The 121,363-nt window shown below is 37.6% G+C and overlaps 6 protein-coding genes across 16 annotated transcripts; 2 read left to right on the forward strand and 4 right to left on the reverse strand.

Moving 5' to 3' along the window:
• Window positions 1–5,749: 5,749 nt before the first annotated feature.
• On the reverse strand, window positions 5,750–12,826 carry LOC103715889 (protein LATERAL BRANCHING OXIDOREDUCTASE 1-like). 2 transcript variants are annotated; one of them, XM_008803678.6, is made up of 4 exons: window positions 12,575–12,826; window positions 8,792–9,042; window positions 7,169–7,496; window positions 5,750–6,499 (listed from the first exon to the last, which is right to left on the reverse strand). In XM_008803678.6, the coding sequence occupies exons 1-4, from the start codon at window positions 12,806–12,808 to the stop codon at window positions 6,257–6,259; spliced, it is 1,056 nt and encodes a 351-aa protein (XP_008801900.3). In that variant the 5' UTR covers window positions 12,809–12,826; the 3' UTR covers window positions 5,750–6,256. The 2 variants fall into 2 exon arrangements, with proteins under 2 accessions (XP_008801900.3, XP_088571297.1); XM_088715171.2 differs by having other exon boundaries at window positions 5,894–6,514.
• A 4,064-nt stretch (window positions 12,827–16,890) lies between these two features.
• On the forward strand, window positions 16,891–24,701 carry LOC103715888 (uncharacterized). Of its 4 annotated transcripts, none has more exons than XM_026808015.3 (7): window positions 16,891–17,310; window positions 17,387–17,511; window positions 17,611–17,704; window positions 17,914–18,023; window positions 18,353–18,427; window positions 24,019–24,096; window positions 24,191–24,482. In XM_026808015.3, the coding sequence occupies exons 1-7, from the start codon at window positions 17,241–17,243 to the stop codon at window positions 24,317–24,319; spliced, it is 681 nt and encodes a 226-aa protein (XP_026663816.1). In that variant the 5' UTR covers window positions 16,891–17,240; the 3' UTR covers window positions 24,320–24,482. The 4 variants fall into 4 exon arrangements, with proteins under 4 accessions (XP_026663816.1, XP_088571299.1, XP_026663815.1 ...); XM_088715173.2 differs by having other exon boundaries at window positions 17,395–17,511; window positions 17,608–17,704; XM_026808014.4 differs by having other exon boundaries at window positions 16,899–17,310; window positions 17,608–17,704.
• Window positions 24,702–28,356: 3,655 nt separating this feature from the next.
• LOC103715887 (heparanase-like protein 3) lies at window positions 28,357–32,524 on the reverse strand. 2 transcript variants are annotated; one of them, XM_008803671.4, is made up of 9 exons: window positions 32,082–32,524; window positions 30,909–30,945; window positions 30,598–30,778; window positions 30,284–30,432; window positions 29,804–30,037; window positions 29,524–29,713; window positions 29,314–29,439; window positions 28,964–29,063; window positions 28,357–28,877 (listed from the first exon to the last, which is right to left on the reverse strand). In XM_008803671.4, exons 1-9 carry the CDS (start codon window positions 32,346–32,348, stop codon window positions 28,515–28,517), a joined length of 1,647 nt encoding a protein of 548 aa, XP_008801893.2. In that variant the 5' UTR covers window positions 32,349–32,524; the 3' UTR covers window positions 28,357–28,514. The 2 variants fall into 2 exon arrangements, with proteins under 2 accessions (XP_008801893.2, XP_088571298.1); XM_088715172.2 differs by having other exon boundaries at window positions 30,909–30,970; window positions 32,082–32,520.
• Window positions 32,525–39,722: 7,198 nt separating this feature from the next.
• LOC103715886 (uncharacterized) lies at window positions 39,723–63,660 on the reverse strand. The gene is made up of 10 exons (XM_008803670.5): window positions 63,200–63,660; window positions 60,726–60,791; window positions 59,572–59,752; window positions 57,077–57,273; window positions 44,933–44,983; window positions 44,755–44,846; window positions 44,006–44,124; window positions 42,514–42,608; window positions 42,252–42,356; window positions 39,723–40,177 (listed from the first exon to the last, which is right to left on the reverse strand). Exons 1-10 carry the CDS (start codon window positions 63,536–63,538, stop codon window positions 40,040–40,042), a joined length of 1,383 nt encoding a protein of 460 aa, XP_008801892.3. The 5' UTR covers window positions 63,539–63,660; the 3' UTR covers window positions 39,723–40,039.
• A 7,511-nt stretch (window positions 63,661–71,171) lies between these two features.
• Window positions 71,172–96,027, forward strand: LOC103715884 (Leucine-rich repeat family protein). 4 transcript variants are annotated; one of them, XM_008803667.5, is made up of 16 exons: window positions 71,172–71,468; window positions 72,190–72,492; window positions 72,602–72,730; window positions 73,504–73,711; window positions 77,639–77,785; window positions 79,433–79,507; window positions 80,338–80,409; window positions 80,559–80,630; window positions 83,057–83,128; window positions 86,441–86,512; window positions 87,414–87,485; window positions 88,742–88,813; window positions 91,431–91,574; window positions 93,823–93,894; window positions 95,292–95,438; window positions 95,541–96,027. In XM_008803667.5, the coding sequence occupies exons 2-16, from the start codon at window positions 72,298–72,300 to the stop codon at window positions 95,723–95,725; spliced, it is 1,734 nt and encodes a 577-aa protein (XP_008801889.3). In that variant the 5' UTR covers window positions 71,172–71,468; window positions 72,190–72,297; the 3' UTR covers window positions 95,726–96,027. The 4 variants fall into 4 exon arrangements, 2 of the variants coding, with proteins under 2 accessions (XP_008801889.3, XP_008801890.3); XR_016399112.1 differs by having other exon boundaries at window positions 71,192–71,468; window positions 93,823–95,177; XM_008803668.5 differs by having other exon boundaries at window positions 71,192–71,468; window positions 72,200–72,492.
• Window positions 96,028–100,811: 4,784 nt separating this feature from the next.
• On the reverse strand, window positions 100,812–111,852 carry LOC103715883 (protein TPR3). 3 transcript variants are annotated; one of them, XM_088715174.1, is made up of 27 exons: window positions 111,628–111,852; window positions 111,073–111,188; window positions 110,779–110,958; window positions 110,522–110,635; window positions 110,288–110,446; window positions 108,227–108,404; window positions 108,021–108,144; window positions 107,787–107,902; window positions 107,487–107,649; window positions 107,249–107,358; window positions 107,068–107,137; window positions 106,881–106,954; window positions 106,677–106,772; window positions 106,501–106,596; window positions 106,255–106,382; window positions 105,920–106,154; window positions 105,656–105,820; window positions 105,491–105,580; window positions 105,186–105,332; window positions 103,393–103,503; window positions 103,118–103,297; window positions 102,831–102,959; window positions 102,655–102,750; window positions 102,325–102,513; window positions 102,079–102,245; window positions 101,173–101,462; window positions 100,812–101,066 (listed from the first exon to the last, which is right to left on the reverse strand). In XM_088715174.1, the coding sequence occupies exons 2-26, from the start codon at window positions 111,150–111,152 to the stop codon at window positions 101,252–101,254; spliced, it is 3,408 nt and encodes a 1,135-aa protein (XP_088571300.1). In that variant the 5' UTR covers window positions 111,153–111,188; window positions 111,628–111,852; the 3' UTR covers window positions 100,812–101,066; window positions 101,173–101,251. The 3 variants fall into 3 exon arrangements, with proteins under 3 accessions (XP_088571300.1, XP_088571301.1, XP_088571302.1); XM_088715175.1 differs by having other exon boundaries at window positions 111,554–111,752; XM_088715176.1 differs by lacking the exon at window positions 111,628–111,852 and adding an exon at window positions 111,367–111,485.
• Between the last annotated feature and the right edge of the window lie 9,511 nt (window positions 111,853–121,363).

The following is a 121,363-nucleotide window of genomic DNA, read 5'->3' on the forward strand; positions in this document are numbered from 1 at the left end:
ATCTAGATTGCAATAAGTGCCTTAAGTGGCAGGGGAAGAAAAGTACAGCTGGAAGGAAAAGTACAGAACTCGTGAAAACTTGATTGAAGCTAATGAGGGATGATTGCCGTACACAAAGAAAAAAGTTGAGTCTCTTTATTATCTTTTGTCTTTTATTAGCTTGAGAATCTTTTTTTTTTTTTAGTGTATATATGAACTTAAATATAATCTTTATATTTTTTGAGAAAATTGCACAAGGTTTAAGGGGATGTCATGTTTTATTAAATTTTCTTTTGATTTGGACAAAAATTATTAGAATTGTCCAACGTGCGGACCCACACCACAATACCCTGGTGGTCAATTTGGTAATTCACTCTACTCGTGGTGAGAGAAAAAGGAAATTGCTTAAGATATTAATTATTGCCTTCATGTCTAATAATACTTTTTATTAATAGGTTATGTAATTGATGAACCTATTAGCATTACTAACTGGGATAAGCCCTTACTCCACTCCTATGTGTATTTGCTTATCCTAAGGCATCAAGATCTCTGCATTCTTACAAGGCATTAAGATCTCTGAGGCGATAGATATCAAGAAGGAGGAGAGAAAGATACATTCTATCTATGTGTTTTCTTCTTCCGCAAGATATTATTATAACGATCATCATGACTGCCGGGGCTTTCAAGGTAGCTTCAATCTTCTCTCGTTGAATTTATTATTTTTTATGTGGTCTTAAAGCCTGGATTTTGTAAGAGATTAGAAACAAAATAACGAATCAAAATGAGAAGAAATCAAATTAAAAGGAAAAAATCAGAAAAAGGACGTGAGGAAGAAATTAAAAAAAGAAGGGAAGAGAAGGAAGAAAAAAGAAGGGACGGCGGCACTCACGTTTCTTGTCGTTGTGTCCCCCTCCTCCCATTGGGTGGGTAGAGAGGTCACCGCCAGCTGCCTCAGACAGGCCGATGGTGAGCCCAGCTAGCGGCCACACCGCCATGTGGGGTGGGTGGGAGGGTTCTTCCTCCTTGTCGTCAGCTTTCAAAAAAAAAGGACCACTGGCTCATCTCAAATCTCTGAAAAACCGACAGTCGAAGTCGCCAGAACAGGGCAGCGGCCGGCGATTAAGAAATTTTGAGGTTGCTAGCGGTTATTTAGGCGAGGACGGCCGCCGTATTCTTGCCCTCCTCCACCCAATCATGGGGAGGAAGGTAAGGATAGTGGGTTTTGACCCGAAATCCGAACCCCATTAGTTAAAAAAGAAGAAGAAGAAGATATTTGCAGTTTATCCCCTAAAGGGCATATTATTATTTCCGTTCTTTCAAAATTGCATTTTAATCCCTATGGTGAAATTTTATTACATAAAGGTCCCTAAATACTTATTTTATTCAAATACTAAAGTTTTATTATGAAATGGTACTATGATAATTATGTTGTGGTCCCCGTCATATATTTTTATTGCATAAAGATCCTTAAATATGTTGTTGTAAAGTTTGTGTACCCTCATGTTTGGAATGAATAATGATATGTTTTGTGCAAATCTATATTTTTAGAGGGTTGTAAGTTTCAATGAATGGTGACCAACAAAATGGACCATTCATTGAGATTTGTAGGATTCCTTGTTTGGTGTTTAAATAGATGGAGAGTCATGTTAATTTTGGTAAATTGCTATGCTATTGGTGCATAGCTGGTTGATCTCTATTTTTGGAGGATTGTGGGTTTCAATGAACAGTGATCGCCAAAGTGGCCCATTCATTGAGATTTGCAGGTTTCTTCTTTTAATTTTTTGAAAAGGATTGAGAAGCGTTGAGAGATTAATGCATACAATCCAAGGGAGTATATTGCGTGTTGTAATTCTGAAGTGGAATATTTTTTGACTAGTGAGTGTGTATGGTCTAAAAATCCATTCTATCAGAGTAGATGGACCTCCGAAAGCTGATAATATTTTACTAGTTGATTCCACTATACGTTGGAAAGATTACCTTATGTGGGTCACTTTCTTCCCACAGGAAGTTTGTGACATTGCATCAAAGGCTCTCCTTTAAGTAATGTTGATAAATATTTTCAAGCATATTGTTTACTTATATTTGTCTATTAATTAAATGCATGGAAGTTGTTTTGCAGTTAGCACCTTTGTCATGAATAACACTACTTTTCTCATTGAAACTCTGATTAGAACAAACTACAAAAGATAGAAACTTGATATTGAATTACCGATGGGTTTGATGGATTTAGATATTGTACTCAGAGATGATCATCCATCTTAAGTTACTAGTGAGAGAACTTCAGAGCAAAAGACTGCTTATGAAAAATGGGAGAGTGCGAATAGTTTTAGCCTGATGATTATCAAAAGATCCATATCACATTCGACTCTAGATGCTTCACCTGACAATGATAATACTAGACAATTCTTTGATGCCATAAATAAGATGTATGTAGAATCTAATAAGGTTGAGGTTGGAGAGCTAATTGAAAAATTAATCAATATGAGATATGATGATAGTGAGGGTGTTAGAGCTTATATCATGCAACTAGAGAGTATTGCATCCAAGCTTAGTAGTCTTGAAATCCCTATCCCTAGAGATTTTCTTGTGCATCAAATTCTTAATTCTCTCCCTACGCAATTTGGTCAGCTTAAATCACATATAATGTGATGAGGGATAAATGGAATGTAAATAAACTTATTTCTGCTTGTGTTCAAGAAGAAGAAAAATATCTTAGGAAAAAGAGTGAGATTGCTAATATGATGTATCAGCCACACCCTAGGGGTCCCATATATAATAAAAAAAAAGATAATTGTTCCAAAAAGGGCTGGTCAGACTCACAATTCTAGAATTAGAAATCAGAATCCTGGAGACCCACGAGTTGCTATTAAGAAGATTTTGAAGTGCTTCTTCTACAAAAAGAAGGGTCATAAGAAACCTGAGTGTTTCAAGCATAAGAATCAGTTAGAAAAGAAGAACATGCATAAAGGTAATTCACTAGCTCTTGTTAGATGTTCTATTACATTTTTGTAGTTGGATAGTGGGGCATCTATTCATATTATTAATTCTTTGCATGAGTCCATAAACAAGTGGAGGGCAAGCGAGGATGATGTCAAGGTATTCATAGGAAATGAAGTCAAAGTTTGAATTGAACTTATAGGAGATGTTAGACTAGAGTTACAGTCAAGATTTACCCTTATTTTAGAAAATACTGTTTATGTATTGTCCATAAGGCGGAATTCAATTTCTCTTTCTAAACTTGATTCTAGTAATTTTAGGTTTACTTTTGGTAATGGAAAACATAAACTATTTTGTGGCTCTAAATTTGTTGATGGAGGTCTTCCATGTAATAGTTTATATCACCTTAACATTGTCTCTCGTAATGAGTTCTCTTCCATGCATGTAGATGGTAACCGGTTAAATGAGTTGAAGGTCTAAATTAACCTGAACTGAACTAGACGAGTTGCCCCATTTATGATGCAAACCATTTGTATAAAGTTAAACCTGTTTAAAGCGTGTTGTTTATAGATCGGATTGATGGGTCGAATCAACTATGCACTAGATAGATCTTGGATACTTATATACAGCCAATGACCTTAACTAACACTTTCTAGCCAGTCCTTTTAGGTGAATTCCTTGATCGCTATGAATGAAAATAAACCATATAACCCACAATTGGATCAAAGGGATTCGAACTAGTGATCCCAAGTTTGAAGTAACCACCAAGCTACAACATATATGCCACGAGCTTACACCTACCCATTATCAATAGGAATGTGGCATTATGGATAGCCTTGGTCTTATGTATGGGATAGCCGCGACATATAGAAATATGGCATGATGGATAACTTCATCATGGGTAGGAATGCTACGCATAGGATAGTCGCCACCAACTTACGCGTGGGATAGCCATCACAGATTGGTTGGAACATGGCACTGTGGATAGCCTCATCATGACCAAGAATGCAGCATTATAAATAGGCTTATCATGGGTAGGCCACGAACATGGCACTGTGGATAGCACTGCCACAAGCAAGAATGTGCTGCTTTAGTTTACCGGTCATGGGTTGGAGTGTGGTTGTGGCTAGTCCAATACTGGAAAGATAATTGGAAGTCCCTTTTGTGAAATCTTATGATTGTTGGTGAATCTAACTTTGTTGATTTGATAATAAAATACTCAAATGAAAACACTGCTAAAATAAATTGCTTTTGTCGGCATGTGATTGATGCATATTAAATTTGATTAACCAGTATCCAGATTTTGATAATTGATTAGTATATATACACATGTTATGAACATTTTACTCTACTTGATATTATTCCATCAGTTATGTTTATCATTATTATTTTATCATTTTATATATTGGTGTACGTTATGAGGATTTTTTATTGAGCTAGTTAGCTCATACCAGTCTCTTGATTGTTTTTCAAAGTCTCAGGTTGCATAGCACTTGGTTGATATTGGGTTTGCTAGTAAGAGATGACAGAAGAAATAAATGTTTATGATGATCATAAATTTATATTGTATTGTTGTTGTTATTTAATAATATTGGAGTTATTTATTTTATTTTGGAATATTAATTTATATTTTGAAATTTGTTATTCCAGCAAGCCTTGTACCTTCCCTAGGACTATACTCTATGGAATGTATGATTGTGTCACGTGTCAACTCACATGATGGGGTTTAGGTGAGATGGTTTTTGATATCACAGCGAAGGTTTCAAATATCTAGGGTTTAACTTAGAATTAGTGTAGGTTACTAGATTTTTAGTGAGAGGTCATTGCTAGCTGCAATGGTAAATAGCTTGGGCTGATAAGCACAATGGTATAGGTTTGGAGCAGCCACTTTGCGTAGAAAAAATGACAAAGGTTAGAATCCTTAGTTTACTCCCTTCAAGACTCCCAGGTTGTCAAGACCATAACTATAACTGAGTGTTTTCAAAGGCTTAACTGAGGAAAATATATGAGGATCCATGTGGTCGTGTGTTTAGTCCCATATTAGCTATGAAATAAATAAATTCTGGATACTTATTCGGGACCAAGAATCCAAACAATACCTTCCAGCTAGTCTTTTTGAGTAAAATCCTAAGTCGTAACAAAAAATACACAGTTTTCATATGATTCTTGAAATATAAATTTAAATTTCAAGTTTGAATTTTGAACAAATTTGGGATTGGATACTGGTTTAACTCGACACGGGCCATTATGGGTCGCCCAAAATGGATCCAAGCTGTTATCTTGTGTGTTGCTTTTGTCAGGGTGTGCCTCGTTGTTTGGACTAGATTTAGTTCTGTCTTTTCCTTCCACTTTTTTTGTATGTACTCCTTTTCTCAATTCATTTACCCCTAAAATGTCAAGTGGCTTGCCATCAGCTTGCTAAAAAAACAAAATAAAGAAGTGCATGGGAAGTCCGAACTGATTATTAGCTTGGAAAGTTTTGTCTATTGTCTTTTGGTGTTTATATTATAATTCTTAAGAAACTTGCACAATTTTGAAAGGGATGTTAATTGTCTGATTTTTCTTTTTGATGTAGGCGAAAATTATTTGAATTGTCCTAAAAGAAAGACAAAAACACCTTAGGGTTTTGTTTGGCAAATTGCTCCTCTCCATGCTGAGAAAAGGAAAATATTTAAATTAACAATTGTAATTAAATCAGATGACAATAGATGCAAATTCTTGCCTTGTCTTCAAATAATACATTGTTTTGGTGTCCCTTTTTTGATCCTCTAAGCATTACGTTAGCATTACTATATTTCTGAAAACAGAACAGACAAGTGCAAACCATACCAACTCTTAGCCAGTGGTTAGGTGTCATGTATCTGTATGAGTCCAATGGCTCCATACATGGAACTTAAGCAGAGACGGAGGCAAGCACCTCTGTTCCCTTGGTACACCTCTATTACCTTGACTCCATTGAAAGAGAATGAAGTGTCTATTTAGCAGGTATGATATAAACTTTATGAAGTGCTGTTTGATAGAAAGATTTGGGAGTTTGAGACAAACCTCTCCTAGTTGCATATCACATGACATCCCACTAATGTAATACCAGAGTCACAAAATGACCAAATGTAGAGGAATGCAAGTTCAAGATAACCTGTAAATTGGATATGAAGCAGGCAGCTGGCCTGCCAAGGAAACCTGCCTGAATCTTGGACAATTGAAAAGCACCAAACTAGGATTTGCAGCCAGTATTAAACATGATGTATATGATACTGTTTGTTCGATGGGACCGAGCTTGGATCCCCCTTTCAGCAACAAAGACATTAGTGCTTGATGAAGGTTTAAGCTGATGTTTTGGTTAGATTTTTGCCCAGTCAATAGTTCTCTTCCCTTGTGAAAAGTTCTTGAAGAAGACTTCAAGATAGTCTTTCATCTTCACCTTCCTGTACAATCTTGGATGCATCTCATCTACCAGCCTGTCAGCAGGTTCCAACTCCTTTTCTGGTTCTAATGCATAAAACATAGCCAAAGAGATCCTCTCCTTTTCTAAGTTGGTCACCACTCTATGCACAGGGCTTTTGAAAATCCCATTGCTCATAATCTGAAAAAAAGGAGTCTATTTCTCAAAAAGAAAGGTATCATTACATAAAAAAGGAAAGAATAAGCAGCGAGAAATAAGCACATGCTTCTTCATTCAAAATTATTTCTGGAATGGAGCTGAAGAATTTGCTGTGGAAGGAGTCATTACATGTCAAGAAAAAGAATTTGATATGCGTATATCCATTGTGTTCCTTCTTTTAAAACTTTTTTGTCAATGATTAAATTATGTGATACTTAGCAAAGTATCACAAAAAAGGGTAAATGATTATTCTACCAAAATATAATGGTGTTTCCTTCACCATGTGTAGGCCTTACGATTGTTCTTCTTAGCACATTTTAATTATGCGTCTCCTTTCAAAAATTTGTGCACTAACCCTGGGAAATAGATCTTTATAAATTTTTCTTGTTTTCTTCTTTGAGAAGCTACAATATTACAAATTTAATCATTTGTGAATGTAGTGTAATCTTCAATTGACATCTGTAATTCCATTAAACATTTGTCTTGTATCATAAGAACTAGTATTTCTTCAAAGAATTAATAAGAACACCGGGAAATGACCAGCATAAATAAAATCATAATAGAATCCTTGTTGAAAAATTAAAGAATTAGGATTCTGACAATGGTCTAAAGGAAGGGAAGAAGAATTACTGTTGAAAAAATGATAGTTACCTCCATCTCATCTCCAAAGTTGACAAGCAAAGCATGAGGATTTGTGGGTATCCTAACCCACTCACCATCTTTGAGTACCTGAAGACCTTCCACATCTTTGTCTGGCAAAACAATAGTGATCATGGAGCCATCAGAGTGAGGTTTGAGGCCGAAGACAAGATCAGGTCTTGAACAACATGGGTAATAGTTAAATCTTGCATATACTGCAGCTGTGCCTCCAAGTTGCTGAGTGAAGTACTCCTCATTCAGATCCAACAACTTTGCCATGACCATGAGGATTTTGTCAGCTACCTTCCTTAACTTCATGGTGTGTTCATGGAGGATTTCCCTATAGTAAGCTTAAGAAGTTATGATAGGTTGAATAAACTATAAAGTGAGAATGCAATTCCAAACTTCCTGATTCTATTTGCCGTATTTGTGCATGCATGCACATACCCACACACACAAACATAGACACACACTTACATTCTTTTACGTCACCAGAAAACATGGACTGAGGCATAGAAGATGAAATGCACTGCATAGGCCTGTTCTTTTGGCCCATACTGTGCGAATGTTTCGACACCCTTGTGTGCTAGACAAGCATAGCAACTTAGCAAGAGATGAAGCATCAGAAAATTCTTCCCTGTATCAGTTGGGCTCCTAGGAAGCCTCTAGCCCCATCCTCAAAACAGGATATTTTCATCCTTAGATAAAGTGATTTGCTGTACCCCAAATTTTCAGGGATTGCAGGGTCTCAGGCTCTTGGACCTCTCACACCTCATCAATCAAGGTGCACTGAAGCATAGGATACCAAAGCATTCATACATCCTTGATAGATTAGATCCTGACACTCAGACACCTTTTAAGTTTTCCCTCGAGTAGGAGTTTACCATACCGATTAGATGATCTATATGGCAAATTATAAGATGGTTTGACACTTCCCTCATCAGCTCACCATAGGAATGGGATCTTCTTATCTGCTGACTTCATTTTTCAGTGATCCACTACTTTTCCTGATGCTTTAAAGATCAAATCTAAACAGCAATATTTCAGGGATTAAATCAATTAATTTTGCAGGTTCGGCAGAACGGAAATTAGTGAGGCAGCAATTTATTTTAAAACAGGCAACGTGATAACAAAGAAATGAAATAGGTGAGATCTGTAATTTTTGATTGCCAGAATTTTATTTCTCTAATATGTAAAAAAGACAAGATTGAATGACCAGAGATGCAAAATATTAGATGTAGCGTTGGAGAAGCTTTGCGGTTAGTGAGAGTCCATAGATATAAACTATTAATGTACAAGACCAACTGGAGGCAGCAGCAACTCAGTCAGGAAACTAATGTACAACATGGAAAACAGGTTCAATGGGGATTAAGATTTGGCTTTCTTTTTATTCATAATCAGGTTTTGTTTGTGTCCACAAAGTTCTACAGTAAATTTTCCAGCAGTTTTCCGTGAGTCAGGTACTCTTGACTAGCTCGCACTCTTCTTCTGGTCATGCATCGATCATCTGTTTCAACAATTAAAGTGGTGGATTTTCTCCATAGCTAATTCCTATCTACCAGGGTTGAGAAAACTGTCCTTTGTCAAAGAACAATGCATTGTACTATATTTTGAAGGCAAAACAGCAATAAATACCTGAATGAGTGGGGATTCTCTGGCCAAAGGTCTAGATTTCTCTCATTTTCTGGTTGTACCAAGAGATACAGGCGATCAGACCAGTCGAGGATTTGGTCTTCATTTGCAACAGGGTCACTCTCATACCCTTCTAATTTACCCTCTGTTAAGTATTTATATTTCTGCTTTACTTCCATTGGGAGTTGAAAGAATTCCCTTGCTGTATTTCGCACTTCGTCCAGGAATGAAACTGACATCTCATGGCCAATAGCCTGAAGATATAAAAAAATTCGCCCCATCAGTGCCTTTAGACAAATATCCATGCACATGTTGAGCTAATTAAGAGAAAAAAAAATGTAGGAATGCTGAAGCATTACTCTCTCTCTCTCTCTCTCACCCCCCCCCCCAACCCACACGCACAATAAATGGAAGCATTAGTCTTGAAAATCAGTTTATGTTTATATATTTCTTTTGTGTAAACCCAGGTTTGACTTTTCACATCGACATTCAGACTCTAATGAAATGAAGGATGAAGTTGTGATGAGCACATAGCTAGAAGTAGCTGCACAACTTTTGAAGCAAATAATGTCTATAATATTTATTTAACCACATTGAGGTATATGGGTTTTAACCAATTGTGATTCATACCAGTACCATCCTATCACAGTGTCAGAATACGGTACAATACGAGATGGCGAGGTGTACCGAGTATCAGTAAGGTACGAGATTACGTACCGATTCGGTACCGGTATGATACAATATGCCTAGTATGGTACAGTACCGGATGGTACAACGAACCTCCTTAATCTTGATCCTTGAAGAAGATAATGTCAGAACATTTAGTCAACTAAACTAAAGCCATCTATCTTGAAAACCAATTACATGAACAGAAATTTTCTTTGAGAGAAACATATACAGAAAATTGGTGTCAGAAAGTAAAACACTGAGTAGACTATCTGAGCATAAACACAATTTTTTTGAAACATAACAACCAAGTGCCTCATAATGAGCTCCTGCAATCCCAGTAGGCATGTCACTGTTCCAAAGAGAGGAATTATCTGTTCGACAATTGCTCAAAAGACGTATCTTCAAGTTGAGAAAATAAAAAATTGAAGAATCTAGGACTAGCATTAATTGTTAGATTTTTAAAATGGAGGGTAACCAAACATGTGTCCCTGAATTGAAATTCTTCAAGGGAAAATTAGGCCCACAAGAACAATTGGTCTCAAAAAAGCAGCATGACTAGTTTGGTTTTCACTTAAATCAATCTATTAATGATAAAAGGTTATAGATGATGTTGGTCAAATTAGGGGCTCATTTTATACCATTATCTTCTAATGGTCTTTTCTCATTACTGTTTACCGTTCAATGCAACCAGAATAGCAAATTGTTCATGTTTTTCTCCATTGGCACTTTACAATGTCAACTCATGTAAATAGTGGTGTAATGATTTTTGAGGAATGGCTAGGAAAAGACTGACCTGCTTTTCAATAAGAGAATAAGAAGCACAAAGGAAACTGGCAAGGACAAGAAAAAACCATCTCATGCCTAAATATGCCAAGGAAGAAAAACCAATAATTAAGATAACTCTAACTTCAGCTGTAAAACCTGGTAAACAGGGAGAAGTTTCTGTTTATCTTTTGAAGCAGAAGATCTAATCTAGTCCTCACCAAGAATTGGATGTTGTGAATTATCTCTCTACATGTTTAGCTTCATTTCTGGACCGCATCTAATTGCATTCCAGACAAATATTTCAACAAATAATAAGCACCAAAATATCCCAGCCTCTTTTCCATTTTTTCACAATTCATATTTTCCTTGTGTATTTTGTTATATTGTAAAACTACATAGACATCACCATCATGCACATGATGATATTATAAAGAAATTTCCATGATCCTTGATATCTTTGTAACCGAGAAGCATTTAGATGATAATATTTTGAACCATGTTCTGCTCTAGTTTGATTGATGTTCCTTCTCTTTATTCTTATTACAACATGATAGAGAAGGTAGTTGTATTTTAATTGGTTGTGTTGTTTCTCAATGCAAGAAGTAATTGTTAATCAATAATGGCGTCCAAAAGGCCATTGGAAAAAGATTTCCAGCATAAAATCATTGATCTACTCAATAAGTCTGGTGTAAAATTTGGGTGTTGCAGAGGACCCAGATTTGCACTCGCAATGAGTTCTGTTACAGTAAGACTTGAGATGTCTGTCAGGCAGCTAGAAACAACTCAATGAAGGACCCAAATTGGATCATTAGGCCTTCAACAAAATATGGTCATGAGACTGCATTTTTGAGAGAAAGGGAAGGAGACTTGCTGCACTATAATTATCCAGGTTTCAATTTCAGGGATGCACCACTCAAGAATTGAACCCAAAATCTTTGGTTGTTAAGCAAAGTGGGTCATACAACCCAAGAATTGAACCCAAACTGTTGTTTAAAGAAAAGAGATGTCACCACCGGGACAAGTCTCAATAAGTACCACTAGAGGAATTTCACATTCATGCATGAGGGGCCAAATCTACACATGCTTTCGATAATTCTATTAGGATTGTGATGCTCTGATATTATTAGCTGACAAACAATAACCAAGACGTTGCCAGTATATTGCAAACAAGATTGTCTATGATCTAAAGCATGCTTCTAAAATTTAGTTACTACAAAACTTCACTTGAAATAGTAAAATAAAGATTAAAAGCATCTTGGCCATTATGTTGATAGTGAATTAGACAAACTCCTGAGGAGACATTGGTTCTTATTTGGCTGAAATATCAAAAGTTGGTACCTGATTTATAGATAATTTACAGGTTGTAGTTCACTAACAATATCAATTGATATCCCTGCTGAGATCGAAGTTCCAAAATACTGCCAATATAATGATTTCAGAGGCCTAACAAGAGGATGTCAAAGATGGTTTCCATCAGAACCGAAGCCTCTTCTTAATTATTAATAACATCATTTTAAATAATGGTCATTATCAATATGTTATTTTGTTATAACGATCATTGTTATAGTGATTGTTATATAGTGATAACAACAAATTAATGATCATTATTTAACATATTTTATTGTCTCTTGATGTGAAAAAAGAATATTTCTTAAAATTTAAAACTTTATTCCAGCTGAAAAAACTATTATTCAGGGAACTGTGAGCAGTTTTTTCTATTACTATCTATTGGAAAATGCTTCACAATGCCTGTTTCGTGCACACGCGCCGATTTCCCAGCTCCATACTCAACCAAACAAAATATGTCATACCATACTAAACCAGATGATACGGTTTGTACCATATCATACCAGTTTGATAGCAGTATGCGGTACAGAGAGTGTACTGACAATCAGTATGCTAAATGAGTCCCATATTGGGTGTACCAATAGAGTAACAAAATAACATCGGTATAAAACCCGATACCGAGATGGTATACCTTGCAACCGAACCTCGTGTTTGGCACCAATTACCTGCACTAATTCTCTCTTGCCACTTGGCAAGAGAATTATTTACAATGGCCCTTATAACACTATTTAATTCTCAAATAAACTTTTAGTGCTGAAATGGAAAATGAGGAAACTTTTTTCACCGCTATTTCCATTAAACTGTAGAACGGTTCTGGCCGTCCCTTTTGTTGAGCTCGATTAAATCACGAGCGTCCATTCCAGTCACAGATCCAATCTCAACCGTTCAACCGGATTAGTTGGGTTGTCATCACCGCCTAGTGGGTTAACCCATCCGACTCGCTCGTGGTTTTCTCGAACTAAAGCTCTAGAGGAAGTCTGAAAGGCGAAGGTACGGGGAGGTTACCTGAAACAGACCCCAGGACTGGAGCGCCGAGCGGAGCTTGGCCGCCTCATCCTGGCCGTCGGCTTGGAGCAAGCGATGGAGATCGACAACGGGGACAGGGGAGGACGGCGGTGGAGGATCGATCGGACGGTCCTCCGCTCTCTGGATGTATCGGATAGGCGGCTCCTGGCCGGTCTCCGCCAGCGCCTGGACCAGCTTCCTTCCCACCTCCCTCTCCTTCTCCTCCTCAGTCATTACAACACCTTTGACTTCCCCCTGATGCGTGCGCTACTTTAATATAGATTCTTTTTTCCCATCCCTTTTAAAAATTCAAATTTACACGAATATCCTCTTAAATTTATATTTATTTTTATACCCTTATAGGATATTATTTTTGTGCATATGCCCTAATATGACGATTCTTTTAACACAGTAAATAAAAAACATATTTATTTTAATTAAAAATAAAATAAAATTTTGAAATTACTTTTTTGTCTTTCATTATGATCGCTATATTTTTTTTTTGCATCTACCCATTGAGAGTATTTTAATCATTTTAATTTAAAATCATTAATTTTTTAACATCGTTAAATGACGTAGGTACATATGCAAAAATAAGAATAAAAAAAAGGTAGAATAGCATAACAATTATTTTACGAGAATGTATATGCAAATATCAATTTTGGAAGGATATTTATGAAAATTTTGATATTTAGAAGAATATTTATGAAAAAAACAATATATTAGCTTCTAATGTACCGTTCATATGTTCCTTCATGACCATCAAACTTAGGGTGCTCCAAACATGGTGACAAGTAAGATCATCATGGTTTGTGCTTTACCTAGCTTTGTGGTGGTAACTTGACCCTGGCTCAGACTGAATTGGCTTAAATTTAAGATTTTGACCTTGATTCGAGCCATCACTTTGTGGGTCTAAGTGAGCCAAGATCTCCTTTCTAGCCAGGTTCAGGTTAGGTCTAAATATAAGGCTATGCTAGAGTAAATTGTTGTTGAATGAAATTGAGCAACTTTGCGTTTGATGAAGTCATGTCAAATTTGTTAGACCTAAATCTAACGTAATTGAAGGTTCGGGTCATAAATTGCGACCAAGCCTAACTCATGGGTTGTTAACTTTGATTATGGATTAGGTCGAACTATGGACATAAATAAGTAAGATTTAGGTGTAGCCAACTCGCTTGGTCACATATTTATAGCTTTCCAAATATTACGAGAAGGTCCAATGAAAACCAATGCTCCTAGCTGATCATTCTAAAATTTTTTTTTACCATTAGCATAATATTCATTATATCTAGTAATTCCTTAGATCAAATTTGGGGGATGGAGATAATAATGGTTATTAACCATTGTTTCGGGAAATGAGGGATAATAATTAAATAATTGCATTACATAATCATGGCAAAAGCTATTTGATTGGGTCAGATAATAAAACTGTTACACAAACGACTGCTATTATTTCCCTTGCACGGTAGCTATTGTAACCAAATGGTTGCTAATCAAGATCATTTTCAATGTTGTCTACAAAACTGACCATTATGATGTAATAATGTACAACTACAAAAGTATTATTTGTGAAATATGCTAAAAAGTGGTCTAATTATAGAGGACATTAAGACCTATAAATAATAGTGCTCAAGTATGACTTCTGCAATAATGTAAGGATCATTAAATTAATCGTGTAGAAAATTTTCATTCATTCTACTATGGTTACCTAATGTCACAGTTCTATATTAAAGAGGTTATCTATCTACATTCTCGTAGATTTTAAATTGTATAGAAAACCCTCAATCATAATATTTAATAATAATACTATAAGAAAATTCTTCAAAAAAATACTTTTAACGATATTTTTGATAATTTTATATTTTCAACAAATATAAAATGCTTCTAGTTGTAACTTTCTAGAATTCACTTCCAATTAAATTTATCAATTTTTATATGTCAATGCTAATGCAATCCATGGTATTTTTTAAAAAAATTAACATTTTAGAATTAACTTCGATGGAAGTGCTAAGTTGAGTGATTCTTTATCAAATTATCTTAGATAATGCTAGATTAGGATTAAGGGTCAAATAAAAAAAAAGGTAAACAACTCGAGGGTGACCTTCAGTTCATAATACCAATTGTCAAAAAACAAAAAAAGCGGAGAAAGTGGACTCTGCCTCCTCCTCGCTATAAAGCTCCCACCCAAACCTTATGAAACCCCAAGCCTTTCTTTCTCCTTCCCTGTTCTTCTTCTTCTTGTTTCTTTGGGTTTTCGTCGTCATCCGCTACTGTCGCAGTGGCCGCACCGCTAGGCTTGCCGGAGAAGAGGTATAGGATCTCTCTCTCTCCCTCCCTCAGAGTCCTTACCGATCTACCCTTGCTGTCTTGCCGATGTTGGCATCGCCAGGAGCCGTCGCCCCTTAATGAGCCAAGGGGGCCAAGAAGAAGCTCGAAGCCAGGCTCTGTATGAGATTCGATCGGACTGGTAGTCGGAGATCCTGGACTGAGACAAGAATGCTATCATCAAGCGCTGCCATCCCCGCCTGCGACCTCAAGATCCTTGGCCCTGTTTTCTCCCACTCCGCCAACATCCTCACCAAGAAAAAAGCAGTTGTTGTCAGCCTAGAATTTTATTTAGGCCATAGTTACTGCTCAAGAAGGCCTGCTGTTGGATCCTATTTCTCAAGAAGTTCTTCCTTTCGTGGAGCGATTAAGGCAGCAACTTCTTTTAAGAGTCCATTTAGGATTCACGAGCCTGGCCATGCAAGACAATGGTTGCATGTTAAATTTCGCACCTGATGGTGAATGTGAGCTTTTTTTTTGAGTTTCAAGTATTGGAGATTGCACTAGAAGTAGACTATTCATATTTGGACTCTAATGCGGTCGATCTTGAGAGAGTTGTTCATCCTGGAGTCAGACTCTGATGAGATTTATCATTGTACTTATGAGATAAAGTCATACTTCACTTTTCTAGATTTTATGAGCAATTATTAAATATTTATATTAATAAATTCTGAGTCATAATATTCATGATCTATGAATTTTGATGCATAGTATTTTATTATTGAATCTATCTTCTTCTAGAACATTACATGATGCAAGATCGATAGTTTTGATTTTGTTATAGATTATGCTCAACTAATTTTGACATTGTATGATTTTATGCATTCGTCGAATTGAAGCATGAAGCGTGTTTTTGTGGAACAAGGGTTTTAATTCAATAATGGTTTTGGACTATCAGCTTAACTATAATAAGGACCTCACCAATGGGGGTTAAATATTGGCACTTGATTAGTCATGAAATGTTTATGCCGCAAAAAAGACATCACACCAATGGAGGTTAAACATTGGCAAAGAACTCTGCCAATGAGAGTTAAATGTTGGCACATGATTTATCTTGAAAAACTTTGCTACAAGAAAATGCATTATATCATAAAAAAGACTCTGCCATCGAAATATTATAGTCATAGCTCATGATAGATAAGATAAATTTGATTTTTTTACAAAATTTGACTTATGAACGTAAACTTCAAGTTTGAGACAGATTAAATTTGCATGCTTGATGTTTTGATATCTAGATCTGATTTTTGAATCGACGTATTTTATATGCTTATTTTTCGTCAACTATTATTTATCTTATTAACTGATTTATGTAGTTAAAGTGTTTATTGCGTACTAAGCATTATTCAATATCTAAATATTCAGAGAACTAGTATGGTACGAGGTTTTAATACGGGCGAATGATCAGAAGCAAAGTTTTAACTTCTTTATTTTAGATTAAGATTATTTGAAATTTTGGATATTATTGAATTTTATGAAATATTAAAGTTTATATTTAGTTGTTTGAATTTAAAGTTTAAACCTTAGTTATCTAATTTTATTTCGTTATATAATTTATGATATCACGATGAAATGTGCATATTTTGGAAAAAGTTTTTTATAAATATATGGTAGGTACAGCATCCCAGGCTCGCGAATTTAGGTCGAGGAAACGACACCAATGCTACAATCAACTAAGCTATGGGACTTTTTTTTATACATTTTTCAAAACATAAAATAGTCAAATAAGGCAACATTAATAAAGAAGATTATATCATTACTCCTAGATTTCTTGTGTACATCCATCCATTTGTCATTTGCTACACATAAGATGGGTTGTATGATGAATCTCAAAACACTAGTACACTTGTCCTACAGGGAACACCAATAAATTTTTTTCTCTAATAATTGTTTTTTAGTTGTGAGAGCATGCACCAGCCAAGACGCTTTATTTGGATGAGTCCATGGTGTTGTCAAGGCTCTTGGCTTCTATCTCCAACCCTTTTTAGGTTTATTTGTCACATCCCCGGAGAAACGTCCAGGCGGCGCTGATGATTTCGATCTCAGCACGCTACGCTTGGACACCCACTTTTTTTTCCACGGAAAGAGACAAGTCTACAACCCCATCCCATCCCCAACCTCCCCTTCGCTCTTCCCTCGGTCTCCCTCGTAACGTCCAACCGCCCAAACGAAAGGCTTTCATCGATCCCATCGTTGCCCGTCTCCACCAAATCCCCATCGTCGTCATCGCCAATCCGCAAGCCCACACCCGATCCCGTTCCCTTCCTCCACCTGTTAATCTATCTCCCATCCCTCCCCAATTCCCCCCGCGAGAGAGAGAGATAGAGAGGAGAAGGCAATCGAGATGGGCAACGCCTCGTCGATGCTGACCCAATACGACATAGAAGAAGTCCAGGAGCACTGCAACTATCTCAGTACGCCTTCCCCCTTTGTCTCATCTCTTATCTCTTCTTCTCTCTATATTATTCTGAATCCATGGAGTTGGTTTAGTCTCGCAGCAAGAGATAGTTTCCCTGTACCAGAGATTCTGCCAGCTGGACCGCAACGCCAAGGGATTCATCTCCGCCGATGAGTTTCTCTCCATCCCCGAATTTGCCCTCAACCCCCTCTCTCAGGTGTCATGACCGATCCCTCCTCCAAAAGTTGCGATATTTAGTCTTTTAGAGTATGGATTGTTACCAAAGCTATATATTTTTGTAACTTTGTTGCAGAAGTTGCTAAAGATGGTCGATGGATTGAACTTTAAGGACTTTGTGGCATTTCTTTCAACATTCAGCTCGAAAGCCAGCCTCGAGCAGAAGATAGAATGTGAGAATCAATTGTCAACTGGTGTTTTTTTTTTTCCTTTTTTGATTCAAAATGTCATCTTTAGCTGTCTATTGGTCGTTTTCTTGACTCAAAATGTAATCTTTAGTTGTTGGTCGTTTTCTGTTTCAAAAGGTAATTTACTGGCAAGATTGTGCCTAAGGGAAGGGTGGGTTAATATGATCTGTTTGATGGTTTGATGTCTGAAACAGTATTATTTAAGGTGTATGACATTGATAGTAAGGGGAAAGTGACTTTCAAAGACTTGTTGGAGGTTCTTCGCGATTTGACAGGATCTTTCATGTCTGAGGAGCAGAGAGAGGTGATATTTTTGTCCCGAAGGTTTTTTTTTTAAATTATAGTTCTAAATTTTCCTAACATTATTGCTATTGTTGGCATATATATTTCTTGTATGCACTCAACACATTTAGATTTGTGTCTTGATTTTGGGTAAAATAGCAATAATTTGTAGTAAATTTCATGATTTATCACCCATCAGTATTGTGGGGAAATTGATTGACATAGCAGCTGCTAGGCTTGTAGATAAAAACAGGGCTCAACATTTAGATGCATAGAAAGAAATATACTGGTTGTGTTAAAAATGCATCTCAAGACTTCCTAATAGTTCTATGTTCTTATTTTGTTTTTCAGAAAGTCCTGAGCCAGGTATTGGAGGAGGCTGGTTACTCAAGAAATTGTTCACTTTTATTGGAAGATTTTGTTAAGGTAATCTTTTTGTTTTATTATTTTATTTGGGTTGGTTAGTTTCTAGATATTCAAAGTTGCAAGGTTGGTTTGGAAAAAATCGTGACAGATTTAGTTGGTTATGTTTCTTGAAATGGATGATTTTCTATTTTCTTGGTTAAGCTCATATTCTATATTGTTATGCGATTAGTAGTTGTGTATCTATGCTTGCACTGAAGATTGTTAAAAAAAAGTGATTTTCATTCTTCGCCAAAGTGTTAGTCTTGCATTTGCACATGTATGGCACAGTATGAAGAAGTCATCATGAGTCGTTGGAAGAAGTCTCATTGATTCCTTTTTATATCAAAATGAAATTTTGGTCAATTCTTCTATCAAGAGGAAGTCTGAATGAGTATGTGTTGAGTTCATATTTTGTATCAGTCCTGAACTTGGACATTTGCAATATATTATCATGATGGTTTTGTGTATCCTTCTTTCTAGGAGAAGTTTTCTAATGTTATACTTCGTTACATGCATGTAAAGGCACATGTGTGTGTAGGGCGGAGTAGCTTAGTTGCCTCCTATCATGTAATATATACAACTTAAATAAGCTCATGTGTCTACACCTCCACATGCAAGCACCAAGGGACCTTAGGCTGTGCGCTGTGGAGCTATTAACATGTTTTTGCTTGCTTAGTTACAATGATGAGGTCAAATACCTGTGCATCATCAATCATCATTACCATGCCTTGAAAAATCAAACCATTAAGAAGTGAATTTCTTAAGCGAAACAATTCTTTTCATGGATTTGTTGAGACTGCTCAGTATAATCAGCAACAGATTGATCACTATGCTGGGACAATTGATGAAACTTATGCTAAAGATATTGAGAGTAATCCAAGAGAAGAAACTTATGATCCAACTTCAGCTTCATTTCAGCACATGTATCGATCCTTGGACACCCCTTCAATCTCTATTATGTTGGCATTGTTGCCACCTAACAAGAGCATGATGCTTCAGATTTGTAGCAACAAACACAATCTTCCATTCATATAAGAGAATCTGCCATTCAAAGAAATCGTCAAAAGATGCTACCCTGTCACAAGAATCATCAGGATTAATTTTTTTTAGGAGTAATGGAGGAAGCGAGGCACTTCCTCAAGTAACTTTTCCTTCAAAATTACTTGATACTTTGATATGTCCCTTCAAGCTAGCCAATCTTTCCATGCTTCATCTATCTCCAGCTAGGAACACTGAATGAACTAGAAGAAGCTGCATCATCTTGCAAAATTAGATGGGCACAATTCAGCCAAATCTGCTTGAAGAGCATCACCATCTATATTTCTTCTTTGCCTGCAAAGCATCTTGGTCGATTTGGGTGAAGGAAAAAAAGAACTATAAAATGTGTTGGCACTTGGCACAGCATCAGCATAAACTGCTTTGATACCAATTGAATGCAGGCTGAAAACCTGCAGGGATGGTCCAGACTAGAAGTCTGAACCAAAGGGAAAGAAGTTAATCTCAGGAATCACTCACTGGGGGCAATAGGCACCATTAAATGTTGCTAATCGCAGAATTACTCATGTGAGCAAGCCATATGCTTGATTTGGTGGGAGGGTTCACTCCATTAGCAAGAAACTTATAGAAAATAATTTCTGATCCAAAAGGCCTCCTTAGAATTTATTTTATTGATAATTTATAATAATCACAAGTTAGAACCTAGTTACAATGTCTGCAATAAATGCTAGGCATTCATGCAGATTACAACTTATTAGGTGGCTGAAAACATTGAAAGACACTTCAAGTTACTAAAATGCTAATAAATCCCAATAACTGAGTAGTAATACCTCAAGATGAAGTCTGAGGTTACAGAATTTGCAGCTTGGACTCTTCCTGATATGTGTCGCATGTCATCAGATTTTTCTCCTGCATCACTGTTCCTCTCCTGCTCTCTCTCCCTCTCAACCTTCTTCCTACATGCCCTTTCCTCTGTGTCCTGCTGGGTGCCATGGGATTTTACCAAACTTATTGTTGCTATCAAAAGCAACTGGAAAGACAGCAGTCATAGTTTTTAAACATAACTTAAACTGAGTCAGGTCGTTGTCCTTAGCATTATATCTATCCCTTGTTCAACAAAATCCCTGGTAAAATTCAAGAGCTATGTGTATGACTTCTCTCTCTTAACCTATATATGGTACACGGTTGCAGCTCTTGCAAACAAGCATAGACTTTGAGAGTAACCTGGAAAAAATCTTTTAATCTCACTGATTTCATAATGTAATCAGTACTGCCTATAAGACCCTAGAATCAACTTAAATCTCATTAAATCTCTTGGTAAGCAGGGAAGGGGCATGAAAAGATTAAGCATGCCATAGTTTCTCTTTTTCCAAAGGAGGCACAAGATTTACATGTATTAACTTTGCAATCATGAGATGCTCCAAGACTCTTGAGCAGTATGCCATGTACAAGAGGGGATACATTACCAATTTGCCAAATGAAAGAGGCCTATTCCTTCTTGAGGGAATTAATTGTTATAGAGTTTGAAGCTAAACTTGTGCAGATATTTTTGTTATATGTATTTTGTATGACAATGTCTTGAATTCCATTTAGGGGGATCAAATATTTTATTCCTGTACATCTTGAGTTTGATACACTGCCCATCATTTACATTACCACATCTCCTCTTGCTGGTTTAGGCAAAGCCATGAATAACCACTTTAATCACCTCTCATTTTAACTGCAAGCACCCCATTGCCACCAAAATACAAGTCCTCTCATCTATAAACAACTTTATAAAGTTACATTTTTATGTTATTTTTTTAACTTTTAGAAATCAATAAGCCTTTTCTCAATCATCATCGTCATAGCCATCATTGTCGTCGTTGTCATCGATGTCGTTGCCATGATCATCATTGTCATTTTTTTCCTCTTCTCTTATCCTTCTTTCTTCTACTTTTGTATTTATATAATAGCTCATACTTCTTGTAGTCTGCTACTTGTGGAATTGATGTTAATATATGCCCTATATCAATTAAGAAATAGCACCCAAGCTACTTGTGTATCAATTACAAGATAGCCATCACGATGAAGGACCAGGTAGGAATGGTCTGCATTGAGTGAAGGACCTAAAAGTGAAGTCCTAGGGATTAAGCTCCTATGTGTGCTTGCTATCCATTTTCAGAGAACAGGGTAGAAAATATAAAATCGGGGAATTATTTGCTAATAAGAAGGAGATTGAATCTTGTACTCATTATAAGAGGGTTCTGATATATGTTTGAAACCCTAGTAGGCTAGTGCAAAAGCTTATGGCAAATTGAAGCAGTTCAACCAGTCCTAGACAAATCAGGTAGTACGCAGTATCTTTGAGGAGGAAGGTAGAGGTGGGGTGGGCTATGTGATTAGGGATCATGAGTCCAGGCTTGTGGCGGTCGAGGGACGGCATATCTTCGATGAGTCTATTAGTGGCACAGAGCTGAGGGTTGTTTGGGAGGACATTATCCATGCCATGATGGCTTTGGGAGTGGAGTGTATCCATCTTGAAGGCGACGCGGCCATGGTAATCGGCTGGATTCAAAAGAGTATTGTCAGGCACAGCCGGGTTGACAGGCATCCGCTACTACGGGATATGTATGAGCTTGTGGGAGTGCTCATAGCCTTGGGCTACTTATGTTTATAGGGAGGCGAACAATGCTGTTGACTGGGTTGCCTTCTTCGTTGCGTACCATTCAGGAGAGTTCCTTTGGGAGAGTCTTGACTCCATTCCTTCTCCTTCTCAGTCGTCTTCTTCTTTTTGACTCTTATGGGTGTACGCATGCGCATATGGCGTGAGGTACCACTCTATCAAGAAAACAAAAGTTAGAGTTGTACTGAATTCAATAACAGAGATACTAATTTGATGGTTCAAAGGCTATTGTAGGTTGCTTTGCAGATTATTGATGCAGAAAAGTTTACAAAAATAGCAACCTAAAGATATGAAGAGGAGAAAAACTAGAGAGAATAAAACAGCATTAGATAGCAGATTTAGGATGTAAGAAGAGGATTAAGAGAGAGGTGAGAAGAAAAGTACCAAGAGAGAAAAGAAGAGGGCCGTACCCTGGCCAAAAGAGTTGTCTTATTTCTCCATAAAACTTTCATCATATAATACTTCCCAGTATGCTGCTTTTTAGACGCTATGTCCCTAAAATTTTTTATTCATTAGTCAACTTGGACTCTCGTATAGAAATGAACCTCCTAAAATTTGCTAATTAACTAACCAAGTTGACCACTATTAGCAATATTAACTGATCCCGACACTGTAGCGATCATGGTTCATGCTACAGTACTGCGTGAACAGCATACTTAAAAATTAACAATAAAACAGCATACTTAAAACAGCATACTTAAAAATTAACAATAAAAGGCCAATTGATTAGTGACAGATCTGGGCCATTGGATTTAAGGCCAGCTGCCCCTTGCTTCATTGATGTTCCTCACAGCAGGGTGAGGTCCTAAAATTCCTTGATTGCTGCTCCAATTTGCAATCTGAGCCCTCGGCTGGTTCAAACAGTGACCTGAGCATTTACAGGACTGATCCTTGTTGCTGTTGCATCCACCTCTAGGCCATAAAAGCTTCTCTTTGATAGCAGTTGCATCACTCCAATTTGTCAACTCATTGCTCTCATACTTGACAATCATTATTTTATACAAAGTTGTTTAGTTTCAAGTTTATGTTAATTTTTCTGAGGTTTTTATATCTTTTGATAAGTTTGTTGAGAACATATAATAATCAAATTACTAAGGATTGAAAATAATTTGACAACCGCTTAACTATAGTTTTTGTACACTTTTCAGGAATTATAGAAATAAATAAAATACCTACTGTTCCAGGGTAGGCTCCATGGACCCACCTTTCCATTACTCCATATCTTTTCATTTTCTTCATCATGCTGTCTTTGGGCTTTTCTGCAGATATGTGAGCCATCTCAATTGACAAATTTTTAACTTTATATTCTACTGATTCTGTTATGGTTCTGAATGAAACTCTGGAAAATGTTTCATTTTCCACAATTCTGTTCTCAAACCAAGGGTGGTTTTAGATTTCTGGTAAAACTAACCTACAGAGTCATATTTATTGTATATACTTAATTTGAACTACTCTCCAATACCTGATCATTCATTTGATTTTTGGAAGCATATTTGAGAGACATTGAGGGGAAGGGAAGGGTTTGTTTGGTAGATTGTACTTCTTTTTTGTAAACTTGAAAGATTTGATCTTGAATTTGCAAAATTCAAGGCTAAATCTCCTTTATAAAGTGTCAAGCTCCAAAGTCCCGGGAATTTCTAAGATTCTCTTTATCCACTCTATTATAGATTTTGTAGACAAATCATCTTCGTGCGCATATCCTACAGATATATCATGAAGCTTTTGCATTTTTAGCAAGTCTTGTAGTTTTTCATGAAAAATATGGATTTGCTAATTATTCCTTTTTCTCCATAAACTTGATTTATGGCTCATATCTTGCAGCTTAATAGTATGTCTGACAGTAAGATTTTCATGTATTATATTGTCTTTAAACAGCTGGATGATGTAAACACTTCAAAATGATGTGCAGCTTGCAATGTAACATTTCTCCTTTTTTTTTCTCAAAAAACAGTTACATTCGGAAACAACCAAATCTATAAAAATAAAATCAATATACCAAGGTTCAAGTGCTGGGCTAATTCCTGCACAGGTCTGCACAGCACCAATTATGTCTTTTTCTAAATAGTCTTTTTAATTAGAGAAAGGGCTTTTAATTCCTTGTTTTGTTCTAATTTTTGGTTTAGGCACAACCTGGCAAATGTGCCGGCAAAGCACAAATACATTCAGGCTACTCTCTACGTCCCTCCCTTAAGTTAAAAAAAGGAAAAGAAAAACAACAAAACAAAAAAAGCAGAAGAACAAGAACAAGATAAGTAGAATGGCAACAGAGACTTCACACAAGCACACAAAAGAACAACTATCAGTCTCTTCTCCTGATACTATTGATTTCACAAGATTTTTCATTTGCATCATTCAAGGAATGATAAAGATGTTCTCTGGTGCTTTTAAGGTATGGTATCCTCTTGCTCACGCTGCATGTCTTATTTCAGATTCTTGGCAAACCTGGCTTGAAAATCGAAGTGGAAGTGCCAGTTGACTAAATGTTGCCAGACTTTGTACAGAGGCTTCAATCAAATGGCGGATCATCCTTGTTCAACAACTCCCGCAATAAGAAATCAAATGCTTACTTTTGGCTCTTGAACAAGACCTTGATGTGCTAGAAATTAAAAAAATAATAAATTTTGGCTTATATTCCTCGGGCCCTTTTTTAATGTGTATGTGATATTCTCATCATGTCAAATACATACCAAATTGCAACACAGGACTGAAGTTGTCTTTCTGAGCAACCAAGACCAGAGTAGTTTTGAGATTGATATTAAATGACAAACATAGAGCCCAGATAAGTAGGGGTGTGACAAAAAAAAAAAAAGAGGCCAAACTGGTAACCTAACCCGAATTGGTCCTTTCAGTTTGGTTTTCTATTTTTTTTTTCAAACTTAGTTTGGTGTTTGTTCGAGAAAATTTTGAACTGAAAAAATTCGGTTTGAGTTTTCGAACAACCGATTCAAACCAATTAGATCCGATATATATATATATATATATATATATATCAAATGGTTTTTTTTGTAGATGGTCAATTTGATTTCGGTTTCAAAAAATTATTTTAAATTAGTTTGGTTTCAAATTTGCCTGTAAACCAATCTGGCCCGTCCACACTCTAAGTGCAAGAACATACAATGCTAATTCTGTCTTTTTTTACTTAGTCAGAAGGCTGGTTCAACAATTCACATTTTAAAGATAGAAGCTATGGTAAATAACCATCATAAATTTCACTTTACTTATTATAAAAATGAGCCTACTAAATGTTGCTTTTGGGAAGACTTGCTGTTCAATGGAATCTTGTGGTGTCTTTTGTAATCAGGGTCTTCTGCTGGTTTGTTTAGACACACAGGCTCTTGGGATTTACCTTGATGCACAAGAAAGTTTTCAGTGAAATGCTCGCCTATGTGTAATATAAAATTTATAACTGATAGTGATCCTTAAAAATTTCATTTAGCATTAATATTTTGATGGCCAAATTCAATCTTACATTTGTGATATACTGGTATATTATATTCCTAGAGGTGAAAAATTTTATACAGTAGGTTTAAAACGCATTTCAAGTGCAAAGGATATTGGAAGATGGGAACTTGAAACTGGCATTTTATGCTTCTTTTTGAGGAGCCAATCATTTCTTTGTTTTGCTTTTATTTTTTCTTAATTTATCAACAAGCAAAGCAAACCATGAGCGGTGTTAAATGGATATTAGGATCCTCCTTCTTGGTGATCATGGCGAGGGAGAATTACAGGGGTCGTCTTTGGCAGCTGGCAAGGACGTTAGTGCTTGGCTTTCTTTTTCTTTCTTTTTCCTTTTTTTGAGAAAAAGGATTAGTACTACCTCTTGACAGCATCTATCACTTTCTTTTGATCTGGACATGACAGCGATTCGACGAAGAAGAGTGCCTCGTTTGAGATTTAGTGGAACTTTTGGAACTAAAGCTTCTGGTGGTGAAGGTTTTAACCAAAAAGATACTGTTTATTATTTTGGTAACTAAACTTCAGCATTTATTTGATAACCCAATTAAAGTAACATAACATATCAATGTATTATGATATAATGTAATATAATATTATATTTATAGTATAATACAATAATGAATGACCGCGAGATCAATCGGGACAGAAAGTAGGTGGACTGCGATGTCGCGGTCCACGCTAAGAGGTGGACGGCGATGTCGCGGTTCACGCTCAAAGGAGGACCGCAATGTTGCGGTCTATCGCCCTATCCACCTGCTTGAGCTTGGACCACGATGTCACGGTCCACGCTCAAAGGAGGACCGCGATGTCGCGGTCCTCTGTCATAAAAAATGGAAAAGATTCGATGGAAGACAGATTGTTTCGGAAGGAATAGAAAAGAAATTATATTTTTTTTTCTAAAATAGGATTCAAAAGACTGCATACAAAAATAGGAAAAAAAATTACTTTCTTCATGGGAAGGAATTTGTTCGGCTACTAGGATTTCTTGTTAGGACTCCTGCAGATTTTCAGAATTATAAAGGGATATTTTGTGCAATTGTTATATTTTATTACGAATATTTTGGTCAAAAAAATAGTTTTCCGACGGAGCCTACAAGTATTTTTCTAGAGAAGCTTCAAAATAAAACTTCTTCCAAAAAGCTATTTTTAGCTTTCTAGGAAAGCTATTTTTAGCTTTCTAGAAAAGCTAAAATAGCTTTCCAAAATTTTTACCAAATATCTTTATTTTATTTAAAAGTGCTTTTGGAGGGCAGATCCAAAACTCTATCAAATGAGGCTTATATCTTCTAAAAATGCTTTTGCCATCTACTTTTCTTGCTGAACACCTGATCATCTGTGAGCTTTTTCATTTTTATCTTTCTTGTTTTTATTTTGAGGTGTTAAGATTGCAGTATTTTACAATCCTGGTATAAATGAATCCATTGGAATCTAACAACAGATCACAAAGTTAAATAGGAATGGACATGATAGAATTCCAGAGAACAGAGCTACATGCGGGGCTCCATGATCTGCAATGCCATTAACCTCTCCGTGGACATGGGATGGAGTAATCCTGCAACAGTCCAGCAAGAGGGGATTAGAGCTGTCACCCAGGGCTATGATTTTGGAATATTAGCTTCTCTCTCACACACTGTTTTTTTTTTTTTTGGTCTGGTAGGATAGCTTCGATCAGTACTTACGTGTCTCCGGATTTCATGCTTTCAAGAGTTTTTTTTTTCCCCTGCTTCTCTCTATACCTTTCTGATTTCATTTTCCTGGATAAAAGGAAGCCGAAGGGTATCCATCGTGTCACTTACCTGAAAAGATATTAAACGCATTTTGGTGAGCTGTAAAGTTTAAACCTTCCTCCCTCCTCCATTTATGCCCTGTCCTAAAGTGACCCTGTTCAATGGATGCCAAGAGATTCCATCCATATCTCTATCCCAGGGGATGTCGGCCTTTTTGGACATGGACGAGAATATTTACACTACCTCTATGACACCTATAAATGCTCCCATATCCTAGAGGACATCCGCATGGATTCCTTCAGAATGCTTTACATTCTTAGCTTTACCATGGTTGTTAAGAAATTTTATAAAGTGCTTGAAGGACAAAGTTCTTGATGGATGCATGGGTCAGTCTTTTCTTGGTTCTATCATTATTATCTATGTATGAGAATATGGTTCATAATTCCATGATAAATATTATATGCATGATCTAGGTATCCTTTATTAATTATTAACTACAAGTATTTGGTTTAGATTAACCAGCTTCTGAACATATATATATATATATATATATATACACACACACAGAGAGTTATGGGTTAATTTGAGACTGATTAACTCAAGGAAATCAATATATTTAATTAATATATGATGGTCATGCTCAAGAACCTTATATAAAGCCTCTAAATTGGATAGAGACCGGTAGCATAACAAAAGTTGAAATTGATAAATCAACGAAACCAAGATTATGAATAGGATAGAGGTCAATTTGCAAACAAGAATAAGTCCATACTTAGGATTGTGAGGCACATTTTTTTTTAGTGATAATTGTAATAGTCCAGAACCTCGACCAAAAAGGTTAGCGGAAGTTATTATTTAGATTTTTTGATTCTATATGTATACTCAAGATCTACCTAGCGAATAACTGATATAGGACTAAACACACGCTTGCACGGGTCCTCGCAATGATCATGATGCACACCTCAATTAAAATCAAACTTCTCCTACCATCTCATCCATGACACAAGTACTGGTTATTGGTATATGGTATGGAGAAATTAGGATAGCGCTAGAACAATTATAAATTGACACATGAAAGGGGGTGGAATTGATTTTTCTTGCCACTATTATGTAAATCATCTCTTCCTTTTTTTTTTATACTTTCATTTATTATTTGAACAAAGATATTCAAAAATGAATCACAAACCTCATAGCCTTAGAGCCATGTTAAGAATGGAGGGACCACTTAGTAGTCCATCCTCTCAGTATATAATGGAACAATAAGCTACCTACAAGCAGGAGCATAGAAGTAGGGAATGTGGGCAAAAACAATAGAAAATGGGGCAACTGTTATTGGTAGTGATGCATCAACTTCAATGGGTTTGAGTGTAGGAATGTTCCCTTCTGAATCGACCGACAAAATGTTGCCATTCAGCAGCATGGTTTGGCTGTGTAAGTTCCCCTTGTTGGCTGTTAAGTGGTATTCTTCCCTGATAAATCCAAGTTTTCTTTGAAGTCCAGGTACATGGTTGAACCTTGTCCTAGGAATGTAATGCTTCGAAGCCATAGAAAAGGCAGATGCAGTGGTAACAAAAACTCGAGTAGTAGTGTTGCTGCTGAGATTGATTAATAGAAGTGTGATCCCTTGCTGAAAAGATAAAGAAGAAATCATGACAAATGAATCGATACAGAGAATAACAAGGAAGACTTTGGCTTAAGGTTGAGTAAACTTACGGATTCTCTTGCGCAATGCGCATATGCCCGTATATTCTTTGTCCCCGTGAAGTTCGTTGGCAGGACTTTGCTTCCCATTAGTCGATGCCACAAAAGAGCACTGCATTAAGAGAGGAGATATATTAATGTGATTCGTCTGACATGGGATTGTTCTGCATATAGGTATCAAAGTCCAAGCACTGATTCTTATTTGTGGAGAATCGACAATCTTTGAACATCTCAGGTTTTAGATTACTTGTTTCATAAACCACATCCTATCAAACTAAATGTAAACTATAAGGCCCAACAAAAGAAAGATAACATTTGATTGTGGATTTAGAAAATATCTACATAAAAAGGTTGCAGTTAACCTGTAGTAATCAGGATTCGGGTGGAATGTCGTTGTGTTGAGGAGGCCATAATTTCCACCAACCAAGCTTTGTCTGCAATAACTCTTTGTGTCGTATGTTGATGACATGCCAAGCTGGTCCAAATACCTGTCAAGTTTTAATGAAAATTAAGTCTTTCCACTACAGGTCTTACCCCCAAAGTAGATTCTAGACCGGTAAGAGCAGGCTTACCAGAAGCTGAACACAAATGAATCCGTGACAAGATGGTGGCCACTATTGTAAGCTCCTCCAGCTTCCCCAACCCATGCAGTGGTTGAAGTTCCTGTGCTTCTGAGAATTCCTTGGAGATTGCTGAATGTGCTCGCTTCGCCATCAAGATACGAGGGATTAAGAATTTTATCAATCAAGTGTTCATCGACCCCTGAACTCGAAATCCAGGTTATCAAAGGTAAGTCATTGACAGAAATTTCCAATAGAGAAGCTGAAAACTGCTGGGTTCGAGCAGCAATACCTGGACCAAGATTATATATGTGGTGGGTGATCACATCCAGTGAGTGGGGTTTGGTTTTGTTGATGAGCTCACTGAACCAACTAGCATCAAAGAAACCCCCTGGTGCGAGTACCAGTGGCTTATCAGGGGAACCTTGGTAGATGTTGTCAATAATTTTTTTGAGGGAGATCACATCTGCAGCATATTGATCTGCTCCAATTCTAGCTCCAATTCCACTTCCACTTAATTCATTTCCTGACAAGTAAAGAGGTCTTTCAGCTCCAAGAAAATGCATAATATTGTGTTTCATGCACATCTGAAGAAGACCTTACGCAGAAGATTTTATACATTCTTCTGAATTAGATCAATAAGTTGTCAATCTTTTGTCATTGTTTATTCAAATTGCAGTACTACTTGTATAAAGTAAAGAGGAAGAGATGCGAGCCTACTTATTCCTTACCACTTATGAAGCGAAGAATCTAAATGAGACATGAAACTTACCGAGCTCCCAACCATGGATAGCATAACCTTTATTGACAGTATAGTGAATAAAAGATGCAGCATTGGTGGAGTTCCAAGGTCCTCCTAGAGAACCATCTGGCAAAGGAACCCTTCCATTAAGGGCATTCAGCCCAAAAATGATTAAAGCCCTGTAGTGTGAATTCCATAGACAGAATTTGTGAAAAGAACAATGAGAAATGCAGGAAATGCCTGCAATAAAAGCATGCATTTCAATCCTAACAGATTTTTTTAGCGAGGTAAAGAGAAAAACTAGTCCATGAGGCATTTTTAGTATGTCAAATGATCCGAAATACCCTGATTTGTTGAAGAAAGCGTTGAGCTCATCCCATCTATGCATCGGTAGGCAGCCTTGAGTAAAACCAAACATCTCAGAAGTATTCTTAACAAAGGGAGTACATGGCTGTTGAGGATCCGTGCCATAGATGACCATATCTTGCAAGGAACCCCCAAGACGGAGTTTCAATGGAGAAAATTCTGCAACATCACAAAAATTAGATTACTGAAAAAAAGAAAAAATTCAGATTGGCCATTTGATATTACAGGCATATGCATAGTTTTTTTTAAAAAAAAAGAAAAAAAAAAGATACTAGAAAAAACCACTTACCTTTGACAGCATTTAGTAAAATTTTGTTGGAAAGATTCTGCAGGAAGGAAAAGATGAAACACCTGTCAATCACCATTTTGCAAATCATTTTGTTTTCACATTCAGAAGGTAACTTTTTTTATTGGAAAAATATTATAAGGTTCAAACAGAAAAGCAAGAGATTGCCAATATGAACATAACATAGTTGAATCATTTACTTCGTTATTAACTATTGAATTATAAAAAGGAAGGAAGACATACTAAATCACATAGCCCTTCCTTTTTTCTTAAAAAAAAAAGAAGGAAAAAAAAGATAAAAGGAAAAAGAACATGAAGAAAATCAAATTTCGTTTTAAGAGAAATACTACTACTATCAGAAACCATGGAAAGGAAACCATCCTCAAAATATACAATGGGACTTCAGAAGATTTAGATTTTATGAGGAAATGTAAATGAAGATGGAGTGAATTTTATCGGAAGGCTCGATCTTAATTTGCAAATTCTACACAAAAGTGAAAAAATAAATTGGGCATATTAATGAAAAAATGCAAACAGTTTTCACTCAAAAACAAAAATGGAAAACAATCCCAAAGTTGCAAATTATTCAACTATCCCATCCCCAGCAAATTCTTAGCCATCAGCCTCAACCCCATATAAAACAGTGCTAGAAAATATGTAGATTAAAGCACAGTTTATCAAATAAATAAGCATTATAAATCAACACATAAAAGAATAACTTTCTCAAATGAATAATTACAAAGAAAGAGATCCAACAGAGGCCAAGCATACACCAAAATGCATTGCCAATGATCACCTCCAATCATTAAATGCCAATACCTATAAAATTCTATGCATGTTAACTAAGCACCAAAACATAAAAAACAAATGCCAGATACAGACAAAGACATAAAGCTTTACACCGACAAGGCTAAAAGAAAACATCTGGAAACAAAACAAACAAATGCCAAATTCTGGCAAAAGGAAAGAGCTCAGATTTTGACAAGCTCCACATTGCAAACTACATTAATACTGAGACAAAATCAAAAAAAAAAAAAAAAACACCAAATTGAGCATTGTTGCCAAATTCTACAAAAAAATCAATGCTAAGAAAATCCATTTAAATAAAAGTTCAGATTTTGGCAAGCTCCACATTGCAAACTATACCAACACTGAGCAAAAACCAAACTTTTTTACCAGATTGAGCATGGATGCCAGGCCCCAGCTACAAGTCCCGTAGTCACACTTCTCTGGAGGCCACCAATCCAGCGTAGCGCATATGAAATCGTCATCGGTGACCGCAATGGGCGTCGTCCCATCGATGACGGCGGCCCCTCCGCCGGCCCCAACAGGAGGAGGAGGAGGAGGAGGAGGAGCTCCAGTGGGGTACACCGCCACAGGGCTGGTGAGCCATAGAAATGCCCAGAAGCAGACGCGCAGGAGCTGGAGAAGAACTCCACCCATCTCCCGGAATCTCCCCTGAGACCTTTAGAGAGAGAGAGAGAGGGAGAATAGAAATAAAGGTGAAGCCTTTAGAGCCAATCTAAGGAGGAGATAGTCCCCAACACCACTATACAATTAGTATAATGCCTTCCGACCGAAGGGCAGAAGGAAAGGAAAGGAATTCAATGAGCCGGTAGAGAAAGCTTGGAATCTATATATAGAAGGGCTCAAATAAGATAAGGGAAATAGGGATCGGAGGGGTGCCTTTTACTCCAAGAAGGGCGGCAGGTAACCGGACTCCACCTCTCAACGTTATAAATTACGGCTGTCATGCCAATGTAACTTTCATTAAGAACCTTCAATTACACTATATATGGTCATTAATTTTTCAATAACAGAAATATTATTTAGGTATTGTTAGCATAATTTTAGGATCACATAACAACCTACATCGTTCATAAACTTTTTTATTAATATTATTCAGTATCAACCTATATTATTTTTTTATTAGAATAATTTTAGAAATTATATAACAACTTGTATGAGTTAGTAATATTTTTTACCATTAGTATGATTAGGCTACAATATTTTTTTATATATATAATTATTGAGATGCACCGAATATGATGAAATAGAAAAATAAAATTACTTTTCTTTTTTTCTTATTTTCGTCTTCTTCTACAAATATTTTAATATTTATTACGTTATGTATTAATAGCAGAGAATAATAGAATGGTAGTTATGTAATAATTATTTTTTTAGAACTGATTATTATTTAATAATTAGTAACAACATTACTTGGCACCTACACTATTCATTTAAATAAATTAACATTATAATAAAATTATTTTTAAAAAAAATAAATATCTAAAATTTGATGAAAAATGACAAGCAAGAAAATTGCCATAACCATTATAACAGTTAATGATTTGTCCTTAGAAAGAAAGGCTAAACTGTATCAATAAACTTAGATTCCCAATATAAAGTGAAAAAATAGATTTGGAGGGTTTCTGTCTTTGGGAGTTAACGGCTTCATCAAAACGTACCTCTTGGGAGGATGAGAGGTGACCAGACTCCACTTCCCATGCGCACCTTTCCACTGACACCAGCATTTTTGAGCAGGGGGGGGTCCCCTTGAGTTCAGATGTTCCTCTGGGACAGCGTAGTGCAGCTGGCAGGGCTCAATAAGGACAAAGGGAGTAATGGCGCTCTCCTTGTCTTACTGAGGCTAGATCTGGGGTAAATTTGAGGCCCGAGGGAACACGTGATTCAGTTCCTCTGGCTTTTAAGATTTGGGCGGGTTGGTTCCAACTTCCAAGAGCAGTTTAGTTAAGGCAGGGGCTGCTTGGGGGAGGGGATCCCAATGTAGATACCGTCCTGTTCCAGATATTGCCATTTGATCTGGGCCGTTCATTTTGGTAACGCAGCCTTTTCTTAGTAAAAGTGATCAAACGTTTGACCATGGTTTAGGGCATTGAAACAGGGACCTTTCTGTGTACCTCATGTCAGTAACACATGGGATTTTATTGGCAACATGTGGTACAACATTAATATAATGGCCATTGATATATGCAAGTATGCATATAAGAATTATAGAGTCTTTAAAGTATCCTCTATGATGATCATAGTGGATTTTATTCTTTCGAAAAAATGTAACTCCTAAAATTATAAATATACTATTCATATAATATTGGATACAAGCTCGTAAAATTATGCTGCCAATATTCGAAGACTAGAATGTCCAACTCTACGCATCCCCACCATCTTCATGATTTTAGACACTTGTATTTTAAACAATACATCTATTTTGATATAATTTTTGTGCTTCTGATGGGCTTGGCAAAATAAAAATATATTATCCAACAATATATTTGTTGAGTTAATAATTATATAAAATTTTTTCATTAAATATGGGTTCGTCAATCTCTCAAATGTTTGAAACATCTGGTTATTATATTCGTAACAACTTGTGGCCCCACTATTGCCATCGGTCATAGTGTTCAATTGAATAAAAAGTTTAAGGTATGCTTAATAAATGATCTTCTTCCAATAATTCAATTTGCATGACTTTTTTTTTTGTTGTTGTTGTTGTTGACTTGTGAATGCGGAAAAGGGGTTGGTTATTGGTTTGACATGAATGAGACACTTTACCCATCAACAACTATGGAGGCATCAACTAGTGTTGTGAAAGAAAAAGTTGCATGCAAGTTAGTCCCCTTAAAACATGAGTGGCTCTTTATAGTACATTGTCTCCTAAGGTAGGTACCTTTATTCTCTTACACATCTAAGAAGATATGGATAAGGAAGCAAAGGCCATGCGTGTAATCCCATCCAAGTCTAGAACTACCCCTCTCTCTCTCTCTAAGTTTGTTTACTTCTTTGGGATAGGTTTGGTAAGGGAATACCAAAACCAACTACAAGGACCCATGCAGACAGCAAGCAATCATGCAACCACTATATTCTTGTTTTGTAGAATTGTGGGGAGTGGGGACATAAGAAGGCAGGCACTGTAATGATAGCTGAAAATAAGAGAATGAAGCAGGTATGTTTCCTGTTGACATTAATCTTAATATCATTATCATGATAGAAACAGTAAGATCTGTAGGTTGAATCTTGTGGATAAAGATAGGCTGACTGCTTGCACCAGTTTATGTAGAAGGACAAGGTCCCCATTTGCCTCCTGGCCTCCACACTCAATTATTTGAGTTGTTGGAAACTATTTTTATACAAGTAACTCTTCCAACCACCCCTTTACAAGTATGAAGATTAGGTCCTATTATTATGATCATAAGAACGTTTAGTCTGTTGGGTTGGATACTTGAATATTTACCTATGCCTCCATTTGAAGGCAGACATGATACTAATAGTAGAATGAAACCCAGGCTGGTTTTTAATTGTGTACGTACGTGCGCGCGTGCTATGGTGTTAGTATATACTTGTGCATGGCCCATACATTTAATATTTTACTCTGGAAAAAGACTCAAACGGGTTGCTTCCGTTCCTGGTTTCAATAAACCATCAGTTTGAGGTTAAAAATTCTACTTGCTAAGTACAATATTATGAGCTCTAACACTTCAAATTATTCTACCGCTGCTTTGAAGACTTGAAGTGGTCATGAATTCTCAGCAGCATTAGGGTTCAGGTTGCATCTTTCGTGCAAAAAAATAATTGATCTTATTTTGTAACGTCGACTGTTGGATCGCGCCCCGCATAGATCTCAAAGCACTTTAGACTTGTTCATCCATCTGCACAGATCTTAAAGGGACCAATTAGATGACTTATATGGTCTCACATGCCTGTTGCATGCACATGTTTATGCATGGTTGAGCCATATCCAAGCTGACCTACTTGGGTCAGCTTGATTTGGTCGCATATCAAGGAAACTTGCTGGCCCCTTTATGTGATATTGGGGAGGAAATTCTTGCCAACAAATAGCAATATTGTTAACAACATATGCATTATCTTTTATCATTGTTAAATTTATCAAGATATGGTCTGTCGATATTCACACTCTGCCCACTTATTTTGTACATGATTAGTACTAAACTCGGACATGACTTACGAATTATACATATCCATGTCCATACCTTGTGTTTTCTTAATGTTAGGTTGGGTCAAGTCTACACTCTTAAATGTACAGTGTACACCAATGCAAAGGTGTTATGGGTACTTTAACTTTGAACAATACCTAATGATTTTATGGATGCTTTTCAAAATTTCTATATAGACAAAAACATTAAAATTTTATAGATGGCGATAGCATTTATAAAGGGCATGTTGCTATATAATTCCATTAAAACTATGATAACACATACACATATAAGATCCATTTTCATTATCTGTTGGCTATATACAACAAAAATTTTATCAAAAAATTAAACCATGCATCACCTTTAATCAAAAACCATTGGATGTACACTATTTTCTTTCAAAAATTTGCCAATGTGTCCAATGTAGGTGACCATAGAGTTTGAAAACCAAACAATTATGTAGAGCATCCAATTGTGGTGTTAACAATTCAGGTAAACATCATCTAATGGAATCCAATAGGCTTGAAATTTTCCTTCAAAGATCACAGATCGTTTTGCTATTGACAAAAAGCGCATCCTTAATTACTTATCCATTGTGCTAAAATCATCTCGGGTGCTGCCTTCGTAGAAAGACGTACAAAGTCACACCATAACTAAAGAAAAAGGAAAAAAAGAAAAAAGAAAGTAAACAACAAAACACTCAGCACAAAGTTTTTCATGTGGTTTATACACATAAACCATGCATGCATGATCATGCACACAATTACGCACATGCAGACAGGAGAGAGGGAGAGAGAGAGAGAGAGAGAGAGAGGGAGAGTCCATTAAAAATTTTGACATGTATACATGCATGGCAGATAAGAATATGGATTCAGCTTTGAGAATAATATGACATAAAACTTTAAGAATAATATGACATAAAAAAACTAAGTGGCTCACAAATTCTCGTGTTTTTATCCCGTCTCATGCAAGAGAGAAAAGCTTGTCATAAATTTTATAATTCTAGAAGCTTTGACACTTTCAAAGAACCAGTACGGGAGCCAACCCAGCAGAAAATCAGGTGAGGGACAATGGTCCCAATCCCCAATTGATCTTACCAACTATATTAGTTGGCAATCTTGCATTAAGCTCCTATTCATCCTAAATGGTTAAAAAGATTATGGAAATACATATAGCGCTCTCTTTTCTCTTTCCTTGTAAATCTTACGTCAAAGTTTTATGCATATTTTGCAAATGAGATACCGTTAATTAATTATCTGGGCACTGCAATCACATGAGACTTCAACTCTCCCTGGCCATTGCTGTCTCTCTCTCTCTTTTAAGTGCAGACACCACAAAAATACAAGCTAACTCCAAACCAAAAAGATGGGCCAATTAAGTCGAGCATGATGAAAGCTATACCTTGACTCGGAAGTTTGCACACTTCCAAATCCATAGAAGGATGACAAGAACCAAGTATAGAATGACCAACCAACAGATCACGAGACCATCCGTGATGATAACGCAATGGTATCAACCTCATGTATTTGTTTGAAGTTAAATTGTAAACGAAGTAATGCCAAGTCCTGTTGTACTCTCCATTGTTGCATTAAATATTAGGAACAACTTCATCACATCAGATGAGAGCTCCCCACCATCTTAATCCACTCCAAAACGACCAATTGTTTTCTTTTGTTTCACATCCTCATCAAGGCTATCAATGACACCAATATTGTAACCATTTCCAAACTCTAAAGACAAAAAGGGCTGAGAAGATCCAAGACACATATCGCTTTAGCTTGAACGAATCATGCTGAACTTGGAGGACTGCATTGTCCTCTCAACAGACCTAGCTATTGTCGTCGCTTAATCGATGTGCGATGCTCTAAATTCTTAGCGTGGAAATACTAGGTTGCTAATAGAGAGCAAAACTTTTAGAGTTAGTAATGCCTCTCCAGAGTGGACCGTTGACGTAGCAATTTGACAATAATCTGGTTTTCAGAAGCCTTGTGAATGCTTAAATTATGACTAGAGATAGGACGACGATTGTCTACAAGCTTTTATCTTGGCATTCTTGGAAGAATTAGGACTTGAAACCATTTCAAATTTGTGTGCCCTCATTAAAATAATTAGTTAAAATGATGTATGGAAACTCAAACAATAGATAAGTGAGCTAATTAGACAACACATTTCGGCAATACATCAACAGTGACCAGGCACCGTCGTGATCGCATGAAAGATTTAACAAGATACATTTTAGTTACAGGGATAGACGATGTTTTCATGTCAGAACTGTTGTTCTAAGAACTAGACTAAATAATTGACCTAGTTAACTAGAATGATGTATGGATACTCAACTAAAAGATAGCTGGGCTAATTAGACGACACATGATTGTGGCAATTCATTAATGGTGGCCGGCCATCCTGATCACATGAAACATTCAAAAAGATATATTCGTTACAAGGAGTGACATGTTTTCGTGTCAGAGTTGTTGTTCCAAGAACTAGACTAAACAATTGATCTAGAGTCCAGGTTCTCAAGTAGCATCTATCCAAGTTCAGGGTTTCTAACTAGGGGCTGCTCCAGATTACTTCAGAACAAAGAATAGTCATTTGAAGTGTTCGATTTTTCGTCAAAACTGATGTGCAAGGATAATACATTGTATTGGGAAGCATTGATCACCTAAGTAGACCTTTGTAAATTATAAGTTAATCCCAGGAGTATAAAACTCCGAATATGTACTACATAATAGTATTTAGTGTTTATAATAGATGGCTCATGCTTGCACTAAAAGAATATATTCTTGCTACGAGCTCTGTTAATTATTAGTAATCTATGACCTAATCCATGAAGCCTTTTCAAAGCTCTCATATAATATGCGCCAAGAGATACCATAGTCTAAGATGACAAGGGCTCTTCACTCATGTCATAAAATTCAAAGGGTTACAGCCTCATATGATCAACTTGAAGGGCTGAAATCATCGTAACCAAATAGAAAATTTTGCAAGATGCCTATAGGTTGCCAATGAGTTGACAATACCTAAGTCTGGATCTAACCTTGGTCCTCCCCAATCTGAATCCAGCCGAATTCACAACTTAAACCAGCTTGATGAAGCCAATTTAAATCTCAAGTCTGGCCAACTTTAGGGAACCTAATCCACATAAACATGATTCACCCAAAATTTCAGAGAAGCAGAGCCAAGCCACTAGCTTTGATCCAAAACCAGGTCTCAGATTTGGAAGCAGTTCAAGTCCAATCAAGGTCACTTCCTATCTGAGGGAAAAGAAAGACACCACATTATCAGAAACCAAAGTTTCATCTGGTCACTCCCTATCTGAGGCAGGTCTATATGGCTCATCACCCCGCCCATGCACAACCTCGGATCATGCAGTGGTGGTCTGGCTGGCTTAGTTTAAGTATTCTAAGGTAATCGACATGCCAAAATAATTTTAATGGATAATTAACCACCCTGCCGTTTCTTGAGACTTGACTTTTCAGGTCAATTTGGGTGAGCTTGAAACGTTGACAAGCTTGAGATTGCTTCAATCTACAAATACATTCAAGCTGCAAACGTGTACAGAGAAATGCACAAGAATGAACACAAGGGTGAGAAAGATAACAAAGATTACGAGTAGTTGAACCAATATTGAACTTCATTCTACCATACTACATATTATCAAAATTCCAGAGGGTTGATGCAGCCCACTTAGCTCCTAATCACACTTAAAAATGACATCCACATCAACATCAGAGATAAGTCAATGCTTATGAGCTTCTGTGCTCCATCTGTTAACATGCCAAATTGCACAAAGCCAACAGGAATAATATATCAGCTTGTCAATGCCAATTGATTACGGAAACAAAAAAAATAGATAAGACAAGTATTAAGTATGGAATATCTCATAATCTGATAATAAAGGTTTTCACAATCTGTGTGTCATTAACAAAATCAGCATTACATAGGAACAAGGCATTTTATATCCATTATCCGGTATCATACATTATAATTTTTTTCACAAGAAAGATCCAAAACAGGAGACTGAAAAAAAAATGAAAAAACCTATTCGTCTCCTAAGTGCACCAGCATTCCTTCTTTGTAGCTCGCCCTGGCACACAAATCGGAAGATCAGCGCCGATAGATGACAATCCTTAAAAAGGAAATAAGATAAAGGCAGTGACTGGAGCTCTCAAGATGCCATCATCACAACAAGCAAGCCTTGAAGCCTTTCTCTAGCTCCTGAGCATTTAGATTCTTGCCTATAAATACAATTTTGTTGATCCTAGGTTCTTCAGGGCCCCATGATCTATCAGGGGATCCCTGGAAAATGTCATGAACTCCCTGGCCAAATTAAAAAATTTAAAAAACAAAGAAATTAGAAATGAAAATAATGATAAGTCATCCATTTGTAAGAAGATAAGTAGAACTACAAACAATTGCAGAAAATATAGGTTTCTGTAGTAAAGAAAACTTCAGCAGACAGCAAGTATACCTAATTCATGCAAAGTAAATTGCGTGACATGAAAATCATAAAGCATGGAAAGGCTATATTGCTCAAAAAACAACAACCAAATATCAAAAAGGGCAAGTGTTTGCATTTGACATGTACTTGGGAAATCATTGCAGCATATATAGATGGTTATTAGTAAAGAAAACTTCAGCAGACGGCAAGTATGCTTAATTTGTGCAAAGTAATTCATGAGACATGTAAATCATACAGAATGGAGAGATTATATTGCTTCAAAAACAATAATCAAATACTCCAGAGGCCAAACTTCTTGCATTTGACATGCAACAAGACCTTCCATAAGGTTAATAAGATAATTTTTGCCGCTCTGCTCCACATGCTAATAATAAACTGCACATTGCTTAAAAGCCACAGCTTAAGTTGGAGTATTTAGGGAAAATTACTTCAAGGAAAAAAAGGACGACTTTCAATAAGTAACCAGTAATATCTTGGAGAAAGACAAAAATAAGGTGGCACATAAAAAAACAAAAGAATATACCAACATTAAATGGAAACAGACAATCACTATTTGAATCAATGGATTCCTTTGGACAATTGGCTACCCTTGCATTCAGTAATGAAGTTTACAAATAAAATTAACTATATCTTCACCAAGGGACCATAACATGCAGACTGTTATAACCAAAAAGCCCTTGAAATAGTTTGAATGGGAACAACAATGCAGCTTTTAGTTTCTAAAGATCTTGTTCTAATGCCAATCAAGGAGTTTATATGAAGGAAAGGTCCAGACATACAGGCAAAATCCTCTATCTGGATATCTACCAAAGCATAAGGAATCAGGACAATTAATGAGTAAGAGAAGAACAAAGCCAAACAAGGTTTTTAAAACTCAAATATCAGCAATCTTGTTGGATAGCTGGTACCAAAGTGAACCGAGATCTTGGTTTATCTCAGTTGAAAAGTAGGTACAAAAACATATGATGAAGAGGCCTAGTTTGAGCACCAATATCCTAACCAAGGTTCACAATCTTGGTATGGGATGTCTGTACCGGTACCATGCTGGTACTATGTCGATACACGTGGTATGTAGTGTGTTCTGCGGACCACACGCGGCGGGGAGGTACCGAGTATCAGTTTGGTGTTGGTGTGGTATGGTACATCCGACATGGGACATTATGCACGAGTACTGCGAACCTTGGTCCTGACGTGATGTGTCCCTCATGGTATAACATGGATTAACCAATAAGATCAAATGAGGGTGACTGCTAGAAGATTAACCAATAAGATCAAAACAAGGGAGAATGCTAAATTTCAAGTATAGCATTAGCACTTGAAGTGTAAGTCTTACAACAAATACAGCATAGTAGATGCATTCCTTGTTGGAAAATAGATAGGATTGATTTCCTCTAAAAAGATACAGTAAATCTTGTTATCTGTAATAACTATAAAGTAGACAGATATTATGAAAGCATTTCCACTACAAGTGAGAGTAATGTTGCTAGAGTGGATATGTGCTTCCAAAGCATAGAGAAATTGTGAGACTACGAACATAATATAATTATGCAACATTATATGTTGCACTGTTCAACATGTACTAATTGTTGGTTCCACAGGCACCAATATATAGCCATCCACCCTTTATTTTTCCATATACGTATTGCACAAAAGCGACACATAACTGCATATCATCATCTACCAAACAATACACTATGTTAAGCAACAAGACTGTTCAATTTATATTATTAACCATTGAAAAGCCTGTATATTTCTTGCTAAAATGGAAGTCCAGAACAAGGGGAAATGTAACATACAAAGATTCAAAGCAAAGTAACAGAGAATTCTGCTATAATTCAAATCAAATTTGATTATCTTACATTTCAACATCTCAGCAACAAAAAGTAGACATTATGATAGAAAACATGATAATCTGGGGAATATGGTACAAACCTGAAAGACAAACCTCTCGGGCATGCCATCAACAGATAAAAGGCCTTTCATCCGATATATGTCATCACTCCGTTCCATCAACAATGTTCCTAACCACATATTGGCCTGTAATAGATGCAGTGCAGTGACATAAGTGGCCGACCATATAGATTAAAAGTTAAAAGAACAAGCTAAAAGTTCTTACGGAAAGAATGCGCATTTCTTTATCCAAAGTTTAGGAAGAAAAAGTAAGGAACTATATAAAGAGCAACTAGAAGCAGACCTTTTCAAGATCCAGGCTCCCTTCACAAACGATGCTTACAGAAGAAACACCAGGGTCATGGCTATGATCATGAGAATGGGAATCAGCATGATGCTCTGCAGAAAACAACTTGGATCATTTCTCAAGTAATGGAATTGGTATTTGCATAAATACTAATGACATGTTAAAAAAATGGCCTTATCAGTATCAGCATATTGAATCAGCAGTTAGAGGTAACACCTTCATCCTTGCAAAGGAATTCTTTATATGCTTCAAGAGCAGTGCCAAAAGTTTGGCATTACTTGTACCCATTGAAACAGATACCTTCAAAAGACCTAGTATAAACTGGACTTTGTTGGCATTCTTCAGAGGCAAAGCAGAAGAGTCAATGCTGGATTTGGAGTTAGGGCTAGCTCAGAGGAACCCAGTTGTGGCTTCAACCAATATCTGTTGCTGACTTTGAATAACCTGGGAAGGCATTCAGGTTGTAGTTTCATAGTTGAAGGTGGCAAAACTATGGACAGATATAGGTTATCAATGAGGGGCTCCATGAAGCTTAAAGATGTAACAGGAATATTCCTGCCATTCTTTGCTTCCGGTTAATGCTTGGTGATAGGTTGGATATGAAGGTTTCTTTTGTCTATAAGAGAGGGGAATTAGGCAGCATATGGGACTGGTTGTTCGAGAAGGAAACCTTTGGTTAGGGAACTTTCTAGACAGCCTACTTTCATACCACAAGCACATGATAGTTAAGCACTCACCACGGCAATTAAGAGACCAAGAAGATAATAAAAAGGATTCAGCGACAAATGGGTGAGCCACTGACTTGTTAACTGAAATGGTTACAGAACTGAGGAATCGTAAGGTTACTACGATGCATATTCAGAAGTAATGAAGAACAATTCTTGAATGCAAACAAAATAACTGTATTGAAACTAGCGATGATTTAGCACTAAGTATAAAATCCAAATGTTGGGATAAAGGCAGACACAGCCAAAAGTTGAGAACATGCTGTTTCTTGCAGTTTATATAATGTCTGATAAAGAATCACCTCATTAGCATATGTAAGAAGATACTAGCAAGGCCTTGTTAATAGTCAAGCTTGTTCTGATTGTGGTCATGATCATAATTGTGTCATGACACAGTAACAGCCAAAGGGGTAATAATGCTGTGGTCTTTTTCATCTTGACAGACATAACGGTGTGGGTGAACAGTTTCAGTCATTAGTACAGAGGAGAAAAGGAAAGATGAGAAAAGATAAATCTGGCTCTTATTATTCTTGTGCGATGATACATCATCAGATTACAACTATGAATTGCTGAACAATTGCGTGGGGAAAAAGATCCATAGACCAAACAACCCAAAAGTTTTGACACCACAAATAACAAAGTTTCTGATTGCTAAAATGTGTTATTGTGCTAATATGTCATGAGTCAGCGATCAAATATATTTTTGTAAAATAAACACATGGAAAGAAGACTGATTTTGCTTGTAACACTAAGATAAGACTCACCATGTTTATGGTCATGGTCATCATGATGATGATGGTCATGATGGTGATCATGATCATGCTCATGATCATGCTTTGAGTGGTCTTCGCCTGAAGCTTCAGGATTAACAACACTCTCAATCCTGGGAAGGAAAGATTGAAAGTCAAAAGTAAGAACATAAAGAAGGAGAACCATACAATAAAGCATTGTTTAGCAAAACCAAGAAGTGGAATAGAACATAATAAGTTTAAATACAATCTGCAACTATATCATGCAGACTATGAATACCTTTTGATCTTGCGAAAGAATATAGGATGCAATGATTCAATTAAAATGGTGTACCAAATTTCCAAACTAACTGCCCAAAAGGGAAATGACATTTCATTTTCCTCAAATAAAACTTTAATAATTTTGTTTTGGAATTTCATATTTTCAGTCAAAGAAATAAACATCTATACTGAAAAAAGATTAAACAGGTCAAAAATGTTCGATTTTCTGAAGCAGAAGTAATAGCAACATCACAACAAAAATAAAAATACAATATCTCAGGCAGTAAACTAGATATGTAGTTGAGACCAAAATGCAAACAGGCGATCCTGGTCAATTGCAATACAAGCATAAAGAGAAGTGAAAAGTTTGATTATAAATCATGGATTATGGTGATCAAATTAAGTAGCTATACCTTTAGTATAACAAGCAATATCATGAGAACCATTATCATTACAACTAAATAGTAAAGCATTGGGAGGAAGAAACTGGAAAGTAAGAGAACCTCTCCAAATCAAAGCCTCCAATCCCAAGAACATAATCCAAATCAACTTGTCCATACTCTGCTCGCTTTAAATGAGCCATGCGATTCATATTCTGTATTCATCAGAAAAGGAAAGTAATATCATGAATTTGTACAGGTCTCAAAAAAATAATAAGGTAATGCAAGCTTTAATTCTAACCTTTATCCGCTGGATCAGTGAAGAGATCTCAGAATCACCTACAAGATCAGTCTACAAGCAAGGAGAGAAAACCATCAGTCCCTCTCCCAAATGTTTGCATCACTTAGGGAAAACTTCAAATGGACCTTATTGAAAAATCAGAATAGCAAATAAGACTCACTCAATTGTTAAAAACAATTCATTTATTACAAATCTTAAGTAAAATACATAAGAATCAGAATGAGCTGGGCAGCTCATTCATTATGTCCGCTCCCATATGAGATAATAAATGGCATACAACTTACAGACTGACTCCAATTAATACTTTACTTAAAAGACTGACATAAACTTGGGCCCTTAGTTTTTTTCAAAAAAAAAAAAGGAAGTGCTATGATAAGGTCATAGCAGTAGGTCATAAAAATCTTATCATGTAGTTTATCATAATATGCTTATGTACACAGTACAAGGTTCTACTTTACCAGTTCAAGCATGTGCATACTTATTTAGATTAGTAATCGCAAAGGTGAGAGATGGAAATGCCATACAAATATAGAAGTAATTACTCTTTATTTTCCTGAAACTCCCCTCAATTGTTTCCAATCAAAATGGCTTTGTACTCATTTTGGTATTTAATCTTGTACTCATTTTGGTATTTAATCTAGTCTTTATCAAATTTCTCAACCAACCAAGGTGGTCATTTTGCCCTCATTTTGGTGATGATTCAACTAATACTGCATAAGCATTTTATTATTCTTACAAACTATGGTTAATATGTACCATGTCATGCCTCTTTAAGTTTTTTGATCATATAATGTCAATTTGTGAGAGAAAATACAAAACCTTCATTATGCATCTTTTATTTAAGATAAAATATGGAAACAAAAGCACTAAGTTCAACTATGATTTCAAATATAACAATTCTTTAACTCTTCTGTAGGCATAATAAATGTATAAATGTGTCTCAATGTTTGGAACATGTTGACTCTGAACGACCCATTACTGTGGTCAGGTCATGGGGTCAAACCGGCCACCTAAAGTATGCCTTTGTTTAGGACTCACCATGTAGTACTTCTCCTCTCCCAAAGTCTTTGGTTTTAATCCATATTACTCTCTCTCCTCTACCATCAAGGTCTCTCCCTCTCTAGCTCTCTCTTACCCCTCCCTCTCCCCAGATCCGATCATGCCACCTAAACCTAGAAGGATGAGAGCCTCCTTCCATGACAATGTTGCCTTCATTCCTTCTTGATTAGGCCTCGTGGCCTCTGCTCCCAATCTAGCCACACCACTTCTGCTCCCATCCGATCTGGCTGTGCCATCTCCTTCCCTCAGATCCGACTGCACTACTGTAATAACCCTAAAAAAATTTTATATATAAAAAAAAGGATAGAATAGTCCTTTAAAATTGATATAAGGGGTAAAATTGGAAGGAATCAAAAGTTAATGGCATAACAGTAGATGCGTCGAAGTGTTAGAGGTAAAATGGAAAGGAATCAAAAGTTAATGGCATAATTGTAGATCCGTTGAAGTGGCAAGGGCAAAATGGAAAATTTTGGTGTTTTGATGTGACTTAAATGGGGTTTGGTTGGCTGAGACGTTGGATTTGAGACAGAGAGGGAGAGGAGGTCTCAGGCGTGAAGGAAGGAAGGAAAGAAAAGAGAAGAAGAAGAAGAAGAAGAAGTCTCCTTTCCCTCGATGCAAGGACCCAATTCTCCGAAGAGAAAGAGGTAAATACCCATCCCTATCTAGTCCCCTAATAGAATTGAGGCTGTAAAGAGGTTAGATAGGGGTTTTAGAGGTGGTTAAAAGAGAGGAAATCGGAATTCGACAAGGTTCTTCCGAGACTGCAGAAAATCTGTGTCGAAGTCCTGATTTCAGCGAATTATTTCGGGGGTCAAACGGCCTCCGATAGTGATGCATGTTACCTCCTTGGAATCCTCCATGAGTGTAGAATGTTAGGTAAAAATTTCATAAAATTTGGAATTTGAAAAGTGGATCAAACCCGGGATGAAGTGACCGGCTGTCGGTACGGGTTACTGTTTATCCGGGAGGGAAAAATAAGGGATTTCATGCCATAATAGGGTATTAAGCCTAGATTAGGCTAAGAGGGACCTTGTACTCATGCAAGGGAGTCCCTAATACACATAAATGGTGATTTAATTAACAGAAGAAAAAAAATTAGAGAAGAGGGAGTTGGACTTCAATAAAGTTTTTCCGAGACTGCAGAAAAACTGTGTCGAAGTTCCAACTTCGGTGAATTATTTCGGGGGTCAATCGGCCTCCGATGATGATGTATCTTACTAGTTTGGAAACCCCTATGAGTGTAGAACTTTGGGTATAAATTTCATGAAAATTGGAGTTTGGTATGAGGTTCAGATCCGGGATGAAGTAACCAGAGGTCAGCCCGGGTTACTGTTCATCCGAGGTGAAGAAGGCGAAAAAAATGGTGTTGGGTTGACTCAAAGTAAGCCGGAGTCGACTCAGGGCGGAGTGGGGTCGACCCAAGTCTGGTAGGGTCGACTCTCTAAGGAAATTCCAGAGAATGGGAATTTTTTTGGCTCAGTGCTTGGGGTCGACTCAGGGTAAGCTGGGGTCGACCCAAGCGGGGGTCAACCCTCAAAGTTAGGGTCGACCCAAAGTTTAGTAAAATTTTGGATTAGAAGAGATTTGATCCTTTCGCACACCTTGACCCTATAGCATTGGTACAAGGTGTGTGTGGGATACTCTTGCATCATAATACATATAAAGGGAAGATTAATTAATAGGAAAAAGAGAAAAAGGAAAGGATTTAGAAAAGGGGGGAGTTGAATCAATTAAAGTTTCCTATATTTATGATTTGGCACGTAAATTATGGCCCTTGATACAAGACTAAATGTAATATAAATGCATGTCACAGTTGGGCAAGAAATTAGGGAGCAAGAAGAAGAAGCCCCCTACTGCCTACCATAAAATTTGGGAGGCGTATCGAGGTCGTGCCGGATCGGCAGGTGAGTGGGAGTTTGTACTTTGCACCATGAGCACATTCCTTATTCATTTTCATGAATGTTGCCAAGTGTGACTTGATTCCACCTGAGCTTATTGATTAATTGTTGTAATAGATTCCTCTATATTTTGTTCTCCATGCTTGATTATTTTGTACATGCATTTGAGGGAACATTGAGAGGAATTACAAGGGGTAGATGAGTAGTTAAATTGGTTCCAAATTGTGAAATGACTTCTTTTGTAAATTGATTTCACTTCCTATATTTCAAAGATTTGTAGAGCCCTTTTCAGTGGTATATTGAGTTGCATTGCACTTCCTTGACCCTCACTCCTAACCTTGATGTTAGTTTATGATTGGATCGTGGTCGAGTGAGTGGTAGTCTTGATTATACTCCTTTTTAGTAAAGTATTGGGAGGGTGCATTATGGCATTCATGTATGGCTTGGCAGTATCTACAGAACACCTATAGTCGATGGGGTTGGACATCGGCCTGTGTGCACATAGTAGTCTTCTGGGTGGGCGGAGCCCAGTCCCTTCCTAGGGGGGACACAGCCCTAGGCGTAGGATCGGCCAATCCTACGACTTATATTCTGCTTGCCGCCGAGCATAGTAAGACCCCGCGAGATGCAGTATGGCTTTCCGCGGATGTAGAATTCCCGCGAGATGCCATTTAGTATACAAATGTGAGATGTTTCTATGGATTTCTGTTCTAGATACTGGCCAGCATTTACCTTATCAGTACGGTGTCTTATCCTGCATATGCATGTGACAGTAGGAAGTTGTTGAGGTTCGCCTAGGGCGTAAGAACCACCTTCCGACAGCTGTCTAGTGATGACTTCGCATATTGACACCGATTTGCATATTTCAGTGTTATAATCTATATGTCTTATCCTGCATATGCATGTGACAGTAGGAAGTTGTTGAGGTTCGCCTGGGGCGTAAGATCCACCTTCCGACAGCTGTCTAGTGATGACTTCGCATATTGACACCCGATTTGTATGTTCCAGCATTATGATCTGTTGAGCATGTTCATAAGTAGCATATATGTTTACTTGATTATTCCATATGTGCTTCAAATGAGTTGATATTAATTATGGTGATATTAATGATTTACTCCATATTCTTTATGTTGAGCTCATGTTCATCTTGTTATTGATCACCATTCATATGCTCTTGAGATTTCACCTCTAGCCATGATTATATTCTGTCTCATATGCATAGTACTCTCTACTCCACTCACTGAGTATTCATATACTCACTTCCTAGTTTGATATTTTTGATTGCAGGGCAGATATTGTATAGAGAGGAGCAGGATTAGTGGTTGTCTGCTAGCTGTGCCGCTCCATAGTATAGTATAGTGTAGATTAGATGTTTATATTTTGATGTATTATAAACCCGTTAGTGTATATAGTGTGCAAATATAGTCAGTGATCCTGTTGTAGATATGGGTTTGACCATGGATGGATTGAGAAGCAGGTATATATATATATGTGCAGATCAGTTGTGTGCCTATGATGATGTATTGCGATATCTTGTCCAGATTTATATTGTAGCAGGTTATATGTACTGCTCTGACAGGTAGTGTTGTTGTATGTATTGAGATAATCCTGACAGATCACCATAGGAAAGGTGATCATTTTGTGCATGCATCATGCCAAAATTTTCAGAATTTATTGATGATTGATAGGTAGTAGGGTTCTATGTGGTGGCTGGTGGCCTTAAGCCTACCCGCACCCTAGGACCGTCGCGGCGGCCTGCCGGAACGGGGCGGGGGTCGTGACAAAGCTTGGTATCAGAGCAAAGGTTAAGAAGAGTCCTGTCAGAGCAATAGGATGAGTCAGGATTAAGTATAGGATTATACTATGGAGCATAGGGTTTTTCTGTATGTTATTTTATGAGTCATTTACAATTCAGTAAAATATATTTGGGGATGAGACTTAAGAGTTCTTTTTTGGCTCTACTTGAGACAAAATTTTATATCATTCAGTTTACAATCAAGATTTGTATTTTGATAGAAAGTCAATTAATAAATTCGGAGGATATTGATCAGAGTTGTGCAGCGAAAGTATAGTGGATCGAGTCAATTTAAATTGGTCAAAAATATTGACTGTGATGGGAGACTAGATTTTTCAATAATGAAGATTTGTGTTAATAAGAGAAGGTGAATATTGTAGATTCTCAGATTAATTATGACATGACTATGTGATCTCTTTGATGGTTTTTGCTATTTTGCTATGTTAAGAGATAATTTATGTAAACTCATCATAAATTCTTGACTGCTAGGTAGCCGTAAGCAACATGGAGGATGAAAAAGAAATAAGGGCACCTTCCCCGGACCCTGATAGCCAATCAATTTCACAAACTACTCCACACTCCATAGCAACCCAGGCAGATTTGGCAGGAGTGTACCAGTTAATAGCACAACTGCTTGAGCAACAGCAGCAGATGCAGTTGGCTGCCCAACCTGTACAGCCGATGGATTCCTATTACGAGAGGTTCCGTAGGCTGAATCCACCGATGTTTGATGGTGGATTCAATCCCATGACAGCTGAGATCTGGATCCGGGAAATGGAGAAGATGTATGAGTTACTCCAATTTTCCGAGGAGGTAAAAGTCAAATTAGCTACCTCTATGCTAAGGAGTGCTGATTATTGGTGGACAGCTATGAAGACAGCATATGAGGTCGACGGAATGACCTGGGAAGATTTTAAGAGGATATTTTATGCTAAGTACTTTTCGGACTCAGTCAGGCAAATAAAATAGAATGAGTTTTTATCGCTGTCTCAGTCCGAACATATGACTGTCCTGGATTATGCCAATAGGTTCGAGGAGCTGAGTCGATTTTGCCCCCAGTTCATGGAGGACGATATGAGTAGAGCCAACCGGTTCGAACAAGGGCTTAGATATAGGATCAGGTCCCGAACATCTTTACAGATAATTTCCAGTTATAAGGATATTTTGGACAGAGCTTTGAAAGTGGAGGCTGAATTAAAAAGATCCGATAAAGAAAGGGCTGACCTGATGAGATATAGATCCGCTAAAAGTCAGAGTGGCAAGCCATGGGATTTCAGGGGCACCCCAATTCAAAAGAAGCCCAGGGCCCGCACTTACTCTAGCAGATTCCATAGTGGGCCCTATATGAGGAGAGCGAGGGCATGTTATAGTTGTGGGCGGACTGGACACCTGGCACGTGATTGCCCGTACAAGAGGAGGAATGAGCCCAGACCTCCTGTACCTGGTGACCAGAGGCCAAGAAGCAATGCTCGAGTTTTGCACTGACCCACCAAGATGCTAATGCCAATGACCGGGTGGTAACAGGTATATTACCAGTTAGTTTGATTAATCCCTCTATTTTGTTTGATTCTGTCACTATGCATTCCTTTATTTCAGTTAGTTTTTCTAGATAATTACACTGTATACTTGAGAAACTAGAAGAACCATTGGATGTTCCTACACCCCTATAGAAAACAGTAATTGTTGACATTAGTGCAAGAATTGCATAATTCAAATAGGGGTAGGAGAGTTAGTGACAAATCTTATATAACTTGACATGCAAGATTTTGACATCATTTTAGGAATAGCTTGGAGGTCTCAGTACCACACTCATATTGACTGCTACAGTAAAAGAGTGATATTCTAGATACCTGAAGAGCCAGGGTTCTTCTTTCACAACGATGCACCCGTGTAATGTAATTCATCATTACATTAATTTCTGCCCTGAAAGCTAGGAAGGTATTAGGAAAGGAGTATAAGACTTATTTAGCCTGTGTAATGGATACCTGAAAGGAGACCAAATTGGAGGATATTCCAGTAATGAATGAATACCCTGATGTTTTTTTTCAGAAGATCTTCCTAGTTTGCCACCAGAGAGAGAGAGAGATTTTGAATTTGCAATTAATTTGATTCCCAATACCACACCAATCTTCAAAAACCCCCTATAGAATTGCTCCAACAGAAATAAAAGAATTAAAGGAACGGTTGCAAGATCTGCTTGATAAAAGCTTCATTTGACTTTGAGTGTCACCTTGGGGAGCTCTAGTATTATTTGTAAAGAAGAAAGATGGAAGTTTGAGGTTATGTATTGGTTATCGAGGATTGACAAGGTAATAATAAAGAACAAATACCTTCTGTCCCGGATTGATGAATCTTGTAAGGTGTATACGGATCATAAAAGTTTAAAATACCTTTTTACCCAGAAGGAACTCAATATGAGACAGGGAAGATGATAGGAATTGATAAAAATTATGCCTTGTCTATACACTACTCCCCGGAAAAAACTAATGTTGAGGTAGATACATCGAGCTGAAAAGCTTCTGGTAGTATTGCTGCTCTACTCACATCCGAGAAAAAAGGCTAATGTTGTGGTAGATGCACTGATCAGAAAAGGTGTTAGTGATACAGGAAAGGTTGAGGACAGTGTTTAGTAGGCAGAAGAGCTATGCAAATGTCAGAAGGAGAGATGTGCAGTTAGGCACGGGAGATCATGTGTTCCTAAAGATCTCTCCTATGAAACGAGTAATGAGGTTTGGAAAGAGAGGCAAGCTTAGTCCTAGATACATTGGCCCCTTTGAGATATTAGACAAGGTTGGCACTGTATCTTACAGATTAGCACTGCCTCCAAACCTCAGCCATGTGCATCCAGTATTCCACATATCTATGCTCCGGAAATATGAGCCAAATCCATCCCATGTGCTACCAGTGCAGGAAGTTACAGTAGAGGGAGACCTTTCTTATGAAGAGCTTCCTGTAGCTATCATTGATACTCAGATAAGGAAGCTGAGAAATAAGAAAATATGTATGGTGAAGGTCCAATAGCACCGGCACAATGTTGAAGAATGCACTTGGGAGTCGGAGCATAGTATGAAGAGCAAATACCCTCACCTTTTTGAGTAATCAGGTAATTTACTCTTTTAAATTCGAGGACGAATTTTATATAAGGGGGGAGGATGTAATAACCCTAAAAAAAATTTATATATAAAAAAAAATAGAATAGTCCTTTAAAATTGATATAAGGGGTAAAATTGGAAGGAATCAAAAGTTAATGGCATAACAGTAGATGCGTCGAAGTGTTAGAGGTAAAATGGAAAGGAATCAAAAGTTAATGGCATAATTGTAGATCCGTTGAAGTGGCAAGGGCAAAATGGAAAATTTTGGTGTTTTGATGTGACTTAAATAGGGTTTGGTTGGCTGAGACGTTGGATTTGAGACAGAGAGGGAGAGGAGGTCTCAGGCGTGAAGGAAGGAAGGAAGGAAAGAAAAGAGAAGAAGAAGAAGAAGAAGAAGAAAGAAGAAGAAGAAGTCTCCTTTCCCTCGGTGCAAGGACCCAATCCTCCGAAGAGAAAGAGGTAAATACCCATTCCTACCTAGTCCCCTAATAGAATTGAGGTTGTAAAGAGGTTAGATAGGGGTTTTAGAGGTGGTTAAAAGAGAGGAAATCGGAATTCGACAAGGTTCTTCCGAGACTGCGGAAAATCTATGTCGAAGTCCTGATTTCAGCGAATTGTTTCGGGGGTCAAACGGCCTCCGATAGTGATGCATGTTACCTCCTTGGAATCCTCAATGAGTGTAGAATGTTAGGTAAAAATTTCATAAAATTTGGAATTTGAAAAGTGGATCAAACCCGGGATGAAGTGACCGGCTGTCGGTACGGGTTACTGTTCATCCGGGAGGGAAAAATAAGGGATTTCATGCCATAATAGGGTATTAAGCCTAGATTAGGCTAAGGGGGACCTTGTACTCATGCAAGGGAGTCCCTAATACACATAAATGGTGATTTAATTAACAGAAGAAAAAAAATTAGAGAAGAGAGAGTTGGACTTCAACAAAGTTTTTCCGAGACTGCAGAAAAACTGTGTCGAAGTCCCAACTTCGGTGAATTATTTCGGAGGTCAATCGGCCTTCGATGATGATGTATCTTACTAGTTTGGAAACCCCTATGAGTGTAGAACTTTGGGTATAAATTTTATGAAAATTGGAGTTTGGTATGAGGTTCAAATCCGGGATGAAGTAACCAGAGGTCAGCCCGAGTTACTGTTCATCCGAGGTGAAGAAGGTGAAAAAAATGGTGTTGGGTTGACTCAAAGTAAGCCGGAGTCGACTCAGGGCGGAGTGGGGTCGACCCAAGTCTGGTAGGGTCGACTCTCTGAGGAAATTCCAGAGAATGGAAATTTTTTTGGCTCGGTGCTTGGGGTCGACTCAGGGTAAGCTGGGGTCGACCCAAGCGGGGGTCAACCCTCAAAGTTGGGGTCGACCCAAAGTTTAGTAAAATTTTGGATTAGAAGAGATTTGATCCTTTCGCGCACCTTGACCCTATAGCATTGGTACAAGATGTGTGTGGGATACTCTTCCATCATAATACATATAAAGGGAAGATTAATTGATAGGAAAAAGAGAAAAAGGAAAGGATTTAGAAAAGGGGGGAGTTGAATCAATTAAAGTTTTCTATATTTATAATTTGGCACGTAGATTATGGCCCTTGATACAAGACTAAATGTAATGTAAATGCATGTCACAGTTGGGCAAGAAATTAGAAAGCAAGAAGAAGAAACCCCCTACTGCCTACCATAAAGTTTGGGAGGCGTATCGAGGCCGTGCCGGATCGGCAGGTGAGTGGGAGTTTGTACTTTGCACCATGAGCACATTCCTTATTCATTTTCATAAATGTTGCCAAGTGTGACTTGATTCCACCTGAGCTTATTGATTAATTGTTGTGGTAGATTCCTCCATGTTTTGTTCTTCATGCTTGATTATTCTGTACATGCATTTGAGGGAACATTGAGAGGAATTACAAGGGGTAGATGAGTAGTTAAATTGGTTCCAAATTGTGAAATGACTTTTTTTGTAAATTGATTTCATTTTCTCTATTTCAAAGATTTGTAGAGCCCTTTTCAGTGGTATATTGAGTTGCATTGCACTTCCTTGACCCTCACTCCTAACCCTGATGTTAGTTTATGATTGAATCGTGGTCGAGTGAGTGGTAGTCTTGATTATACTCCTTTTTAGTAGAGTATTGGGAGGGTGCATTATGGCATTCATGCATGGCTTGGCGTATCTACAGGATACCTATAGTCGATGGGGTTGGACATCGGCCTGTGTGCACATAGTAGCCTTCTAGGTGGGCGGAGCCCAGTCCCTTCCTAGGGGGGACACGGCCCTAGGCGTAGGATCGGCCAGTCCTACGACTTATATTCTGCTTGCCGCCGAGCATAGTAAGACCCCGCGAGGTGCAGTATGGCTTTCCGCGGATGTAGAATTCCCGCGATGTGCCATTTAGTATATAGATGTGAGATGTTTTTATGCATTTCTGTTCTAGATACTGGCCAGTATTTACCTTATCAGTACGGTGTCTTATCCTGCATATGCATGTAACAGTAGGAAGTTGTTGAGGTTCGCCTGGGGCGTAAGACCCACCTCCCGACAGCTGTCTAGTGATGACTTCGCATATTGACACCGATTTGCATATTTCAGTGTTATAATCTATATGTCTTATCCTGCATATGCATGTGACAGTAGGAAGTTGTTAAGGTTCGCCTGGGGCGTAAGACCCACCTTCCGACAGCTGTCTAGTGATGACTTCGCATATTGACACCCGATTTATATGTTCCAGCATTATGATCTGTTGAGCATGTTCATGAGTAGCATATATGTTTACTTGATTATTCCATATATGCTTCAGATGAGTTGATATTAATTATGGTGATATTGATGATTTACTCCATATTCTTTATGTTGAGCTCATGTTCATCTTGTTATTGATCACCATTCATATGCTCTTGAGATTTCACCTCTAGCCATGATTATATTCTGTCTCATATGCATAGTACTCTCTACTCCACTCACTGAGTATTCATATACTCACTCCCCAGTTTGATATTTTTGATTGCAGGGCAGGTATTGTTAGAGAGGAGCAGGATTAGTGGTTGCCTGCTAGCTATGCCGCTCCATAGTATAGTATAGTGTAGATTAGAGGTTTATATTTTGATGTATTATAAACCCGTTAGTGTATATAGTTTGCAGATATAGTCAGTGATCCTGTTGTGGATATGGGTTTGACCATGGATGGATTGGAAAGCAGGTATATATATATATGTGCAGATCAGTTGTGTGCCTATGATGATGTATTGCGATATCTTGTCCAGGTTTATATTGTAGCAGGTTATATGTGCTGCTCTGACAGGTAGTGTTGTATGTATTGAGATAATCCTGACAGATCACCATAGGAAAGGTGATCATTTTGTGCATGCATCATGCCAAAATTTTCAGAATTTATTGATGATTGATAGGTAGTAGGATTCTATGTGGTGGCTGGTGGCCTTATGCCTACCCGCACCCTAGGACCGTTGCGGCGGCCCGCCGGAACGGAGCGGGGGTCGTGACAACTACTTCCACTCCCCTTATCGATCTACCTGCCTGCCTTCCTAGTGATACGACCATTCCAAATCTGGCCGGCCTCACCTCCACTGAATTTGGCCATGCCTTCTTCATTGGCACTATTGATGTGTATACCATAGATTGTGAGAGAAGAAGAGGGCTTCTAGAGAGATTACTTATTCTTAAATTTCTCTCTTTTTCCCATCATCCAGCTTGACCTAGGCGAGTTGACACCGATTTGAACCAGGTAGGACCAATGGTTCAACCGTCCAAGTCAACAGAATTTTAATATTTTTGGTTTTTCTGTGACCTGATCTATAATAGGTGGCAGGTCGGGAGGGTCAACCCATCTGGGTTTCTAGACAGTGGTATGTCCTTTAGTCACTTTGCTGAATGTGCTAACTCATGCAAGCCATGTACCAGGCATACTTCACTACTGGAGGAACTTTTTCAATGTGTTTATTTTGAAAAAGTTCACAAAATTCTAAGATAAGCATTCATTGATTTGGCATCAACATTTATCTAGAAAATAAGTTGCAACATTCATAAGCATGTGTTCAAATTTTAGTTTATTTTAGATGTGATATACATACTATGTGGACAAGAGTTTTGTTGAATGGTCAACTTTTCTCCAGCCTACTACAACATCCACATCTAACTATTGTAGGTGACATTTTATAGTTGGTAACTTAAGTATGACAAAAGGCAGGCATGCATGTTCAGCATGAACAGTTAAAAGTTAAAGAGGCAAACAAACCCACTAAAGCACCCAAGACTAAGTTCATCTAGTACTAAGTACTTGGCAATCAGTTATACCTTGTTCACTATAATTCTGTCAGCATATGCAATCTGCTCAACAGCCTCATTGACCACACCTTTGGGCTTTACCTCATCCAAATGAAAGCCTGCATGCTTTGCATCAACCAAAGTAACAACGCCATCCAGTTTGACATCATTGAAAATCTTATCCTCTGCATAAAATGTCTGAATAATAGGCGCTGGATTGGCTAACCCTGCAAAAGAATTTAAACAGAACATGTGAGTGCAGATATTTAGAAGCTCTGAAGTACAATAAATAACATGAGGCAACCAAATATTACTACAATTAGTTGAGGAGAAAACACTTGTCCAAACAGATAGTAATTCTCATTAGGAATTATACACAAAATACTCTTGTATTACTAACTTGGAATCAGCTTTATGGATCTCAATCAGGCTGCACAAGTAGAATAATCTTTGAGTGGATGGAGCATGTTGGTTTAGACTGGAATATCTATACTCAGTGTAAGGCATAATTAGATATCAAGATTTTACTTAACCCCAATCAATATGTCAAAAGGGACCAAAAAAGAAAACTAAATCAGCTTAACATTTAGACAGATTTTCATAGGTTATGAATAAAGTAGATCAACATCTCTACTGTTAGGTTTTGGAGGTCTTCCGGTCTATATATTTGTCATTGGCTGTGCAAGAGATAAGCAGCCGTATACCAATGGTTATATTCTTCATACAGGAATTCTATTATGGATATGGTACTAAAGATATGTTTCATTACTGTTCAGCTGAGATGACTAAGAATACAACCTATTTAACTGCAGTCAACAGGCGTCCTGTCTGGATTTTAAAAAAATATAGAAAAGGTGTCTTCTCTTTCCAGCTCTCAAACAGGATGATTGGAGACTTGGAGCCCTCAAGGACTTCAATTTGCAAAGGATCTAATCAAGGATTTCTATATTGACTCGTATCACCAAATGCTAGGTATATAATAGCAACCCAATAAGGTACTGGCACAGTATAGGGGCTCAATAAAGTACCAACACATGGTACAGGTACTCCCTCATTTCCAACAACATGCCATGTACTGGTACAGGGGGTGTACCGTACAGGCCTAACCCTTACCTATAAGCTACCAGTACAGGGCTTGGCATCAAGACTGGAAAACTTTGAATCTAATGGACATTGTGCAAAAGCAAAAGTATAAATGTCAACGATTAGCTGACAGTTATTTTGAAAAGAAATATTCCATACTTCGCTTCTTGTTTCTATTTTGATTTAAATATGATTGCAAACAATCCTACTTCTCTATCAGCTATCATCCAAGACCAGTCCATCCAATTGAAAGGTGAACCCAAATTTACTCCACATACATCTAGAACATCTTCAAACTCTCTTCTTTTCTAAATTTTCAAACCGAAATTGACTTCTAACCCGACCGGGCCTGTCCCTGCCTTACATTGACCATGTTCAAGACTACAAACTATCTAGGACAGCTTATATCCTATTGTTCTGTGTTATTTATAATCTTCATGAGGTGTTCTTCATGTATACATCCGTAGGCAAATAGCATCTCCATGCACTGTATACCATACAAACTTCCTCTCAAGTAGATACAACATGATGGACCAGGTGGGACCCATACATGAGGGGATTTGAATGGTACATGGAATGTGCAGGCACTATTTCCCAACATGTGCATGTAAGTCGAGCACAAATTCACTTGAATCTCTATGCTCTTAGTTTTACCAATGCATCCACCTTGGCATCATCTCTACTGATCTTATAAATGTTTCCAATTGTCTGATGTAATAATGGCATAAAACAACAGCATAATGCTTTAGAGACAGACCTCCACTTGTCCAACTGGCTTAAATACTCTTGACATCAGAAGTAATGCAATCATTGAAAATGTTGAACCTGCAGAGATGCATATTGCATACAACTAGAACTTACCTGCTTCTCAAATTCAAATGTTTCTTTTTAACCAAACCAGGCTAATACTGAGGGAAAGGAGGCAAGAACAGTTGATTCTAACTTAAGGATAATTTTGTTATTTAAAGCCTCACATTTCTTCTGATCTTGCAGGTAACAAGGTTGCCCAAAACCAATCAAAAAGAAGGGAAAAATATAAAGCAAAACAAAAGGAGCACTGGCATTAAGTGTTCACCATGAAAGATGCAAAACATTGCACCATGATGATGAAGTACATGGTCATGGTCAAAGACAGATGTTGCAACTTAAAAATATATATATCTGCTATGGACAATCAAATTAAATTTCAAGTACTTCCAATATTGCATCTTCCTTGTTCTATTCATAAAATTATGGCTCGTTACCAAATTAACATGACACAACCAAATAAATTATGCATGAATGCAATCAGTAAAGAGGGGGGGGGGGGGGGGGGGGGGACAAAAACAAAAGACACAGATGTCAATGATGTGAGATTTAAATTTTGATGCCTTCCAAACAAGTAATGTTTTATTGCAATCTAAATTAAATAACTTCAGAAAGAAAATACATAAATCCTCTACCTGTAGTCTCTATTACAATATGATCAAATTTTCCTTTCTTCTTTTCAACTAATTCACTAATCATTCGGACAAGATCGCCCCTCACAGTGCAGCAAAGACAACCATTATTGAGCATAACTATATCCTCAGCTCCAGTAGTTTTAGCAGCAACCAGGGAACCATCAATATCAACTTCCCCAAACTGTAGAAGCAACAGCCTTAAGTTTAGGGAGAGAAAAAAAATTGAATAATGTAATCATCTGTCAGACCTCAGTCTTTTAGCTGAGATTATTTTATCTGTCAAATGTTTCAGCATGCTATGTACAATTATAAGAAACATGATGCAGGCATATAAGCATAATGTAGTGGCATAAAACAAAATGGTATAACACAAAATATGATTTCATATCAATAATCAGCTGGATTTTTATCAGGCAAATCTTGGAGAACCAAAAAGCCAAGGCAATGATGATCAGCTTTTCGGCGACATCTTTCAAATTTTACACACCTTGTGATTTAAATGCTTGATGTTGACCGGTCAAAAGTTTTGAACATATGAGTGGCAAAAAGGACTAGTAAAATGAAGTTAGAATGCAATTAAAGAGAGAGGGAGGGAGGGAGGGAGGGGGGGGGGGGGGGGGGGGGGAAGAGGCCCTATAAAATATCTTGGTTTAGGAAAGGAGGTTAAGTTCCAGTTATACAAGACGCCCGGTGAAACCATAATTGTGAAGTACTGAAATGAAATATGTTAATATAATGTGGTATAGATGATATATACCATGTATTATCTTGAGAATCACTGCAATATAATATAAAGATTCAACATATGGATAGAAAAGCATACTCTCACTCTCTTAATAGAAATAAATGTGTATGGGCCTGCAGGAAGAACTTACAAACTGAAATAAAACGTTGTAGATTTAAATTGGTTAATTAAGTATGAATCAAAATGAAAACAGATACACTGACAAGAACTAATATGTTGATGCAAGAAAGTGCAAATACAGCTTGCATGTAGTAAGAATATTTTTCTAGAAGAAACTCATGCAATTATTACATATATTGTTCTCAGGGAAGCATAGAAGAAATCAGAAGTGCAAATGCAGTCATATCAATTTACATAGTAAAATGCATAAAAATTATTAATTGAGTGGCAGAAATTCATATATTCATACCTCATTCTCAATAACTGCTATGCGTTTTCCATGGTCGGCAGTCAATATATGGTTTAGCAAAGTTGTCTGTCAATATGAAACATGTCCAAACCAAAAATGTTAAAAATTCAAATTAAATTATATAAGTTGTGTAACAATAGAAAACATCAAATATTGATAATTATTATATGTGGTCGCCACTTGGCATGATGATCTAAAGCTTATTAAAAATTGGTTAGCTACAAAATATTAGAGGTAGCAATATCTACTATATCTATATCTGCATATGTTGATTAATGAATATTCACATTCCACAACAAAATCAACTAATCAAATCAGATCAAGGTATAGTTTAAACGAAAAAGTAACTTTTTTGAAGAAAAAAGAAGTCTATCCTCCCTCTAAATGGTACTTGATGCATGAAGGATGAAAGGATTGATTTATACTAAATATTAAGGGGCAACATATGTGGCGAAAGCAGCAACATGAAGCAAGTAATCAAGTATATGTGTAACTCAAGGCAAAATTACAACAAGTAATGAGATGAACGCTCAGCTTAGACAGTTTTCACTGTACATGTAACAAGAAAGATCTCATAGTTAATTTTATGAACTGATTTTTGATGAGTATAAGAACTACATGGGGTCAAGGAAGATTTTTCAGTTGTGTGAACTGTGAAGTATTAACAACAATAACATGATAGTCAACTTCTATGGACAAATGGATAATATGATTATGCTCTCAGAAAATAGCTAAACAACTGATAGATCTGCTTTAACGCCCAAACTTGAAAGCCAAGCATCAAGTAGATGTATTACATCTTCGATTATTGTGAAACTAAAAAGGAAACCAAACCAACAAAAGGTGTTTAAAGTGGAAGGAAACATAAAAGTAAAACATCCATATCTTATTAGGAGCATCATGAATGTCTGATAGAAGTGGAAACATGTCAGACTCCAACAGTTGTCAAATTGAAAAGATGCAATTCAAAACGCCTTTTTTTGTTGCCATTCCATCCATATCTTGTGATGGCACTTGTGTAAATTGAAATTTTCATGTTCTTACTTATTGAGCTGATAACAGAAAAGGGCAAGTTATTCCATATGTTCTTCAAGGTCAACATGGATAGGTTAAGGTGCAAAGTCCATTTGAGGTAGAGGGCATGGTGAGCCATTGGATTTATAAACTTCTTTCCCAATCTTCAGATGTTAATTCCATGTCCGTCTAAATGAAATATCCTAAACAAAAATCCTAATAAATTCTAAGCTCATACAAATTTTTAAGTGAATGGATCTAACTGGACTGGAACTGTCTATGTCTTGTTGAAATGTTAGATTTACTGCAACTTACATGAAGTCCTTTCAGCCACTACGGAATATTAAGCTTTATAGCCTGCACAAAATTTCCTTATGACTGGATTCAAAAGTTCGGTGACATAACTTACGGAAGAAATAGCTTTGTTGGCTTAGACTTTTGTGAAGCAGTAATAGAATACAAAGTAACTGGGTTAAAGAAAAAGGGGAAAGAAATTGAAAATATACTCTTATACATGATAAGTGCTCTATCAACATACGATTTCTTCAGAATTAGTGAAATATCCATGGTTAGAAGAAGGAAGATTAACTCAAAGATGAACTTTCGGGTAGAGATGACAGAAGCAATATTACTAGGACGCAACCCACATAAAATATGATTAAAACTGCCACCTCGACCCCAAAAAAAAAAAAACCTTCTGTTCACAGATTCTTGCAGAAATAATTAAACGAAACTCAAGATATTGCGGAAATTTGCAATAGTCTAAAGAATGGAGGAGAACAAAACACAAACCAGTGGATTATTTCTTTCTACTAGGGTTTAATGGGCAAATGGAGACAGATCAAACTCGTGACCAAGAAGGGAAATGCATGACAAAGTTAACAAAATGCATTGACCGAGCACCGCCTCCCAACTTGAACATGGCGTCAAATTTATAAGAACACCTCTTTTGCGATTAAAAGTACAAATAAGACGCAATTTTGTTGCATTAAGAAGGATAAGTACAACGATTCCAAGACCAGTAAGTATTGGGGTAAGGCCTCTCTTTGATCAAATAATCAAACTTTTAGAAACAACTCAATTAAAAGTGATTAGACACCAGTTCTAGATGCCACTCTTTTATGTCACAAATCAAAAAAAAGGCATACAACATTTAAATGATAATAGAACAAGAGAGTTGGGAAAGTGACAACAACTCCTCTTCTATAATCACAAACAGAACAAAATTTCTCTGCATTGGAATAGAATAGAAATCATGACTTAAGATTCCAAAAGCACCGGGGGGGGACAAGGAACCAGGAAAGCCAAGTCCCTCTTTGGTCAAAAAAAAACTTTTACCGACAACAGCAGCAAAAAGCGATCGGAAATCAATCCAAGATGCACTCTTTTTTATCACAAAATAGACATGGGAGAGAATTGGATATTTATCACAGAAACAAGAATTTGATTAGGGTTTTTACCTTCCCAGAACCGAGGAACCCAGTGATGATGGTGGCTGGAATGCGTTCGTCCGGTGGAATCTTCGTCAGAACGTCGGAGCCCTCCTCCGTCGCGGCGGCGGACGCAACGAACCGGCGGGCGCACGAACCCGACCTCCGCGAAACCCTGAGCCGTCCGAACCCGATTCCGCCGGTTCGCTTGGCCACGATGGTATAGGAGCGAGCGGAAACGGCAGCGGGCTTCCTACGGCAGGGGAGGGGGAGGAGCGGGGCTTGGCGGCGATGGGCCGGGGCCGCGGCCACCTGCCGCCTCGCGAGACCGAAGAAGGCGGTCGCCAAAGCCGTGGAGATCGCCGTCATGGCTGAGAGCGAGTTTGCGGTCGAGAGAAGTGAGAGAGTGACAGAGAGAGAAAGACGGAGGCCTTATCCCAACTCTCGTTTGAGTTGGCTCTTGTCGAGTCCGTTTGGATAGGCTGGTCTACATCGCTGGGGAGATAATTTCATTTGTTCTTCTAGTAGGTTCCATGCTTCTTCCTTCTTTTTTTTTCTTTTCTCTTTTTTTTTCTTTGTTAAAGAAAAGGGGTAGGGGGGAGGAAGGGACAAGCCCACCCCCGCGTAGCAGCCCCCACTAGACCCCCACCCCGCCAGGAGAATGTTCGATGCAGGCAAAAATGGCCGTGTGTTGGGCACCCCGACCGGTTTTACTCATGCCTTCCCCATCCATAGGCCGGCTCAGCTACCCCTTTGAGCTCTGGCTCGAGTCCCAAGTGTGAGTACGTCACACCTGGCACCACCCCGGCTACTAACGGTTCAAGAGCAGTCCTATACCTCATGTTCAAGCAGTGGCCGAAGCCACATTTTAATCGTCGCTGCAGCGATTCGAACTTGGGACCATGAGGTTAGAATTCTCGCCCAGTACCACTAGGCTACCACCTTGGTGGCTGTAGGTTCCATGCTTGCTCAAGAAGTGAATGGATGAAGGCAGGACCGAGGCGGTCGCCTAAGGCCCCGGGCCAATGGAAGGCCCTCGGGAGGTGAAGAGAGAGAGAGAAGGAGGGAGGGAGGGTCTGACCGTGACCAAAAGGAAGCAAAGGCCCCATATCGAGTCTTCCCCCTTGATGGAAGGGAGGTGGAGAGTTTCTTGGCCTGCAGAGGGGAAATTTAGGAAGTTGGGGACGGTAGTTTTGTTTTGGATGGAGAGAGAGAGAGAGAGGAGGGATTTGGTTGGCTCGATACACGCCTGAAGCCACTCTTATCTTTCATCCCTTCTCTTGTTTGGTTTTGGTCTTGGTTTTCCTTCCCTCACATTACTCCTGATCCAGCTAGGCCATCAGGAAGAAAGGGGGATTGGAAATGGACTTCTTGGAGGGTGGAGATTCTTTTAATTTTCTCCTCTCGGTTTCTTCTCCCCCCTTGGGTGGTAGAGAGAGAAGGAGGGAGGGGGTTGAATGGCTGCTGTGCTGTGATGTTGCGGTTGCTGCTTGGGTACTCACTTGAAGGGGAGATGGAGGGAGCCACCAAGGTGGTAGCCCAGTTGGAACGGGGCGTTTGCTTCCAACCAAGTGGTTCTAGGTTCGAAACGCACGGGCGTCAATTAAATTCGGGGACTGGATGCCCCACGCCTGGACACGGGGTCTGGAAGCGCTACTGAGTGGTGCCAGGTGTGACGTACTCACACGGAGGGTGGGGTCGGATAACTGAGCCGGCCCACGGATGGGGAGGGTATGAGTAAAATAGGTCAGGGTGCCCAACACACGACTCGGTCTACCCGCATCGAACATTCTCCTGGCGGGGTGGGGGCCCAGTGATCGGGGCTGCTACGCGGGGGTGGGCTTGTCCCTTCCTCCCCCCTTCCCCTTTCTTTCAGCAAAAAAAAAAAAAAAAAGAGAGATGGAGGGATGGGACTTTTATTAATTAGATGGAGTCAATTTCCCATAATGCCCCTACTTTCTCTTATAGAGAAGCTTCTTTCTGGACAAATTCTTTTCTTTACCTTGACCATGAAGTGCCATGGGATGTCCTTTTCCTATTCCGCTCTTGCTTGACATGATAAACAATATTGCCAAGCATTATCTAAGTTATTTAATCAATTTTATGGCCCTTTTTTTAGGATAATTACTTTTCTGCACTTACATTCAAAAATAATATTAAATTAAAAAGATTTCTTGCCTATCTTTGTTAGATTCATGTATCTTTGTTGAAATAGTGTACTTGATAGCTATCCATTTTCATATCATTTTTTTAAATATTTTATATTTATTAAAAAAATTATTATTAAAAAAAAAGGCCTCATTCATTGGATTCGCCTTAGGCTCCCAAATGTATTGGGCCGCCCCTGGATGAAGGGACCTCCACTTGAGCACCTCCACTCGAGCTGCTCTGATGGCAGTCATCCCATGGCTGCGTTTGATTAGAAAGTTTAAGAGGATATGCAGCAGGACTGGTTGGGCCTTTGAAGTCAGTATTGGTGATCAGTCCTGATTATTGCAAGTGCTGATGGGTTAATTTTGGATCTCTCTATGTTAGCCAATAGAATTTCCATGGTAAGAAGTTGATGTTGTCATTTAAGATTAGGGCATAATAACTGAATTATAATATGCCAAATATGATACCAAGTATTTAGAATTATTCTTATAAGCTTTTGCATATTACGAACGTCGCACCCCCAATCCAAAGCATGTACCGACGTGGCAACCTGCTACACACATGTAGGGTCATCCAAGGAGCACGTCCAACCCCGACCTAAAAGCAATCCGTTGCATGTCGAAGAGCTGAGTCCTAGGAGCATGCAAGATGACAAACACAAAACGTAAATAAATCTAAAACACATTAAGAAAATTTACAAATGAATATGTAGAACAATTCAAATCTTTTAAGTTTCAATAAATTCTACAAAACCACATGAGGTTTCAGACAAAACTATGGCAGCAAGGTCATTCCATCTAGATTCAGAATCGTTCCATTCACAACTCATCATCTCCGAAACTTTAAGCTCTAAAGCATAGAAAGAAAGGTGAGCGTAAAAACTTAGTAAGCTACCAACAACCATGACCAAAACAATCAAGCAAGTACAACAAAATAGACTTTAAATAATTTATGGACATATGATACGAAATAATTTCTTTAACAATTGTAGAATTCCTATAATCAAAATTGTACATTTAATTCTAAAGAGTTGTATTTGATTATTTTATCTATAAGCCATTACCAAACCAAAATTTCTTATGCATAGGCTTCCAATAAGCAACTTACAATCACTTTTCAAAATAATTTATTAAATAAGATAAAATAATACCATTGGCAAAGTTAGGATTTTTATAATTGATATTTCATAGGCAAATATTTTCAAATATGAATATACAATCTATTTTCCAAAACTAATGTTCCATGTATAGTTTCAAAACAATTATAAGTCAGATTCCTAAACCAATCTATCACTTACACAAATATTCCTAACAAACAATAAATCATTTTCTAAATCAATATTTCACATGTAATTCTATTAAGCAATATATAAATTATTTTCTAAAGCCAATATTTAACAACTCATAAATCTATGAGACTACGATCATGTTATCCCTATGGCAGGGCCTAGCATACGGCATTTAATCCCTACGATGTAGGTCCGCTACTTTGCATTTAACCCCCATAGATTAGGTCATTATACCATGTTTAAATCCTGCAGAGTAGGTCCACTATAATCAAGTATGGGAACAATCAAAGTACCAATGTATAGTTTCCATTGATGAGTCCACAATGTAGCCTGAGAGTCCAAAGAGAGGATAGAAAATCTAGTTATTTTTACAAAAACATTTCATTCTAATTTCTAATTTACAAAATAGAGTTAAGGAGAGCACCTTTTGAAATCTTCACTTTCTGTGTCATGGAGACGAAGTGCAGGCTGGCGGACCATATGGTTCCATAAGCCAGTGTACCGCTAAGTCATGAATATATAGTGAAATGGAAGGGGCTACCAAATAGTGAAATAAGTTGGGAGCCGCTAAAGACTTGTGGTAATTTTGTGAGCTAATAATCTAAGCATTTCATGAAGATGCAACAAGGCTGTTATTGCCTTAGGCAAGGAAGCATCACTACAAGAAAATTGGACATTAGCAACGTTTTTTTTGGCTATTAGCGACACTTTTACGCATCGGTAAAAAAGTTCCCGACGCTACCCAAAGCGTCGGTAAAGCACCGCCTATGCTACAGTGGAAAAAATCTTTCCCGACGCCTCCAAAAGCATCGAGAACTAGCGACGCTTTACCGACACTTTTTAGCGTCGGTAATTTAGCGACGCTTTAATGATTTGAACGACGCTTTTTTCGGCTTTTACCGATGCTAAAACGCATCTCTAAAATTCTTCCCGACGCACCCTCAAGCATGGCAACCTCGTCGGCTATGGGACGGCGGCCTGGGCGGTGGGGGAGCTGCCCGAATATAGCGATATCGCGGTCTATGAAGGGTAGTAGGCCGTCTTCTGCTGAGGCAGGCAGGGTAGCTGGCGGCAAGCTTGGCGACGAGCTACGCGGCGGCAGTGTGGGCGCGCATGGGGCCTCGTCCTTGAAGAGCGCGGAGCAGATGCCGGAGTCGGCGACAGAGGAGCTATTCTCATATCTTTCGCTCCTGAGTCGCTTCCTTTCTTTCTCCTTTTATTCCGATCGACCGCCGATGTGGGACTAACTCGATGGTCGTCTATCCATGGCCTCCTTCTTGACATTTCTCTCCTTCCCTCGCCGGAATCCGACGGGCCTCCTTCTTAAGGCTGCAAATGGATCGGGTCGACCCGTGACCCGACCCGACTCGACCCGCGTAGACCCGACCCGACCCGAATTTTAGGACCCGCGGGTCCGGGTCGGGTCCTAAAATTGGACCCGAATCATTTTCTGGGTCGGGTCTGGATTTACCAAACGGACCCGACCCGACCCGAATGGACCCGAAGAGAGAGAGAGAGGAAAAGCAAAAGAAAGTCTTTTCTTTTTCTTTTTTTTTTTTGGCGTGGGTTGTGATACTGTTGGTCAGTGTGGGAGGATAGCAAGTTAGCAACAAGCATAGGTTCACAGAATCCAAAGGAACGTCGGCCCGTCAGGATTCTCTCTCGATCTATTACACTGTTGAGACCTCTGGTGTGTAGCTGCCTTTTTTTTTTTTTTCCTTCTGTTTTTTGGTTTTTGTTTCTTTTAACTTTTGAAGGGAGAAAGTGAGGGAACACTGCAACTGAATATGGGTCATGTGCCAGTTTTCTGTAATGGAATTGGATTTTGGAAGAAGGTATGGGATTTTTTTTTGTCCTCGTGAGAGGGGAGCTGGGAGACACCGAGTTCCGTCCAATCAGTCATATAGATAAAAAATAGTGTGATATGAAATTTGGCTTGTAGACCGACTTAGTTAGTGAGTCATGGGTCATCTGTTCTGACTGGAGCTCAATTGCAAAGTCTTTCAAGTCATGGGTCACCCAGCACCTCATAATTATGGTATGACCAAATTAGATTTGTCCAAATTTTTTTCCAAAAGCACAAAAAAATTGGACCCGATCGGACCCGGACCCAACCCGAATCAGACCCGGACCCGACCTGAACCCGGGTCGGGTCCGGGTCCAAAATTGGGACCCGAACAAAAAACCGGGTCGGATCGGGGTCACCTAGGACCCGACCCGACCCGACCCATTTGCACCCCTACTCCTTCTTGACATCTCTCTCCTTTCCTCGCCGGAATCCGACGGGCCAGAAAAGTGGTAGGAGGAAATTTGGCTTCCGACGATGCTTATAAGCGTCGTCGGAAGCTAAGTACCCATTGGACATTTTTGCCAAACGTCCCCTCCACATACCCTTTCTCGAATTACAAAAACACCCCCATCTTTGGGTTTTCTTCTTCATCTCCGTCTATGCCATCTCATCTCATCTTCGTCTATGTCGTCGATGCATGCCTGCGCCGTTGAGGAGCTGGAGGAGCCGCTCCTCACCCTGACCCCCGACTGCCTCTCGATGTTCCCAATTTGCCTCCTTCTGGACCGCCGAGGAGGTCGACCTCTCCGCCGACCTCCCTCACTGGTTCCACACTCTCACCCCCGACGAGCTCCACTTCACCTCTCCCGTCCTCGTCTTCTTCGCCGCTTTCGACGGCATCGTCCTCGAGAACCTCGCTTCCTACTTCATGTCCGACGTCCAAAATGCCCCACGTCCGGCGGTGGCAAAGAAGGCCCAGTTTCGGAAACGGTTCCGACGACACTTCAGACGCTACAAGCAACCGTCGAAAGTTTTTTGCGATCTAGCATTTTTTGCTGACGCTTTTTGCTAGCGTCCGCAAATAAAAGTTGGGAATTTAACTTTTTTGTATAGTGAATGTGATGACTGTGCATTTCATCAGACACTTGGCACATATTTTCCTCACTTATCCCATATGTTAAAACGGACCATAAAAGCTAAATGTCTAGAGGCTTACGAAATTATCTAGAAGCTTATGAAGTTGGCTAGAACATAATAGACTTTGTAAAGATGATCTAGATATTTTTCTTATGTTACGAATCACGCAACATTCTACCTACCACGTAATAACACGTGCATCCGGCACGTGCCATAAGCATATCCTTGTTTAATGCCATAATCCACAGTTTTTTTGGTGACGATTTGGTTTTGCTCCATAAAAAAAGAATATTGGGCTTGAGCTGCCCGGGTCCTTCGCCACTTGGATAATACCGCTACAAATAATGGCGCTTGCTGTGACGTTCTTCCAACAAAAAAATACGAAGCACAGAAAGCAAACATTTCCCAACTTTCCCAACTGAATAACATTCAGACGCGTTTGGTTCCTTAAAAAAAAAAATTATGGTCAATAAAAAAATAAAAAAAATATTTTTATTTAATTAAAATTTTCAAAAAAATAAAAGAATAGTATTATTACAGAGAACATCAAAAAGCTAATTTACTGCTAGTTGAAAATTATTTTTTTTCAAAAATATCTTTTAAGTCATCAAAATTTATGAATATTTTTTTTATTAAAAGTATAATAGGTATTTAAGAATTAAGATAATATTTTAAAAAATAGATGCTCAATCAAACATAAATTATTTTAGGATATATCATTTTTTTTAAATATTAAAAAATATTTTTTAGATATTATATTTTTAAAAATTATTTTTTAAAAAAAATTTAAGTGTGATTTTTTTTTTTTTTAACCAAGCGAGTTCTAATCGCGCCACGCGCACCGTGGCCGATTTAATCTGTCTCTATGCGATCAGGTACAACATTGGGATTTTTAGAATCCAGTCTCTTGAAATTTACCAATTTTCATGAGAATACGTCAAGTGAGTCATCACTCATCACCATAGTGTCAGATAAACTATCCCTCTCTCATCTCTTTCTAAACCTACTCCGACACGACTTATCTCGATTTCCACAGAGTATCCCTTCCTTTGTCGTATTAGTGGAACTTGTTAACCAAAGTTCCACGGGAGCACTGGAACTAGAAGAAAGTGGATAGGATTAAATGAGGGAAAAGGTACTTAAAAACACGCAAGTTGAGTGGGGTTCACGGATCTTTTCATGGACAAAAAATATCGTTAAATTTTTTTTCAAAAATAAATTTATTACTCAAAAAGATTCAATCAAATAAAAATAGATATAACTTTGTACAAGGAAAATAAAAATAGATATAATTCCAAATATGTTACTATTTTTTATTTTTTATTTCCGGACCCAATTCTTTTCCGGGGGACATAAAAGGGCCTAGCGTGAGCAAGCGTCCAAGAGAAATACCTTCCGCCCTTTATCAGAAAAAGGGACGCACAAACCGGACCCACCGCGCGCCTCGTCTCCGCCACTCAGTTCGGCCACAGCTGTTTTCTACTGTACAAAGCACACCGTCCGTGAATGACGTGTCTTATTCAAATAGGCGCAGGCAGTGGGGCCAACTGGGACTTAGGGCGAAGTGACGATGGCAGAACGATGGGACCCAGTTGTTTCTCCAATGGAAAACGGCCATGCAAGGTATAATGACTGTGCGATGTTTGGGAGGAACAGCGGAGGGGGACTGGCCTCCTTCTTATCTCCCGCCTCCGAAGCGCGGTGCTCCGCGCCTCCAAGTTGACACGTGGCGGAGATCGGTAGCTTCGGAGGTCATCAGCTCCCCGCCTCGCTCCACCTATCTCCCCCCTTCTCAATCTCTTCCGTGCCGCTTCAGTCTTCGCACCTGCCCCCTTCTCTGTCCGCTCCCTTCTCCACTCTCTCTCTCTCTCCCTCCCCACCCTAAACCCTAATTGTTGGGCGGCTTTTTCTTCTTCTTTTTCTCCTTTTAGGTAAGAATTTGGGTTCCGATCGTCCGATTGGTGGGATTTCCGCGTGATTTGACGTAGTATTTTGTAAATTGGAACTCTAAATGCGTCGGACTTTTTCTTTTTTTGTTTTTTGCTGTTTTTGATGGCTTTTGTTGAGTTATCGAACCGGAGATTGCGGTTTCGGAGATGATGTTGGAAGAGGCAACTGAATGAAACTTTTGATGGATGTCTTTTAGGTGTTTGATCTTTGGGTTTGGATTTTTCTTTCTTTCTTTTTGTACGATTTTCGGTGGATGCTGATCTGAAGGCGATTAAACATGGAAGTTGCTTTTGATTTGTCGTAAAAAATACTTTTTTGGTTGTTTATCTAGTAAATGTTGGTTTTCGATGGATGCTATGATTCTTTTTTTTTAGTAAATTCTTGCCTTATTTTACTGATGAAATCACCAAAAAGCCTAATCACAGTTTTGGTTATCTTGCTTTTTTAAAAGAAATCATATAGTAAGCGGTTGCTAGAAATCAGACGAAAAGTCACTTTTAGTTGGTCGAGAGGATCTACTTCTGTGATCGTTTTTCTTGTAAAAACGGATTCTTTGGTAATCAATTTCTTGCCTTATTTTACTGAGATCATCTCATAGGTTGGCGATCTTAGTTGTATAAAGAATCCATTAATTAATTCTGATCTATTTAATAGGGACATATAGCTTGTTCTGACTTAGATTTTTGTTTGGAACAATCCAAGGGTCTTTTAGGTTTCTGTGGATGTTGGAATTGGAGGATGGTATCATTGTTAAGCTGGAGGGCATATAAGGTACTGTGAACTGAAGTGCTCTCGAGATAGTTATCCTCCATGGGGGGAGCTTGTTCAAGGAAAAGGGACCTGGTTGACGAAAGTGATACACGGACAACCTCTGGACGGTACTCTAAAAGTGGCAGTTCAAAATGGTTGTTGTTCTCGCTGCCTCGCTGTGTTGTGGATGTTGCTCGGAGAGGGCAGGGGAAGTGTCCCTCCCTTATGGATCTTTGCGTTTCAAAAATTCGTGAGGTATTTGCTTTTGTGTTTTCATAAATGGCTTTTCAATTTGGTTTTGCCTTTTAAAAATATGCTCCCATTGAAAACTTATTATTTTCTTTCATTTCTTGGGTGATGGCAGGATATCAACCAGTATAGCAGCTTTGCCATGCTACCCAGAGATATAAGCCAGCAGATATTCGATGAATTGGTGGAATCTCGCTGCCTTACTGATGTGTCTCTGAAAGCCTTTCAGGATTGTGCTCTTCAGGTAACATTCTCCTGCAGTTGTTTATCATTACAAAATTGTTCAGTCTGACAGGTGATGACCTTTGATACCAAAACTTTTCAGGGATTCCATTCATATATAGCTATTATATGCAATAATATGGTAATGACCGTACGTGATCTGATAATAGTAGTTACATTGTGGTAACAACTAGATGGAGCTTAATCTTTAGGGAACTGTTTTTTTAATCCAGATTATTAACGTAAGTTTCTAATCTGTATCCAAATCCATTCTGATGGTGAAAGGCTTCTTTGTCATTATTTCTGTTGAATATAACTTGTAGAGTACAAAATCTGGAGTTGAGAAGCCTTGACATATATGCTGGAATTATATTGTGCAAATTTATGGTGTTTGATATTATACAAGTAGCATCTACGAATAGCTGGAATTAATTCACTCCTTATAATTTATTTTTATCACTTTAAACAAGGCATCTTCTGCTTTAAAGACATGTTCATCATAAAATACATCTGCGAGAAGCTGTCACTGGTGTGCTTGCTGCTTACTATGAAGTTTGCGTCGCAGTCTGGACTAGTTTTGGGTAAATGAAAATTTACACAGTTCTTATGCATTGCTTTTTGATAGCATTTAGTACCAATTAGTTGGCTACAATTGCTTACAATAGTTACTTCAAGGAGCCTTTTCTTTGTATGTTTAGCTGTGAATGTGAACTCTCAAATTCTGTGCACCTATGGTATGATCAATGTGGGACATGTTCCTATATATCCCCCCCCTAAATTCTTACCTGAAACCAGGATATCCATTTGGGAGAGTACCCAGGAGTGAAGGACAATTGGATGGGCATAATTTCTTCCCAAGGGCAATCCTTGCTTTCCCTTGATATTTCTTATTCTGATGTAACGGATTCTGGGCTGGTCCTTCTCAAAGATTGCTCCAATGTACAAGACTTGACATTTAATTACTGTGACCATATTTCAGATCATGGTCTTGAGCACTTGTCTGGTAAGTGTCCTGCGGCTATCAACTTCATTTTTTGCTATAATAGATCTCTTATATGAATATTTTGCCCTTTCTTTTATTTGTTAATCTGTTTTGAATTATCTTGACACATGGAATGAGTAATTATTATATGTAGACAGGTTGCTTAGAAATCTGTGCAGAAATGCATGATCTGCTTGCCAGCCACTTTAATCTCGAGACAGTCACCCCCATGCCTTGTATTGCCCCACAATTATTGTCAGGACTCAGGATATAACTAAATAAAGATAAAAAGGGAAAAAGACAAAGGGCAGATCATCTACTTCCACATCCTATGCAACCTGTTTGGACATGACAATTACTTGCATCGAGCTTACACATAATAGTAGGCATTGTTTTGTATTATTGGATGGTTGACATCACTGATATGATCATTTTTGTAATGCATACCTAAGCTAGAATTTTGGGTACGTATTATTGGAGTCAGGTTGTGTCTTCTTAAATTGCTGATTTGATGTGGTTACCCTTCAAGAAAGGGATATGCAACTCCAATAGCATACTCACAAGTTTTGGGCATTGTCAAGAGAGTTCTAATCAGTGCAACTTTGACCTTGAACTTGCAACTTTCATCCCAGAAAAGGGACATATGACTCTAATTGCAAACTCACAAGTTTTGGGCATTGTCAAGAGAGTTCCAATAAGTGCAACTCTGACCTCGAACCTGCAACTTTCATCCCATCTGTATGTGTTGAGTATTGACTTTTTTATTGATCAAAATACGATTTAATAATTGGATCGGTTTTGGACATTTGACTCTCAGTTTGATGGTAGCCTTGGGTGAATGGGTGCTAACATCTTGGTCAAGGTAATCAAATGTGAACTGTAAAGTAAGGGTTCTGCCATGAAACCCTAGAAGACAAATTGACATATCAAATTGTTTTTCCTTAATCCAACTAGGGAATAACCCTCCAAGATTCAAATAGACTTTAAGAATATCTAGAAACAGAGACAAATCAAGGTTTGCATGTGGAATCACTATCACCTTTGAGGCACACATTATAAGATAAATATTTGAGCTCAAATTTAAGCCCAACAACCAGTGTAGCACCGATTTTTAAAAATAATTATGGTTTTGTGTGTTTAAAATCAAGTGATTGTGGTGTAACCTATAATCGATTACTACATGTGTAGATTGATTTCATAATAATCAATTATGGTGCGATTGATTAGACTCAGTAGACACTTCAGCAAATACTCATCATCCCAAAAGATCATCTTGGAGGTATGTGAACGCAAAACAAAATATGATAGATATCTTATTAATGAAGCCTAATCAATCAAATATAACTAGTGCAGCAAACTGAAAATGACTACAACAAAACAATAAAAAAATACTGCCAATAAACTCGGGTTTCAAGTATGTGATAGATGGCAACGATGGTAATGATGATGGGTGGAGATAATGATAGATGGACGAAGAAACGTGGGCTGGGCAAAAGATGGTGATAGAACTAGTCGGATAATTACCTTTGCGAGTTTGGTTCCTCCAATCCAATAAGAATCTTCAGGTCGCGCTCCACCAAGGTATTGAGATGAAGGATGACGGGGTCAAGAAGGTGGCTCCAAGAAGAAATAGGTCAAGAAGCAGGATGAAAGTGGAAGAAAAAAGGTCTCTCAGGGCTTTGCCCATGGTGGCACTCACCTTTTTAGGATTTTTTTTCTTCTCTCTTTTTTTTTTTTGGATGTTGTCCTTCCTTTTTATAGGCCGAGTTACTGTTTTGTGAATAGTAACTGGGTCGGATTACTGTTTCGTGAACAGTAACGGGTCAGGTTACTATCCCATGAACAGTGTTTTTTTTCTTTTTTCTTTTTCTCTTTGTGCTGTTTTCTGCAGATTTCTGCGTATTTCTGCAGATTTATGTTGTATTTTTTTTTTCTCTTTTAACTTCCTTCCCCCCTTCTTTCATACATTCAACAATTCTATTTTCAAGACTATCATACATCCTCTTCCGTTCCTAGAAATGAGTGATGACTGTGGGCATTGAAGAAAGGCTAAGGCTCAAGCAATTAAGTGTGGTGGTTTGGAGTTGGGTTAGGCTTTCTATCACACCTAGGTGGACCCTTTTTGCTTGGCAGTACCAGTATATGACTCGACTGAAAATCCAAGCCTAAACATAGCTTTGGATGGAAAACACAAAAACAATAAAAAACATAAACTAAGTATAAGTTAGAGTCCTAAGACTACATTAGATTGACTTTTAAGGGGTTATTTTGTTATTGTAAGAATCTGCTGTCTACTTGTGGAAGGTCCATATTTTCAGGCTGTTCTTTTTGGATTCTTTTATTTAATTGGAAATAGCTGGGCGGGTGTACTAACATTTAGAAGTGGTCTGGATCATTAGTAGCTCATACCTGCTGCTGCTGCTGCTGTTACTATTATTGTTTTCTTATCACTGTCATCGTGATAATTGTTATTGTTGTTATTGTTATTTGATTAGTTGGAGCTCTTTTTTTTTTCTCTTTTAACTTCCTTCCCCCCTTCTTTCATACATTCAACAATTCTATTTTCAAGACTATCATACATCCTCTTCCGTTCCTAGAAATGAGTGATGACTGTGGGCATTGAAGAAAGGCTAAGGCTCAAGCAATTAAGTGTGGTGGTTTGGAGTTGGGTTAGGCTTTCTATCACACCTAGGTGGACCCTTTTTGCTTGGCAGTACCAGTATATGACTCGACTGAAAACCCAAGCCTAAACATAGCTTTGGATGGAAAACACAAAAACAATAAAAAACATAAACTAAGTATAAGTTAGAGTCCTAAGACTACATTAGATTGACTTTTAAGGGGTTATTTTGTTATTGTAAGAATCTGCTGTCTACTTGTGGAAGGTCCATATTTTCAGGCTGTTCTTTTTGGATTCTTTTATTTAATTGGAAATAGCTGGGCGGGTGTACTAACATTTAGAAGTGGTCTGGATCATTAGTAGCTCATACCTGCTGCTGCTGCTGCTGTTACTATTATTGTTTTCTTATCACTGTCATCGTGATAATTGTTATTGTTGTTATTGTTATTTGATTAGTTGGAGCTCTTTCAATGAACTTTGTGCAGTGTATCTCTATAATGGACTGATGCTTGTAATGAATTTTTTGTTAATTTCAGCAAGCGATGCTTTTTTCTGGCAGTGGGTATTGGATAAAGGACTCAATATTTTATGCTGTCTATCTTTATCCTTTTTTTCAATTTTGTCTTTGCTACATGGTCTTCATGGCCTTAATCCATCAATTAATGGCAGTACCAGTCTTTACATTTTCTTTACTTGTAGTGCAAGCTACTATTTATGAACATTGAGAAAGACAGGTTGATGATGGTGTCTGTTTTTGCTGTTGATCTTTGATTCTGCATGTGTGCAGGGCTCTATTTTGGCAATTCAAAATCGTTATGTATCTTGTTGTTGCTTAGACTTGTTTTTAGAATAGGAAAGTGCTCAGGCCTTGGCAACCTTTTCTCGTGCTACTTCTGTAAATGTTTTCGAAACTACATGAACTAGTTTGAATGGGGTAGGTTCCCGATATTCTTTTTTTTTGGATTTGTTATTTAACACCAACTAAATAATTAATTTTAGGTTTTCCTTATACAATTTTTTGAGTTTTGTTTAAAAGAATTCTACAATGCTAATAGATTAGATATATCACTTCCTCTAAACATAAGGGTATAAAAATAATGGGACAATGATACATCATCACATGAATATTACTCTAACTTATTTTTTTTCAGTATACTTATCAATTACGGTGAGTGAGATCATTGACACTGTTCTGAATTCTGACCTTTTTTTATTTGGAAGTTATTGTAATCTTCCTTATTTATTTTTTCTTTTCATAACTGGACATCATTGTGATCGACATTTGCTTTCTCCTTGAATATTCACTGTCATGTTGTTTCTTCTTCCAGGTTTTTCAAATTTGACAGCCTTGAGTTTTAAGAAGAGCAATGCTATCACTGCAGAAGGAATGAAGGCTTTTACCAATTTAGTTAACTTGGAAAATTTGGATCTTGAGAGATGCTTGAAGATTCATGGTGGTCTGATTCATTTGAAAGGTTGTCTTTTCTTTTCTCTTTTCCCCCCTCTCCCTCCCTCTCGACTTGCTGTAGAAATGCAGATCTATTGGTTGTCATGTTGCAGTTTGATGTTTAGTATGAAGAAACTAGGAAACATAGTTGAACCAAAATAAAAACATTGTTGAATCTCAAATCGATTTATGTGCTGCTAATGGTGTCAGTTTATGTACCTGCATGGAGTAGTGCATCCTCATGCACGTGCACATGTTTTGCTTAAAATTGGGTGGACATAACATAGTCAAGCAAGATCTCTGCACATGAATGTGCATGTGTGTGTATCCATGGATCATTAGCAGTACGACCACTGGTGGTCAAGAAAGAATAGGATGAGTCTACTATGCTTTGACCCTGGAGAAGATCCCAGGTTGACTTACTGGCCCTCCCCCTCCATGTGGTCCATGTGGTGGACTTCTTCATGGAACAAGACAACTCTCAATCAATCAATCTATTTATGTGGGAGACATGTTACTCTCTTTCACAAAATGCACTGGAAAGATTATACTACATACAAGCGTTTTCAAACATTTCGTGACTTCATGATTATGAGCAAGAAGATCTGCCATCTTTTTGGTAGTAAGCCATACATTTCATTGACTTGAGTAACCCCACTCTTTTGCCAGCATTCAATAAAAACTAGGATTTGGTCTCTGTTATGGAAGGAAATAGTGAAGCAAATCAGCCATCCAGCATCTCTAGACACCCCTCCTGTGCTATAAGGGAAACCTTGATGGAGTGGAATCAATATGGTTCGTTGCCCTTTAGATAGTTGCATCCATCTCAATCTAGGTTTGTTATTCCTGCAAAGGACAAATGTGTCAGTCTTCTAGACATTCCTCAAACTAACATGAGACTTTGTCCTCTAAAAAAGAATGGTGATGGCAGAAGAACATATCTTCTTGATGTCTTTTTCTACTTGATAATTTCTTTAGAGTGCATAAATTTCTTTTCCTTTGAGTACTTCTCTGCGAAGATTCACATGTCGGTGTCAGTGAGCATGCTGGCACTGGATGGCACGATATGTACTGTGCCGGCACATGTGCCATGCCATTTTGAAATTTAAAAATGTGAGAAAAGGATTTAGTATCCTTTTTAATATATAAATGTTAAAAAAGTTTATAGGTGCCGTGTTTGCCTATTCCAGGTGCCACTATTGCTCTTATGTCTTGTACATGCTATACCACTGGCATGCTGGAAGGAGAAAATAAGCTACATTGCTGTTATGTTTTTCCTTTCATATTCTTGTGTGGTCTACTAATCCATTAAGTTGTTATTATTTTCTTTGTTATACAGTGTTATAGTCTTCTTCACATATGCTTAATTTATGCCTCTTCAGCCATGTCGAAATTAAAAAAGATGAGAAAAGGATTTAGTACTTGTTTTTAATATATCAATGTTTAAAAAGTTTATAGGTGCTGCGTTTGTGTATGCCAGGTGCCATTATTGCTCTTATGTCTCTTACATGCTATACCACTTGTATGCTGGAAGAAGAAAATATGCTACATTGCTCTTATGTTTTTCCTTTTATATTCTTGTATGTTCGACTAATGCAATAAGTTGTTATTATTTTCTTTATCATACAGTGTTATAGTCTTCTTCACATATGCTTAATTTATTCCTCTTCTGCAGGTTTAACTAAACTTGAGTCTATTAATATCAGATACTGCAATTGTATAACAGATGTAGATATGAAGCCTCTTTCAGGTAGTTCCCATTTAGTTTTCTTTTTTCGTTATACTATGATTGCAATATTTATTTACTAGTTTATGATTTCTAGGGGAATTAATATCCAAAGAAAAGAGGGATAAGAAGAATTTATCGAAGGTTGAGTGTTGCCTTAAATTAGTAACTATTTAAATACTGGGCCTTATAAAAGTTTACTATGTTGCCACTGACATACAAAAGTCATCTGCATGAGCTTGTGTATGTAATGACCGTGCGTGTATACTTGCCCCTAGTTTGGTGTAATGCTCGTTGGTAGTCCTTTAATTGTATTTATTGAGTAGCTTTATGATATACAATATTCACCAGAGTGGGTGCTTTACAAGAACCAAAATATTGGAACTGTTGTGAATTTTTTACTGTTTCTGCTGGGCCTTTAGTCTTTTAAGATTTGATGTCTGAACATTGGATAGTTTTGAAGAAGTGAGATTTAACTTGATCGTTCAGTCTGTTGTGTATCTGGTAAACTATGTAGTATTAGTAGGATAACTTCTTAGTTCTTACCATCTATTATCTCATATTCAGATATTTGTAAAATTGATTAAAATGTAAGTTCTTCACCAATTTTCCCTCTACTGATTAAGACCTCATTGACATATAATGACGAAGTTTGCTTTGCAGGTTTTGGCTTGTTACATGTAACAGAGAATGTGTGCTATGGTGTTTTTTCACTAGGAACTTGTCTTATTTTTCTTTTGTTTCCACTATGGATGATACTTAACTGATTACACTTCTCTCTTAAAGTTGTTAGCATAAAGCTCTTGTTATTAGCAAATTTTATTGGAATATTGACATGTCTACTTTTGTCTTAGGTCTTATGAACTTAAAAGAATTGCAAATGTCGTGCTGTAGAGTTACAGATGCTGGCATTGCTCATTTGAAAGGTAGATATTACTAAGAAGAAATGTTGATTCTAATCTGTCAATTTGGTGTTTGTGATTTCTGAATTGCCTTTTTCAGTTTACCAATTTTTTTTTTAAGATATCCGTCTTTGAATTTGTCTAAACTTGTTTCTGATGTTTATTTGGTGCAGGTTTATCTAAGCTTTCTCACTTGAACTTGGAGGGTTGTCCAGTGACTGCTGCTTGCTTGGAGGTTATTTCAGGTACGTCCACCCCCTCTTTTTCTTGTATTTCAGGTCCTTGATCTTTGTTCACTTTTAAGATTCAACCCCCATGAGAAATTATGTAGACAGATACACTTTATTTGGCTTTTTAGCTTGGTTGATTGATGAAAAGCCTTTACCCTCTTGTTGTAGTTTGTGTATATGGTAGAGAACCAGTTGTTTAGGACTGGGCTAGGCCCAGTGAGCCTGGGCGCTTTAGCATTTTCTCCACTACCTTGTATCCAGTGCACCTCCATTGCTAGACCCAATTACATCTAACCAGTGCTTTTCCTTTTTCACAAACCTTTCATTTTTGAGCCACCATTTAATGTCCTGTAGTGTATCTTGAACTCACAACCTCCTCCATGGAGGAGCAAAGAACCCACCTTTGGGTAAGATCTTTACCCTCTTTCACCAACAAGCTACCAGATTTCACCTGATGTTAACCCCCATAATCAACTTGTTGGAAGCAAGGATTCTAGTCCTGGTGGGATGTTCCGCCGGATGTTGGGATAGGGCATCAAGCCAAGTGTTGGGAAGAAACTACCTAAGTGTTGGGAAGAGACTGCCCCACCGTCATCTCAACATCCTGTTTGGCGCATCCTAGGACATCCCCTATCCCAATTGTTGGCATGGGATGGGATGGCAGCACCTCGCGTTCCATGGAAGAACCAGGATGGCCCCATTCCTTGGGATTTGAATAATTGCTTGGAAGGCCTTAAAAATCAAGTGTTATATGTCGGTGGCTGATACAAGAGGACTCAGAATGTCTAAGGAGAATACTGGCAAGAATTAGTCCTAGAATGTGCTAGAGGAACTCTAATAACAAGGTAGTCTTGAAAAAGTTTTTAAAACCTAATGAAGTTAAGGGAAGAAAAGAAAAAAGATCCCTCTGACCTTAGGAATGAAATTTTCTTTTTTTTTGTTTTTTTTTTTTTTGGGGGGGGGGGATATCGTACTCAACTATCATATTTTGGTTTGCTATTGCAGCTCTTTTTACATATTGGTTTGTCTTTCCATGTCATTGCGTATATTGGTACAGTATGACGTGATTAGTGCACTGTGCTGACCCCTGATCATTTGATCTTGAGCTTACTAGCCATCCTTCTATTGCCCATACTGTGCTATTCTCATGTTCAATTTGGGGGCTAGGTTAGACATAAAAGAGGTAGCCAATATATAATATAATTTCCATTATTCTTTTTCTAATTAAGCGTTGCCAGACTAATCTCTTGTAAGAGTTGCCGGCTGGCTAAGAGAATTTGGAGAACTGATGAAGTTGGTGCAATGAAAGGGCTGAAAATACAGACTGAAGTGACAATATGGTTGATTTGTATGAATATTGGCTGCATATATTTGGACATTCCCTTCACTCAGCTTTAAGTATGGCCTGAATTAACCTGTGTTCGTGGAACCTCATTCTCACTCAACCTCCAGCAGCAATCCCCTCCCACCCCAACCCCCCCCCCCCCCCCCCCCCCCCCAAAAAAAAAAAAAAAACAAAAAAAAAAGGAGGAAAAAGACAGTTGTCCTTTTTTTTTTTTTAATAGTTTCTATACCTTTTTATCTTTATTCTCGTGCTGAAAATTAAGATTGAAGTGACAATATGATTGATTTGTATGATTATTGGCTGTATATATTTAAACATTCCCTTCACTCGACCTTAAGTATGGCCTGAATGAACCTGTGTACCTAGAACCTCATTCTCACTCAAAACCTTCAGCAACAATTTCCAGATCCCTAGAAGTCCTTATTTTCATTTTGTTTCATTTGATAAAATTAGGTGAAATATATATTTATTAACTAGATTTTCCACTTTTCAGTAAAACTAAATCATCCTCATGTTCTTGTCTTAAAAAAAATCTAACCTAGGTTTTGCATCGCATTCCTTCCTCCCCAAAAACAAACTTGGGTGTCTAGCTGCAAGTTTTTAAAACCAAAATACAGATGTCACTTTATGATGGTTCTTTTGACATACTCATGTAGTTGTGTTTAATTTACCCTCTTTGAAAGATATTATAAAGTGCTTTGCAATATCTCATGTTCTGCAGCTTTTCTAATCCTCACTTTAAAATGTCTTAATTTTATCATAAAAATTTGTAATATATATTACATCATTATCGTTTTCTTTATCATCTATTGTAGAGGATTAATTAAGAATAGATATTACCTCAAGGATCTGTAACCTTGAATGTAGTTAATCATGAATCCTTTATGTTGCTTAGATTTGAATCATGTCTTTTCTCATGTTTTCTTAGCGCAATTTATCTATTTTACTAGTGTCTGTCTACATGTCTCATCTTTTGCTTCGTTAATCAAGAATTCTAAGGCTGCCCACATTGGATCTCTTCTAATTGTATGCTATTATGGATATCATTTTATTGGAGCGCAGCAAGTGAGATGACCATTGCTTTCACTTTTCACAGGGTTTATTTCACTACTGATTTTGAATCTCAACCGGTGCGGCCTGTCTGATGATGGCTGTGAGCGGCTTGCTGGTGAGTGAATGAGAGGCTAGATATATGGTAGTTGCATGAAGGGCCTATTTGATCATGTTAACTGGAATCTGTGGATAATGTTACATGTGATGATAGTCATATCACTTGTAGTGGATAGAAAAATATGGTTTCGCTAGATGTAAATAAGAGATGTAATTCTAAATGAAATAATGTAATAAGATCCGGTAACAATTATTACTTTATGGCATGGTTATAATAATCTTACTTTGGCCATAATATTATAATATGTTTAAAGTAAAAATGATATGGTTATTAATAATTTTATATATTATAATACATAATGTTATTTGAATAATACTTATGATATATCTGGAATGATAGGGTGAAATAATATAAGATACATGCAATATAATAATATTACATATTATAAAATATAGTTATTATAGTCGCATTTCTGAGACCCCTTATTGTTCCATGGTTGGATTGAGATAGTATTGTCCTGACATTTGGGGCCGCTTGGTGTCCCGACGAATCATGGGGATGCTTTTTTTTTTAACTACTTTTTTGTTTCTTTTGTTGTCTGTTGTTTATTATTGGGAGGAGAATATCGGGTTTGTAAGATGATTTTGGCCTAGAGACCTGATCTGAGGAAAAAAGACTGGATCCGAGCACCTCCTTTCCCCTTCTTCCTCTCTTTTTTCTATTTTTTCTTCTCCTTCCTCTCCTTTCTCTGTTCTCTCCTTTCCTTCCTCACCTTTCTCTCCTCTCTTATCCTTTCTCATGTGCGAACCGCCCCGCAAGCAACAAAAGAGTCTCTCTCTCTCTCTCTCTCTCTCTCTCTCTCAGTCTTCCCTATCTCCTCACTCACTCACACATGCACTCACTGGGTCCTGCCCCTATCTTGGTTGGTACTAGCTGACCTGGGCATTCACCTAGTTTGTCCCTAGCTGGTACAAATCAGGACTGTCCAAGATGTCTCATTTTACAGGGGACTTGGGTCTCATAGTTTCCGCAGGACTTTGTGGTCTTTCATTGGTCTGGTTCAGGCTGCCTAGGATTGATCGGGTCCAACCAAGACTTTGATCCATAATATCATATGATTATATTATACATTATTATATTAGATAGTATTATAATAAAATTATTTTGCATTATATTTTATATTTTTAAGAAAGAAATGTGAATAGTATTATTATGATATATTATTTTACTTAAATGATGATGTTATTTACATATTAAAAATGCTTTAGATGTTATAACATGCTATATAATGTTTATATAATTAAAAGAATAGCATGACTCAACATTACATAATATATTAGTCTGCTACATGATGATTGCTCATTAAATATTTCATTTTAAAATAAATTAAAATTTTTTGGATGTTCTATTATAATTAAAATTGATTTAGATATTATAAATGCTATGTTAATGTTTATATAACAAAAAATAATTTTGTTATTTTGATATTCTATAATAGTGTATTGTGTGTTATTATCATGGTATAATATGTTAATTTTTTTTTTTATACTGTATGCAATCTTATATTACCATAATGAACTAATTCATAATGTTCTTGTGCAAACCTCACCAGGCACCAGCTTAATTATTATAATTAGACCTACAGTTATTCTGCTTGTAATTTGAAATACCACATATGCATCCAAAGATTTAGTTGTGGCTACTATTTGAATATTGGACTAGATATATAAAAAACAAACAATGGATTTGAGTCAGCTACAATAATTGGAGATGAATAGGTTTTGATTGCAAACAGTCAAATAGGTTTTCAACTATTTCCATGATGTTCATGATTTAAAATTGATCCTGCCTTTTCCCTCTACTATGTTATGCTAAAAAAAAAAGACTTGGAGGAAAAGAAATATTAGGATCCAACAAAAGAAATATTGATGCTTGAAGTGTTTATTTGGCTTTGCATGATAGAACATTCTCTTGGTTCTTAACCTTGAATTTCCACTATGTTTGAAAACTCAGTTTTGGTTCGGTTCTGGCCAGGCTTGTAGAATTCAATTTCGGCAGTTTCAGTGGCTTTAGAAGTTTCACTCCAAGTTTTGGAAAAAAAGAATCAAGGAAAAATACTAAAAGTTGAAATGATGTAAGAATAATAAATCAAAGCAGGAAAAAGTTATTCCACAATGTCTGAAAATCTTTTGCATTATATAGATTCTTCACATGTATTTTTTTTAACAATTTTAGCTGAAACTAATATTGCACATAAGTACTTGTCTTTTGTACTGTCACTTACCTCAACATTAGTTAGTCGAAAAACATGTATTGGCAATTGCAAAGCTTTTTCAATGCCTAATGCACTTTTTTTTATTCAGAACTCAGAAATGTGCTGAATATGTTTTTTTTTTCTTTATCATGATTTTAAGTTTAATTGGCCGTGTTATCAAATACATCTAGTTATAAAATTTGATATTTATTTTATACAAAAGGTATTATTCTTGTGAGGTTGATTGTATTTAGTTGTTCACATGGCCTTTATATAGTAATTAACACTTTTTTTAGTAAACCTTGTCTCGTCAATGGTTGTGTTTATAACCTATACCATCTTTTAATTGAAGAAAAAGAAAGAAAAAAATTGAAGATGGATATTGTAAAGCATATGTACTCCATATAAATAAAGAAGTGACCCTAATATGACATAAACACCAAAATAAAACTTCAAAAAAAGCATCAGGTTTTGATTTTGGTCATTATTGGCTGAATTTGGCTAAAACAACCAAAATTGATTATTCATTTGAAACTGACTGGAAAGCACAGTTTTGGTTCAGTCGCATCTGAAACCAATCAATTTTGGCCATAAATGGATTGATCTCGGCTGAACTTAAAACCTTGGTTTGTGCTGGTGGTTCCATATGACACATGAGAGTAGCAAATTTCGAGATTATCTTTTCTTTTGCATTAGTTATGCAACTTGGTGAGTGGATTGACATGCACAAGAAGAGCCTTCTTTGACTACATACGTTGGCTGGAGAGAGATAGTTCAAGGTTACATGAACGTTTTGATATATTATGCATAGTGCCACTACATCAAAGGATTATATGGACTTCTTAAAGAAAAATAGCTTTGTCATTTGCTACATCATCATTTAATTGGCTTTGGATCTTTAGGCAATGTATCATGACTCTTGTTCTTTAGGTAGATTCAATATATCATATAAGTTGTTATCATAGTAATATTCAATGATTTGTCTAAATTATTTATCATATTCTATGTGCATTAGTTTACCTTTTTCCCTTTCCTGCCTAGTATGAGTATTGGTGTATTCTTATGTTTTAGTCAATTTAGTCAAGCGTCTCACTTGGTTAGCTATTGCATTTAAGGGCTTTTGAGGTTGAAAGTCTTGAACCTGGGGTTCAACAACATCACAGACGCATCTTTGGTCCATCTAAAAGGTAAGCCTCCTTCACATTTTTTTAATTCTTTTCGCTTATAGGTGTTCGGAGGTTTTCATATGCCTTTTCGGTACTTCCATTGGTCTGTGTAATATTCGAACATTTTACAATATGCTAGTGAATTATTGAGATCAATGAGATGAAAACTAACTTCATGCGAAACAAAGTTCATAGAGAATTCTTTTTCCTTGACTTTACACTGGAAACTGATCTTGAGAGCTTATAGGCCTTGTAGAACTGTTCCACTGCACACGTACTGGTGTTATAGACGTTGTGGTAATGGAGAGCATTTTCTTTACAACTTCTAAGAATTTGCCATCTCCTTGCATTGCTTCTTCATTAGAGGGTCAGCCTTGGCACAATGGTAAGGTTGCTCCATTGTGACTTGGGTGTCACGGGTTCTAAATGCAGAAAAAAATCCCTTTGCATGCAGGGGTAAGACTGCTTATATATGACTCTTCTCAAACTTTGCAGTAGCAGAAACCTCGTGCATTTGGCCAGCTTTTCATTGCTTCAACAACTTGTCCCCTTTGAGACCCATGATGTAACTTTTGTATTCCTGCTTTAGAATCGAAACGAATGTCTTTTCTTCAATGACAAGCATTGGTTTCTATTGGCTTTCCAGACCATTTTTAATTGCCTGAGTTTGTTTCTCTACATGCTTGAATTGGTCATAACTTGGCTTTGCAACATGCTTGAATTCAAACATGGAAGTATTTTAACTATATTCTCTTTTGCACAAACATCCATTTAGATGGATACCCACAAACACCCAAGTGCATGCACATATAGACCTGCTTTATTTTTAGTAGTCAATGAGAATTCTAATTGTCTTGTGATATCAGAGTCACCTCCTTTTTTTATCACATATGCTTTTCTTAAAAAGTCTTGCTGAATGTAGATTTGATCAATTTGGAGAGCTTGAACTTGGATTCTTGTAAGATTGGCGATGAAGGTTTGTTAAACCTAAAAGGTAAGTTGTTAAGATTGCATCTACGATATGCTTTCAGTTGATGCTTGGAATGTTTCATGGTAGAAGATATACTGGTGAAAAAAGATTTTAGTGCCAACAATGTATATTTCAGATAGGCTTTTATATGATGCTGGCAATTTATGTTTATTATTTCACTCATTGGTCTAAATTTCTATAATAAATACTGATCAAGATTGATCTATGTCGAGAAATTTATTTTTATCTGTAAATTTCTGCTAAAATTTTCAATTGACCAAATGAGGGACCACTGATTGCTATTATACATGTAAATAATTTGCCACAACTTGCACTGGTCGAATAAACATATTGTAGTCAACCATTCTTGTTCGTGCTTTAGGTTATAACTCCATCGTTACGCATATGAACCGATTTTTCTCAATATGTTAAAGGTTGATTAAAATTGATTATAATTGATGCAAAAATTGTATCAAAATGCTTTCAGTGAGAACAAAAAAGGTGTTACATAGTCCTTGGCATGTTTTTAGAGATAGTTCCAAGTTCCAACAATCGAGGGAGCTTTAAAAATGAAATTGTGGAGCATATATTGAGATGTACAAAATGTATCAATTGCTAGGATGTTACTGAAGTACATTATCCTGACATGGATTTAAGGCCCCAATTAAGTCAAATTTGATGTACGAATATGTAAAATCAATGATTATAGATGACTTTGAGTGCAAGTTGCCAAATTGACTTCTCATAATTTAATTCTTGTTCATTAATGGTAGTCCTCAAAATTACTTTGTCAAGGGTTATCATTATGCTCTTACATTTCTTTTTTCTTTTTCATCTATTCATATCTTGAATTTTGAGGTGAGATAGGAGCGCAATCTGAAACCTCATTGAAGTTAAGAAAGCAAGTAGTGTACCTTCAAAACCAAATTTCATTCCTAGCCAACAGCTGGGCCCAAGTTTTCTTGAGACTGCACCTGTAATTGTGTCCCTTACCTCTCAATTGTAGCAGAAGCCCATCCCCTAGTCATCATAAGATTCCACCTGCAACTGAAGGGTAACACTAAATCCTTTTGTTATATTAGTCAGTCTATAGGGGAAGACCTTTGGTTGATCTAAGGTGTATCGAGTTGGCCCTGGATCTCATACTATTTTGCAACTAAATACACAATCAATGTTCATCTTACGTGCTTCAAGGTAGTTAAGTAAAATATTGGTGGAAATATATTTTGTTGTTACTTGTGAGATCCTTATCAGCATTATTGTGTTTTGTTCCTCTTAAGGCCTTTTGCAATTGAAAAGCTTGGAGCTGTCAGACACAGAAGTTGGAAGCAATGGACTTCGTCATCTCTCTGGTTAGCCTTCCATCTTTTGTTTTAATGCAAAAGTTAGTGTGCTTTTATGAAATAATGTTCACATTTATGTATTCGTTGTGATGATCATCGAAAAAATCATGTAATGGTTTTGCTGGCCTTTTTTGTAAGTTATTTAGTTGGATTTTGGTTACATGGCATTAAGTGCATAAATTGGCCTTGCATTATTATAGATATTGAGTGTATACATAAAAAATGTAAGTGTGCTTTATGAACTATTGACAATTATTATGTGCTTTTCTAAATTAAAAAGCATGCTCTTTCCTGTACTAATGGATTGACTAATTTCATGCTTATTGCGAACTCTTGTTCAGCAAGTGTTTTCTTAGGGCTATTATTTTACATTCACTTATTCACTGCTTATCTCCATTGATGATAAGTTTCAGATCTTCTCTCATACACCAAGACCTTTGTTGAGAAACTTCATAATATAGTCAAATGCATTTTGGTCATCAGAATATTCTCTGGAATTGGTATGACTTCAAGGTTTTATTCATGATGGCCAGGGAATTTAGAACGAGCCTACAAATGCTGGAAGATTGCTGTTATTATGCAGTACTTGAATGATGGCTGGTTTGGATTGAAGGAATCAAGACCATTCTATTCATCCAGCTCCTCCCATGACCCTATTCATGATCTTCATTTCCAGGATATTTAGCCCTTTAGATTATGTTGGTAATCACTAAAATATATAAGTTATAATGTTTTTTTCTAACAATTTGTACCCCCAAGATTTGAAGACGTCGAGAGATTATCTGGTTTCCAGTGGCAAGGATCTATGGTTAAGTAGCTTATTTTTCCCCATCTTTACAAACTTGAATTTCTTTTTCTACTCACTAGCAAGATTTCATTTCCTACAAGCCAGTCAAGAAAAAAGACTAACTTTGATGGTTATAGCTTCAGACTACTTGGGGCTTGTTGCTTATGCTTGGAACTTAAAAAGAGCATGGTTTAGACTTTAATAACTTTGATTGGATTAAGTAGCTTACAAACTTGAACTTCTTTGTCTACTAACTAGCAAGATTTGATTTCCTACAAGCAGGTCAAGAAAAAAGACTAACTTAGATGGTTATAGCTTCAGTAGTTTCCCCTCACACTAGTGGGAAGGTCATCTACAACGCAAGCTAGAGTTTTGTTAACAAGGATATGAAGCCCTGGGATATGTTGCATATGCTCTGAACTTAAAAGAGCATGGTTCAGAGTCTTTAGACTGTGATACCAAGATGACCATCAGGTCATCGCTGATCAGTGCAGTCATTGTTTTCCTATGGATATCATATACGAAAACTGAAAAGCACACTTCTTTTTTTAAAATTCACTTCTAAAGTAGCTAGAGATGCAACATGCTTGTGGCCCTTTGCATCCATTTTGGCATGTGGTTTTGCCTTCATAACCATGGTATCAAAAAACTAGCTTCTCATTTTTAGTAGGAGAATCTCTATCAAGCAATTTTGGCTGCAAGCTTGATATGCCATTCTTGTTACATTTAGTTTGTCAAGTAGCATTTGCGTTGCTACTATGAGATGACAAACATCAGCCCTCTACTTTTTTTAGTTTCTTTTATTTTTTGGTTTTCTTTTATCGTGGTTTTATATGATACTTAGAGATCCCATTTTTGCATTATTGACAGCAAGGCTACTATATTCATCAAGTTTTGTTTAGAGCTTCTACAAGATTGCTCATAATCATGCTACAATTCACTTATTGGCTATATAGGTTTTTGCTCAGGTTTTACCTATGTTTTGCATGCAGTAAGCTAGTTTTCGTTGCATCATGGTGTGGTCCTTAACACTCCATGTTATTGTTTTGGAACCATCAGTCATTCTATCTGGTTGCCTACTTGCCATCTTACTCTCCTCCTGGGATTTGATGTATTATAATGCTAAGCATGTTAGTTACATCAATATTGTTAGTCTCTCACTGTTTCTGCATCTTTGGTGATTCTCATGTCTCTGGATAGTATGAGCGTCAAGTTCTGGTCCTGCCTTCAAACGTAAAGGTTGAATATAATGTTATATCTGGTATCCTTCTTGGACTATTTAGTTGTAATGGGTCATTTTGACATGGAGGTCACTTCTGACATGGCTACCATGTATTGTGACAATTGGGATGCTTATTTTCTCTGACTATCCAGTGCTGAGAACATATGGAGATCAACTCTCCTTTTTGTTGCTCAGTATATTGGCTGAGAAGTTCCCATCCCCGTTACTCTTCCTCATCAATATGATGTCACAGTCCACTGGTTGTTTTGCCTTTGACGAACTACTACAAGTGTGATTTATGAATCATTAACATGATGCATGATAAACTTGAGGAGAATATTCTATTACCTTTTGTTTATATGAGAATTGTACGTACTATGCGCTTTGCAACGGCTTTGCACCATGGATGAACATTTTGTTATTATTCTCATTAGTGATTGATTTATTTAGTGTTTTCTTCTGATATCCTGTCATATTCTTTGTTGTGTCAAGATATACACTCCATATTGCTCGTATGAATTCTAGACGCAAGGATCTTTAGGGTTGCTTTCTCAAATGAAAGATCAAAGTTATGTTCTTATTAATTAAAAGACTTATTCAATGTCACTGTTTTGTAGGTTTGCACAACCTGGAGTGTATCAATTTGTCATTTACTTTGGTCACTGATAGTGGTTTGAGGAAGCTGTCTGGTTTGACATCCCTTAAATCACTTAATCTGGATGCTCGCCAAATCACAGATGCAGGCATATCAGCTCTTACAAGTATGTCTTTTTTAGAAGTTCCTGCACTGCTGCATTTACATATATATCAAGGTTCAAAATTTGCATATATATCAATGTTCTCAAAATTTACATATATATCAATGTTTAAAATTACTTACGGTTGTTTATTTATGAACATTGCAAGCACCACCATGTCAGGTTAGCTGCTATATGGTCGCATTCGTCGCTTTGTTTCCTCATCCATGTTTAATAGCTTAAACTTGTTTTCTATAAATAGGCTATATTGACACCATTGTGTTATAATGTGATATAAAAGAATGAGAAATTGTGCATTCCTAAAGTTCTCTTTTTGGAGGAAAGCACTGTTCTAACTGGCTGGATGGCTTGTAATTGTATACAGAGATGACATTTTTGTCATCCACTGAGGAGAGACTTTGACTTCACAGTGCAGATAAAACCATCACAACTGGATTTACTTCTCTGGGTCATCTTCTTACAATTGCTTGCTGCAAACGTTTGAATTTGTGTTTTTATTTATTTATTTATTTTGGTGTTTCTAAGCTTTACATATATTTTAGTGGATGAAGTTAACAAAATATGTGGAGATTGTAATAGTGTGATGTGGTGAAGAGAACCCACGTGAACAGGCATACATATCTACAATATCCATCAGCAGCAGTAAGCTTGTATTTATTAATAGTAACCAAAGTTTATACTTATACTTGAAGCTTGTTTTGTCAACTAAATGCTGTTTTCTGCTGATTGATATTTCTGGTCATCAGCCACAAACATGTGCATCATTCGACGACGAATCTAAGAATGCGGTGGTGGAGAATTAATATTTTAAGTTGTCCAAGTGTTTACCAAGTGAATGAGTTGAGTATCATGCAGTGAAGAGCAAGGAGGAAGGATCCAATGTTATATCTTTGGGGGGAAAGTGTGGTGAAGGTTCCACGAGTTTAGGTATTAGCAGGGCCTAAAAATGAATTTATGAACTATGATGTTTTGGACCATGTTCACATTTTTTTGGACTTCGTCTCAACGGATAGCTAATCTTATTCTTTTTGGTAAACCATGAACTCAGTCAACTTATTGTTGGCCAAAAGTAAGTTATACTTAGGTTGCAGGGACTACCCACTAATTTGAATGAGTCTAGGGACAAGACTTTCTGGCTGAGCCTGATTTATCCGGGACCATCAATTATATAACCTCTGGAAGAAGCCTGTGGGTTTTGGGATTATCCAGGTTACTTGAAATGCTTACATGAGAACCTAATGATTTTCTTTTCTTCCTAGTATACTTGCATCTCTTATGGAAATTTGTGATGATGCTCGAAAAGTCAGAATTTAGTTTTATGACGAGGGAAACTATGATCGGAAAATCATGGAGAATACTCTAAATTATTCATAAAATTCTTCAAAAAAAAATCCCAAAGGGTCATTATTAAACTTCAACAAATATGTTAACAGAAAAGTTTGCACCAAGATTCTGGTAATACTTATTTTTGTAACTTTAACAACTTAGAGATTTGGTTGTGCTCATTGTTTAGCATATTGGTTCATGCCATGTGAATGCAATTTTTTCTTTACAGCTTATGAACTAATAATACCCCACAATAATTCTTACAAGTGTGAGGTCACTCGTTCTTATGATAATTATATCTGTTCCCAATGGTATATGTTCTTGAACAAACTTAGCATAGATTATTAACTCTATTAGGTTTCTTTTGCATTTCTGTCTTGTTGTTGAGAAAGTTAGTATGTGTCTTAGGTTTTTCTTTTTACTCAAGTATTTTTCATCATCTGACTGTTCATGATGTGTTTGTGCCCCTGAAAGAATATCTGTTACTGGCCAGAAATGTCAATTCCCCAGGAAGTAACTAATGACCATAGAAGTCTAACCCTTATTTGGACTTTCTTCAAAAATTTTATCCCTTGTCTTCTTCCCTTTTCCCTTCTTGTGAACCTTTAAGGATTCCATGGGTTGTCTGGGTAAACAGTGCAAGCAGGCATTAAAATGATACCTGGTCAAGCATATTCTATCTCTATGGCATCTAGATCGTAAAATTCATGTATGCAAAAATAGGCAACTTGTGTGATACAGACAGCATGTTTATGTCAGAAATTATATTTGCTGTTAGCTACTTCTGCTGCGTTATCACTTTAATTTGTCCTTGCAGTTGCTCTTATTTATATATGGTAGTGCAGAACAAATTACTTCAACCTGTTTTGGTCTTCAGTACATATATGTATCAGTGTGTTTAGTTTCTTTGGACGTGGTGATGCAGGTCTTACTGGATTGACTCATCTGGATCTTTTTGGAGCTCGTATCACAGATTTTGGAACCAACTGCTTTCGATGTAGGTGAATTAATATAAATATTTACCTGATTTTAAAAATTGAAAGCATTTCATTACTCATCAGTGGTGGTTATCACTCAGCAGAAGCTCTGCTTCTTGGTTAAATTCATGCAAAAATATGAGAGTAATACTTTTTCATTATGATACTAGTTTATGTCCTATGCATCTTTCTTAGATATTGTCAGTCATGCCATTCAATATTGTAATTACCTAAGCTTCCACATCAAGTAGCACTCTTACAGCCTGCCAGCTATTGAAATTAGTTGAAAAGATGCCGTGGGAATCTGCAAGGAATGGACTTTCAGTTTTAGAGAGGCAAAAATCACATATCATGTGTTGCTCATGCTGCACAAATTTTTTTCAAGGATAAAGCTCGAGCTATCTCAAAATTAGATATATCCTGTTACTTCTCTTAGCTTGCTTGTTTCCATGCCTGCTGCTGCTTTGGTATTTGTTCACTGAATAAAAAATTATGTAGAGTTTCTTAGCAGTATTTTGCCATACATGTCATCAGTTATCACCAGTAATGTGCAAGACTGATTTGAATTCTGGTTAAAAGTCTAGCAAGGTTGTGCTTGATAGGTTTGAAAGACCCATTTTGGGGAAGAACTTGTGAGGAATCATCTTGTTGGGGTTTCCTGGGAACTGTCTTGAAGCCACATTGTTGAATTTACTCATGCTCGACATGAAGAACATGATTCTGCATTAGCAGAGGAACATCGATGAAATTAACGATGCAGGCATTGCTGGATTCTAGGCAATATAAAATAGTCTTGTAAATTTTAAGTTAACACTTTTGCTGCCAAGCATTTAAATGATTTTGTGTCTGAAGTCGGAACAAACTATTAAATGGTTAAGCAGTTAAAAAAAAAGTTCTATCAGTAAACCACTTTTTATTAAATTTTAAGGATGTTGATGTCCGGTTCTGAAGTCGACGTCAACTGTCCAAATTTTGTATTCATGTCTCAAACAGGGCAAGTGAGGGTCTTATTAATGTAACCTGTTAAGAGTTAGGAAGCCTACATCATTGGTTGCACCAATTTAATCTTTTGTAACAATAAGTCATCCTGTAATTTTGCATATTTTATGCTAATCTTTTATAACCAGAAAGGCATCCTGTAGTTTTGCATATTCTATGCTCACGCGACCAGGAGGCCACCCTCCAGATTTGACAAAGGAATTGTGTGATAGGGCGACTGTGTTAAGGCAGAAATCATAATTTTGATGGTCAGTTCTACATTGTCACGTTATGTAGAGAGGCAACCAATTTGTAATTGAACTTGGTCTCTCTCTCTCTCTCTCTCTCTCTCTCTCTCTCTGGTTCAGCTTAACACATTTGAGTATTCAATTCCCAGATGTTTGAATATGACAACAAATATTCCCTTTGCTTTAATCAGGTTTCAAGAACCTGCAGTCCCTCGAGTTATGTGGTGGGTCAATAACTGATGCTGGCGTGAAGAACATCAAAGACCTTACATCATTGACATTCTTAAACCTGTCTCAAAATTGCAACCTCACGGATAAGACTCTGGAATTGATCTCTGGTATTCCACTAACTGCTTTCAGCATTTAAGATGTCATTCTTCTCAAACATTTGCCTAGTTGTCGCTTTTCGCTTTGTTGTTTTGACACTTCATCCATTACAGGACTGACTGCATTGGTTTCTCTGAACGTGTCAAATTCACGCATCACCAATGCTGGATTGCAGCACCTGAAACCCTTGAAGAATCTGAGATCCCTTTCCCTGGAGTCCTGCAAAGTGACTGCTACTGAGATAAAAAAGCTTCAATTGGCTGCCCTTCCTAATCTGGTAAGTGTTCGACCTGAGTAATTCAAGGGCCAAGCCTGTCAATAGTGCATTATTGGGAAGGCTACCTTTGTATATATGAACGAAGACGGATGGAACTGTACATATGGATGGTGTTTAGTGTCCTGTCTAGTGGATTTCTAATTTAATGGTGGGGAAGGCTTGTGTGCTGCACGTGAAAGCATCTTTTTTAAAGCATGACACTGATGCTAAAGTGTATATATGCTTTGTCAGCATGATCTGCATGAGCCTGCTGTGGATTTGTAAATATATATGTATATATATATATTCAGAGATATAATAATCAGAGTTCATGTGCTGGACAATATTTGTGTTGCCTATTTTTTGAAGTCAATTAAAGGTATCTGACTGATCCTAGGAAAAAAAGAAGAAAAAAGCATCTTTAAATCTTTGACATTGATAATACCTTTACCTGTTGAAGAGTGGGAGGCACGTCAGCTTGTAGAAAGAATGGTTTGAGATTGATGCGTTGCAAAAGAATATGTGCAGCTATATTATTCTGCTTTTCGAGTAGTGCTATTTCTAGCTGTCAGTCTCAGCTGAGGAACAAAGAGAGATGCTGCATGTCAGCTGTTTACAGCTTTTTTGTGTGATTACCCAAGTATTTCTGCAGGAGAAAAAGAAAATGGCAGCAGGGATTAAGGAACCCCCAGGTGTTTTTCTATACATAAGCTAGTCTTTTGCATTATTTATACCCATGATAATTTCTTTTTTTCTGTTGATTAGAATAAAATATGTACTTTCATATTTTTAAGTCATGTCCAGCTGAAAAAAAATAATCTTTTATCTGATGAACGCTGCTTTGTGCAAGTTAAGCTGTTACTCTCCTGTATTAGGTGTTAAAATAGCCAATAAATGGCATTGTGTCAGGTAAAATAATCCTCAATAGAGGCAATCTTGGGCAAATCGTGCAATAGAAGCTGTCATGTGCTTATTTCTGCTTAATGGAAAAGGGGATAAACCTTCTTACTAATGAATGCTCATTGCAAATCTCTTTAAATGCAAGTAATTTGATTAGGGCCCGTTGCGGTCTTTGATCGACTCAGCGAACTGATCCAAATCAACGGCATTGTGGAATCAAATCAACTCTGAAGTGTCGTACGGTAAAAGCTGATTGAATCTGATTAAACCTTGAAAAGTGCATGTTCGTCTGAGTTTAACTACCATCCAGAAAAAATTGTAACCAAAGTGAGTGGATTCCATAGCAAATGGTTCATTTTTTGGATCTCATCTCAAACTCGTTCGAAGATTGGATCACTTCTAGACCATGCTAACTTATGGCCTCGCCCCAATATGGCAGCTCCAACAAATAATCAACTGAACTACTCTTCATCTGCACTTGGCGCAATGATGCTAGTTTCAAATCTGCAGGAGATTCCGGGATTCCGGCTTCTCGTTTACCTGTTGCTACCTTTGTCTATTACAAACATACCTGCAGGAGATTCCGGGATTCCGGCTTCTCGTTTACCTGTTGCTAGCTTTATCTATTACAAACATACCAGTATGTATTCCCTTTGCTCAGGTATTTTCACTTGTTTAAATGCCTCGAATCAGGGCGTACACGACAATATTAAGATAACGAGCAAACTAATGTCATCACCAAAAAAGCAGTTGATTAGGATTACAATTTTTATGTAAGGTAATAAGTAACTCTTCACATGTACTGCATTAAAAAAATATAACTATCTATATACACTGGCTACATGCTATCATGATTTCAGCCTCCTAGCATTGAAGGGGCCTGGCTCTAGGACTCCTGAAAATCCACCTACATCAACTGCCTGCAAAAGAAATCTAACAATTAGATTTAGGTATATTTTGGAGTAAAAACACATTTTCATAGGCAAAAGACGTTGCGAATCCTTCCAATAGAATTGCAGGAAAAGAAAATCGACAAATTTAGAGCTGGTTCGGATGCCTTGGAAAGGTAACTAGAGATTAGGTCTTGAGATGCCATTAGTATGAATAACACCTTTATATTATTGATAATATGTTGATTTCATTAAGTCACTGAATAATAGTGCGAGTATGTCCACATGCCCAGGTACTGGCTAGCGAGAATGCTGTTCCACCGACCACCAATCCGTAGGCATTCCTGCTAACCCAACTGTGTCGCTTCTATTTTGAGGAGAAAATTGAGGAGGATCCCTCACTAAACCAAGCACAAGATCCAAGCCTCCAAGGCCCCATTCAATAAATAATCAAGAAAATAAAGATGATCATTAATGATATTCTCCTACTACAAAAGCAACACGTTCCAAGAGTAGCATTCACCAGTAGACAATCTTCAACACCCCAAGGAGGTCTCCAAGGCGGTGCAAAACCTCTGTTTCATTGAAGTTCTTACAAGGACCTGAAGACAGCATTCTTACAAGGTTTATTCTTGCCACAATCTTCTTTGATATTGCAGATGTTATGTAGGCTCTGGTTCATGTGTTGGGTGCAACTGTCAAATAAGCCAGGCAACTATGGGCAATAGACTAGCCTATAGCCTAGGCGGTCGCCTAGAAATAGACCTAGTACAAATTCGATCAGTCATTCTTTGATTCAAACACTTCATTTTTACAACTATTTCACTAAGTTAACATTTTAACCTACCTTGAAGTATATATTATGAACATTTAACAATCAAGTCTCCCTCAAGATATATTATAATTTGTTAGAATTTTACTAAATTCATAATAATAGCATACATTAGTGTTCTTTTAGTTCAAGTAGAGTTTGTTTTCTTAGTCATTTATATTGTTAGGCATTGGAGCTAACGTTGCTATTATGGTTTGCCAAACTGGTATGCACCATCTTTTACAAAGTATATCGCATCGTACGGTATTGTTATCAAACCAAGACTCTATATAGGAGGCATACTAAGTCTCGATACGCCAAACTGATCTTTGTACTAGGTGTACCGACATATACCAGCATGTCGTATGGGGTTGACGAAATTTAGTTGCTATTATTGAAGAAAAAATCATTTCTGTGATTACATGTTTAACACTTAAATCTAAGTTAATTTAATTTTTAAATGATAATTTTTTCTTGATCTTTAGTCAAGAGTTTCTGACTTACGTGTCATATAAGAAAGATTACAAGAAAATACTTCATACTATGTCTATATACATACATACGCATATATTTATGGATGCATTTGTGTGGATACATATTTAGCTACATACATGTGTGAATTATAGTTACACACACATGTACACTAATGTGGTTATATGTTTTTTCCAAAAACCCAAATTTTTATATGCAATTTACAAACTAATGTTACACTTGTATATATGCATTCAAATATAGTACTTATGCATGAACGAATTGTAGTTATACATATTTGTGAATGTAAGTGTGCTTATATTTGTTTTTACCTAAATTTATATATACAAACTAATATTACACATGTATATTCGTTTATATAAAGTACATATTCCTATATATATATATATATATATATATATATATATATATATATGAATCTTTGTGTACATGGATATATGAATGATGGTCCAGGCAAGGCTTACCTAAACTTATCACCCAGGTGGTAGGCCAGGCAACTAGGCGATCACATGTAACAACTATTTAGAAATAGGCAAGCCTATTTAGAAATTTAGAAATTTCCTATAATCAGAATACATGTACAAGTGGAAGCTATGGTTGAGGAAAGATCTTACAGGTCTCTGGTCAAATCTTAAATTACTTAATAAGTATTTGAGTTTCCAACAACTATAGTCGACAGAACTCGCTCAGTTTGCTTTATACGAGAACTGGAATTTGTTTGCCAAAATAAAAATATTGAGATAGATGTCTAATAATACAATAAAAAAAAAAGAATAAGAAATGAAATTATCGGTAAAAAGGTATGAGTAGTACTAATTGAAGACAAATTAAGAGGAAGATTTAGATGGCCTGGACATGTACAATATATATCGAGGAATATGCTAGTACGAAGAAGTAAATTGATACACATAGAAGAAAAGAGAGATAGAAGTACACTGAAAATCATATAAGATAAAATAGTGAGGAAGAACTTGATACTGTAGAGCAGAATGGATGAAAGGATTCAGGTGACCGTCCTCCTCAACTAGTTTGGAATTAAGATATAGTTAAGTTGTAGCCTATCTTCTGTGATGCACATGGTTAGAGACGTACAAACTCTCGCGCAAAGCTTCATGCACCATGGAAGAGGTTGTTTTCTCAATAAAGATATGCTAAAAAAAATATCTCGTAGGTTCCTAGATGAAATTAAATTAATTTTGTTCCTATGTTGCAAACTTAATGCAAAGTCAAAGGAGAAGCCAATGGAGCCTAACAAAGATTCCACCCCCCCTACTTCCAATCAGAAAACAAAAATAACATAAATTATATCGAGGAAAAGTTATTTATAAATCTGCAATTGAACCTTAAATTATTTTATAGTTTCTGAGCTACAAGCATCACATAAGCTCAGTGGGTGGGTTTTTTCTTATACGGAATAACATCATTGAGGAAAGATATCCATAGGTTCCTAGTTGAAACCCAATTATTTGTAAGTCCTGGATTGCACACTTAATGTGAAGTCAATGGAGCTGCCGATCTCATCTTGCTGTTGTCAGAGAAAAATTATTGGTAGTCCCTGGTTGTGTTAAATTACCAATAAGTCTCTAAGATTCATAACAAGTCAGCAAGTGCCCTAATTTTCCATATAAAACAACATGAACCTACACCTTGGAAACTAATCAAGATTTCCATCCACTACAGATCCATTCCCTAGATTAGTACCACGCTCCTGATCAATAAGCCTGCAATGTCAAGAATGGGCCACAGCTATGCACTGGGGCATATGCTGCTGCATCGTCTGCTCCTTGAGCAACATTCTCGAAGTAAGATACTTGCATAAAACCTCCCAGGATGAGAACAAATGAAAAAGTTTTTTGTTTGCTATCCACTAGCAATATGTTTCCACATCGCTGCTTCTTATTTTCATTAGATTACTTGTAATAATCTACCCCAACTCCTATAAATGCATTTGGTGAGGCATCAACATAATCTAAGTCACCAGTAACGTTTTCTGCAACATTTGCAGCATAACAGGCATTGCTAAGAAGAAGAAGAAGAAGCATAACAGGCATTTCAAGCCAATAGATATGATAGAGAACTTGCAGTTAAACAAACTTCATCGAACTCTCATCCATGTCAGAAAAAACTTCTCAAAACAAATAAACAGCATAATTTTACATTGCAACTATTTACCACCTAACTGGAACACCATACCAAAGCAAAGACTAACGAAAAACCCCATAGTTACTTCGCAAGAATCTAACCATCTATGCCTGCTCTTGGAGGACTACATATGTTTTTCATGCCCCAACTGCAAATGAAGAAAGAAAAGGAGTTAAGGCCTCTCTGGGATAAAAATAAGTTGATTCAACACATAAAATGCTTTTGTAGGGAGATAGAGCAAATCAGCAGCATACCTCAGTTAGCCATTCATTAACCATCAAGGGTGAAAACAAGGGAAGAGAAGAGGTTAAAGACTGTTTGCAGCTTCTTCCATCACCTCTGCGGTTGATCTGAACTTGAGGTTCCTGCAGGAGGTGGTGTGGACATGCGGCTTGCGGACCCATTCTCAGCAGGGGGAGCAACTCCCCATTTTCCTTCAGATTCTAGTGGCTCCAATACATGGACACCACCGTCTGTCAGGCCTACGGCAAATTGATTTGGTTCCGATGGATGTGCAGCAACCACAAGTGGATGAACAGTTGTGCTGGCATACAGAAACACAGAAATCAGCAATAACCCCCAATGATGACAATTCATTAATGTCTACAGCCTCAGTCAGGCATAGCATTACAAGACTAAATTGCAGGTCTTTTTATCTTGCAGATCATATAAATAATCAAGACATGCATAAATAGCACCCATCAATAAACAATGGTCACAGTCATAGCCATCAGACTTGCCCTAGTTATATCAGGTGGGTTTATAATTTCCTTATTCACCAATTATTTGTAGTTTTAGTTGTCAGTTTTGGTCAGTTAACCTGCTTTATATTCTTAACCACATGTTTCTTTTGATGTTAACCACCTATGGAATGGACAATGGAGCAATAAGGAAAACAAAATGACCATGTGAAAAGACAAGTGACCCCATTCAATGAGTAAAAGATAGCATGCATCATCAAGTATAATAGCATATGATTAACATCGCTAGTGACTGCTGACTAATAGAAAAGAAATAAATGATTTCCATCCCATTTTTTTGGCAACCAAAGAATGCCAAGCACCTACTATGCTTATAGACTATTCATCAGCCAAAATTACACTAAAGAGAAAGAAAAAGGAAAATTTTCTTATATGCAAAATGATTCTCTGGATAAATACCTGACATTGGCAGGGAGATAAGCAGCTGGAAGAATCCGACATCTCAGTCGGAGGTTTGCAGCACTAAATATGCAAATGGTTGCATCCAGGAAACTAACATATATCAATTGACTGTCGCATGAGAATGTGGCATGCGAGATAGGCGCAGAACCTTCATGAGTGACCCACTAAAAGACAAAAAAATCATCAGCATATGGAGGCACGAAACCTGTATTTCCCAAATTTCCAATCTAAAAATAAGAATACCTTATTCACACACTCTAGCTTAGCAGTTTCATATATAGCAATTTGGGTCTCATGTACAACTAAGAAGTGTATCTGATCCTGATGGAACTGAACGCGTGTATCTGATATAGTGGATGGAGTCCGTCCAGAGGGTATCTGCAAAAATCTGCTCCTCTGTTTCTCCCATCCATCAGTTCCCCACACACAAATCTGCAGCAAGAAACCAGATGTATTGCATAAGTCAGCCAAAGTCCAAAGTATCATTTGTTGATTTCATTTGCTAGACAATATAGCAAGTGATGATAAAAGAGATGGTCCCAGTGCAGCATGAAGGGAATTTCCATCATTTACCTGAGCATCAGCTCCAGATGAGACCAACACATTTAATACATTTGAAAAGGCAAGACCAGTAATTCTTTTTGAATGGCCTCTAAGCTTGCTCTTGACCTGCATAAGATAAATACCTTAGAATCAGATGTTTCTTTCGTATCAGATAGCATCACAAACAATGCCTTTTGTGGGAGTACCTCATCAACTCGGACATTATAGATCTGAATTGTGGAGTCATCCATTCCTATAGCAATTATATTGTTGTCTTGAGGATGGAATGCGAGAAATGTTGCTGCCGGTGGTGGAGGCATGAATGTTGTCATGGTCTGCACTCGTCAAGGATAAATCAAAATGATTGACCTTAAAGACAAGGTAAGATACTAAGATTCAACCTTGGCATGACATGTTTTCTAAGACACACAAGGTGAGATTCTAAGACACAAACCTTGACATGATATGTTTTCTAACAGCTTACAAAGCCTACCTTAAATGTCATCATGTTGAATAGGGAAATTTTTCCTCCCGATGCTGACATGACATAAGAATCATTCTTTGATAAAGCAAAGCAAGGAACTGCTTCTTCAGGATTTGTATCAGTTATTTCATTAGTCATCAATATGCCACTCGGGGGTTGCCATAATTGAGGGGCGACGCTTGCTGTAGCCTACAAAATGTAGCATTTGTGTGAAAACCTATTACCAATATTTCTAATTCAAGAAAAAGCTTGGCATGATATGGGGCAATTATCATTTCCTTTACCTTTCCACTTGAATTCCGTTCATTACGAGGCCACTTCCAAAGCAGATGAATGGCATTGGATGCTAGAGCCAAGATGGCAACTCCAGAATTGGTATAAATCAATCTTACAATCTGTAATGGCAAGAAATCTGATCAGAATCTTCAAATGTTCTTACATGGTAACCAACAAATCTTGAAGCCGAAATGGTCAAAAAGAAAATACGGCCAAAGCTAAGGTATATGTTGTCAGTGTCTGTTTGTATGGTGTAAAATAAAAACATGAATAGAAATGCATATTTAATTGTGCAGATAAAACACAAAATGCTACCATCTGTACTTTGCATTAATTAATTGTGCAGCTAAAATACAAAAGGATGGTGATGTAAATCAGCACAGAGCATGGGGCACCTTGATTCCATTTGGCTTTTGTCTTAAAAGGCCATAACCACATTATGACAGAAATGAAAATGTGGATCTCAGAATTTATAGATCTTACAATATAATCATACTTGATTACTCCTTGATGATCGGGTCTACAAGTAGTAAAGATATGATTTTGAGGAAATGAAAATGACGAGATAGACACAATCAAGCTCATAATTGTAAAAGCAAGTCCCTAACAATAGGAAGCCTATATCTGAGTGTTGAATAAACTATGCAGAAAAGGGGGAAGAAACTAAAAAATAGGCTGAAATCTCATCTCTTTTCTTTAGCAACTTCAAAATAACAATTCTCCTACATATAAAAGCCATGATAATTTAAAAAATAAGAAACCTAAAATTAGTCTGGTCTACTAATTTAACTGTAGGAAGTATTCAATTTAGATATAGGACAGGTGTATGTTCTGGCCAAAGAACAGCATTCTAATATATATCGGACTTGTAGATAAAGTGTCTTAATTAACATCAAAGTGCATCTACCAAAACAAACACTCAAAGTACAGGAATGAAGCTTTTAGTGTCCAACATGTTTCCATACTTGAATCCTGTTTTCCAAAAACATTTATTCTATCAATTACTAAAAATTCCTTGTTTCCATGATTCATTCTCTTCTGCACTACTTTAACTGTGTTTCCTAAGCTTCGAACTATGCCATTTGAATAACTGATGTATTATAAATTTTAATGAAGAATTTTCCCGATTCGCATATGTTTCAACAGTTCAATTGTCTTAAATTAAAAGACAACTCTCCAGTCTGAAGATGAAGACAGACAACCAGCAGTTATGTACGTGATACATAAGAATGCTAAAGCACATGATTAATCAAATAGACACAGAGAATTCAACATGGATGTGTGCTCGCAAGTGAGAAGCAAATCGAAAAAGAATTGGAGTCTGCTCAATGAAGTGATAACAGTAAAACCAGTTAAAATTTCAATAAAACTATTTGTGCAGAGGATAAAAAAGTACAATATAATAAAATGAGTTAAAATTAAGATAAATCCAATTTATAATTCATTCCAATCTTAATGAATTATGCCTCCAAGTCTACCGCAAACATATCATAGTGAATAGAAAGAATTACTATAAACTGGAAAGAACTATTTAAAATTCGGCATCATCTATGACCTTGTATATGACAAGAACTGCAAAATAAAACCTTCTGCCTCAATAAGCGCATTTGCCTAGAGGTGTAGCCTTAAAAACTTAAAAGATGCGGAAAATGTAAGAAGCAAAAAAAATTGGCGTCCTTGATTTGAATAATAGATCCACAACGCAGTTACTAAAGTGCAGCATAGATCAGTTTTCAAACAGATACTGAGAGATAATTCTGAAATTATTGCTAGCAATATAGGCAAAAGGTGAAAACCATACCTTGCTTGTTCTCAAATTATCCATCAGCCTCAAGGATCGACATTGAGTTGGTTCACTGATTTCTGTAAGCTTCCAGATCTTTGATTTGTCCATAGATTCATCAGTTAATCTAGGTTTTACATCCACCATGTTTCTGTTGTCTCCATTCTATCAAATTGAATAAGAAGTTAGTGTGACCGAGTTTGTAGATCTTTTTTTTTTTTCTGAGTTTGAATAATGAATAATATGGTATAGATTTATGAATAATAAAATTATAATTTAGAAAAAGTTACATATGAAATAAAGAGCCAGAGATATCAACAAACCGTTCCAGCTATAGCCACTGCAGGAGCAGCTCTCTCTGTTATTCCAGAACTTGTTGCAACAGCAGCAGCAGATAATGGGCATATTATAGGCTGCATAAAAACAAACAATATGATATGATATCCTTCTGCAGCTGTCAAGCACAATTAATCAGGCATAAGAACTACCTTTGTCACTGACTCTGAAACAGCCCTTGAAGGATCAAAAGAACGATTTTCAAATGTGCGCAACAAACGAAGTCCATCAGCATTTGCCAGGATTTTTATCCCATTATCATGTGTAGATACAGCCAGCAATGTACCCTCCTTGTTGAAGCGTATACGTGGACTTGCCTAAAAAGACAGAAATTGAAGCTAAACAATATCAGTTCGTGTTTTTTCCCCTATGAGAGGTTACTAAAATAAACGATAAGATGCCACAAAATAACTTACTGGTAGACCACCCTCAGCATCAACAGTTGTCAAAAGATTAGTACCGTCCATATCCCAGAACTTGATTAAGAACTCATCACCAGCAGCCAAAAACCGATTCCTAGTGGTATCAAATTGCACAACACCCAAAGATCGTTTTCGAAATCCTTGATAGGTCCTCTTGACAGCTCCCTCACTTTCATTCCATTCCACAATGAATGATTCACCTTCTTTGCTGGTCCCACATGAAAAGAGCCTACAAAAAGTTTTAGAAGAAACTTCAGTTGCTAGAAACCATATAATTGCAGAGGATCTTGAATTTTCACTAACAAAAACTGCCACCCCAGAAAATAAACCTGGAACCATCAGCACTATATGCCATTGTAGTACACCAGTGACCTGGAGCGTCATAATCCACTCTGGAACCCAAATTGTCATACAACCATGCCTTTATTTTTCCATCTAATGCTGTTGAAAAGATGAACTACGCAATCCAGAAGAAAAAAAAAATCAACACATCATCAATGATAATGATTATAAAAAAACAACACAAAAGCTGGTTTTGTTTAACTTGATTTATAAATCATAAAAGGATTTCTTGCCTGAATGTTCTCCTTGTAGTGTGGGCAAACGGAATAAACAGGTGCCTCATGACCTTCAAAGGTATACTGTCTGGTACCAGTCGTTGCGTCCCATACCTGACTTTTTACAGCTAGAGTCACTAGGTGCTTTAAGGATATCTGATTGTATATACTTCTGTCATACTTTACAAACCAACCTTAATTGTCTTATCATCTCCACAGGTTATTATGCATAGTTGCTTATTAGGATGCGCAAATGCAATATCATTGACGCCACCAACATGAGCATCGATCTGCAACATGAAAAGTAATATCAACAGAAGACATTAATAAAAAAGCAACTAACTAAAATAAGCAGAGATAGTAATGGAATCAATATAGGCTGTTTGTAATTTTCATACCTCCAAGTGCTGCCTGATATCATCACCACTATGATAAGAATATATTTGTACAATATGCCTTGAATAAGCAACACCTAGAAGATGATAAGAAGGTATTAATATGCCAAAGTCAATATGAATGTTACCATTCTTTTGGGTGTACATAATTGGTATTTGAAGAAAGAAACTTCTTGTTTTGTAACCTTACCGAACAAGGAGCCATCTGGGCTCCATATTATGCGGTTAACTGATACACCAGGATCCTTGACCAGAGAAGCCTGAGCATCATGGAGTCGAATTTCAGATTTTTGTGGCAATATAATAATTAAGTGTGAAGAAGCACAAGTTGGTACTGGAATACATTTTAGTATCATATAGATGGAACAAACCTGTAGAGACATAGGACAAGCTCCAAGTTCCCAAACCTTGAAATTCCTTAGAACTAATCTCTCCCTTGAACCAACATCCCATAATCCAATGTCACCCACATTTGTACCAACTAAACCATGACAGAAGCAAAAGATGAGTGCCAGCATGAGAAAGCAATCACAGAAGCTGTTTTTATTTTGATGAACCCCTAAAGGAAACCAAAAACATGGTATAACTAGAACAGTTACAGTAACGCACCAAGGAGAAGGGTCTGCTGGATTGGATGAAAATCCATGCTCATGGGAGTCGAGCCCTGACTTAATGTGCGTGCAACAGTTTTGGGCAAGTCATCCAGCATGTACATAGCCTGACTATGATTCTGAGGATATGTAACTGGCAATATATTTACAGGAAGATTTACCTGCATTGAGTGTTGAGTCAACAGAAAGGTCAGAATAACTAAATAAACAAGATATCAATTCTAGATGATCTTTAAAGAAAAACACTACTAAGCAGAATTAGATGGTAATATAATTGGGATAGAAGCATTTAACAAACCTCATCAGAAATCCCAATGGGCCTTGTTCTTTTGGATACATGATCAGAATCTGCTGATGGGTAATCTACAGCAGGGTTAGCAGTCGGAGGTGTTCTAGGATGTTTTAGAATTGCAGCTACACAAAGGATTTAAAACAATTCAAAGTAACAAAATAAGTGGTTTTACCAATCATATCGATATCTATAACATGTTGCGGTCATCTTCTACTAGCATAAATGAGTAGGTGATGTTACCAGGATTTGTAGGAGCACTGATTCCAATGGCACCACCAGAGACAGCTGGATGAGTTACACCTGATGAATTAGACATCCAACCAGCCAAAGGTGCAGGAACTGGTGCTGGCGCAGTTTGAAAAGGCTGAAAACAATTTATATCAAGTATTTTAGTTTGATGTGGTGAACAAGAAAAGTAGCCTACAAATTTAACTTAGTTTAGTTACCCCATGTGCACCCAAGGGAGGAAAAACTCCTGCTTTAGGTATGGATCCAAGCAGTGGGTTATTCGCTGGTGACGGGGCCCGTGCACCATTTGGTTGGCCACAAGAGTGATCAACAAAAAGGGTTTTAATATCAGGATTTGGCCGAGGGTTCTTGCAGAGCTGGTGCTGCCAGTTTAAGCTGCCAAATCAAATAACAAAATCAACTCCTTTCAAAACCGAATATAGATAAATAATATTTTGCAGCCAAGATGTCAGTTGCATTCAATGCTAGAACAAATAAGCAACAAATTAAACATTACCTTCCATATTCACCGTCAAAGGCTTGCAAGTCATTCACCAAAAAATTAAAAAAAAGACTAGCAAGCCAGAACAGAACTTGCCCAAATATCTCATTTATGAAAGCAAGCACCGGCAAGTTCGTTGTGTATACACGAATGTGCATGCACAAATATGCACACAAACAACATATATAAGAAAGCAAAAGAATAAATATGTATACATAGGTCCAGGAGTTTCCATATGCATAATCAAATGCATATCTATACCGTGTTAAAAAGCATAAGTCCAGGCCTCTAGGTATGCCAAATTTACCCATATAGGAGATCGAATTTTTTGCTTATTAAAACTTTATATAGAGTAGGTCATACACACAGGTTAAATTTGAATAATATATAGTTCTCTTAGTGGACAAGAATACTATTCAATTTTATAGATGGAAATCATATCTCATCCTAATCCTCTCTTTGCTAACCACCTGCCTTACTCTTACTCTCTCCAAATAACATATTTTTCTTTTTATCTATTATCTATTTCCTCTCTGAACAAATAATTATTTTGCATGTCATTTTGAAACACAACATGCACTACACACATGCCCATATAGATTAGTATGTGCATGTGTTTGTCTGTGTTTTGTGTGCATGGAAGGAGAGGAACGTAGTGCTGGAAGCAGAAAACAGCAAATAGACAGCAAAACAGGCAATATTGAAACAAGAACAAGAACAATAGATTCTAGGGTTTGTAAACCACTAACTTCTGAAACAAGAATAAGATGGTTGCTGAATTTGAGTCTAAAAGACTATTTATACTAGGGTTACAGCAGTTCTCAAATCTCAGCCTTGATGATAAATAACCCTAACTAATCTTAGCCATCCAAACTCCTTATAAGTCACATTCTAGTCAGAAGACTACCTAATATAACTAGAGACATAATTTCTAACCATAGACTAAACTAATCAAATAACAAATTAAAAGCAGCTAACTAAGCAAACTCCTTGGATGCTCCTGCATCACATTGTAAGCCAACCCAGATGCATATCTTAAAGTGGCTTCGTCTTATTTGAAATCCAATATCCAAAATAACTTCAAACCAAACAGTTGAGCCATCATTAAATCCGTAACCCATCCTACTGAATATATTCAAGATATTTCTTTTTGGGGGGGGCTAAATTTTATGACAGAGAGTTAGCAATTGGAGGAAATTTAGCTCATGGGTACATTTGAAGAAGGAATGGTGCAGCGCCTACCATGTGAGCATGGAGCAAATTTAATGAACCCTAAATTTCGCATGATATAGGCAAATTGAAATATCACATTTCACAACATTGTTGAATATTCTATGGTCATCATGAAATGCATTGCATATTGCTTTGAAAGTAATTTATATGGTAAAAATATCCTAATAGAAGAGGAGGAATAATCTTAACCTTCTTTTCTCATTTCTTTGTTTGATATCATTCTCCTCTTTTTATCTTAAAGTTACTTACTATCTTCCATAAATTCTAAGCAAATATAGAGACTTTCAGAAGTAGCAATTTGGTTTAAGAAGGGATCAAAGTATTTGCTGCAATTATGAAGTCAGGTTTATATGTTACATATTTTTTCTTTCCATGTTCCTTTCACCTGGATTTTGATTTATTTTTAACTATTCTTGCATAAAAATCATCTAAAAATAAGATATCAAAAACCACACGATTCATTACAATTCTTTTAGTGCATGAATTGCACATGCCCAACTGCTAGTTAGACTACAAAATTAAAGAATAACCTACTGAATCTCACCTTTGATTAATGAGAGTGCGCAATCTGGAACTTTTTAGGGTGGGAAACTGCAGTTTGTCACGGAACAGGGGGTTTGCTTCGATCAGTTTCTTAAGCTCGACAAGCATTATTGCTCTTGCCGATTTTGTATCACCATATTTAGAAAGTTGCTCATTCTCCCTGTGACATACGCACATTGCTGTCCATCAAGCAAGGAAGAAGAAAGAAAACAGCTAAGACATTAAAACCTCATACCTGAAGTTCTCTAAAGTCAGAAGTTGCGTAATTTCCTTAAACAACTCCTCATTGAATGAGGCAAAAACTTTCAAATCCTTCACAAGGATGTCAACTGCCTTCGCCCGATCATGCCTAGATGTAGAAATTTCATCAAAATCTTATCTAAAAATGCTTTCATGCACGAGAGAGAGAGAGAGAGAGAGAGGGAGGGAGGGAGGGAGAGAGCGCTTCAAAACAAAGTACAAGAGACACAAATTTGAATATACGGAGCTTACTTATCCAATGCTTCGAGGTACTTCTGCTTCCGAATTTCAAAGAAAATCTTCATCGAATAGCGATTGTCGTCAACCTTGGTAAAACCAGAGAGGTACCGCTCGACCTCATCCCAATTACCATTGTGCACTTCGTCCTCAAAATACTTCATGTTAAAATAGAAACCAGACTCCTGCTCAAGCCTGTAAAACCAAAAAATAAAAAAATAAAAAAATAAAAAAACGCAGAGCAACTACAAAACAAAGAAAAAGGCACCATCAACAACCAAAGATTGAATCTTTAACAAGTAAACGCACTTGTGAACAGTCTCTTTGAACTTCTCCTCATCAAGGAACTGCAGGATCAGGAAAACCAACTCTCTACTTAGAGAAGACATCGTGGCCCCTCTAATCTCCGCCTTCAAACCTTAAATCTTCAAAAAAAAAAAAAAAGAGCAAACAAATCAACAGATCCTATCACAAAAACCATAAAACAAAGATCACGACCACATCTTGGAGTACACGCAGATCGAAGTTCAAGAAATTATAAAATTCGGTTCATCGGAGCATTTCAAATGGAATTAAAACCAAAAAGAACCAAGAAAACAACACCACAAAGCCCAAAAACTCCTGTGTCGTGTCTACAGAGATCTATATCGGAGACAGGAATCGAGGTCCAAAAGGCTAGGTTTTTGATGGATCGGCATCGCAAAAGATGCTTCAATTAGGCGGATTCGAGGAAGAAAAAGATCGAGGAAAAGAAAGGCGGAGGAAAAAAGGGGGAAAAGCAGAAACTTACAGACGAAGATTCCACAGAAAAACAAGAAAAAATTGGGGGGGGGGGGGGGGGGGGGGGGGGGAATCAGAGCTCACCCCCAACAGCCGAAGGCCGGGGAGAGAGATCGATCCAAAGCGGCGAAGACCAGCGGCGAGATTGATCCCTTTCTCTACAATTAATAGTTAACATAAAGAGAAAAAATCCCACGAAAATTATCCCATCTATGGCTCAGAGGTGCCGGATTTATAGCCAGCGAAGGCAGAAGACAAGAGAGCAGGCGATAAGTAGCTCTACATATCATCGATACCCTCTCCACCAATAAAACGATAGGCTATCACCGGCATCAAGGAAAGGTTTGCGGTGGGCCCATATAAGCCGGCGACGTTTTAATTAGACTTTACCCCAGCAGAATCTGCGACTCTGCCCACCATAACGGGTGAGGCGATCAGCTGTCTCACTGTAAACTTAAACTAATCATACGAATCAATAACAAATCGAAACGTGTCAAATGGTATGCAAATTTTTTTGCGACAGCATATGCTGTATTCGTGTTTGGAGTGAGGAGCGTCTCATGCCTTAAATGACAAGAGACGAGGAGGCTGATCAGCTGAGTCGTCTCAAACGTGATACAATCATATCAACCAATCATGACTTAACACGTACTCATTTGGATGGATTTTGTATTTGCAGCGAAAGTTCTACGGTTCCCGGGACAATACGACAAAAGCGTACGTCGGCGGGGATTATAATTTCAGGCATGATGCATCGGATAACTACGAAGATGCCACTACATTTAAGTTAGGTCAGGGGGATGGCGTCACGTGAAGGGCACTTGGGCCTTTTTGGAGCGTCACGGGAGGTGGTGGGTACGGCAAAATAAATGAACTTTGGAAAAGTCTACTTCTCGCCGATTAAAAGATAAGAAAGGCGATATAATCGCGAGATATGGATAAAATTGGACATTATATTCGTTGTTCGTGCGACATTTATCTGACTTCAGCTAAAAGGCAAAAAAGTTCTCTCAACTTTCCTCCCTCACTCGCTGCCGTGACCGACGGTAAGCCCGGGAATAATAAGACCAAACGTAAGATGTTACCGGGTATTGGCGTTTCAAATTGTCTTTGCCGTTGGTGTCTCTTTCTTCTTTTATTATCATCGCTCTTTCTTCTTTTATTGTTGAGAGAGAGGGCCTAACCCTTCCAAGTAACTTCAACAATTATAGCAAACAAGGGCATATGCTTCACACTCTATGTAGCTTTGTAAGGGTATCAAATTCTGCAATAATACTATAATCTTGACTAACATTTGCATGTAATACCTCAGTTCGGGACGACCTAAAGTGGGCTCGATGAGACTATGTCCCGACCTAAAGTGGGCTCGATGAGACTATGTGCTTTGCACATGCAACTGATTAGGATCGCCAAATATGGACGGAGCCTTAGGGCACCTCTATAAAAGAAGTCACCCTCTCCTCCTTTAGGCATCCCACCATTGAATTTCCCCTAGAGGTCACCAATTCTAGTAGTACTCTCACTCAAGCATGCTTAACTGCAGAGTTTTGGTGGGATCTTCGGCATTAGTACAGGTATGATCGCACTCAGAAATGAGGTACTTTTTTCTCCTCACCCTTTCGGCTCCTAGGCTATCGTCATTTATATAATTGATGTCGGTCAATTACCGGATGTAGCCGTGCACCATCTTCCCTATTTCAGCTTCTCCTCCATTTTTTTTTTTCTATTACTAGCCACCATCGACGAGGTGTCTATTGAGGTCCTCACCGAAGCCAAATCTTTGGCCGAAGTTGTGGTCATCGTCATCGGCTTTTTTGTAGCAAAGTCTAAGCAAAGTAGCTGCCACCCTATTTTCCTTTTTATTTTTTCTCTTATGCCGACCGACCGCCATCGTCAGCTACTATCGCAGCCTCTTGCTGTCGTGGAGCGCCATCCTGCAGCCACCATTTCCATGGAACACCACCTTTAGGCCACTACCGTCCTAAATTGAGCAAGAGAGACAGAGAGAGAATGGGACACCACCTTCTCGCCGCTACCATCCTAGATTGAGTAAGAGAGAAAGAGAAAAAGCCTCCCTTTCTCTCTCTCTTCTTTCTCTCTCCCCTCTCTGTTCTTTTCTCTTTTCTCTCTCTAGTTGATATAAGGAATTAGTAGAAGGGATTTAGGGGACTCAATGGTGGGCCTCTTGTGGACTCCAGTAGAGGGTCCTAGATCGTCAATTGCCATATTATTATTATTATTGTGATGTTTGGACTCCAATATATAGGAGAGCAGCTATCTAGGACCCTCTACTTATTGTACACTGCTGTTCTTAAATCGAGATATGGACTAAGTTGAGTCTGTCACCAGTACGTGTAAGAATCCATGAACGTTGATCATCTGTACATATATACTATTTTTGTGCATTGATGATTTTCACTTTGTGTGGTATATGGAAATTATTTATTGCATAATTATCTATTGAGGATATTTGGTTCTTTATGTATATATATGTAGCATATGTTACTGATTGTGGTTTGTGTGGATTTTGATACTCATGTGCATTAAATTTCGCAATGAATATGACTTTGAATTATATTTACTCAACAAATATAAAAAAAGAGAGAATTATATATTTGGATAGGTGGTTATTATGCTTTGGACTAGCTAAGTTATTGATGCTCTACCACGATCCAGAAAAGTGATACTTGTTGATACACCACCATAGGCTAAAAATGTGGTACTGTTGATGCTCTTCCATGAGTCAGAAATATGGTGCTATTGATGCCCCACCATAGGTTGAAAATATGGTTGTGGTAGCTCATATTAGGATATGAAGTATACTAATTAGTAACAAAGATAATTAAATGAGGTCATTGTTGCATGGAAAGATATTTTAATGCTATGTGATATATTGCCAAGCAATGAAAGTATGTTTGGTACTAGATTTTATGGCATCGTATAAGTGATATATTTTAATGTTACGTGATATCTTGCCAAGCTATGAAAATATATTTGGTACTAGATTTTGTGGCATCGTATAAGTGATAATTATTTGCTATTTTCAAATTTATATATTATTATGCTGGTGTGGAAGTGTGGAGATTTTTACTAGACTGTATAGTTTCTTCATATTTCTTTTTAAAGTTATAAGATGCTTAGTGTTTGGTTATGGTTGGAATTATAGATGAAAAGATGAATAGGTAGAGCATCACTGATGTTCTGAATTTGAAAATTGAATAAATTTTATTAGTTATTAATATAAAAAAATTGTTATGAAATGAGATTATTATTATTATTGAGTAATATTAAGGCTGTGATGAATTTACAGTTCTTACATATACTCTAAGGTCTTATCATAGAGAGTATGAAGTCATGTCATGTTTAAGTGATTGGTTCAAGGCATGATAATATATATGCAATGTAAGTGATCTTGGATATAAGGAGAGCATGAAAAAAAAAAGGGTGAACTTTTCTATCCTATACTTGTCTCACCCCCTATTTAGATTAGAGTCTAATCTCTGCACAAGCTGAGGGTCAGAGCGAGGGCGGGCACTTTAAAAAACCAAACCTCATCTCTTACCGCAAGTGGCAAGGGTTGTACCATCTGAACTAAGGTTATGTGATAAGATGGTAAACTGCATTAAATTTTCGAGATGGAGTCAAACATCCAGCCTTCAAATTATAATAATAGAGAGTGAGATGTGTCTCTTTATATACATTGTTTAGCAAAATGATGGATTTATCACCTAACATTTTATTATGAATGATGTAATGAAATGAGAGGAGGGAGATCAATAGAAAGAGACTTCCCAACCAACAGCCTATATAGCAAAAATGGTTCCTTTCAATTCCTGATTCATCCCTCACTTTGCTAAAGAAATCCATTACAACCTATCAACTCCATGCAAAGAAGCTCTCAAACATATAAATCCTTACTATATGTGTGATACCCAGTATCAGGGCTTGGTCCATTTGACTGGCTCAACTGAATTTGGCTCAAGAAGAAGAAGAAAAAAAGAATGCACATGCCGCGCACGTGTGAAGAAGGAAGAGACTCCTGACGGGAGTCTTCTTCCTCTCCAAAAAGGTCGGATAGAATCCGACTCTAGGTCAGATTCCGATCGCGGTCGAGCTCTATTTAGAGCTTCTCCCCATCCTCCCTTCCACCCCTACCAGAGAACCAACCCCAATCGAAGATTAGCCACCGAATTCTTTAGTTTTTCCTCTCCGAATGCCAACCACCATCAACACTTGGAGCCATAGGAAATTATCACTGGAAGCTAGGTAAAGACCCGAAATCATGGGATCTACCTTCTCCTCCTTTCGTGACCCTTGGAAGCCCGATTTCTGCCGACAATCGCTGAATTTTTGGACAAAAAGGAGGATGCTCTGCTTCCCCTGTTTTCGCAAACAAACCCCTGTTTCTTCTTAATTCCAGCGGTTTCCACCATCGGTGCTCATTGTCGGAGTCTACCTCTAATTCCTCACGGTAGCTGGAAGCCATGGCTGGAACTCCGGCCGCCTGGGTGCCGTGGATTCCACAATTTAAGGGGTTGAAACCCTTGTTTTTTATGGTTTTATGCGCTGCCAGCAGCCAGCCATTGCCGGCTGCCTATTGGTTGGCCATGGGTCTCTGACCTTGGCACCACCAGCAACCACCCTCTTTCTTCTTCTTTTTGGTTTAGAAAGAGCAGCTTTCTTTCTCTATTTTCTCTTTTTCCCATCCTTTTTCTCTCTAGTGTCTCTCTACTAAACTTTCTCTCTTTAGTCTCTCTAGAGATGTTGGATCTAGTATGATGCCTCTCTTTGTGATTTTGGATCAACCGTGTGAAGGGCCCTAGTCTATAGTTGGCGGACGGCATGTCAACCCCCACCTTGGCTCTTTTCGAATATTGTTAGAATTGGCCACCCGATCTCTATTGAACCACCTTTATCTTAGTTTGAGCATGATCATATGAATTTTACTTTGATCGGACCGACCGAGGTGCCGAGAACTTCCTCTATGTCGGCCCTATGAGGGTATTGGAATTAGGATTTTATTTTTAAAATAATTATGATAAAATTATAATGAAAAAATATATTTTTTGAATATTAGGCTCTGAGAGAGACTTTCGAAATTAATTGGATTGTGCTCGCAAGGTAAGTAATGTAACTTTTTTTCTAGATTTATCAACAAATTATAAATATTTTCTGAATTGAATTATTCTTGATTTATGAACTTGATGCATAGTATTTTATTATTATATATGCCTCTTTCTAGAATATTAGTTTTGAATTGATGTACTTTACATGCTTAATTTCAGCATATTGTTATTATTATTATTATATTGCTTAATTTATCTCGCTAAAGTGTTCATTGCTTATTGGGTTGTCTAGTTCATTATTCTATATCTTACTATTTTTACAGATTATGAGAACTAAAATGGCACGGATTATGATCGAGAGAATAACTAGAGGCAAAATTTGATATTTTAAATTTAGATCAGAATTTGGCTAGGGTTTGATATAAGATCTTTTGAATATTATTGGTTTTGTGAGTCATTAAAATTTAGTTCTAGTTATTTAAGTTAAAGTTTAAATTTTGATTATTTAAATTTATTCTATTGTTTGTTTTGTGATATCATGGTAAGATAACTTGAATGCTTGTAGGATGAGTTCCTTATGAGCATGTGGTGGTTGCCGTAACTCTCATATTGCGATCTCAGACTAGGGGTGTGATATATATATACTCACACTCAAGCGTAGGGAACAATTGCACCCCAAGGATTCCAAGATTGACCCCTTGGACTCCTAATATGAGACAATGCCAATCCCTTGTCCAAGCCGAGATGAGCTCTATATCAACCTAGCCAAATTGCGAGTTGATTGGCCCAGAAAAGATATCCATAGATATAATGTACTTTTTTGTGATTTTATTGAGACATGAGAAGCTGAGGTAGTTATTTGCGAGTTCCAATCAAGCTAGAAAGTTTCAAGTTAACCTATAATCTTCTAAAGAAAAAAAAAATCCATGTGCACTACTTAGTTTAGCCATTAAAACAAGTCCACCTTGAACACAATGGTTCGAGTCCGATGTACAAATATCGGTGCTCACCAATCATATGCCACCTATATGTTTCCTATTTCTTATAAAAGAAAAAAAAAAACATAAGCTACTATAGTTAACTAATAAATACTTGCGATGTAATTTCGCCGTTGGAATTTTCTGGATTAACTAGAAGTATAGAGGAGTTTTGCTAGATTATGCAGCCGAACACCCTGAGTAGATTGGATGAAGATTACTGGTCGTCAAAAGAACTCTCTTGTCTTTCTTTTTTCTGTGTCTTTTTTTTTTTTTTTTGTGCTGCTGAGTCAAGAGCGAGCCATGTTTTTGCGATCGGAGTACATAAACTAGCCTAGCCATTTGATGAAAAGCCCACATAAAAAATGCCAGCATTGATCATGGTTGCACCAACTGCCGCCCAAATCCTTTCCCACTTAAAAGGCTACAGTTCGATCTTAGAAGAGGGAACAAAAAGTTAACGTCGATAAGGTTTTCATGATCGACCTAGAGTCCTTTGCAGTGTACTGTTTGAACTATAAAATGTTGTGTGACACTTAATGGCGAACCTCAAAAGATGGACAGCCATCAAATAAAATGCACTGTAAATAACATATAAGGTCATCTTGTTTGATGGCCATTCATATGCTTTTCGTGATTCAGCACTCGCATATGCCAGCTCGGTTCGGTTGGGCACTAAAGTTCAATAAGAAGCAAAACGCAGGTAAAGAATTATATTTATCGAATGCTAAAATTATGTGTCCAATCCAAACTTAAGTCCAATTCACAATTATATTCGTATACACAAAAGCAACCATAAAGTAATTGAGTGGTGGTTAGACTTGGATTTGTTATCAAGAATTTGCTTGGCCATTTTGGACCTATTCCGGTCATGTTTTGAGACACCAACACCCACCAGCTCGGCCACTTTTGACGCCATCATAAAGATGAAAAGAAAGAACCTTGGGACCTTCTTGAGATGCAAAGGGAAGCGGACATTATTTCTTCCATGAGATGCATAAATATAACTGTATATGATGAGGTCGAGGGTATCCCCCGGCTTCAGACTTTAGTCCCCACCGATCATAGACAGAAGAATGGCTGCATCCCTCGTAAGGTATTGTCCGCTTTAGGAAGGGGTTTCATAGTCTCTTCCCTCCTCACGGTTTTGCTCCACAAAAGGCGTCTTGCGAGGAAAAGGATTTCTCCATCTATTTAAGGCGCAGACTTTGGCCGATGTGGGACTAAGTTCGAGACCCTTTATTCCCACAACATCAGCCCTTCCAACGGGAAGGTCTGTGCCAGGGTCAAGAACTCTCAACGAAAGCACCAGTGATGAGGTCGAAAGTATTCCCCGGCCTCAGACCTTGGTCCCCACCGATTGTAGGCAGAAGAATGGCTGCGCGGTATTGTCTGCTTTGGGGAGGAATTTCATAGTTTCTTCTCCTCTCACGATTTTGCCCCACAAAAGATGCCTTGCAAGGGAAATGGTTCCTCCATTCATTTAAGGCATAGACCTTTTCGCAACCTAGCCGATGTGGGATTAAGTTCGAGATCCTTTATTTCCATAACAGTGCATAATGAAAAATCCTGGAGTCGAGCAAATTTTGTTCGATCCCATGAGGCCATAAGATTCCCATGAGCACCTTAAAAATGAAAAATTAGACAGGGAATCCAACACATGCTGGGCTCCCAAAAGCCTGAGACACCATCTCTTAAGCCGGCCCAATGAAAAAAAGACAGAAAGAAAGAATACTGGGTGCTTAATTACTGAAAATATTTTGTACTTAAGCATCTTTTTCAGTTTTAACATTGTTATTCTAATTTTTGCAATTAAGTATGGATACTTTAAAGTATTGTAATATTGGCCTGCCGTCAACCGAGATTTAATATTGCCGTTAAAGTGCCCCGTAGGAATGACATGGAAAATAACAGAAATGAGATAAAAATGATGTAGAATTAATCAAGTTAAGTTGAAAATGAAAAAATTTTGCCCACTGTCTTCCTCCTATCCAAACCCCTCTCCTCTTCCTCCCTTCCCTCCTAACTCTCTATACCTCAGGCCTCTCCCACTCTTTTAAATCCCTCATCATCTCCTCCTCTCTTATCTCCTTTATAAATATCGGACACGGACCCCCCAAATATGATGAAAAATCCGAATACTATAATCACATATTTCTATCTCACTTTCATCTTTCTTGTTTCCTTCTGAAACTCTACCTAAGCATTGGAAGGTTCCTAGCCGAACACGTTCTAGCAACCCTCTGATTGTTTTATGTGGTTACGGATTAGTTTCAAGCAACCCTCTGATTGTTTTATGTGGTTACGGATTAGTTTCAGTGCCGTGCAATGCTCCCCCAATATGTAAAGACAAGGTAAAGTATTTGGATATGGAGGCTCACTCACCAATATGCAACATGGATGGACTTAGTAATGAAAGTATGTTAATATCATATGCATCACCTAAACTAAACATGCTAGTATTTATTCCAATCGAGGAGTCGCCAACCAAGGAAAACCATCAGCATACGTCGACCAATGCTGACAGCCCTAACAACTAACAGCCCTGGCAATCTGTATTCGTGGTAGCCCCACATCCCGCATCATACTTGCGCCACACTCTGCCTACGCGAACTGACCCCTGCACTGTGGCCGTACCACCGGCCACTGCCTGACATCATTGCACGTCATGTTGGCCTAGCTAACAATAAGACCGACTCTCCCATATAAAAGGGGCAACCCGAGAGACTTGAGGTACGCGTATAACAAGCACTCACTATTACTCACAGAGACCATCCTTTACTGAGATCTTCCTTCCACACTATTACCTCGTTATTCTGATTTGGGCATCAGAGGGTCTCCTGCTGGAAACTCTACAACAAGTGGACTTTTTGCAGGCCATCCAACGAAGGAGACTAATGTCTGACCCCTCAACTAACCTGCTCGGCTCGCCTCCAGCCGACCTCAGGGTCGTCCAAGCTACACTTCCATCTCGGTCCGGATTCGGCGGCAACAGATTGGCGTTAGAGGAAGGGCCTAGCCCCAGCTACATCAACTTTAATCAAAGGAAGGGACCACTAGTATGAGGTCACGAGGAGCCCACGATGCATCACGTGCTTCGCAATGTCGGACCCTGACCTCCCGAGGGTCGTTACAGAGCCTTAAATCTACTCCACCAAAACAGCCCGCTGCGCTTGTAGACAAGGAGCAATGCGACCTGCTATTCAACAGATGCAGGCGTTGATCGTGGCAGTCCAGGGCCTGCAGCAGGCGGTAGTGCAACTGGAGCTGGCCCGACCGAAATCCAACCAGCCTAGTCCCTATGCTCAGATGCCGACGCACAACATTAGCCTAGTCAGCCACCGCTCTCAGGATAGGGATCCCAAGCGGTTGTGTTAGAGTCGACGTAAGCTCCCCCGACCGGAATGGGAAACAATACACTTCAAGTCCTCATTCTGGCAGAGATTTCGTCCATAGCCTCTTGCCTGTTTGCCTGATGGAGCCCCTGCCCTAGTGGGAAGCCAAACTTTATAGAAGAATCGAGAAAAAGGGTTGGCAAATTCGTGTCTTCAAAGGACAGGCTCCGAGGGTGAGCAACGACCTCAATTTCTCCTCGGAGCCTCCATTTTTTTGGTAGATAATGGAGGAACTGATCCCACCTCGGTTCAAGATGCCTTAAGTAGAGCCATACGGTGGTATCTATCCTTCCATACTGTTTCCATGTTATTCTGACTTAGGCATCGGAGGGCTTCCGTCGGAAATTCTCGGCAAGTCGACTTTTTGCAAGCCACCTAGTAG

The sequence above is a fragment of the Phoenix dactylifera genome, chromosome 2 (assembly GCF_051530095.1).
Source record: "Phoenix dactylifera cultivar Ajwa chromosome 2, Ajwa_hap1_PhDact_Kaust_v1.1, whole genome shotgun sequence".
NCBI classification, from domain to species: Eukaryota; Viridiplantae; Streptophyta; class Magnoliopsida; order Arecales; family Arecaceae; genus Phoenix; species Phoenix dactylifera.

What these genes read in the sequence shown, in the direction of transcription:
- LOC103715889 (XM_088715171.2), bottom strand. Translation starts at nt 12,808, where the DNA reads ATGACTGAGGAGGAGAAGGAGAGGGAGGTGGGAAGGAAGCTGGTCCAG. An exon ending in AGTCCTGGGGTCTGTTTCAG is followed by an intron (nt 9,043 to 12,574) that starts GTAACCTCCCCG and finishes TTATATCTTCAG; the next exon opens with GCTATTGGCCATGAGATGTC. An exon ending in GAGAATCCCCACTCATTCAG is followed by an intron (nt 7,497 to 8,791) that starts GTATTTATTGCT and finishes AGCTTACTATAG; the next exon opens with GGAAATCCTCCATGAACACA.
- LOC103715888 (XM_026808014.4), top strand. Translation starts at nt 17,241, where the DNA reads ATGGGCAACGCCTCGTCGATGCTGACCCAATACGACATAGAAGAAGTC. An exon ending in CCTCGAGCAGAAGATAGAAT is followed by an intron (nt 17,705 to 17,913) that starts GTGAGAATCAAT and finishes TGTCTGAAACAG; the next exon opens with TATTATTTAAGGTGTATGAC. An exon ending in TGTCTGAGGAGCAGAGAGAG is followed by an intron (nt 18,024 to 18,352) that starts GTGATATTTTTG and finishes TTTGTTTTTCAG; the next exon opens with AAAGTCCTGAGCCAGGTATT.
- LOC103715887 (XM_008803671.4), bottom strand. Translation starts at nt 32,348, where the DNA reads ATGGGTGGAGTTCTTCTCCAGCTCCTGCGCGTCTGCTTCTGGGCATTT. An exon ending in TGGCATCCATGCTCAATCTG is followed by an intron (nt 30,946 to 32,081) that starts GTAAAAAAGTTT and finishes TCCTTCCTGCAG; the next exon opens with AATCTTTCCAACAAAATTTT. An exon ending in TCATTTGTGTTCAGCTTCTG is followed by an intron (nt 29,440 to 29,523) that starts GTAAGCCTGCTC and finishes AAAACTTGACAG; the next exon opens with GTATTTGGACCAGCTTGGCA.
- LOC103715886 (XM_008803670.5), bottom strand. Translation starts at nt 63,538, where the DNA reads ATGACGGCGATCTCCACGGCTTTGGCGACCGCCTTCTTCGGTCTCGCG. An exon ending in ACAGAATTATAGTGAACAAG is followed by an intron (nt 44,984 to 57,076) that starts GTATAACTGATT and finishes CCTTGCTTGTAG; the next exon opens with ACTGATCTTGTAGGTGATTC. An exon ending in CCGAGAGGTTTGTCTTTCAG is followed by an intron (nt 40,178 to 42,251) that starts GTTTGTACCATA and finishes TAATTTGGCCAG; the next exon opens with GGAGTTCATGACATTTTCCA.
- LOC103715884 (XM_008803667.5), top strand. Translation starts at nt 72,298, where the DNA reads ATGGGGGGAGCTTGTTCAAGGAAAAGGGACCTGGTTGACGAAAGTGAT. An exon ending in ATCTTTGGTCCATCTAAAAG is followed by an intron (nt 86,513 to 87,413) that starts GTAAGCCTCCTT and finishes TGCTGAATGTAG; the next exon opens with ATTTGATCAATTTGGAGAGC. An exon ending in AGGTTTGTTAAACCTAAAAG is followed by an intron (nt 87,486 to 88,741) that starts GTAAGTTGTTAA and finishes GTTCCTCTTAAG; the next exon opens with GCCTTTTGCAATTGAAAAGC.
- LOC103715883 (XM_088715174.1), bottom strand. Translation starts at nt 111,152, where the DNA reads ATGTCTTCTCTAAGTAGAGAGTTGGTTTTCCTGATCCTGCAGTTCCTT. An exon ending in CTTGTCCTATGTCTCTACAG is followed by an intron (nt 107,138 to 107,248) that starts GTTTGTTCCATC and finishes CATGATGCTCAG; the next exon opens with GCTTCTCTGGTCAAGGATCC. An exon ending in ATAATGTCCGAGTTGATGAG is followed by an intron (nt 102,751 to 102,830) that starts GTACTCCCACAA and finishes TATCTTATGCAG; the next exon opens with GTCAAGAGCAAGCTTAGAGG.